Source organism: Crocuta crocuta, unplaced genomic scaffold (genome assembly GCF_008692635.1).
Source record: "Crocuta crocuta isolate KB4526 unplaced genomic scaffold, BGI_CrCroc_1.0 scaffold87, whole genome shotgun sequence".
NCBI classification, from domain to species: Eukaryota; Metazoa; Chordata; class Mammalia; order Carnivora; family Hyaenidae; genus Crocuta; species Crocuta crocuta.
The window spans coordinates 6,662,198-6,806,376 of NW_027532166.1; the positions used below are offsets into that span (position 1 = coordinate 6,662,198).

The 144,179-nt window shown below is 38.5% G+C and overlaps 1 long non-coding RNA gene across 1 annotated transcript; it reads left to right on the top strand.

Annotated features, from left to right (window-relative positions):
* The first annotated feature begins 54,782 nt into the window (after positions 1–54,782).
* Positions 54,783–112,423, top strand: LOC144241934 (uncharacterized). Its single transcript, XR_013338250.1, has 3 exons — positions 54,783–54,823; positions 84,359–84,464; positions 112,171–112,423. It is a non-coding gene; the product is annotated as an uncharacterized LOC144241934 (long non-coding RNA).
* Positions 112,424–144,179: the final 31,756 nt, after the last annotated feature.

Here is a 144,179-nt window from a genome sequence, read left to right on the forward strand (position 1 = left end):
GCTGCCAAAGTAGTGATAAAAAAATCATTAAAGAACACACTTTAGGTGATACAAACAAAATTTATTTACCACTTCATGAAGCAGACAGTTTCCTTCCAGAAAAACTATAAAATGTGGTAGAAGACAAAAAGCTTTTACAGGATAAAGAATAAAGAACAAGGAAGAGACAAATAGAAAATATCTGGTTGGCTGGGGCCACATTGTTAGCCTAGAGTTGGCTTAGTGTTTGGGGATTGGCTGACTGGAAATAGTGTATTCCTGGTCACACAGAGCATTTGCAGGAACAAAAAGGTTCTCTACATTTTGGGTTGCTGACCTGGCACCCTGGGCAGGAGCAGCTCCATCTTGAGTCTCTAAATTTATTTCAACAGGGTAGAGAGTTCTATTTTTTCCATTTTTTAGAAGTGGCCAGTTTTGATAAGTTGCCTAATGATTTCATTAATTTTCATAAATAAAAGCTCAAGAGCAGGAAGGTTTTGTTAAAAATTCAGATAATGAATCTTATCAATATCCCTCTGATTACCTTCAAATACCTATCAATATACTTTAAAATAGCTTCAAATATTATCAATTTACCTTCACAATATTGCTCACATTGCCCCTTTAAAGTCTTTTTCCACTACTATATCAACATCCCCACACGCTATCGTACAGGGTAAGAATGTTAAATATTATCCAAATTATTTCTTGATCTGATTTCATTTTTTTACTCCCTGAAATTTTGTCTCATCCAGTCAACAGCATTTAATATCTGAGAAGATGATATCACAGAAAACAAACAGGAGTCGAATAACCAAATCTGCAGAGAACATGAGTCAAATTATTGACTTTTGATGATCAAAAGCTGAGCTTTCTGTACACGTAAGAGTATGTGGTCACTGAAGTTTCTTCCTGCTTCCCTAGTTCCAACCCTGCCTGTCTAGATAAAGCTTCCACAGGCTGAGGGAGACAAAGTGTTTACAGGGAGCTGGGAAGGAGTAGACATTAGGAGATGCTGTGAATATACCATAATAGAAATACTGAATTCCTTGTGGGGACCTGAGGTGGATGTGACTGTATATCACGTTTTAAGCAGATTCTGAGAAGATGAGAGTCATTCAGAGCTCCCCGGCCCTCCAGTCATGGAGCATTATAGCTATGGGGCTATGTGTATAGGCTAGGAGTCTGAGGCAGCCTCACCAAACTTCTTGGCATGGACAGCAGAACAATCAAATGCTTTCCAAATACCTTGGAAGGTTGTGCGAGAGGCTGTGAGAGCAGGATCTGGGACCTGTGGCAATTGGACCCTTGGAGTACGACGGTCATCTACAAGGATACCTGCCAGGGTCCTGAGTCCCTGGTTGTGCTCATGGCAACACAGGACATGGAGAATGATGACCAACTGTCTCCTCCTTCCTTCTTTTGACCCTAAGTAAGTTCTTTTGCTGCTACTTACAGGGTCACAGATACCCTATCAGCTAGGGGTGAGAAGTCCCTGTGTATTCTGGGTTCTCCAGAGAAACAGAACCAGTAGTATATTTATGTATCCAGAGAAAGGGATTTACTGTAAGGAATTGACTCATAGTTACAGAGTCTGAGAAGTCCAGGATCTGCAGAAGGCAAGCTAGAAACCCAGGAGAGCCAATGTGTCATTCTAGTCTGGTCCAAAGGTCTGAAAACCAGGAGAGCTGATGATGCAAGTTCAAGTCCAAGTCTGAGTCTGAAGGCAGTGGAAGACTGATGTCCTAGCTCAGACAGTCAGGCAGACTTGACTGACAAGTATCTTTTCTTGTTCAGTCTTTTATTCTACTCTGGCCTTAAACAGAATGGATGAGGCCCACCCCCATAGGAAAAAGCAGTCTGCTTTGTTCAGTCTATCCATTCAAATGTTAATCTTATCCAGAAGCACCCTCCCAGACACACTCAGAATAATGTTTAATGAAATATCTGGGCACCCTGTGGCCCAGTCAAGTTGACATAGAAAATCAAGCATCATACGCTGAATGGACTGAGATTACACAAACTGACAGAAAACAGGCTGCTGCTTCTCTGTGCAGATGGGGCTCACAATAGAAATTGAGTTGAAATATAAAAAAAAAATGAAGCTACATTTCTTACAGATCTGCGTCTGTGGCCCGAGTTGACTTACCTACTCTTATATCCAATCTTCACAGGCGCTGTTGAGAGCCGCCTTCTGAAGCCTTTCTGGAGTCTCATGAATGGACATATTCTCACTTCCTCTTCCACAACGCGACCTCTCTCCATGCATATCGTGGCTCCTGCAGCCCTGCCTGTACTTCACAGAACACTCAGCACAGAATCTTACCCAAGCAGGGGTTCAGGAAATGCCTTTGAATAAATGGATGATCTGGAAAACCTTTCTTTTGGGTGTATTAAATTCACAAAGAAGTTAGAAGGTAGGGGAGGGAAGCACAGGAAAATGGGTATCTTCTGACTGGAAAGAGCACTAGGCAGAGTATTTGAGGGCCCAGGACTTGACCTGGGTTCTGCCTCTGTGGGCCTGGAACATTGCTCAGTCTTCCTGAGCATCAGTTTCCCCACCTTTATGGTTGACGTGCTAATATCTATCCTCCAGTGCGTAAGCACTGGGAACTTTGAAAGAGATTTGAATGGAGTATTTCAAATGAAAGCACACAAAATATAAGCATGCTATAAAATGTGTGATGGATTTGCTGTTGTTGTTTCACGAGTGTGTGTGCTGTGTCCACAGATTCTAAATTCCTAGTGCTCAGGAACCCAGGACCTTGCATATCCCTCAGAATTCCAAGGACAGAGAAGAACTTGGTAGGGGGCTCAGCAACGTGCCTGCCAACCTGAACTACATTACTGCCTGGGCTTGTGGCTTGAAAGGGACTGATGACTCCCAAACTCCCAACTGTGTCTTGTCATTATGTAAGTAGGAAAACCACCAGACTGGTTTAGTGAGAGAAAGTCACCGTGGAAATGACTCCCTGGCTCCTCTGGGGGAGGGGTCAGGAGCAGGACGCCTACTGTGTATAAGGTCCTGTTCTGAGTGCTAGTGAGAGAAAAGGATGCGTTAAGCATCCCAACCCTGTCATTTCTTGAGCAGTTGAGCACCTGCAGTGTGCCAGGTAGTGTGCTTTTCTTGTGTTCACACAAGTAGTTCTCACGATAACCCTGTGTGGTAAGGGTTGTTATCCCTATTTTGTAGTTGAGGAAACTTGGAGGGTGACAGAGTGGAAGTATTGTGCCCAGCGAATGTCTGGTAGAACTGGGATTTGAACTGGCATCTCAGTGCAAAGCCCTTGCTTTTTCCATTGTTTATATGGAGCATGAATCTGGTTTATAATCTAGGATTTTACACAACCTCCTTTTATTTCCTTAAAAAGAAAAAGACAAAAGAAAGCAGACTGGTAGATAGATTTTTTTTTTAAATGGCACCCTTAGAAATTATCGTGTTAGAGGGTACTAGTGCATTGTCAGGCTTTGGTTTTTAATTTTCCATGAAAATTGCTTTGCATTTATAACCAATTTGGCCTAATGTGCATTCTTCCCTCTTTAGCGAATATTGCCAAATATTTGCAACAATCCCCTAGATGTTTTGTGCTAACCAAGAACTTGGTTGTTCTTATCGTTTTTTAAGTGATTAAATTAAAACTTACTCTCCAAGGGTTAGGACTCTGAAAACATACCATTTTGTTGGTTTCAGGCCCAGGAAATGAATCTACATGGGAAAAAAAAGAGGTCAGATTAATATAATTGTAGTGACCCCTACATCTCTGTAGACCTGGGCTGGGGGTTTAGGCAGCATGCAACCTGCCTGAAAAAGGCTTTCTGACCTTGGGCAAGAGAAAAGAAATAGAGCCTAGGGAGAGAAAGTAATATAAAGGGAGGAAGGAGAAGATGAGTTGTAGGAAAAGAAGGGAGATTATAATTATAACTCTGAATGTTTCAAACACTTTGGAAATGACACAGGAAAATGTCCCTGAAATATAAGGTTCATATAACATATCACATGAACATGTCATTTAATTTACGAGTATTTTATAAGCCTCTTGTCAGTGCCCAGCAAAATGTTCATTCTAGTGGTAGACAGACACCACTTCTTTTTTTTTTTCCTCTTGGTCACCCAGGACTAAATGCTATTTCATTGATTCAGTCAGTCCTCAAACATTTAAGGAGCATACACTGTGTGTAAGGTACTGCCTGGGGTGCTGATGAAAACATGCATCAAGAATCTCAACCTGGTTGTGCCTGGGTGGCTCAGATGGTTAAGCCTCTTACTTAGGCTCAAGTCATGATCTCGCAGTTTGTGAGTTTGAGCACCGCATCATGCTCTATGCTGACAGCTCTGTGTCTCCCTCACTCTCTCTGTCCCTATCCCGCTCTCTCGCTCTCTCTCTCTCTCAAAAATAAATAAACAATGGGGCGCCTGGGTGGCTTAGTCAGTTAAGTGTCGGACTTTCGCTTAGGTCATGATCTCGCGGTTCCTGGGTTCGAGCCCCACGTCGGGCTCTGTGCTGACTGCCAGCTCAGAGCCTGGAGCCGGTTTCAGAGTCTGTGACTCCCTCTCTCTCTGACCCTCCCCTGCCCACGCTGTCTCTCTCTCTCTCCTAGAAATAAATAAAACATTAAACAAATTAAAAAAAAATAAACATTAAAAAAATTTTAAGAATCCCAACCTGTCCTCTTAAAACTACCAGTTCTATAAAAGGAACTAATAAACAAAGTGCAAGGTAGATACTATACAAACATAATATATGAGAGTGTTGTAGAGAAATGAGATTATTGTTTGTGGAGATGTGAGAATACTTCTTACAATAGGTGATATTAAACCAGTGTTTTCTAGTGTGAATCCTAGTGGGGGGCTATATTCTGAGTAAGGAGGATATGCATATAGATAATGAAAAAAATATGTGAAAAACTGTGATTTGATTTGCTGAAGTATAAGGTGCTTGAAGACAGTAGACAGAGAGGAGCAGGGAAAGTCTGGGCTGGGGCCAGATAACTGAGAGCTTTTAATGCTATGTGTGGAAGTCAGGGTTTGCTCAGAGAAGCAAAAACATTACAAATACTGTGGAATAATGATTTCTCACAGGAATTTGACCTCACATGATTTTGAGAGGAGCCGGAATATTTTGACTTTGCAAATATTTTTACTTTATTTCAAACCACCCCAACACTTTGTGGCTTAAAAAGAAAACCACTTTACTTGTTTGTGATATAATGGATTGTCTGTCTAGGGCTCAGCTGGGTGGCTCTTCTGTTGATCTCACTTGGTATCTTATGTGGCTAGGTGGGAATGTCCAAGATGGCTTTACTAGTCTATCTGGTGCTTAGCAGGGATGTCTGGGAGGCTGTAACTTCTCCCTATGTAGCACTTTCCTTGGCTAGTTGGGATGCTTTACATAATGGCTGGGTCCCAAGAACAAGCATTCCAGTAGGATAAGCCTCAGTGTTCCAATGTATATTGACCCTCTGCTTGCATCATGTTTGCTTGTAATGTCCCATGGGTCAAGCCAGGAGTCACTGTAGGAGGGGACTGCACAAGGGCCTAAATACAGAGAGATGTGCTTCGTTGGGGGCCATCAGAGTACCCGTCTACCACACCAGGGGATTAGAATGTCGTTGTTTTTTTCTGCAGGTAATAGGAAATTATTGAAAAATTTGGGGAAGAAAGTGACAGACTTAGATTATTCCCTTAAGAAGATTCATTAGACAGCAGTGTTATAGGATAGTATGGAGACACATGAAGCAGGAAAACCAATTAAGGGACTATTACAAATAGTCAAGGTGAGAGGAGATAAGGGTCAGAACTAAGGTGTATGTCAGCCAACTGCTTATATGCTTTCAGATCTCTTCAGATCTCTTTTGTCCCCTGATTACAAAGGAGCTACCTTGTGCGGTCAGTGTTTCTCAGCCTCCATCTCAGCTTTCCATTGTCTTCCCCATGGTTTTAGCCAGTAAGAGGTACTGGTGGAAGAATGGAAGGAAGGGGGAAGGAAGAGTAGTTATCTCGCTCTGCTTCAGGTGCCCCTTCTGCAGTGGTAGTAACTGCTTTGTGACTCCAGCTTTGGAACCTTGTCTTCAATATTTGCCTCTTCAAGGAAGAGTAGCAACTTACCATTGTACTCCTTTCTGGGTTGCTTGATTATCCCTTGTTTAGCTTTTTAGTTCTTCTATGACCTGTAGAGCTAAAATTCTGTATTTAAGTGTCTCCTTAAGCCTTGAGGAAAAGGAGATGAGTTCAGTTTTGGACATCGTGTTTTTGGCTGGGTGGGTTATTTAGATGGTGATGACTGCTAGGTAGTTGGGAGAAAGGTCAGAGGCAGGAGTTTAGCTTTTGGCACAAAATGAGTATAGATTGTTGTTGAGGTTATAAAATCTTAAGAGATTGCCATGTGGAGACTAGGAATGAAAACAAAAATTTAGGAATTACCTATATGGAGGGAGAATGGGAGGGGAAAAAAAAGAATTCACGGACATAGCGGTATTAGAAAAGTGTTATTAGAAAAGCCAAGGAGAGAATTCCAGAAAGAAGGAGTATTTTAAATTTCTATTGCTGCTGTAACAAATTACCACAAACTTAGTGGCTTCAATAACACAAAATTATTATCTTCAGTTCTATAAGTCACAGTTTTGGTGGAGGTCTCTCCTGGCTGAAATCAAGATGTCACAGGGCTATGTTCCTTTCTGGAGCTTCTAAGGGAAAATCTTTTTTCCTTGCTCCTTAGGGCTATTGGCAGAATTCACTTTCTTTTGGTCATAAGAATGAGGCCCCATTTTCTTGCTGGCTATCACCTGAGGGCCTGTCCAGATCCCAGAGGCTGCCTGCATTCGTTGGCTTCTAGCTGTTTTACTCCATCTTTAGCAGTAGTGGATTGAGGTCATCTCATGCTTTGAATCTCTCCTATTGCCTCTTCTATCACATCTCTAACTGACTCTTGGCCTTAAACGGCTCGTGTGATTGGAGTGTACCCACCTGGATAAACCATGAAACTCTCCCTATCTCAGTGTCTTTAACCTTAGTCACATCTGCCCAGTGCCTTTTGCCATATGGTATAATATACACACAGGATTCGGGGGTTAGAAGTTGGGCATTTGGGGGGGTTCATTATTTTGCCTGCCACAACGAATAAACCATTATGATGCAAAGGCAAAATCCAAGAATTCAAGATTTGATGGTTGGGAGTCCACAGGTACCCTTTGGGACAAATGCTTCCCATGGAGTGATAAGGGTAGTGGACAGCTTGCTGGACTTGATGGAGTTTGAAGGTGGACATGAGGTGGAAGCAGAGTGATGCAGGAGGCAGAGCTGCGAGGTTGTTGTTAGTAAATATAAAATGCTTGGCACAGTGACTTGCAGGTAGCCAGGGCTCAGTATTTGTTTACAAAATGCAGCCCTCTTTCTCCAGTAGTCTGATGATAAAGTAAGACAGAAGCACACTTGAAGTCTAAAGGGAATCCTTGGAGAAATAGACAGAAATGGAAGATGAATATGGGTGGAGGAGAGGGTAAGTGAAGAATAGCTATTGAAGGTTACTCAGGAGATGCAAGGGGATAGGCTCAAGTCAAATTGAAGGAGTAGCCTTAAAAAGGATGTAGGCATCTTTGTATTTTTAAAAAAATTTTAATGTTTTTCTTTTATTTTTGAGAGAGAGACAGTGCGAGTGGGGTAGGGGCAGAGAGAGGGGGAGACATAGAATCTGAAGCAGACTCCAGGCTCTGAGCTGTCAGAGCAGAGCCCAGTGCAGGGCTTGAACTCATGGATTGTGAGATTATGAACTGAGCCGAAGTTGACACCCAACCAACTGAGCCACCCAGGCGCCCCAATGGACATATTTGTATTTAACACAAGAAGGAAGCAAAGGGTATACAAAAGCAGTCATTTGAAACAGGAAAGGGGAGGAGATGGAGATGATTATGTCAGAGAGGCAACAGTCTCCTTCAAAGGGTGGTTGTACTTATTTTATACTTCCATGAGTGGTGTGATGGGGCGGGATGGGGGAATAGGAGCTTGAGGTGAGATACAATCAGCTGCTCCACTTTTTTTCCCCTGCAATCAGCTTTATTTTGTTTCTGTTCCTCCATCACATACCACGCCGAAGGTATAGCCAACTCAGACCTCCCAAGTTTGAAAGTACTTCCTTCAAAAACCAAGTCAGACTAACTCTTAATTCTTAATTCTAAATTTTAGGAAGAAATAATTTGACTAGTTGATCTTGGTTCAGCTCCCCCTCTTAATCTAATCAACTGTGGCTAGAAGGAGCCCAGTGGTCATTTCCTGAAGGAGGTGGTTAAGTACCCCGTGAGCAGCAGTACTGCTGGGGAGGTTTCAACCAGCATTATAAAACCAGCAGGCATGGAAGCAGGAGCTGACGAATGGCTGATGGTTGTAATAACAGCACTGATCATAGCTGGAGTATAACTGGAGCTAGGGTTTGGGGTCTATCCCAAGCATTAGCAAATGGAAGAAAGCTGTTTTTAAAAGGACTGTTTTAGATTATATCCAAAAACAAAAAACAAAAAACACCAGGGAAAAGAGGAATTTAGAATGAGGAAAATGGAAAAGGGAAGGCAGCCCATTTGACTGTGCCAGCCTGTTGGCTAACCTTCATGACTAGGGCAGAGATCTTTTCCCTGAAGGTGGGCAGTGCTCACCCAAGATGCTCCAATCAAACCTAGGATGGAGCATTCTAGAAGCCAGAATGTAGCCTGTTAAATTCACAAATCTGGAACACATTAAAATAATGCCAGGCTTTAATGTGGCTTTGCTCAGTGAATTTCCTTCCTTCAATTAACCTGATTACTATCATTGTTATTAAATTAAGTTATTTCATGTGTGAAGAAGCCAATTTTCAGAAATTAAATTGCCTTGTTGAGTGTTTTCTAGGCCAAAGACATTGAAGATCAGAGTTCTGAAGATAGTATCAAAAAGGCAACCCCAAATGCATAAATATTTCATCTGGGTATGTAAACAGGATAATGGAAGGCACATGTACTCTACTCTGCACAATTATTGTGTTTCATTTTCATTGCATGTATATAAAAGTCTTCATGAACATTGAGGGCCCATCACTGTGGGTACACCTGTTATGCTCCTCTTTGGAAACATAGTCACAAATGGGTTGAGACCCTCTCCTGAATGAAGGGCAAGGAAGAAGCTCTCATTTTAAAAGTAATACCACTGAAATATTTATGATGACTTTCGAATCACTGAGAATATTTGTTCTTAATGAGATCATCAATAGACCCATGGCTAGAATCAGGTGAAAGCCACTACTAGTCTCCTAATGCATCAGCTCAAATGGTTCCACTGATACAAAGCCTACACTCAAATTTGTTATACATTATCAAAAAGAAGAAATAAATCATGGCATGAGGTTTGCCAAAGAATATTTCACCTCAGTCGTGTCTCTGCTATACCAAATTTCATTCTTTCCCTGATAGTCTGCTACATTAACACACACTGATCATCTTTGACTGTAAAGCCAAGAATTTAATGGATTTAACTTCTTTTCATAGAAAATTTCTTGACAGGAAATTTTGTGCCTAACACTTTGCCCTCCACTGTTAAAGATATTATTACAATAATATATTAATTCAAAGCCAATTTAAGGCTAAGTATCAAGTTGGTTATAGGTATGTTGTTAAGTATACATAGTTTGCCTCTAGTTGAGAAAATTTTTCCTTCAAGTCTTGTCCATTATCTTTTCTTTTCATAATGATTTCAACTTTCATTAAAAAAGGCCATGTAATTAATGCTTCTTAAAAATACAGGCATTATGCTTTTCTCCCTTTCTGACATTTTCTAGCCAATAGAACTTCATGTGATGAGGGACATGTTCTGTTTGTGCCATCCAAAACAGTAGCCATGAACCAGGTGTGGATACTAAGCACTTTAAATGTGAATAATATGCCTGATGAGCTGGGTTAAGTTTACTCAAACTTGATTAATATAAGCTTAAATTTAAGTGGCCACATCTGGCCCCTTAGCACTTGAAATGTGTCTAGGGTGACTGAAGAACTGAATTTTTGAACTTACTATATTTAAACTTAAAAGGAAAAAGCCACATGCAGGTTCTTGTCTTCCATATTGGACAGAGCAAATGTAGGATTTTTTTTTTTAATCACTGCAGGAAGTTGTGTTGGATACTTCAGTCCTAGAGATTATAAAATGCTTCAAGAGCGGGGAGCTTTGTACCCTCATGTGGTACAGAGAATGCATTTGCTCAGGATTACTGCTCAGCTGATAATTGCTCAGCTGATTACTGCTTAATCAGATTTTTTAAAAAAATTTTTTAAGTTTATTTTTGAGAGAGAGACAGCATGAGCAGGGGAGGGACAAAGAGGGAGGGACAGAGTTTAGAGGGAGAGAGAGAGAACCCGAAGCAGGCTTTGCACTCTCAGTGCAGAGCCTGACACAGGACTCCAGTTCACAAAACCATGAGATCATGACCTGAGCCGAAACTGAGAGTTGGATGCTTAACCGCCTGAGCTACCCAGGCACCCCTTGATGAACTTTTTAATAGAAAACCCTACTTTTTGAAGGACCCGTTTGTTGTTTTGGCCTTTGATTCATTATTAAATGTACTTCTAGCTCTTGCAGTTCCTTGTTGCTTTAGGATTGCTGTATTTCCCTTTCTTTATGTCTAGCTAGCTCCTAGATCTACTTATAACCACACAATATGATACATTTGCTGGTTTGCTCTGTCACATTTCTTACAGACAGAGGTAACTAATTAAAAATAAACAAACAAAATATTTATCAAAACAAGTATAATATTTTAACTTAATTAGTGCATAATTCAGAGTACAATTTAAAGAAAATCTAATAATTAGGTACAGTGGGGCACCTCTCAGTACATCTTATACGTAATGGATCACTGCATAATAAAATTCTATTTTTTTTCCAGAGCATGATAGTTGGAATGAAATCTCTCTGAATTGCTTTGGGTTTTACAATGCCTGTGTGCTTTAGGTCTTCAAAAAAATGTTGGTTTTCAAAACTCCTGCAGATAGTCTGACTAGCCTGTTATTTGCCCAGCACATACAGTTTTCTCTCTGAAGGTGGTGGAAATGTGCTTTTCTCCACATGGAGAGAGGAGTTTGAATGAAATTAGAGGAAATCAGTGCCCTTTGTTATGGCTATAGGAACCTAAAAATCAGATTCAGTCACTGTTCAACTGTATAACTGTGCTATGTACTTTAAAGCTGTATTGAAAAATTGACATATGTGTGAAAGGATATGAATCTTTAAAAAGAGGTCATACTAGATCAGAGATCATGCTTAGAAACTACAAGTTTTATTAAAGGTGGTCATCAGGGTAGCTCAGTATATCTAGTGGTTTAGAACAAAGCTTTAGAGTTAGAAAGTCTGTCTGTATTTGAATCCCAGATTAGTAAAGATAAACCTTTGGACAAATTACTTTTTGGTCATTAATAAAATGAAGCTATTAGGAATACCTACATTAAAAGATCATGTAACAGTTAAAAGTCTTATTATAAGTGCTCAGAAAACCCACCTATTTATTACTACTACTACTATTATTAATATTATTATTATTACCTTCCAGCTATACTTGACAAGGAGTGGAGAATCTTCAAACACATTAATTAGGTTGAGTCAGAGAAACCACCAACAAAGAATGAAGGGATGGTTTGACACAGACTCAAGAAATCACAGTTTGACATAGACTGCAATAAACAAGAGAAGAAAATCTGTAGAACCCTTTTCTTGGAAGGAATATTTCTGCGCATTCAGGTCTTCCAAGTCTCTTATCAGTCTAATTCTCCTTCTAGAGGAAACCTTCCCATTGTGCATTGTATCTATGTCTGCCCAGATTCCTCTGTTCTACCTTTCTTCCAAACTTTATTTCCTTGACCAGGGATTGAACTGAAGAGTTACACTATAGAATCTGAGGTGGAAGCACACAGATGATCTATGGTATTGAGGGAGAACAGAGGTCAAGACAAGGATACAAGTTATTGTGAGTCTGGACCTCTGGTTTCTGAATCCCTTTATTCTTCATGACCAGGTTAAATGAGCATACCAAGCATCTAGGCTTACCCCCAGTTCGGGTATAGGAGATGTGTAAGTCTCCCGACTCCACACTGTGGGACTTGGTGTGAGGTGATACCATTTTGCTAATCTAATCCTCATGGTATGCCTCCATTTGGAAAGGTAAATTTCAAGTTTGTTAGTTTAAACCTAGATCTTCTTCCCAGCTTTATTAATTGGGGCTTTGGCCTTGATTTCTGGAATGCATTCCTGGCAAGAGGCTTCCAGGAATTTAATGACTGGTGTTCTACTTTTAGTGGCCACTTTTCCTGTCTGGACTTCTGAATATACTCCACCCTAAATTCTTTATTATTTCTTTCTTATTTCACATTGTAACCTCCTGTGCCCCTCATGTTAGAACCCATTATTTTTTGCTTCAGCTCTGATAGAAGTCTCTATAGTCCCTAAAATCATGCTTTATGGGAGGTTAGTTTTCCCAGGTATCTTCCACCTGATAAGGAAGAAAGTGTCAGATCTGGTTTCCTTCTATTGGCTCATCTGATCCACTGACTATGCCCAACCCATGCCCTGCTCAGAACATCTGACCAGAAACCTTCAGTGAAAATTATACACATTTGTTTTCATTCAACTAATAGGTATCATTCACCCACTTTGTGTTATTCTGGATGCAGAAAATGTCACAGAGAGCAAAATAAAGTCCCTGCTGTCGTAAAGTTCAGATGACACATGATGCCAACATTTTGTGTGCATACATGTGAGTGCAGGTGCACACATGTGTGATTGGATATGGAGTTTTCTGCCATTGCTGTGTGCTTGCCAACTTGTAGGGATTTTTGCAGTGGATAAAATCTACTTAAAATGTAACATTTAATAATAATAGGAACTCACTTTACAACTGTCCTGTATTGTTTATAATGCACCACTTTATTACTGTTACCAAGTTCAACTGCCTAGTGGTGTGTGTGGCAGCAATGAAGAGTTTGGGCTGATTATATTCATTTAGAGTGTGCACATTCAAAACTCAGAAATTTGCTTTTGTGGTGAAATAATAGCCTTGTTTTTAATAAAAAAAATACATAGTATTTGTTTTAGATTAATATCCAGTATTACCAGTTTAGCAGATCCTGTGTATCAAATGCATCAAAATAATGCTTTACCTCACCCACAAAAGAGTGAACATGCATGCACATTTTTATTGTATATTATGCGCCAACCCCTTATGCATTAGCATCTTCATATCCTATTCTCCAAGAAACCTTTCTTATATTCAAACTGAACTGGCCGACAGAAATCTCTGCTAATGGTTGTATTTCAGTGTTACCTAAAATAATTGGTCTGAAATTCAGCAAGTTAACTTTTGTCTTCCCTAACATCAGTCAACTCTGTAATCTTAGTCGGCGGGTTCATTATTATCAGGATGAGGTGGCTGTGTTCAACCAGCTGACCTGTAGCAATTACTTATGTGTTTACCAACTATTGAATAAGTGTCCTTATTTGAAAGAATATTTGTGTGCTAGTTTTGGGGTTTTTTTTTTGGTTGTGGTAAAATGCACATAATGTGAAATTTACCATCTTAACTATTATTTTTTTAAGTTTATTTTTATTTGTTTTTGAGAGAGAGAGAGAGAGAGCAAGTGGGGGAGGAGCAGAAAGAGAGAGGGAGACAGAATCCCAAGCAGGCTCTGTGCTGCCTGCACAGAGCCCAGTGCGGGGCTTGAACTCACAAAACCATGATCTCATGACCTGAGCAGAAATCAAGAGTTGGACGCTTAAATGACTGAGTCATTAGGCAACTCCCCATCTTAACTATTCCTAAAGGTATATAGTTGAGTGACACTGAAATACATTCACATTTTTATACTACCATCACCACATTCATCCACAGAACTCTTTTCATCTTGCAGAATTGAAACTCTACATCCTTTAAGCAATAAACCTCCCATTTCCTCCTACCTCATTTTCTGGCAGCTACCATTCTTTCTGTCTCTTTGAGTTTTACTGCTCTAGGTGACTTATGTAGGTAGAATCATACACAACTGGCTTATTTCACTTAGCATGACCTCGAGGTTCATCCATGATGTAGCATGTGTCAGAATTCTCTTCCTTTTTAAGGTTGAATAATATTTTACTGTATGTATATACCACATCTTATCTATCCATCCATCAATGGACATGTGTTGGTTTCACCTTTTGGCAATTGGGAATAATACAGCTATGAACATGAAGTCTCTCTTGGAGTTACTACTTTCACATCTTTTGGATATGAAGAAGTGAAAATGCTGGATTATATGGTAATACTATATTAAATGTTTTGAGAAACTGCTATACTGTTATTTACAGCAGCTAAACCATTTAACATTCCCACCAACAGTGCACAAGAGCTCCAATTACTCCACATCCTGCTGACACTTGTTGTTTTCTGTTTTTTTGATAGTAGCTATCCTAATGGATGTGAGGTGGTCTCATTGTGGTTTTGATTTGCATTTCCTTCATGATCAGTGATGTTGAACATCTTCTCATGTGCTTATTGGTCATTGGTATATTTTCCTTGAAGAAATGTCTATTAAAGTTCTTTTTAAATTGTTTCATTGGTGTTGTTATTGTTAATGATTTGTAGGAGTTCTTTATATATTCTAGATGCCAACCCTTTATCAGATACAGGACTTGCAAATATTTTCTCCTTTTATTTTACTTTATTTTATTTTTTTAAAGTTTATTTGTTTAGAGAGAGAGAGAGAGAGAAAGTGAGCCAAGGAGGGGAGGAGAGAGGGGAGAGAAAATCCTAAACAGGCTTTGCACTGTCAGTGTGATCTCATGAACCCTGAGATCTTTTTGACCTGGACAAAACCCGAGTCTGATGCTTAACCAACTGAGCCACCCAGGTGCCCACACATATTTTCTCCTATATTGTAGGTTGCCTTTCACTCTGTTTATTATGTCCTTTGAGGCACAGAGTTTGTAAATATTGGTAATGTCTGTTTTGTCTATTGTTTTCATTTGTTGCCTGTGCTTTTGGTGTCATATCCAAGAAATCATTGCCAAATCCAGTGTCATGAAGATTCCCCACTATGTTTTCATCTAAGAGTTTTATAGTTTTAGCTCTTACATTTAGGTCTTTGACCCATTTTGAAGTAATTTTTGTGTATGGTGTAAGTTAAGGGTCCAACTTCATTCTTTTGTATACAGATATCTAGTTTTCCCATTATCATTTGTTAAAGAGACTGTCATTCCCCATACGATGGCTTTGGAATGCTTGTCAAATATCATTTGGCCATACAGGTGAGGATTTATTTTTGGGCTCTCTGTTCCATCAGTCTGTATGTCTGTCTTTATGCCAGTGCCATACTCTTTTGATTACTGTAACTTTATAGTAAGTTTTTAAATCAGGAAGTGTGAGATCCAAAACTTAGTTGTTCATTTTCAGTATTGTTTGGTGAATTCATATTCCTAGAGATTCCTATACGAGTGAATATTTCTATTTCTGCAATAAACATTGATGAGATTTTGATAGGGACTGCATTGAATCTATACATTTCTTTGGGTGGTGTTGATATCTTAACAATACTAAACTTTCTGATCCATGAACATGGATGTCTTTTATTATTTGTGCCTTTACTTTCTTTTTTTTTGTGTGTGTGCCTTTACTTTCTTTCATCAACATTTTGAAATTTTCAGTGTGTAAGATTTTGCTTCCTTGTTTAAATTTATTCATAAATATTTTATTCTTTTTGATGCTATTATAAATGAGATTTTTAAAAATATCCTTTCTGGATTGTTCATTGTTAGTGTATAGAAACACAACTGCTTTTGTGTGTTGATTTTGTATCTTTCAATTTTGTTGACTTTGTTCTAATAGTTTTCTGTGGAATCTTTAGGATTTTTTTGCATATAAGAGCATGTTATCTGTAAACAACAATCATTTTACTTTATCCTTTCTGATTTGGTTGGCTCTTATTTATTTTTCTTACCTAATTGCTCTGGATAGGACTTGGTTTTGTATACATAGATGAGCTGTAGTTTCATTGTCCTAACAATCTGTTGTGCCTCACCTACTTATTCCTCCCTCCCTACTAACCCCTGACAGTCACTTATCTTTTTACTATTTCTGTAGTTTTGCCTTTTCTCATATAATGTATGAGATGGGCTCATACATTAGCCTTTTCATATTGGCTTATTTCACTTAATAATATGCATTTAAGTTCTCTCCATGTGTTTTTTTTTACTTGATAGCTATAATATTATATATTTATATATAATACAATATAATATTATATATTTATATATATTATACAATATAATATATATTTATATATATTATTATATATGTATAAATATTATTTAGGACTGTATATTTGGTATATACTGAAAATATTTTATTTTCTGAAATACTAGGGTTTATTTATCCATTCACCTATAGAAGGACATCTTGGATCCTTCTAAGTTTTGGCGTTGTAAACGAGACTTCTATAAACATCTATGTGTAGGTTTTTCTGTGGACATTTCCTTTGGGTAAATGAAAAGGTTTAATGTGTAGTCTAGGTTAAGCCCCTCTAGCATAGATTTGATAATTCTGGAGAAAGCCTTGGGTACTGTGCTTATAAATCAGAGGTGAATCAGTAACACAGATTACACCACCTTGGGGCTTGGAGAGGTAATACGGACATGACTGTGAACATCCTAGACTTTTATTCTGTCAAACTGGAAGGAATCTTGGCCAAGATATTTTTCAGATGAGAAAAATAAGCCACCATCATGAAGGAATAGATGTGTGCATGCATTTTAATGAGGGGGTAGTCTTTTTGGCCAAATATATTACTATATAATAGGGAAAATTAGCTAGTGATGTTGAAATGGTAGCAAACTTTCTGCCTCCTTACTGAGAGAAATCCAGACTTGGTAGTTCATTTCTATGCTTACCATAGGAATATTGTCAGGAAGAAATAGGGGTAGCAAACTTACATTCCTGCATTAGATTCTCCAAAAGTCACTGTGGTCTTTAATCCCCTATAAGGTTTTCCTAAAATGCTTTACAAAATTTCCTCAAAGAAATCTTTCTGAAACCATAACCCTATCAAAGGAGTATCTTCACCTGCTGATTTATTTTAGCAGGAAATTTAAAGAGGATGAAAACTTCTTACAGTAGACCTTTATGGTAGGCCATATTAAATAAAATTTTATTTTATAGGCTCTGTGTTGCCTTGTTTAATTGATTTATATACACTGTAGAAAGCTTTATGCAATATAGTGTAACAGGTGTAACATTTATAATTGATTAAATATCATGCTTGTGACCATATAAAGAAGTTGGGCATCAGGCCTTGGTTAAGAACAGAAACCAATTTTATGAGATTGCTTTTATGGGAAAAATAAGATTTAACTTACTTCTCTTAGGCTTACAGGATCTGATTCAGTAAACCACCTGGTAAATAACCTAGTAAAACTGCTGTAAAATGCAGAATTAACTCTTTCAAGCTTTGAGGCTTGAATTTGACCTATAAATTAAATTAAGTGACAAGTCCTAACTGAGCATCTATTATGAATTATATTTTGGGAAGAGGATGACAGTGTAGAGATAATGGTGCTTCTCATCTAAAAAGAAAAGATATTTCATTATAAAATGAAAGAGAACATGATTAACATCACAAGCAAAATACAACTGGAGTTCCGAGTTTCAGGAACTTAGTGTATCATTTCTGATTGACTTTCCAGAAGAAATAATAAGTAAGTTAACTCTGAAAGATTTGAGTGGGTAGAGATAGACTAGCACATTCCAGGCTGAGAAAATGACATGAGGAAAGAAGGTGGTAGTAAAGAGTAAGATGAGTTTGGGGGAACAGTGAGAGCCCCATTTGTTAGAACATAGGGTACATGTGGGTTAGCAAAGAATATGCATTTAGAAAAACAGGACTGAATAATTAAAGACAGGGTATAGGAAGGTTAAGGAGGGGCTACCACGTAAGGTATATTTAAAGGAAAAGAGAGGCTGACAGCAGGGAGGCAGGATTTAGTTAGAATGGGTAGAGAACAGAGGGAAGGCTAGATAGGAGATGGCTTACAAAGCCAGAGCATTAGTTAACTACACTGGTTCAATCATCTGAAAGGTGTGTGCTGTGAAAGGCAGTAAGACCTAGGGTTTTAACCCTGGCAAAGTGAATGCCCCACTCAGGGCTACAGCTCCTGGAGAGACAGTTCCTCAGCACTTCCACCTTCTCAGATGAATATAAAGAAATGAACTTTACCTTTGAACATGAACTCTTTGAGACTGGTCTGTGCTACAAGGAATTGATTCTTAGAGCAGCAAACTGGGAAAACTGGGCATCTGCCAACTGTAAATGGAGCTGAGACTTTAAAAAGCTCCATGTTACTGCAGAGGTTGTCCTCATGATGCCTGCACTGAGTTTAATGTACCCTGAGAGCCTTTCCAGCTCTGTGGATGAGATGGCACGAAATCAATATGGGGTCCTGCCTGCTTTCTAAACTAGGTACCAAGTGGGGAGATACAAGCTTTGTGATCCAAAATGTCCTGATTATCTGCACCGACTTCCTAGGTGGTTTTAGGTAATTTACTTATTATTGAAACCCTCATTTCAGGTGGAGAAGATCATTCCAAGACAATGAAGCCTTTCACAGTGGGTTCTTCAGAGGATCCTGACTCAGCCTTCATCCTGTGGAAAGTTCTGGGTTGTTTGTCTTCTCATAAAAACAAGTTTCCTGCCCCAGCCTTTGTAGTTTCCTCACCAGCTATTTCCACTTCCAAAGTGGATCCTTCAGAATGCCTAAAGAAGAGCTCAGGTAAAAAATCATGGGGTTGTGTGACTCTTCTTGATTTCTCCCAGCATATTTTTCTGCTTATTTTCTTTTCTAAGGTAGGCCTACCAACCTCCCATGGCTTAGAAGTGAGAAAGAGGCCTTCTCTCTTCATTTGCTTCCCAAGAGTGCTGGCTGGAGCCAGGCTTTTACCTGATTGTAATGGAGATTAACTCCTCTGGTTGACATGAAATGAAAATTCAAAGACAGTTCTGAAAATAGCAAAGAAGGTTGTGGAGGGTTCTCCGTGGCAGCACCTCATTTTTCAGTAGAAATGAAGGGACTTAATCCCTTAATAGGGACTGGCAATTATGGCCTAGGATCCGTATTTTCACTCTACCTGCTATCTTTTCAGCACAGTAGCACACAGGAGTTTGTAGTAGGAAAGGAGGAAGCAGAGATCTTCTTGCATTCCAGAGAAAATGGAAAAAAGTTCTCCTCTCAAACTTGAGCAATCCCAAAATACTTAGCTTTATGAAATATGTATTATGTACAAATTCCCTGATCTAAAACAAATTGTCCCCCGTGCAGAATAAGAGAACATGGATTTAAAGTACAGAGTGAGGATCTTTGATAATACGATGTGTCTTTTTAAGAAAAATGTGTTTTTTTATTGAGGTATAATTCACATATTGTGATGTGAATGTGTGGTGAGTCTTTTAATGGTGAAGTTTAAATCCTAACAGGAATTAACAAGGGAGGTAGGGAATCTCTTGAAAGAGTCCTTGCCCAAGCATCTCAGACAAATGGAAAGTCACCCTCATATCCGTTTCCTAAAATTCATGGATATATACCAAGGGCTGCAAACTATTACTCTTCTGCAGCTGCCTTTTTTTGTATATAAAGTTTTATTGTAAAGTGGCCACACACATAATTTACATATTGTCCATGGCTGCCTGCATGCTATAGTGGCAGAGCTGAGTAGTTGCACAGAGTGTATGGCCTGTGTGGAGGAGGAAAATCTTTTCTCTACCCTTCAAGATTGTTCTAGTTGGTTAAAGAATTAAATTGATGAGACAGATTAACAAGAGAAAAAATAAAGTTAATTACATGCCCAATAATGAAATTGAGACTCCAAGAAAGGCAGTTTTTATACATTTTTGACAAAGGGACAATAAATTTGTGAGGCATTTAACAGGACAAAGAGCACTTATGTTCCAGAGTTTCAATTAGTAAAGAATTCTAAATAGCACTTGAGCTGGGGTAGTAAATTAATAAAAAGTAACAAAGTTTGTGTAATCAGCCTTCTTGGTTCTAAATTCCCGATCTCTGATGATAATGTCTCTTTGCCTCATAGTACAAGGAGGGTACCTTTCACATAGGAGATTTATTTCCTGCTTTCTTGAGACAGAGGGGAATCAGTGTTATTTTTACACTGGCTGTTTCTTAAGTAACTTTTATTTAAAATCATCAATATGCCATAGTAACATATTTTGGGGAAGTCTGTCCTTGGCCCCCACAAGCCCAATGCATGCAAAGAATATTGTGTTTTGGTAAGAATTGTAGTAATAACTTACACCAAATAATACCTTAGAGCTTTCAAAGAACTTTCCCATCCCTTATCTGATTTGGGTTCCACATCAACCCCATGAGATATACAGAGAAAACATTATCCCTTTTTATAGGTAAGGAAACTGAATCCCCAAGAGCTATCTATTCCTGACACTAGCTACTAACTGGTAAATAACCAGTGATGTCTAGAGAAGTTCCTAGGAGGCCTTAAAAACTGAGGAGATAATGATGCATTATTGTGATAAGTGAGACTATTGACTCCAATTCTTCACCTCTCCCTGTATCTCCATGCTCCGTCTCATAACTTTGTAGCATGTCTCTGGAAAGAATGTACTTTCCTATCTCTTGGGTTTGGGTCTGGCATTTGGACTTACTTTGTTCAATGAGATGTTAGTAGTCACGATTCTAGTGCGGACTGGAAACATGCTTGCACACTAGGACATGCCGTGCCCTCTCTTGCACTTTTGTCAGTGCCAGGAGTCCAGTACGCTGGAGCTGGCCTAAGGGTGCAAGGAAGAGGTGAGACAAATGTAGCAGAGCCAGCCGCTCCCTCGGCCCCACTCAGAGAAGCAGAGCTGCTTCAGCTACTCTGGCCTGAAGCTAAGCTGTCTAGCTGAGCCCAGCCTAGATAAGACAGGGCACAACTGATTTATAGATCACTGATGGTTTAACTCACTGGGTTGGTTTTACAATATTGCTGTAACAATGGCTAACTGATTCAAAGCACATTAAACTGTTACATAAGTATAAGAAACTATTTCAGATTCCCTTGCTGATGACTTCAAGTATTTTTATTGTTTTAAATGTTTTTCAATGTTTATTTATTTTTGAGAAAGAGAGAGAGAGAGACATCCTTTGAGAGAGAGTGTGAGCAGGGGAGGGGCAGAGAGTGAGGGAGACACAGAGTCTGAAGCAGGCTCCAGGCTCTGAGCTGTCAGCAGTCAACACAGAACCTGATGAAGGGCTCGAACCCACGAACCACAGGATCATGACCTGAGCTGAAGTTGGATGCTCAGCTGACTGAGCCACCCAGGCACCCCAAAGTATTTTTATTTTTAAAAAGGCAAGTATTACATTCTATCAAAAACTCTTTTTTTTTCCCCTGTTTTTTTAGGTACCTCGCTGCTCCCTAAAGTCTGCCAGCTGGATAAATATAGGACAGCTATGTTGCCTTCTTTACTGACATGAATGAGGTATTTAACAGCTCTGGTTACACAGTCATGAAAAAGACTCCTATGGCTCCCGTAGGTCCCCATAAAGCAGCCTGGGTGCTGCAGTCTCCAGCTGATTTTCAGGACAAATTCACTTGTTCTCTTATTTTCTTTAATTTTTAAAAATGTTTTATTTATTTTTGAGAGAGAGACAGAGTATGAGTTGGGGAGGGCCAGAGAGAGACGGAGAGATTGAGAGAGAGCGAGAGAGCGAGAGTGAGAGGGAGAGAGAGAGAGAGAGAGAGAGAGAGAGAGAGAGAAAGAGAGCTCAAATGGAGGAGGGGCAGAGAGAGAGGGAAACACGGAATCTGAAGCAGGCTCCAGGCTCTGAGCTGTCAGTACAGGGCCCGACCCAGAGCTTGAACTTATGGACCTGAGATCATGACCTGAGCTGAAGTCAGATGGTTAACCTTCTGAGACACCCAGACGCTCCTCACTTGTTCTCTTCTTGAAAGCCTGCTGTTCGCCAGACCAGAGGCAGGGAGACTGCTTGGATATCTCCCATGGAAAAGCAGATTCCTTTCTGGATCAGAGCATCTTATGTAAGTGCTGTCCCTTTTCTTTTTAAGGATCAAAGAATCCCAGCAAGCCAGGAGATATAGAAATCCTCAGCTTGCAAATATACTCATTTCCACAGCTTTCTTTTTCTTTCAGTCTCTACTCTTTATCCTTCCTTTCTGGTTTACTTTTTATCCTACAGCATAGAACTCTCCAAGCCTCAAAAGAAGGTTTTTCTTGGCATAGAGTCAATTCAGACAGTGAGGGTAGCATCTTGGAGAGTAATCGAGGAGGACTCGGGGCCCTAGAGCCTTTTCCAAGCAGAAGAGAAAGCTGCCTGCCCCTCCCTCTCCCACAAGCCCCTCTGGTCCTCTCCTGGGATCCTGCAGAAGTCTAACTCATTCATCAACATGTCTTTCTCTCTTTAAAAAATAAATCAACAAAACAGGAGAGAGCTTTAGAAAGCCTTTGTAAAGACTACTTAAAGAAACAGGCTCTTTTTATTCCAGTCACATGCTCTTGAAACCAAGCACCTGTCTATAAATTTAATTATTTAGATAATTCAAGCCCAGACCACATTTTGACCTGAAGTATTCAAATAATTTCAGGTCAAAGTATTTGGGAGTGAGGAGGTCCTAGATAATTCACATGGTATAGCATGTGCTTGAGCAAAGCATTTCTTTGAAGGGGCAAAATGAGGTGCTGGTGTTGCCTCCAAGACTCAAATTTGGAAACTTGTCCAAGGAGGTTGTTAGGGGTAGGTGGTGGCTATATTACTCTTGAATAAATTGGTTAATGAGAAAGTCTTCTCTATGCTGTTGGTTGATCTAAGCCAGCTAAGAAAATTTTGGCAAGAGATGCCCCTTGGTCCCAGTTCTGACTAAATTCTTGTCTGCTGGCCTGCACATAACCCATAGAGTTTAGAATCAGGGCAACAACCATGGCTAATCCTGATCCCCAGCTTTTCTCTTCCTCTAAAAGTAGCCAGGAATCATCCAGGCTTTTTTTGCTCGACCCTATATTTATGCATGCTGACTCCTCTTAAAATGTAAACTCTGAAGCCACATGGGTTCTGGAGACAGTAACTTCCTTCCACTGATAGCACCATGATATCCTTGTGAGCTGTGTGGTTTGCTGCTGCTAGAGGGGAAACATGTTTCTCACTGGAGTAGGGAGAGTTTTGCCAGTCACGCTGAGGGAGGCTTGGATGTGGCTTAATAGGTACTATGTGTGGTCACCAAAATTTTACAGCTGAGAACCAGCTCAAGGAGAATGCAGTGTGAGATTATCTCACAGCAGTATTCAGGATGGGTTGGAATAAGAGAACAGAATGCAGAGAAGATGGCGAGGGGGTAGTTATTACAGTTTAGGCTAGTGTCTCCCAGGGTGAATTTCAGGTAATGCTGTCACCACAGGGGTTCCATGATCAAATATTTTATCCCACCCTTGGAGATTCTTAGTGCACAGGAGCACACGAAAGTCTGAGAGGTCCTACAGTAAAAACTTGTAACTTTGCTTACCACAGTGTTTCCCAGACATAACTGACTACAGAACTGTCTTCATGCGTAATCCCTAGTTCTTGATAGAAGAATGGAGGAAAGGGATGGACCCAAGGGATGAAGGGGGGCAGTTCTAAGGTCCAAAGACCTCTGTGGTCTCAAGTCTGGGAAGGAAGAGTATAGGCAAATATGGGCAGTAATTGAGGAAATTGAGATAAGGAACATGATATCAGTCCATTTTTGACATGTTGGAGTTTTGATCGTGACATGAGTGACTGAACAAACTCCACCCTTTGGTCTTTTATACCCACTCCATTAGTCCAAGTTAAATATAACAACCCAGGTCCCAGACCCAACTTATCTAAAGGTTCATAATATTGCTTGGGTAGGAAAGACTCCCTATGGAATATTTTAATTGGCTCAGCCAAAATTTTTACTCTTCTATATTTTATGCTGTTTCCAATTTAGTAGTCTGACAGAATCAGAGTAAGTCAAATATTATAATTCTAAAAAAGGGAGAGAACTGCCAATTTCTCCCTCAGCTGGGATGGATGAGATAGTGGATATTTTTAACTTCAACTGAGAAGGCTTTGCTTACCTACCCCAACACGCCTCTGGGTCATTCTTGCCTGGGACAGATTTACATGTGCGCCCTTGGGCTGTGTCCACTGTCACCTCCCACCACTGCTCTTTCTAGTTTGCAGAAACTGACAGAGAAAGTGACAGAGTCCTTTGGGGCCTACCCAATGCAAGCCTAATTTTTCTCTACCTCAGGGAGGGTCGTTCTTGCTGCCCATCGGTTCTTTCTGATTTCTATTGGGGAGACTTCCAGATTCTCAACATGTTCCAGCCGCACTCTAACAGACAGTCTGACCTCTACTCAGTTGAGAAGACCAAGCTAATCAAACATAAAGCCCTTGTGACCACCTACATCCCTTTCTTCATACACATTTGCCTCTACAAACACCTTTTAATTCTTCCTTCTAGTTTCAGTCAGTACAGCCTTGTTTCCATCATTCCCTTCTAGTGGTTTCGATTTGTGCTTTCCAATAGCATCCTTGCCTTGGGCCTTCTTACGGGTCAGCTCCCTCCTGTTCACTCAAGGTCATGGGCAAGTTACTTCACTGCTCTTAGTCTCAATTTTTATAATAACTCCTACCTTCAAGGATGCTCTCAGGATTGAGTGCTAATATACACAAGCATCCTATAGAACACTGATAAGTAGTAGATATTCTTATGCTTATTACTTCTATTTTCATTTTCTAAAAAACAACTTTTTGGGGGGCATAATTAACATAGAATAAAATGTACAAAATATGTGTAAGTTTGATGAGGCTTTGGAAGTATGTGCACTATTGTAACCACCACCCCAGTCAAAATATAGAATATTCCTATTACTCTAGAGAGTTCTTTCATGTCCATTTACAGTCAGTTCCCTCCATCCCCTGCTCTAAACACTGATCTGACCCCTATCACTTCGGATAGTTTTACATGCTCTGGGAATTCATGTAGTTGGAATTATTTTGTATATACTTTCTGTGTCCAGTTTTTTTTTTTTTTTTTGCTCAGCATAATTAAAAAATTCTTGCACATTGCTGAATGTAACAGTTGTTCATTCTTTGTATTATAAAATAGTATTGCAGTGTATGACTGTACACATTTGTTTATGTGTGAGTACATGTAATTTATTCTTTCACTCTTGATGGGTATTTGGCATATTTGAACTTAAATTTTTTTTTTCCATAAAGCAATTATGAACAGTCATCTTTAAGAGTTTTACCGGGCATATATATGGTATATGGTTTTTTTTTTTCTTTTGGAGAAATATCTAAGAATAGAATTATTGGGTTATATGGGTAGTGTATATTCAACTATGTAAAAACTGTCAAACTGTTTTCTAAAGTGACTGCCATTTTACCCTCTGAACAGCAATTGCTGTTTGTGGTTACACAACTGTATTACATTTGGCATTATCAGTTTTAAGTTTAGTCATTCTAATGACATGCATTTCCCAGGTGACTCCTGAGGTTGAGCCTCTCTTCGTGTGCTTACTGGCCATTTGTATACCTTCTTTTGTGAACTTTCTGGGAAATATTACTCCCACTTTTATAAATTGGCTTTTTGTTGTCTTGTTATTGAGTTGTTAGACAAGTTTTGTTTAATATGTTGTGACATGGACCCTTTGCTAGAGAATATTGTACATATTCTCTCCAACTCTATGGCTTGCCTTTTCATTTCTTTCTTTCTTTTTAAACATTTTTTTTTGTTTTTTATTTTTGAGACAGAGAGAGACAGAGCACGAGTGAGGGAGGGGCAGAGAGAGAGAGGGAGACACAGAATCTGCAACAGGCTCCAGGCTCTGAGCTGTCAGCTCGGAACCTGATGCGAGGCTTGAAACCATGAATCATGAGATCATGACCTGAGGGAAGTCAGACACTTAACTGACTGAACCACCCAGGCGCCCCTTGTCTTTTCATTTCTTGATGGGACTTTTTGAAAAACTAAAGTTTTTAATTTTAACAAAGTCTAATTTATCTTTTTTTTCCCTAAGAAAAGTGCCCCATCTTAGATAAAGTGGGAAGATTGGCTTATATATTTCTTCTAGAAATTTCATAGGTTTTGATTTTATATATAGGTCTATGGTCTGTTTCATACTAATTTATATTTGTTGAAAGGTAGGGGTTGAGTTTTATTTTTTTTCTTATTTGTTCTATTTGCTTACATATATTCATATATTGTTTGTTGAAAACAATGTCTTTGTTCCTGGAAGCTTTGTCAGTTGAGAAAGAGAGATAGAGTGTGTGTGTGTGTGTGTGTGTGTGTACGTACGTACTATGCTTCTGGTGCTTCTGGATATTCTTTTCTAATGACTAGTTCAGCTATATGTTAGTACTACACTGTTTTAATTACTATAGCTTTATAATAAATCATGGAATTAGGTAGTGTGTTTCTCCAGTTTTATTCCTTTACATGATTGGTTAGACTATGATAGGTTCTTAATGTTTCCATATAAAAGTTTAAATCACTTTGTCAGTTTCTGCAAAGATACCTAATAAGATTTTGATTAGAATTGAATCTATAGATCAAATTGAGAAAAGTGGACATCTTAACATTGAGTCCAATCCATGAATATGGTATATCTCTATTTAAATTTTCTTTAATTTTTTTCTTAGAAATATTTTGTAGTATTCAGAATCATGGCCTTGAATATCTTTTATTAAATTTATTCCTAAGAGGGGTCCCAGGTGGCCCATTCAGTTAATCGTCCAGCTCTTGGTTTTGGCTCAGGTCATGATCTCTCAGTTCATGAGTTCAGCCTCTCATTGGGCTCTTATCTTTATTATTTTTTTATTTCTACTTATTTTCTGTTTGTTTTTCTTTAGCTATCTTCTTAAGTTGTAAACTTAGAAAATTTACTTTAAATATTTTCTCCTCACATATAGATAAAGTTTAAATTTCTACTAAAATATGCTTTAGCTGAATCCCACAAATTTTTATATTTGTGTTTTTATTATCATTTTGTTCAAATATTTTCTGATTTCCCTTGTGAATTCTTCTTTAATGGATTATTTATAATATATTATTTATTTTTCAAATATTTGGAAATTTTCTAAGTCCTTTTTTATTATTGATTTTTGGTTTAATTCTGCTGTGGCATGACAATGTACTCTGTAAGATTTTAATTTTTTGAAATGTATTGAGACTTATTTTGTGGCCTAGCATGGAAGCTTGATGAGAATAATTGTATGGAATGTTCTATAAAATGTCCTTTAGTCTGTACTAGTTGTTAGTGATGTTCAGACTTTCTATAGACATACTAGTGTTTGAAAAACTGTTCTATCAATTACTGAATGGTTTTGTTAAAAATCTCCNAGAAGCTGTATTAGGATTCTCCACAGAAACAGAACCAATAGGATTTATATATATAAATATATAATAACATATGTTTATATTTATAACATATAATATATGCATTTAGTTCTGCTAGTTATTAGGTGCATATTCCATTAAAATTGTTACGGCTTCCTGACAAATTGATGCTTTATTCACCGTAAAATTTTCTTTATTTCTGATAATGATCTTTGTCTTAAAACCGATTTTTTCAAATAGTAATACAGACACAACAGTTTTTTTAGGCTTTCTGTTACTGTTGTATATGTTTTCATTTTTTTAAACTTGTAACCCATCTTTCTCTTTATATTTAAAGTGTACTTCTTATAGATATATTTAATTTTTAAAAAATCTGGTCTAAAAATCTTTGGCTTTTACTTGGAGTGTTTAGTCCATTTATATTTCATGTAATTATCAAGATGATTGAGTTTAAATTTATATTTTGGTATTTGCTTTCCATTTGTCTTTTTACTTTCTGTTCCTTAGTCCTTTAGAGGCTACTTTTGAATTAATAAAATATTAGTATTCCATTTTATTTTTTCTATTGGTTTTCTTTTTTTATTAAAAACATTTTTTAATGTTTTATTTATTTCTGAGATAGAGAGATAGCATGAGCAGGGGAGGGTCAGAGAGAGAGGGAGACACAGAATCGGAAACAGGCTCCAGACTCTGAGCTGTCAGCACAGAGCCCGACACAGGGCTCGAACCCATGAACCGTGAGATCATGACCTGAGCCAAAGTCGATGCTTAACCAACTGAGCCACCCAGGAACCCCTCTATTGGCTTTCTAACTGTGCCTATTTTTATAATTTTACATGTTGGTCTAGAGAAAATAATATAGCAGTCTTACCATTCAAAGTTTACTTTTAGTCAATGTTATATCATTTAAATTTCTCATTTAGTCTTCTCCATTCTTCCTTTACACTTATTTTTGTCATTTCACTAATATAAAACTATTATAGCAACATAATTCCATTTTCCCACCCTCACCATACTTAGTTTTAAAGTTGTCATATCTTTTAGTTGTATATATGTTATAAGCTAACCTTACAAAATTGTTGCTTTTGCTTTAGTCAGTAAGTTGTTTTAAGAGGAAATTAAAGAAAATATTTCTCTTATATTTACTGATGTGAAAAACTGTTTCCATTTCTTCATTTCCTATAGAAATGAATTTCCATATAGTATCACTTCCTGAAGAATATTTCTCAAGACTTTTTGGAGTGCTAGTTCATAGACAACACATATTCTAATAGATTTTTTATTACTTTATTCTAATACATTTTATTATAAAATGTCTTCACTTCATCCTCATTATGTAAAGAAATATTTGCAGGCTGGACATAGAATTCTGGGATGACTCTGCTGTTTTTTATTTTTTGTTTTAACACTTTAAAGATGTCATTTCTTACTGCTAATGTAGGGCCTTTCTGAAGTGTCAGGTGGATGCTAAGTGCTGATGAGGTATTAACAGAGTATTAAGGACATCTCTCCACTCTGGCCCAGAACTCGAATATAACTCATAAATCCCCTTGATTTCTGGTATCTCTCTTCTACTCTCAGCTCCATAGCTGTTATTCTCATGTAAGCCTAGTGTAGCTTCTCCTTGCACCCAGCCCAGCATGGCAGCCCAGCAGCCCAGCCTTCAGCTAAGGACTCACTGGAGTATTCTACTTAGAATTCTGGGGACCACTTCTGCACACATCCCACCTATTTACTATGATGTCATTTAGATTCCAGTCCTTTCTGTATCTCCAAACTGCTGTGAGACTCCTTAGCTCAGGTGGAATGCTGTAGTATTCGGACTCTGGCTCCAACTCCACCTGTTTTGGGAAATTGCCCATAGACAGAAATTAGAGTGGTATGGAAGGTGGTACACATAGTCCTCACCTTGTGAGCTTCCCTGTTCCTAATGCCTAAACAGTTTCCTTTCATATTCTGCCCAGTTTTGTAGCAATTTATCATGTGCTGGAGTCCACTCATACCAAGTCATGAAAGGCAGATTTTAAATTTTTAGGATTTTTTTTCCAGCCAGTTGTTAAATCATTGGTAGCCTGAAGTCAGCCAGAGGAGAAGTGTTTTTGCTGTGGAAATAGGGAAATGTTATAAATCAAGCCTTTTTCTTTTTGTTTATTAGAGAGCTGGTTGTTAAACATTTAGCAGCACAGCACTGCTTATAGTGGGAAGACTAGTCAGGTACTAATTACTCCATCATGGCCTAGAAAATGAGGTTTCATTTTCTTTTACACAACCTATTTCTAATACTTTTTCAATTTGACTTTAAATTGTCTCCAGTCCACTTAAAAACACTATTTTAAAAAGTAGTTTTATAAGAGTCTTCTTTAAAAGTTTTTATTTATTTATTTTGAGAGAGAGCATGTGTATAAGCAGGAGAGGGGCAGAAAAAGAGGGAGAGAGAGAATCCCAAGCAGGCTTCACATTGTCAGCACAGAGCCTGATGTGGGGCTTGGTCTCATGAACCGTGAGATCATGACCTGAGCCAAAATTCAGAGTTGATGCTTAACTGACTGAGCCACCTAGATGTTCCTAAAAAGACTATTTTATCCCTAAACTTTTCTGTTTTCTTTTTATTTTTAATGCCTCTGATAACTTATCTACCTTGCATATTTGATGATCTTTCCTGTGACTTTGGCTACTGTGAATGTACATTCAAATTGGCATTTTTCCTGTCTTTTTGATTGCTTCTCCTGTGCTACATGTACTAATATCTTGCTTTTTAGCTTCAGTCTTTCCCTGCCATTCAGTTTCTACTTCAGATTGCTGAAAGAAGAAATAAAGGGGTTCTACCACTTAATGAAATTTGAATTACATGGATAAACAATAAGCTTGCCCCTTCCTTCTGAGACATGTACTTTAACTAGTCTCGTGCACCCTTTTCTGATCTCTTTGCTTTGTCTTTCTGACCCCTCCACCTAAGATGAATTGATAACTGAAGCTTGAAACCAGGAGAAGTAGAGATGAGAAAGAGAAGGGAGGGAGTCCTGAAGGTACTTGTGTACCTTGCAGTTCAGTTGCCCATTTTCCGTTTTTGAATATTGTGCCTTCTACAAATTCCAGTGTATGTTTAATATAGTTCACATTGGATTTTGTCACTTGAACAAATGTGTTCTAATTTTCAATTATACCCTTTAAAAACTTTTTTTTTTAATGTTTATTCATTTTTGAGAGAGAAACAGCGTGTGAGCAGGGGAGGAGGAGAGAAAGAGGGAGACACAGAATCTGAAGCAGGCTTCAGGCTCTGAGCTGTCAGACTAAAGCCCAAGTCAGGGCTTGAACCCGTGAACTATGAGATCATGACCTGAGCCGAGTTGTATGCTTAACTGACTGAGCCACCCAAGCACCCTCAATTCTACCTTTAATACAGTTAAAAATCTACATCCTCCATAAACTTCCCTGACTAACTTTACCTGGTAAAATCCTGTTTCTTCTGCACAATAACAATTTTCTAGGCTTTCCCCAAATTAAGCATGAAGTGATGTTATCCAGTATCTCTTTGTTGTGTTCTATATCCTTAATCCATTTGGAACTCACATAAGGGCAGGAATCATTTTCTCTACATTTCTTTGTTTCCTACCTAGTGTCTAATAATTGTAGATATTCAACACATTAACATGTAGAAAATCAACAGATTCCTAGTGTTAGCTTGACTACTGCATCTATTTAAATACACATATTATTTGCATTAAAATCTATTTAATTTTTGTTCCTCTCCAAATCAACTCGTCCTGTTTACTTGACACTACATCATCAACACAATTAATCACTTCTTTTAGAAGAAATGAGTTTAATTAGTTAAACATCAATCCATGAATTTAGTAAAATGGCTAATCTAATACATTTATCTTAACAAACAAGATAATTTGATGTGGCCTAGTTATTTTAGGGACTAGTTATTATGGTTTATCAAATGTGCTTCTTCTACCATGATGTGATTGGATGCTCATGATTAACCTTCAAGTACCCTTACCATCCCTCTTCCCACTTGCTATGGAGTCTATCAGGGATCTAGAAAAGCATCTGTGACTGTGTTTCCTCTGTTGAGGAAATTCCCCTGGCTCTATATCTACTCTTTTCCTGGAACTTTCTCATGCTGGCCTGATTTCTTCTCTTTACAGTTTATTTTCACATTTATAGAATTCTCAGTCTCTCTTTTAAGCAGACTTGGCTTTCCATCTTAATCCTATTTTTATGATACCCATAAACCAAACAATTAAGAACCACAATAGATAAAACAAAATTACCATTAATTTTTAAGATGTAGGCCAGGCAGAATAGAGACCAGTTTCAGTATGAGACCTGCAGAGAACTCATAGAAGTTGAGTGATATTTAAATTGTCTTTTTTTCATATTTACTCCAAGACATCAATTTACAGATAAGAAACTGAATCCCAGAAAAAGGGAAATGACCTGCCCTGGGTCACATAGTTGGTTACCTTTAAAGCTGGAAACAGAACCTTGGTCTGATGCTTGGTCTATAGCTCTCTCCACTGTTCATGAATACTGTAAGTCATGTTGCCCTCTTTTCCGTTTTGTTTTACTTGTGTTGTATCTCTTTTCTGCTTTGTTTTACTTACCTTGAAAGGGTTAGAATGCTCTTTTCTTCTTGTTTCTTGACTCCTCCTCTCCAGGCCTATTTCTTTGCTACTCTTCAGGAGAAAAATCCTGTAACAAATTGACTGTACTTGCTTTTCACTTTCCCTTACTTCCATTCTGTCTTTATTTAATTTATTTTTTTAAAAAACATCTTTATTTTAAAGGTTTTTTTATTTATTTTTTATTTATTTATTTATTTATTTATTTATTTATTTATTTATTTATACTACTGATTTTCCTCTTCCCTTACAGGCTGTTCTTTTTTAGTGGTTAATTGCCTCTTACTGTCCAAATTTGTCTTTAAATGTTAAAGTGTCTCAGAACTTTTCAATGTTTTCGCTTTTCAACTCTCTTTTCAGTTTTCACTTACTGTAGGTTCTCTTATCCATTTTTGTGGATTTAAACAGCAACTAGATTTGGATAACTCTTACACTTAACTCACCAGCCCTTTCCATTAAGCTTTAAATTTATTTATACAAATATTTACCTGATATTTTTCCTTGGATATTTAATAGGATTTCAAGTAAACAATTTTATGACGGAACTCTTGATTCCCAACTTCCCTGAGCACGTTCTTGCCAGTCTTTCATAGCTTAGAAGATTATTCAACCAGTTGCCAACTGTAAAACAACTATGGGAAAACCCTGATTGAAAACTTAACAAAGTAGTACAAAAAATAAAATTACTGCCCCCTGTACTTCAAGCACATAGATGCAAAAAATCCTAAAATATTAGGAAATAAAATTCCACATTACATAACATAGATAATACCAGATGGAGTTTATCCCTGTTAATATTTGGTTTAATATTAAAAAGTGAATTGAGGTAACTCAGTATAGTAATAGGATAAAGGAGAAAAAGCATGGTCATCTCAATAGATAAAAAGAATCATTTGACAAAATTGACTCCTATTCATTGATAAAAACACTCAGCATCCCAGGAATAGAGGGAATTTCCTCATTCTGATCAATGGCATCTACGAAAAATGAACAGTTAACATTCATATTGGTGAAATATTTAATGCATTCTCCCAATACCACAAACAAGGTACAGAAGTCCACTTTCATTACTTCTTTCAACATTTTATGGGAAATCCTAGACCCTGCAATAAGAAAAGACAAGAAAATAAAAAAGACATATAGATGGGAAATAAAATATTTATTCATGGATGACATAATTGTCAAGGTAAAAAAGCCTAATCAACCTTTATAACTAGTATGTGGATTTAACAATGTCTCAGAGTACAAGGCCAATAGACAAAAATTAATTGCATTTCCCATATCTAACTGCATAAAAGAGGAAAATAAAATTTAAAAAGTAGTTCAATTTACAATAGAGTTAAAAAGCATAACATAGTTTAGGAAGAAGTTTAATAAGATTATACATTAAAAATTATAAAACACTCTTAAGAAAAGTTACAGATGGAGTGATATACCATGCATATTGATGGGAAAACACACTACTATTAGTGTGCAAATTCTTTCCAAAAACATATATAGTTTCAATGCAATCTCACTAATATCCCATAAAGGTTTTTTTCTTTTAATAAATTAATATGCTGATTGTAACATTTATATGTACCTGTAAAGAGTTGGAATATCCAAAGCAAACTTGAAGAAGAATGAAGTTGGAGGACTTAACTGGCTTCAAATTTACTATTAAATTACAGTAATTAAGAAAGTATGGTACTGGTAAAGGATTTACAAATAGGTCAGTGGGACAAAATAGGAGTCCAGAATTAGACCTATACTAATATACTCATTTGATTTTCAACACAGTCATCAAAGCCATGTTATAGGGAAAAGGTTTCTTTTTTGACAAAATGTGCTATAACAAGTGGATATTTATATAGAAAAAAAAGAATTCTTACCCATACCTCACATCATAAAAAATAGCTTTAAACAAATCTTAGACCTTAATGTAAAGGCTGAAACAATAAAGATCCTAGGAGAAAATACAGAAGAATATTTTGAGACATTGAGAGTAGGCAAAAGTTTCTTAGGACATGGAAAATAGTAAACAAAAATACATAATTGATATTTTATCAGAATCACTTTTCATCAAAAGACACTATTTACAGAATTTATATTAAATTATCCGACATAAACTGTGAATAAAACATACATCAGACAAAGGACCAATATCCATCATATATAAATAAATCTTGTTAATAATAAAACCATAACTCAATTTTAAAAATGGGCAGTTTAAGGGCACCTGGGTGGCTCAGTCACTTGAGTGTCCAACTTTTGGTTTTAGCTCAGGTCATGATCTCATGATTCGTGAGTTCAAGCCCTGCATCGGGCTCTGCACTGGTATCGTGGAGCCTGCTTGGGATTCTCTCCCTTTCTGCTTTTGTCCCTCAAAATAAACAAGTAAACCTAAAAAAAAATTTTTTTTAATGGGCAGTTGAAGGGTGCCTAGGTGGCTCAATCACTTGAGTGTCTGACTCTTCTTTTTTTTTTTTTTTTTTTTTTTTTTTTTTTTTTGTTTTGTATCTTTTATTTTGTCNGAGTGTCTGACTCTTGATTGTGTCTCAGGTCATGATCTCCTACTTTGTGAAATTGAGCCTTACCCTGGGCTCTGTGCTGATAACTTGGAGCCTGCTTGGGATTCTCCCTCTCCCACTCTCTCTATGCCCCTCCTCAGCCTGTGCTCATTCTCTCTCTCTCTCTCTCTCTGTCTCTCTCTCTGTCTCTCAAAGTAAATAAATAAACATTTTTTTTAAATGGTCACTTTAAACAGATACTTCACAAAGAAAACTATAGGAATGACCAATAAACACATGAATAAACACTCAACATAGAGTTATCATGGAAATAAAAATTAAAACCACAATGACATATGCTAGACACCCGCCAGAATGGCTAAAATTAAAATTACTGACAACACCAAGTGTTGCAAAGGATATGGAACAACTGGAACTCTCTTACATCGTTGATAGGAGTATAAAGAAGTATAATTGCTTTGTAAGAAGGTCTGGCAGTTTCTTCACAACATAAACCTATCCTATGACTTGGTAATTATGCTCAAGAGAAATGAGAACATATTAAAAAATAATTATGTGAGATTTTAATACCACATTTATTTATGGTATATAAAACTAGAAACCACCCCATTGTCCAGCTACAATTGATCAACTAAACAAACTTAGGTAGTAATATAACGGGGTACTGCTTAGCACCAGAAAGGAACAAACTTGATATGAACAGCAACGTGGATGAATCTGAAAGCATGCTCATTGAAAAAAAAGCCTTCCAGGGGCATGTGGGTGGCTCAGTTGATTAAGCGTCCAACTTTGGCTCAGGCCATGATCTCATGGTTCATGAGTTCAAGCCCTGCGTCAGGCTCTGTGTGGACAGCTCAGAGCCTAGAGCCTACTTCAGATTCTGTGTCTCTCTGCCCTCCCTTGCTCATACTCTGTCTCTCTCTCAAAAGTAAATAAACATTAAGAAAAACATTTTAAAAAAAGAAAAAAGCCTTCTACAAAAGAGCACACACAGTATGGTTTCACTTGTATGCGGTTCTAGAACAGCCAAACCTATTCTGTGTGGCAAAAAATTAGATTATTAGTCCCATTGGAGAGAAGAGTGGGTATTTTCTGGGTAAAGTGCATGAGGGAATTTTTTGGATGATAGTATTATTCTAATTTTGATAAGAATTAAGGCAGTTGTTATCAATTGCGGAAAGTTCTCCTCCCCCCAAAGATTATTTTTTGCAAAGTCTAGAGATGTTTTTTTCATTCCATCTCTTGGTTAGAAGACAGGGTTATTGCTAAACACCTAACACTGCCAAGGACAGCCTCTACAATAAAGAATTGTCTAAGGTTGAGAATGGTGTCAAGATTTAAATACCCTGAATTAGGGATATATATGTGTTGCATTTCTCAAAACTCATTAAATGGTATATTAAAGATTTTTGCATTTTATCATATGCAAATTTTTCTGTAAAAATTAAAGAATCAAAACCGCATATTGATTCTACTTAATAATATAGATATAGTAGTAAGATGTAGGGGTTGGAGTGTTCTGATGTTATGACTTTCTTTCATCCTAAGATCATAAAAGTAATAACATGGATTGATTCATGGATAGTGGAATGGACAGATGGACAGGTATGTGATAAAGTATACACAGTGAAATGTTAACAGTACAGTCTACTTAATGAGTATATGGGTGTTCATTATTCAGTTCATTCGACATTTCTATAAAAGTTTGAAAATTTTATGATAAAATGTTGTCATCCTTGAGGTTTTTTCCTTTAGCTTACCCATCCACATTCATTCTGTCCATATGTCCTGCCTATTCTATTCTCAGAATATAATCAGTTCACATTTTTTACTTCTATGCCATCAACTTGTTCTAAGCTACCAGCAACTCTCTAACTGGTCTCTCTCTGCTGCTTCTTTATAATCTGTGCTTCCCACCACAACCGGAAGTGTCTTCTTAAACAGAGCTGACATGGGGCACCTGGGTGGCTCAGTAGGATGAGTGGCTTCGGCTCGGGTCATGATCTCCCAGCTCCTGAGTTTGAGCCGTGTGTTGGCCTCTGTGCTGACAGCTCAGAGCCTGGAGCCTGCTTCAGATTCTATGTCTTCCTCTCTCTCTGCCACTCCCCTTCTTGCACTCTGTTTCTCACTCTCAATATAAACATTAAAAAAAAAAATTAAAAAAAAAATAGAGCTGACATGTAACACACCTTGAATTATAACCTTCCCAACTAGCTGCTTGCTATACTTAAAGTAAAATCTTGTGAGGGTTTACTAGACCCAAAAGTTGCCTATTTTTTGAACTCTCCTCAATGTCACCCACTCTTTCACTCTAAACAGACACTCTGGCCAACTTCTTCTATATAGAACATGTCATACTTTTCCCCCATGTCATGAGTTTCCTCTAGCTGTTTCCTCTATGTGGAATGCATTTTCCTGGCTCTTGACATCACAACTCTTTTCTACTTCCTCTCTCTCCATCTAAATTACCCTCTTCCCATCATTTCCTTTTGCATCAATTGTTTTACTTTTTTCCCTAGCATCCATTTGAATTTATCTTATTTACTTGTGTACTCTACTTAGATTTTAAACTCCAAGAAAGCAGAAACCATATCTGTCTTGCTCATTGCTCTGTCATCAGGCACCTGAATAGTGACACATGTTAAGTGTAAAATAAACATTCGTTTTCTGAGTGAATGGATGGGTGATATATTCAGGAGCTTGGTGACATTTTTTTCCAGTGCCCTCGAACTGTCCACAGACTGGCAAATGAGATTCCACGAGGCACTCTCTTGGACAAAGAAAACACCGTATGGAGATTTATAGAGGAATATGAAACAGATGGCTGTAGAGCTAGTCCTTAGGGCATACACACCTCAGAGCTCAACTCACTATCTTGATTTTTCGTTGACTTGTCTCAGGAATAGAGGATTAGTTAAATGAATTATGGAATGTACTTCCTGACAATGGGATCCCTGTAGATATTAAAAATCATGTTGTAGAGGAATATTTATTGACACAGAGAAAAGTTCATGATATATTGCCAAGTGAAAAAAGCAAGCTTCAGAAGAATGTGCCTAATAGTATCTCCAGACTACTGAGTACCCTGAACAACTTCATCCTTTTCTTAATGAAACCTCTTCAAAGATTGTTAGGAAATATTTTCCTTGGCCTAAATCTTCTGAGGGCATTTGCCTTTGGTCATTTTTGGAGTCAGAGGGACTGGGTATTTTTGGAAACCCAAAATATAGACAGCTTTGAAGTAGGTGTAATTTATAGGATATTTATTTAATATTGGATCCCACTGGCCTGCTGGGAACTAAAGATAAGGTGAAATTGACCAAGAGGGAGTTTGTGTCGTATTATATTGTATTATTTGCCATGAAAGAGTTTAATTCTGGCTAGTCATTCCTGTGATACAATAAGAGAGCTGAAGTGCTCCACTTTGAAAGCCATGGGGAGAGATTCATCTCTTTGAGTGTTCCTAAGTTTTCTCCTCTTACCTTTAATATCTAAATTACAATAATCTGAGAATCCTTCCTGTATAACTGCAAGAGTCCAATCTTATGCCCAGTTACCCCTGGGGTTCACTGGAGAAACACTGTATTAGCTTCCTGGGGCTGCCGTAATGAAGTACCATAAACAACAGAAATTTATCGTCTCGCAGCTCAGGAGGCTACAAGTCTAGGATAAGGTGTTGGTTCCTTCTGAGGGCTGTGAAGGTGAATCTGTTTCAGGTTTCTCTCCTAGTTGCTGGTAGCCTCAGATATTCCTTGGCTTATGTATTCTCAGACCACTTTCCTTCTATGTAGGTCCCTGTATGCAAATATCTTCTTTTTATAGGGATAGCACTCATATTGAGGCCCTCCCTAAGATCTCATTTTAACTTAATCACTTACAGAGACCCTATATCAAAATAAGATCACAGGTACAAGTCCTGGGGGTTAAGACTTCAACATCATTTTGGGTGGCACAGTTAAATTCATAACAGATACCATCCTGAGTGTGGCTGTGTTCTGCTCATATCAACCCTCTGTTCTGGCCCCATCCCCAGTCATCTCCTTGTCACCTCCTCTTCATGCTGTGATAGCTCACTCCTATCTCATAGCAAAAGGCTGTCATCTAAAATAATCTTGACTAAGAGATGAGGATGACATAAGTAAAATGTAATGCAGAGAAGGAAATCTTGAAAGTGGGTGTTATATATATTAGACTTCCAAGTCCAGGGTTCACAGCCTCTCACTGGGATTCTGGCATCTCTCATCTGAATTTTTAGCCTATTGCCAGATTGTGGGATCTTACCATCATTCTTAGGGGGATTTTCTCCATTTAAGTTGTTTCCTCGCCCCAGTCTAGGGCCCCCACCAGAAGAAACACAAAATGAGTGAATATTAAAATATAACTCCAGAGATACACCATTTTCTCTGTGATATTTTTAAAAAGACTGCTTGAGACCAGGTGTGCAGCATCTGTATTTTGGTATGTACCTTCTTAGTTAAGAGTGGGTAGGTGCTTGCCTTACAGCTGCATGACTGGGAACTGTCACCAAGTGATCTTGCCCTGCATGTGAGGCCAGGCCATGCCTGCACAGACTGAGCTGCTCTCTGCATGAAAGCTATGAGGCAGAAAGTAGATGCCATGGGGTACATTGAGATGAAATACTGGCAACATTCCTCACACTTCCCATCAGAACTGTTCTGAAATCGGGTAGGCTGAGGTGACAGGGCACATGAGCACATGTAACACTTCACTCCTTTCTCTACCCTTATATGGTTATGCTCCACACTAAGTCCAGCTTGTCACTGACACTTCAGGATGGTAGTGGGTTGTGGTGTCTCAGTCAGTACATGAATGAGGAGCAAGGGAGTACTCCTCTGGGTCAGGGGATAAGAGAAGGCATCACAGAGAATGCAATTTTTGAACAGGGTCATGGGGCTGAGATTTACACATTTGTGCCCTTGGGCTGGTTACATCCAACAAAACGTGTTGATCCAGACTTCTCTGAAGATTTTACATAAAAATAAGGATTTATGTTTTATCTTGAAAATGGAAAGATCTCTCAACATTATATATTTATAGAGCAGTAATAGTCTAGCTCTGAGAGTTCTCTGGGCCCTTAAGAAAGAGTGTGTGATCTTTGGTGATCCATAGCCCCTACCACACTTTATTGTGTCCTCAACAGGCAGTTTTAGTCCCTCTTCTCATCTATTGATCCTTAATCTGACTTTTTTTAAGTGTTTATTTTTGAGACAGACAGAGAAAGAGCAAGTGGGGAAGGAGCAGGGTGGGGGGGAGGGGGGCAGAAGATCCAAAGCTGGCTTTGCGCTGACAGCAGTGAGCCCAATGTGGGGCTCTAACTCATGAATCACAAGACCATGACCTGAGTTGAAGTTGGATGCTGAACTGACTCAGGCATCCCTTAATCTGATTTTTTTTAACAATAGAGAATTGTTTTCGTTGCATTTTTTCTTATACTACCCAGTTTTATTCAGTCATATTGTTATCTATGAGAGCCCAGTAAAATTTCAATTTTTAAGATCTCTGTTATTCAAAAGAAAAAAAAAAAGAAGAGAATTTAGTAGTCAGAGAAGGAGGATAGAGTAAACTAATGGGAAAGACATTGCAATCAGAAGAAACTAAATGAGCATAGTCCAGAGGTATGAAAATGTGTATTACAAGGAACAGTGTGGCTATTTCCTACACAGGAATTGTGTCTAGGAATTGCAACATAGCTAAGATATTGACCTTGTGGCTAGGATCAGGGGGAGGGATGGGGAGAAAATGGCCAAGAGCTGCTGGCAGAGTACAGGAGGACTGTAAGGTGGCTTAAATGTCTTGCTAAGCAGTTTGGAAATCTGCAAGATCCCCAAGTAGAAGAAATCATGGCACTAGGTGACCAGCTGCATGGCCAGGTTGTTGAGAAAGAGAATGAGTATGAGTAGGGGCTTTTTGAAGTCATTGAGGACTCAAGCTAAGCTTTGTCACTGTGGGGCAGGTCACCACAGCAACTAGATAAGAAAAGATTTAAAAATGTGGTTAACAACCTGGAAGGCAAAGTCAATTAGACTGGTTTTATTTTGTTTTATTTAATTAGCCAATTTTTTGGACCTCTTTGGGCTCTAAGTAGATACTAGACATAGCTTTCTTACATTTTTCTTTCTATGCCTAACTCATGGCCAACATAATGCCAATTAACATGTACCATGTTACCATGGGCACAGCACATTTTTAAGCATAGCTGGCTCCTGACCTGAGATAATGCTGATTTCCATTTTGATTTTAGGAACCTGATGCTTTATAGCAGACTAGATATCAACATCCTTAGACCTATTTTTGACAACTGGGGAAAAAGAGACTGCTTCTTAATGTGAAACTAACATCTTTAAAGGCTTACTAAAAATATGAATATTTTAGTAGCCATTTCATTCATTTAGCACTTCAGATTTGACAAATTACTCCATAATTTTATTTGATTTTCATTGCAAGGCTATGATATTGGGAGGGGTTTAGGATTATTATCTGTATTTTTAGATGTAGAGGATTTGAAGCTCAGAAAGATGAAACAATTTGTCCAAAACTCTATAACTAATAAGTGTCAAAACCAGACCTGGAAAACAGGCTTTATGGATGCTGTTCCATTATTCTTCACCTGTTCAATGTCCAGTATATTCTATCCCCTAAGACACTACATTTTTTTTAAAAATATTTTTATTTATTTCTAGGAGAGAGAGAGAGAGAGACAGCGTGAGCAGGGGAGGGTCAGAGAGAGAGGGAGTCACAGACTGAAACAGGCTCCAGGCTCTGAGCTGGCAGTCAGCACAGAGCCCGACGCGGGGCTCGAACCCACGAACCGCGAGATGATGACCTAAGCGAAAGTCGGACGCTTAACCGACTAAGCCACCCAGGCGCCCCAAGACACTACATTTTTAAAGATACAATCTTTGAAAAAGAACTTCAGCATTATATCAGTAAGGATTTTTTTTTCCCATATCAACTGACAGGAAATATAACTCGGACTGACTTAAATAAAATGGATTTTTTTTGACATACATTTTCAGGCAGTGCAGGAATCAGCCGTGATTTGATTCAAAGGCTCGAAACATGGCAGGGAGACTTGGTTTTTCTCCATTTCCTGGCTCTGTTTTCTATGTGTTGACTTCCTCCTCAGGTTCTGTACAGTAGCAAGGTAGCTGGCGGTAACTCCAGCCCTTAGATGTTCCCATGTTTGTGTCCAGTGGACACGAGAGAGCAAGTCTTTCTGGCAGCTCTTGCGTAAAGCTCCAGGGTTCCTCCCAGTTGGACCAGTTGGGCTGTGTGCCTATCAGAACCAGTAACTGTGACTGTGACAATTTGGTACGCTGACGTACCAAGCAGAATAACAGACTTCTCTGCTACTGGAGTAGAACTACACATGCACTGAAAGTGGGCATAGGGTGGTTCTCCAAAGAAAATGTGGGGTGGTGTATCATTAAGAAAGGTTAGGGTGCCTGGGTGGCTCAGTCAGTTAAATGTCTGAGTCTGACTTTGGCTTAAGTCATGATCTCACAGTGAGTGAGTCTGAGCCCTGCATCAGAGTCTGTTCTATCAGCACAGAGCCAGCTTTGGATGCTCTGTCCCCCTCTCTTTCTGCCCCTCCACCCTAGTCTCTCTCAAAAATAAATAAACATAAAACAAGGGGACTGGACTCTGGGTGGGCAAAGCAACACATTTAAGGAGTCACTTAAAATTCTGGCTAGTCTCTGGTTGCTTGAGGAAATGAGACCTTTTATTGAAAACTAGGCCCATTGTCTACCAGGCAGTAGCTCTGTTCACACTGGGTCACATTATAATGCAGGGAGAGCTGCTGCAGGTAAATTGTGAGGAGGGTAAGATCTGTTTTATTGCACCATAGTTCCCCATTCTGAACTCAAGCCCTCTAACCTAAGGCTGCCAAGTGACTTATACCAGGGTAGCAGCTTGCTATGCTGGTTCTTAATTAGCTTCTACTTAAGTCCTAATGTCCTTCTGCCTGTTTCGTCTCAGCTTCATGTCTGCCATTCCCCACTGTATCCTGTGCCACAGTTTTCCTACCTACCTGGTGCTTCTGGAACACTCTCTCATGTTCCTGTGCCTTTTCATGGGCTCCATATTCTCTGTGGTATGCTCTTGCTATCTTTGGCTTCCTGACAGATTCACACCTAATTATTCTTTAGGACTCTGTTTCAGGTGACTTTTTCTATGAACTTTTCTTTCTTTCTTTCTTTTTTAAAATGTTTGTTTGTTTGTTTATTTATTTATTTATTTAGAGAGACAGAGCATGAGCAGAGGAGGGGCAGAGAGAGGGAGACACAGAATCTAAAGCAGGCTCCAGGCTCTGAGCTGTCAGCACAGAGACTGATGCGGGGCTCCAACTCACAAACCGTGAGATCATGACCTGAGCCGAAGTCGGAGGCTTAACCGACTGAGCCACCCAGGTGCCCCTCTATGAACTTTTCTGACCCTCCAGGCTGAAATAGTGTCTCCATAGGATCTTATACATTTAACAAATAATGTACTTGATTATATTGATTGATTGATTATATTTTTTTCATATTGATTGATTTATTGAGAGAGAGTATGTGATTACAAGTGGGGGAGGGGCAGAAGGAGAGAAAAACATGTAGCTAAGCAGGCTATATGGTTAGCACAGAGCCTGAGGTGAGGCTCTAGCCCACGACTGTGAGATCATGACCTAAGCCAAAATCAAGAGTGGGGTGCTTAGAAGATGGTGGGCACCCAAGTGCCCCTTGGATTGTAATTCTTGATTTCTTTATCAGGCTTCCTCCCCTAGAGCTCTTTTAGGGCGATAATCTGACCTATTTGTCTTTTATCTGGTAACTATCCCAAGATTGTCCCACAGAAGGTACTCAGTGTATAGTTAATAACTTGATGAATGGAGAAATGAATAAATGAACTAATCATCACAGTACTAATTAAAAGGTACCTCACTCAAGGGCTTTTATCATTTACTCCCCTTTTTTATATCAAGGCAGGCAGAGGAAGCGGTCTAAGGGCACTTGCCCGAAGCCACCATAGGAAAAGGAAGCAAAGAGCTGTCCCTGGGGATGAACTTCCCGGGATTGCATTTGTGGGATACAGTACTTTGCAAAGAACTTGCCACTTGCCATCTTTGCAATGACGACAGGAGCTGAAGTGGGCTCGGAACACTCAGAGATCTGCAGCCCAATTAATGGCTGTGGCTGCTCATTATGGTGGGAAACTGTGCCCACACTGAAGCAGAAGCTACACATATCTGAGTGGCTTCATTAAGTCCCTTCTCTCCCATGGATGAGACTGCCAAGGGAGATGGTGTTGTCGTTTAAACAGGAGATCAACAGCCAAGGCAGCTCCTGTCTTGCAAGCCATTATCAGAATATTGTGACCAACTTGTAGTTCTCAGAATCATAGGATGAGCAGAACATATATAGCTCAAAGTCAGGCACCAAAAATAATTGCACAAGATTGGGGAAAAAAAAACATCGCCTTTGAGAGGAAGTTATAGTAATTAGCTTATTTCACCTGGAGAAGGAAAACACAGAGAAAATTTATTGCATTAACAGGCTTCAAGTCCATGAAGGGTAATTCTAGAGAGGGTGGTGAATTTATAGTTGTACATGTAAAAGGATTTTTCCTGTTGTCCTCTTTCCATTTCTTGCTTGATTTCTCTGTGATATGTGATGAAAGGTAATAGCGTGGCAACTTCAGAAAACCTCTGAGAATAAATACTCTGGGAGACTGCAGCATTATTGCACTGTGTTGCAACTTGTCCCTTCCTTCCCCCTCCAAAAAGAAAAACACAGAAAGGAATAAGTATACCATCTGCAAGAGCTCTTTTCTCTTTTACAGCCATCCTGTCGCCATCTGCTAAAATCCTCAGCCCACCTGCGTAGTGAACAACATTAATTGTCTTCCAGAAATGCACAAGAACCACAATCTCCCCCAAGACTGAAGGTAGGAGGAAGGAGACATTTTATAGCACTTTTAAGTGAGGTTTTCACCCTGCAACCCACCTGGTTCCCTTTGTTAATCTACTGCATGTTCAACCAAGCTTACTGTCTGAGCAGAGGATAGTTCTTTCGTTAAACAACCTCTTAGCATTTGTTTTTTTCCTTGGCTCTTTTCCTTGAAGTTTCTAATGTCTGGAGCATATCAGAGGTGCTGTTTCTAAAGTTGAGAAGAGTTTAGAGGTTATTGCTGGGAGCAACATACGGATTTTTCTTGCTTCCGATTACGAAAATTTTTTAGCCAAATCCTGACATGTTTTCTATATGTTATCATGGCTAGAGTTTAGGTCTCCTTGCTGATGCTGAACAAGTGGCCTGTGAGGTTCCAAAACAAGCCTGTGAGGTTCCAAAAGAGAATTGGCTTGTATTTCTCATGGGTATTATTTGGGGCAGGAAGTTTCTTCCTTTTGGAAGGCCTTTTGCTGTTCTGTATATTAAAGGATGTTTTCCTTTTCTGGATCTTCTCCATTAAATGCTATTGGTGCTTCCTGTCACCGTGGCAACTCCAAAGCCCCCAAACATTTCCAAACACTCCCTAGGAATGCTGCAACACCCTCAGCTGAGAACTATTGAGCCTGTGTTTCTTCCTTACCTTTTGCTATTGCAAGAAAGAGGAGACGTTTATCTTCTGCTTCCTGCTCAGGTGAGGAGAGATTGCTTTGTGTATCTCTGAACTATGTGATCAGGGCCATAAGCTACCAGAAAGAGCTAAAGCTGTGAAAACTTAAGAGTGTGTATCTGGCAGAAGTGCTTCTTCAGGCTAGTGTCTCCCTACCTCCAACACCTACCCCCTTCCCTCCTTCTCTTTCTCACACATGCACATGCACACACAGCATGGTTCTTAAGTCTGAATCTAAAGTTGATAGCAATCCACCTGAAGCAGGAAGCAGTTGAGGGGAAAAAGAAGGCTTAATTAAAATAACCAGTTATCAACAAATTTGAAACATTACTAGCCATTATTTGCAATTGGTCTATGTGTACATATTCTTCTGACAAGTTCCTCTTACAGTTATATTGCTGGATGTCAGATGAGAGTGCTTATGACTAGTTTGGGCTACTATTTTTTATGATTTATTGATATGTCACATATTCAGTCATTCATTCATTTGTTCATTCACCATTTATAGGCATCACTCTATATTAATAACAATCCATAATCAAATTGGGATTTTTTTAATCAGTTAGCCTTATATATTGAGGATATTTTAATAGATTCATCAGATTCAGCCCCTTTTAACCAGTTTATCACTTTCCTTCTGAGAAAAAGCTTATGCTGGCTACTCTCCATATCTTAAAGAACATTCCCTTCATAGAACAGAGAAATAAAGACTTTCTATATAGCAGGCCCTTTTAAGGCTGTATCTACACAGAAGATGAGTTTTGCCATTCAGTGGCTGATTGCTAGGCAATCAGTCATACTGCAGAGTCAGGCTGATTCCATTGGTTTAACATCTAGAATAATCACTTATTGGGTAACTCCTCTATTGCATAGTAATCAACAAACTTTGGTTGACCATCATAATGATCAATCCAATAGGCTATATTGCCTCTTTTACATGTGAAGCTATTACATTTGTGAGTCCAAGCTATTTTTAATCAACAACAACAAACTTGTTTCAATATCTATTTATGTTCTACACACTGCATTGACTAGTGAGGATACAAAGATAAAGGGAGCAGGTTTTGTGGAAAGGAAACAGGCTTAGGAATCAGAGAAATAGGCTTCACATCCCATAGGCTCTTTGGACAAGTCACTTAACTTCTTTGAAATGCTGCTTCTAGGACGTGCTGAGGACTAACACTGCAGCATAAACTGCACAGGGCCCAAGAACAAGAATTTGACAATAACCATTGCCGTTGTTACAAGTGAGACACAGCACACATTACTTATTGTAATTATGTAAAACCATAAATTACAGGTATACATATTATCAATCTTATCTTAATTTTAAATTTTCTTAAAAATAGAAAAAATATATATATAAATATATATATAAATATGCTGAATTAACCACTGTATATCCACACTTGATGTCCAGGCTTTTCCCTTGATAACTGGAGACGTATTATAAATGCCTTGCAGACTGTGCCACAGCTTTGTTCAGAATATTATTTCACAATTGTTCCATATACTCTGGAACTGAGTCATCTAATGTGGCTTACAGGAAAACAAGCTGTATATTACTGTAGGTGACCTTAATGTTGTGGAGTTATTTAAGAATCCGGTGTTCACCACTTCCAGTTGAAAGTGCATGAGCAAATTAGGAAGACAATATAATTATATATGCTGAAATTAGATTAACATAGATACTTTGGTAGCTCGGTCTGACCACAGACTAGGATTTCTGTGTCAGAGTGCTGCCTCTCTTTGTATACATGCACAGTCTCTCTCACAGGCATGCACTGTTCAAGATGTGCCTCATCAGCAACACTTTATAGTAGATTTTATAAGTGCCATTTTATTGTAGAATGGCATCTATTTGGTTTTGTAGTTGCTTTCCACCGTAGAAGAGAAAAAACAGTCTTTTGAGGTCAGAGGCTCTTATCATTACCTAATGTTTTGCAGCAAACCATCCCCAGACTTAGTAGGTTATAATAATAACAATGTCTGCTCTGCTCACAAATCTCCAATTTAGGCAGGGCTCAGCAAGAATACTTCTATTTCTTCTACCTGAAGTTGGCTGGGTGGCTCAAAAGCCAGGTGCTAGAGTCCTCTAAAAGCAGTGGTTCTCAACTGGGGATGTTTTTTCCTTCTCCACGGGGGACGTTTGGCAATGTCTGGAATTGTTTTGGATTGACACAACCTGAGGGGAGGATGCCACCGGCATCTAGTGATAGAGGTTGGGCTGCTGTTGATCATCCTACATCCTCCTCCTCCCCAAACAAAGAATTATCCTCCCCCAAATATCAGTGATGCCAAGGATGAGAAACTCTGATAGAAAGACTTGTTCACTCAAATGTCTGGTGGTTGATTCTGTCTGTGCACTGGAGGGCCTCACTTCCTCTTCATATGGATCTCTCTAATGTGGCTTCTCTACATGGACTAGTTTTAAATAACAAAAATTCATCTGAGTACATTTGAAGATCTAATTGGCTTTATTCAACAATTCATGAATTGGGCAGCATCCCATCTAGCAAATGGAAAGGGGCTCCACCAAGCTGTAGAAAAGGAATAGTTTTTGAAGGAGGCAGAAAAAAGGAAAATTATTAACAAAGAATTCAATGTTTTGGGCAAGGTTGCCCTCCTAAGGGTAATGGAAAGGGTCTGTAGGGCACATCACCTCAAAGTGCTACCCAGGTAACTCCAGGTTGACTGGTTAAAGGTTATGTGCCTGGGAGGCGTTGAAACTGCAGTTAGGTTATGTAGTAAGTCCTGGTTTGCTAATGTGAGGCTTAGTACAAGTGACTCCATTTTGGGCCTCTTTTTCTTTAACGCTAGTTTGGGCTTCCTCGTAGCATGGTGGCTGGCTTCTAAGCAGGGGAGAGTCATGATTGAGAGAGCAAGACAGAAGCTGAATCTTTTCTATGACCTGGCCTCAGAGGTCACATAGCATCACTGTGAGATGGAGCAGTCAAAATCACACTCATAGTTATGGGAGAGCATGGAAGAGTGCCAGTAAATCACACTGTAAAATGAGCAGAAAATGAAATTTGCCACAGGGACCATATCTCATTCTTCTTTGTATCTCAGCACCTTATCAGTCAATGGAAGGTAACAGATGCTCAATCTGTGCACTTTTGAATTATATCAAATTAAGTAAACTTGATATATGAAATATATGATAAACAATGAGGAGATTTGGCATTATACATAACAATTTTCCACAGAGTACCTTTAAATAGTGACTTGTTCCACTTCATTATAAAGTATGATTTAATTATGAAAATTTCAGTGGCATATTTATTCATCTGGTTAGTTCAGTATTCATTGAGCACATACTGTAGGCAAGAGAGTGTGCAAGTGCTGGAATATAAAGACAGATCAGACATAGAAATGCCCTTAAGTCACTCACAGCTTAGCACAAGGAAGGTAAGCAATGTATATAAGCCACTCTAATAGAGGCCAGAGTTCATTAGATAGACAAGTAAAGTACTTTGGTGCTAATAAGAAAACATGCAGCTTTTCAGAAATAGAAAATGAAGACTTTATTAAGGATACTCACTTTAATGAATAGTAAATCTTTTTACTTCTACACTTCTTTAATTGCAAGGGGAAATCGGCAGCATTTTATCCAATTTTATAACATTCACTTGAAGCAGTCACCTAAACCATGACTGAAGTCCATCTACTATGCAGCCGTTACATCTGTCTGTCTTGGTCAAAGTCACTGCTATGGGAAGACCTATCTCTTCACAAGGATGTGGCAAAGCTTCTTACTGTGATCCCAGGACATTCCAATCTGAGTGACAGAGAAAAGTAGAAAAGTCACAGATATCCATACCCTGTCTCAGAAAAATAGACCTGTCATAATTCTGTAGGAGTATTGCATGTGTCCTTATGGCATTTTAGGGATCTTCAGGGACATTTCTGGAAGTCTGTGTGCACTGGTACCTCTCTCTGCCTTAAAATACCCAAAGAGGGAATTGGGAACTCATGCCAAACCCACTGGTTCTTGGCACTCAGACCATATACATTTGTTAATCAAGTTTATCTCATCTGAAACATTAATATACTTAAAATGCCATTCTAAAATATATGTGGCATTTGAAGAAATAATTAATGGTATTTTAGAAATTGCTGATGACATTTTATAAAATTCTACATCTATAATTGAAAGAGAGAAGAAAGTCTAGCTGCAAGGAAACAGTTATAAATCTGTGATATAACCAAGAAGGAGATAGTGACCTGATTTAAAGTAATACTAGAAAGAGGAATCATCATAGCTAATATTTATTATTTGCCATGTGACAGTGATTATATATGGCTTCATAAGAATTTGTATTAATATGCACAATCATTTGAGACAGGTACTATTCCCATTTTACAGATGAGAAAACTGAGTCTTAGTAAAGAGTAATCACTAGAACTGGAATTCAAGTTTACTTGAGTCTGTTTTTGCAGTCCACTGATTTAACCATTATGATCACTGTACCTGATACAAGGAAAGAGGTGGACAGGATCAAGGAGGAACCATATAGAGGGTTTAGTAATAGGACTGAATTTAGGGAGTGAGACATCTGGAAGAGCACCAAGGTCTTAGCTTGTGTATGGCTACCTGGGTAGATTTGAGCTTGTTGGTGGACAATGAAGTGCCTTAGGGCTCTTTGTACAGAGCTATTCAGTAGGCCATTGTATATATGGCTTGAGGTTCAGGAAAGAGGCGAGAGTAGGAGATACATATTTGAATGTCATCAGCCTCATATGAAGCACTGGAAGTGATAAAGAATGTTCGGGAAGAATTTGAAGCTTAGGGAGATAAGATGATATCACTAAACACATTAAATAGAATTTGCTTTACTGGGTGCTAAGGGGGTGGGTAGAGCCAGAGAAAAGAACACATGATTACTGACCAAAAACTGCTCAAAATCTAAAAGCATAACCAGGATATGTGAAACAGGCTGAGAAAGATTCCAGTCAGAATACCAAGGACGGCAACATACCTTTCAGAATTAGGAAAGAAAGAATAGAACTGGAATAGGTTTTACCTGGAAAACTTCCTGGAGTTCAGGTTTGAGGTGTTTCTGTGAGTATGCAATAGTATAGAGGAGAAATTGGGGCCTCATTGAGGCCTGTGGAGGGGGGCAGGGAATCCTCTCCCTCTGCTTCTGCCTTCACCTTTCCTGTAGGAGAAGAGATATCTCCCTCACTTAGGGCTCATGTGATGAGGCTGTTCTCTTTGATTCCGAGGCAGGAGATGGGAGTCTGAGACATGCAGTGAGGAGAAGAAGCCAGGTATGAGATAGAACAAAGACAAGCTGGAATCCACAAACTGAAGTGGTTTTCACTTCCTCTGACCTTGATGATATGAGTATCCACAGGAGAAGCTGGGGCCCTTGATTGTGGAGCTAAATGCCCATCTGGGCCAGGAATTAGAGAAGGTGAAGGAAGAATTATGGGAAGGGGGAGTGGTTGCAGACCCAACTGCTGCCCCACACCCATAGGTGATTCAGCAGGTAAGTGGCAGCATGTGTGAACTACACAATGTCTGCTGCTTCTCTTCCAGGCTCCACGTCTCACACTGAAATGTACAGTGTTACCAGACACCTACCAGTAAGGAAATTCTGAGAAATGTAATTTATCCTACCCAAGATGATCCTTTACAAAGCTCCCATGCCATGTATGAAGGCAACCAGGTGTGAATGAACAAGTATGGTTTGCAGTGAGCCAGCAGGTCAGTTTAACTCAGGGCTTACAGTTTGCTCTCAAACTTTAACATGTATCACAAACACCTGGGCAGCTGGATAAAACCCTTTCTGATTTTGTGGTCCAGGGTTGGGCCAGAGAATGCCGTTTCAAGTTCGCAAGTAATGTTGTCAGTCTTGGCTCAAAAGACCACACTTTGAGAACCATTGGTTTAGCTGAAACACAGAGGGCTCACAGCATTTTAGTGAGAAATACAAGTGGAGAAGAAAATATAGCAAGGGGATAATTAAGAAAAGATATTGAACAGTGGACAACTGTTGAGTGATATCCACTGTGACAGGACATCATTATAAATGACCGAACAGGAAGTTAAATAGCAAAGATACTGCTCGCAGCAGGATGTGTTCTTGCTTGTGTGGGAGGCACAGCCTCAAGTGGAGCTTGGAAGTGAGGAAATAAATTGCAAGACCATGTTACAATAATCTAATGATACAGAGTAAGTGACTGTGGAAACAGAAATAAGGGATGCAACAACGAAAAACTACTTGGGACATAGCTTCAAGTTCCCTACTCTTTTCTACTGATCAGTGTGGTCTAATGTCTCTTTTGTTTACGTCACCAGAGTCCAGGTAAAGGGACTTCAGCCTTTAAGTTTCGTCTTTTAAACTTTTATAAACTTTCCTCTGATTATAATACCAATACCTGTGCATTGCAGAAAATTTGGAAATCAAAGTATAAAGAATAAAGCAGAAGTTGTCCCTCAGGCCAGATGTGATTGCTGTCAAATTTGGGATGTATTTCTCCTCATTCTTTTCTCTTCTCTGTGTACGTGTGTGTGCACGTGTGTGTGTGTGTGTGTGTTTGTTCATATATTTTATTTTATTTGAAATTGGAAGGCTTTACCATGACCGCATGAAGGTGATCTTAACTGGGCAGTCAGGAGGGCATGCTACTAGCGTCTCAGCCAAGGTAGCCCTGTGGCACTCAGTGTTCTTGTCAACTTTCATCTCCATGAGTGATCTCCAGGTGGCCTTTTCAGACAGTTCACTCCTGGTGACATCAGTGTCTGGGGCTATCAGCAGCTTGTTATATGGCTTCAGACTGATGTTTCCCGAGACATCAAATGAGTGGAGACAAGGGTGATAGAACAGGTACGGTAGCAAAGCTTGTCTGAGAACCAGTGCGGCCGGGCTGCGGGCTTAGACGTTATCTCATCTGATTGGTCTGCACTGAATCCCTGCAAGACAGAAATAATAAGAGTAACAAAAAGATCAACAATGACCCTGCTTTCTGGATGCTAAGGTCTTTATACTCCAGGTTATCTCATTTAATGGGTTATCTCACTTATTTCTTACAACATTACAATGAGAAAGATTCTGTTATTTTATCTATTTGCAGATTAAGACATTCTGGCCTGGAAGTTAAAAACTTCCAAGTTTTTAGAGACTGATGCTTAGAAACTAGATGACTTGTCCCCGATCAAACATGTAGTACATGACAAAGTCTAGCCTAGCCTGGAACCCATCTTCAGATTCACAGGGTGTTTGTTCCTTTTTCTCAATCCTTTGCTCTCCCCGAACAAATCTACGATTCTTTCTGATGCTGACTGCAGCTTAGAAACTCTCTCTTTCCTGTCCATGTTTCTGATTTTGGATTTACAATCTTTTCTGATCTCATTGTCTGCTTGCTGTGTCTGTGTCCACTCAGATTTAAATGTCGGCACCTCTGACCCCCCCGCCTCCCCGCCCAGTCTGGTAACCTGACCCTTGAGTGTGTCTTAGCTCAGACCAGCTCTTCTCCTGGGCGTCTGCAGGAAGGCCCCAAACCTCTTCACCTGACGTTGCTGAGCTAATGAGAACTCTGAAGGACAGTGATAACTTATTCTGAAGCCACCGCATAAGTGCTCAGCAGGATGTGACAAGAGCAGTTCACCTCCATTTCACGCACTCAGAACCCACCCTGTGCCATCTGTCTCCTCCACACTCCAGCTTTCTTCCTTTTCCACCCTCCCTCCACGGGGCTTCCCTCCTCTCTCTGGAGCATAGCACAGGGACCCTTTTCCTGCCTTACAAAGAGGACGCGAAGTTGAATCCATCCCCATCTAGTTCCTGTCTGTTCTCTGCAAGTGGCAGTGAGCTATTTTTATGTCTGTTTCCTCGACAAGATATAGTGTGAAGGCAGGAGATAGGTTTTCAAAACAAATAACTTCAATTATTTTTATAAATAAATTTATACTGGTGAAAATCTGACATTTCTAACTTTACCAGGAAACTTTGTTTTTTTAGCTTCAACTTTTAAATCTGCCATTTATTTCACACTCTTTGCTAAATCATGCATCCATGGCAAATTTTACTTTGCTTTGTACTTTTGTTTTGCTTTCTTTATTTGTTTTTGGTTCCTATTCTCTAATTGTTACTCATTTGTAGGGTTTTCTATTAATCCTCATATCAACAGTTATACTATTTTCTTATAAGTGGTCCAGGAATCTGAATCAGTTCATTAAACTGGGCATGAAACATGTATATCTTCAGAGTAGGCAAGTCACTTAGCAACATAAATAAAACAGGGGATTTTGTCCCTGATGATTTATCTTCATGTCAAAGCGTATCTTGTAATATAGGTAGGTAGATAAAGTATGACATACCTAATGTAATATATATATATAATATATAATATAATATGTATCGTATATAAGGTAATATATATATTTGGTAATATAAAATAACATGTATAACTGTATNTGGTATTTTATAATATATATATATATATATATAATGCCAAAAGGAAAAGCCTTTGTTTTAGAAAAACAAAGCAAACTATTTTTTAAGTGTATTTATTTTGAGAGAGAGGGAGAGCAGGCACAAGCAGGGGAGGAGCAGAGAGAGAGAGGGGAGAGATCATCTCAAGCAGGCTCCATGCTGTCAGGGCAAAGCCTGACACATGGCTCAGTCTCATGAACCATCAGATATGACCTGAGCCAAAACCAAGTGTCAGACGCTTAACCAACTGAGTCACCCCGGTGCCCCAGCAATCAGCCAGTTCTAATGACTTCCCAGAGAGGTTTCAGACAGGGATGGAGACAAACACTTGAGGGTGAGCAATGAAAAGGTGAGAGGGTGGTGAGAAAACAGGCAATGGATATGGAAAATTCATTTGAGACGCTGAGAAATGTGAGAGGGAGAAGGTTGGGAGAGACAGAAAGGAGAAAGAGCAGAGACAGAGAGAGAGAGAGAGAGAGAAAGAGGAAAAAATCATCTGGTAGAGATATGTTTAAGACTGGAGAGGTGTGTGTGATTAACAGGCAAGACATAATGAAGGATGAAAGATAAAGGGTGTCCAATTTAGAGAACCAGATCTCAGAGGAGAGGATCTCTTGCAAGGAGAGCACAGGCAAGAATATGAGGCATAGAAGGCGAACTCTTTGCTATATACTTAGCAGAGGACAAGAATGGAAGCAAACCAGCATTCATTGAATACCTCCCACATGCCAGGGGTTTTGCCTGTCTCTTTCATTTGACATGCTCACTCCCAAGCATTACCCGAATTTAAGAGTGCACCGATGTTCAAAGAGATTAGGTTGGTTACCTGTGGCCAGATAACCTGTGGCAGAGCTGGTATTAGATTCAGTTTTCTGTGTTCAAAGCCCCAGTTTTTTTCCCTATGCCTCTTCAACATTTTAAACTATATCTAGTAGAAGACAAGGGGAGGCAAGTATCTGTGCCAGGACAGAAAGAGGGTTAGTGGTGCTGTGGAACCCGCGTTTCATAGCAGCTGAGGAAGCCCTAGGGCATAGTTTACACACCTAGCATTGCAGCAGGTAAGCTACTGTGGCTAGCCCCAGGAATGGGTTAAGTTAAAACTGGAGGAATGGCTCCCACATTACTCTTCTGTATTACAGGGGAACAAATGCAGTAGATTGAGGACAGCAGCCCAAGCAGAGGGACGTGTCCAGAGTAAGCATCTGCGGTGTAGAAAGAGGCAGAGCCTGAAGTCGAAGGTGAGCATGGGTTCCGGTGCATGAGAAATGATAAGGGCGAAAACATCAGACTCTATGGAGGGAGCAAGCTCAGGAGGTGTGAGGATGGCTTCTCAGGCATTCGTTCTGGGATCTAGCTGCTTATCTTTCCACCACGCCTCCTCTCCCTGGGCTCGGGACTCTGGCCCCAGCAGACATCTTTCAGTGCTTCTTCAAGTGAGCAGCATTGTCTTCTCTTCTTTGTACATGGTCTCCTCTGCCTGGATGCTTCCTCTGACTCCCTGCATTATTCCTTGTTTTGTTGTGGTTGTTGTTTTTGCTTAGGTTTCAGGTTGGAGGATGAGTCTTCTAGCACGTTTCCTTACGTATTTGGACTGAAGAAAATGCTTTCTGTTGAACTCTATATTTTCTTCTTCATACATTTATAATTATGTTGCAATTGTTCGTTTAGCTGGCTCTCTGCCTACTCTGGGTGAAAAGTTTCATGAAGGCAGACCTTGCGGATTGTTACCTCTTTCAGCTCCAGGTGCCTGGTGTAGCTCTGGGCACCCAATAGGGGCTCCATAAGTATTTGTTGAAAACATGAATGAATGAATGATTTAATAAATTACTTGAAAAATATATTTTATTCTACCTCTTCTTTCTGTCTGAATGAAATTGTTCCCCTTGATATTGTTTAAATGCTAAATTTTTCCTCTGGGTAAAGTACTTCATTAGCATATTCATGGAGACTATTCCCACATTACATTACCATTATGCATCTTCTCAGATGTTCTGTATATTTTCATCTGGGCAATGCAAACTCAGATGTCCAAAACAGAGCTTATCTTACTCCCAAATCTCTTTCCTTCCCTGATTTTCTTATTCATGTCAGTGGCAGTAACGTTACTCTCCTGGTTACCCAGCTATAACCCTCTCTTGCCTCTTCACAGCCTGGCCACTAACCCTTATTTTTTTATAATGTTTTCCTAGTAGTTCTTATGACATAACCCTTATCCATGATCCTACTAATTACATGCCTTCATTATATTGAAAAAATCTATGGTACTTGTACAACTGTGTATCCACATGCAAAGAAATGAAGTTATATCCATACCTCATACCATGTAATATAACAGAAGTTAATGTTAAATGGATCAGAGACCTGAATGTTAGAGCTAAAACTATATATTTTTAAGTTTAATTTATTTATTTTGAGAGAGAGAGAGAGAGAGAGAGAGAGAATGAGGAGGGGAAAGGCAGAGAGGAAGAGAGGGAGAGAAACAATCTTAAGCAGGCTCCAGGCCAACATCATGGAGCCCAATGCGGGCCTCAATCTCACAAACCGTGCAATCATGACCTGAGCTGAAACAAAGAATTGGATGCTTAACTGACTGAGCCACCCAACTAAAACTATAACTGATCCCCAGAACGAAAACTATAAATCTTCTAGAAGAAAATGTAGGTAGGTATAGTTGCCTGGGATGGATACCTAAAGCCAAAGTGATGAAGGAAAAAACAGATAAATTGAGCTGAACCAAATTTTAAAGTTTTGTGCTTTAATTTTTTTTTAATGTTTATCTATATTAGAGAGAGAGTACATAAGCAGGGGAGGGGCAGAAAGGGAGAGATGGAAACAGAACCTGAAGCAGGCTTCTGGCTCTGAGCTGTCAGCACAGAGCCTGAGTGGGGCTTGAACCCATGAGCTGTGAGATCATGACCTGAGCCGAAGTCGGACCCTCAACCCACTGAGCCACCCAGGTGCCCCTAAAGTCTTGTGCTTCAGAAGACACCATCAGAAAGTAAAAGGCCACCCCCAGAATATGAGTAAATACTTGCACATTGTGTTTCAGATCATATATCTGACTTGTGTCCAGAATATGTAAATATATGTAATATATAAGCAACTAAATAACTCTTACAACTTATAATAAATATTATTTATATTACAACTCATGATGAATATAATTAGTCATTAGAAAAATACAATGAGATACCACCTCATACCTATTAGTATGTATACTAGTTATAACCTGAAAGACAGACAATAATAGTATTGTCAAAGATTTGGAGAAATTCAAACCCTTATACAGTGGTGTTATGCATGTAAAAAAGTACAGCTATTTTGAAGAAAATTTGGCAGTTCCTCAACATGTTAAATGTAGAGTTACCATATGACTCAGCAACTCTTTTCCTATGTATATACCCAAGAGACATAAACACATAATGTCTGCACAAAAAGTTTTGCAAGAATGTTTGTAGCAGCATTATTTATAATAGTGTGAAGTGGAATTAATGTAAATGTTCATCAATTAGTGAATGGATAGATTAAATGTGATATGTCCTTATAATAAAATATTATTTGGAAATAAAAAGTATTGAAGTATTGACCCATGCATGCTACAACATGGATGACCCTTGAAAACATTGTTAAGTTAAAGAAGCCAGTTGCAAAAGACAACATATTATATCATTTCATTTGTATGAAATGTACAGAATATGCAAATCTATACAGATATTAAGTAGATTAGTTTATCAATCTATTTAAGGGCTGGGGAAGAAAAGGAAGGAATGAGGATTGACTACTGATGGATGCAAGTTTTTTTTTTTTTAATGTTTATTTATTTCTAGGAGACAGAGAGAGAGACAGCGTGAGCAGGGGAGGGTCAGAGAGAGAGGGAGTCACAGACTGAAACAGGCTCCAGGCTCTGAGCTGGCAGTCAGCACAGAGCCCGACACGGGGCTCGAACCCACGAACCGTGAGATCATGACCTAAGTGAAAGTCGGACGCTTAACCAACTAAGCCACCCAGGCACCCCTGGATGCAAGTTTTTTTTTAGAGAGGAGCATAGTGGTTCTAAAATTAGATCATGAGGCATGGACAACCTGTGAATATCTTAAAAATCTCTGACTTACACACTTTAAATGGGTGAACTATTGTGTGAATTACATGTGTACAGAAACGTCTCCTAGATTGTTCTCTTCATCTCTTCCACTTCTAATCCACCCAGCTCATTACCACATGTGAAACCATCATTTTGTACATTCACCTTTCTGCTCAGCACCCATTGGTTGCTCTCCATTGACTCAAAGGTCCAGATTCCTTTATTTGGTATTTGAGGCTTTTCATGTCCTAATCTCAGTGTGCCTTTTAGACACTGTCACCTGCTTTGTCACATGAATTCTCTGCTTTGCCTGGAGAGGCTTATTCCCTTGTCTTGTTCTATACCATTGTATATGTTGGTCCCCTTCTCTTGAAAGCCCTTTCTTCTTCTTTTGTATAAATCTAAATCTTACTCTTCTTTTAAGTGCCCTCTCTTCAATGGTGATTTCCTTGGCACATGCAATTCTTAGCAGTTTCTCTCTTCCATGAGCTCCACTACTCATTTTGTACCTATCATATTTTACCTCTGTGGTAAACAGAGAGTAAAGTTATGTTCAAATTATTTAGTAACAAATGCAAGAAAACCAACACACATATTCAGAATCTTCCCCAGAAATAGTCCCATTTTCTGTTATGATTTGGAAATAATTCAATGATGAGTTTAAGGTGCCAGGAAGTGATAATCCTAAAACATAATTGGTTTAAAATAGACTTCCTTTTAAAAACCACATAGCATCTGGGGCGCCTGGGTGGCTTAGTCGGTTAAGCGTCCGACTTTCGCTTAGGTCATGATCTCGCGGTTCGTGGGTTCGAGCCCCGCGTCGGGGTCTGTGCTGACTGCCAGCTCAGAGCCCGGAGCCTGTTTCAGAGTCTGTGACTCCCTCTCTCTCTGACCCTCCCCTGCTCACGCTGTCTCGCTCTCTCTCTCTCTCGCTCTCTCCTAGAAATAAATAAAACATTTTAAAAAATTAAAAAAAACCCACAGCATCAGGTAGGAATGTTGTAATTGACAAGAGAACTTAATGACTAATAATGAGTATTGGAAAAAATGATTTAGAAAGAAAAAATCCTGGTAGTCTATCTTCTGGGCTGTCTCGACCCTAATCCTTTATTTCTTATATAAAATTGTTTGTTAGTTTAGAGAAAGAAGTGGCTTTAGGTATGAGGACCACAGTGATTCTACAAGACCATTTATATTTTTTCTTATAATGTCTTAGTCTGAGCATGTGCCTCAAATATCATAATCCTTGTCTAAGGCCTTAGACAAGAAAATTGTCCTCATTAGGCAAGAAATACTATCATTATACTAATAATAATGAAACATGTGTAATTCTTATTATCCAGGCCTTGTATTTACATGCATTTTCTCATTTAATCCTCACAGTATACCTCTGAGCTACATGTATACTATTATTATTCTCATTTTATTCAACTTGTCTGCATTAGTTCAGATTAGGTTTGAATGCAAATATGAGAAAACCTTAAAATAACCATTAAGTTAAAAGTGTATTTCTCTATCATGGAAATGTGCAGAGGTGTTTGACAAGGGTTTGGATTGTATATTGTGGCTCTGTCTCAAGTCTTCAACAGCTGAAATTCTTACCAGTTCCCCGTTCTTGTATCCATTGGGTGTTCCCTTCAGCCTTATCATCCAGGGTGACATCCATATTTTAGGCAATTGGATTGAGGAAAGAATGAATAACAAGGGCAGAGAGTATATTAGCCTACTTTTTGGGAAAGTTCTCAGAAATGGCTCATAGGACACTCAAACTGGACAGAATTAGACATATGGGACACATAAGAGAATTTGCTACAAGGAAGGCTAAGGATGTAGTCTGTATTCTGGGTGGCAATGTGCCCAATTAAAAATTCTGTTATTGTAAAGAAAAAAAATGGTGAGAATGGATCCTGGGGCACAACCAGACGTTTCTAATGTGTGATCTCAGGTCAAAACAGCTAGTAAGTAAGGGAGCAGGAATCAAATCTGATCTGTCTCTTCAGAGCCCATGTGTCTCCTGAGCACCTAGATTCTTCATGATGAGATGTTTAATTTGAGATGAAAGGCCAAGATGAATAGTAAGGCACTTACCACCTTAGCTAAATGTACTTAGTAGCCCTAGGAGGCTGCTTCTTTTTTAACAAAAGCTTAGGTCACCCTTGCACTCAAGGGGGGGATTGCAAGCCACCAGTGTTCTTATGCAGATCGAAAGTGAGATTCATCATCACTTGTATCTTACTCTTGTTCTTGATCTTATTTGGCTCTGGAGACCAAGTAGTGGTCATACATTTTTCATGTTCCATTATCATTTATCATTATAGTTATGTGAATCACACAACAGTTGGTTTTCTAATCATTAATAGTAAATACAATTGCACTGCTCAATTTCACGCCAAGCAAACTATATTGCACAGAGACAACGTAATGTCTTATTTATATCTGGAGACTTATATTAAGTCTCACACAGGAAAAAGAAATTCAACTTTAGCTTGATAGAATTTAAGAAGGTACTTTACAGATCTTCAAGACTGGTATTTAACGAACAGTTATTTTTGTTATAAAGTTGCATATTTTGGTGTGATACTCACTTTGTCCATTCACACTTCCACTTCCCTGGTGCTTTCTTTGTTTCTCTGTCCTTTCCATTTCAGGTGATTTTTTAACTGTCCAACATTAAAAAAGGGTTAACCCTTCCAGGGTTAAGATTTTTTTTTTAACTTTCCAGGGCTCTGAAATAAGACTTTTACTATTTCCTAGCTGTGTGATTTTGAGTAGTTCACCTAAATCTAACAGCCTTCTAATCCTCATCTGTAAGAGAAACTCCTTACAGATTGTAAGAATCTGTAGTTGTAAGAATTAAACAAGAATATATTCCATAAAATGTGTGGAATGGTGTCTAACACAAGTGATCTATTTTTAATTATTATTATTTTTTCTGACTCTTTCATCCTGTTGTTTTTTTTTTAATGTTTTATTTATTTCTAGGAGAGAGAGAGAGAGACAGCGTGAGCAGGAGAGAGGCAGTGAGAGAGGGAGTCACAAACTGAAACAGGCTCCAGGCTCTGAGCTGGCAGTCAGCACAGAGCCCGCCGCGGGGCTCGAACCCATGAACCGCGAGATCATGACCTAAGTGAAAGTCGGACGCTTAACTGACTAAGCCACCCAGGCGCCCCATCTTTCATCCTGTTTTTATGTCCCTCCCCTATTTACCAGTGAATGATTTTTCTAACCATTGATTATTCTGGACACCCATGAAGGACACTCATTCTGTCCAACAAACCAGAACACTTACTGGTCAGTTTGGTCAATAGTCTGTGCTGGCTGGGAATGCATCTTTCAGCTCCATCAGTCTTTCCGCATTGCGAGGGAAGAGCAAAAGTTTTGCCATCATCAGGACCTGGATTTGACTTCTGGACCTGTGTCTTATTAGTAGTGTTCCTAGGATGTATTATACATTCTGAGCTTCTGTTACTTCATCTATTTAACAAGAGTGATGATCATCTCTAATTTTCAAGGTCATAGGGAAAGTAAAGATAATGAATATGAGTACTGAATACTGGCATCTACTTGGAAATATTATCAGTGCATGGTATTCTTGGAGTAGATGGAACTAGTTGGGCAAAGTGTGTTGGACAAAAACACAGTCAAGTAATTTGGCCAAATGGCAATGGGTTGTGGGAGGAAAATATTCCAAATTAGAGTCCTCCCTGGCTGAAGAGAATTTCTTGTTTCTGTTATAAATACTGTGAAAATTTTTCTCTTATTGAAATTGTCAGGAAGCCTAACAGGAGGGGAACATTATGTTTTCAGCTTGTTCTTGAAGCCTCCCAGACCCCTGTTTATTTGCTCCTCTTTCCTCTAATAGGCCTTTGCCATTCTTCTCTCCAGAGAACTGTGGAGACATTAATCCTGCCTGCAGAAATCCCTCTTTAGTCCTCAGATCATAAAAAGTGAAATCATCTATGACTGGGTACACATAGAAACTATGTGTTGTAGAAGAGTGAGTATTAGTCTGGGAATTAGAGTAATCGGATTTCTGTTAACAGCAAACCATGTGACCTTACGTAGGTCCATTTGTTTCTCTGGAGCTCCATTTATTCATGTTGAAACGGAGAGGCAGAATCAATGACTTGCAAGGTCTCTAGCATTCAAAATTCTAAAATGATATGATTAGTTAAATAATTAAGATTTGTAACTTGCAAAAAGTATTTCCTAAATCATTGAGTTTTCTTGTGCAGATGCTTATTCTACAATACCTTTTGGGTGGTCAAAACTAGGTTGTAAGGCTTGCAAGACTTCTCTTCCTACAGCTGGGACTGTCAGATTTCATTTCTACAGCTTCTTTGACTATTTTGGTGGCAGCCCAGATTTTACCTTTTGGTAAATTATTATAAAACATTACAAAAAGCCTTACAGACCAATACATCCAAATTCTGTATGCCTCAACTCAACTCAACTCAAACTCTTGTTTTCTTTTTTCCTCATCTATCCATTCATTTGTTCATTCACTCACTCTTTCAAAAAACGTGTTAGATGCCTACTATATAATTGTGTTCAAGGTACTGTATGAGCACTGGTATTTCTGTGTTTGTGGGGTTTATAGACTTATAGCAGATAAGGCATACATTTAATTACCTAAATGGATCTCTAGGGTCCCAGAGGCAGTATAGCCATATGGTCAATAAACCAGATTTGGAGTCAAATCAAGGGCGTGTGACCTTGGGCAAATTTCTTAACCTTTCTGAGTCAGATGTCTTTATCTGTTAAATAAAGAGGCGTCATAGTACCTTCCTTGCTAGCGGTTCTGAACGTTAAATGAAATAATGTAAAGGATTGGGATTGTCCCCAGCACACTGTATTACTCACTTCTTGTTATAATCTAGTAATTTGTAAACTTGAGAAACTATACATTTGAATTTTGTGCTTAATAAGGTGGATGTATATGAGCCACAGAGGGAGTGAGCTCTATAGTTTCATCCCAATTAGATAGTAGGGTTGTTGTTGTTGTTGTTGTTGTTTTTTATGCATCACATGCATGGTAACTTTCATTAAGTATATTAAATAGTCACTGCATATTGCTTTGTACTTGACTGGTTTTCATAGAAATTGACAGGTTGATTCTAAATTTAATACAGAAGTACAAAGAACTTGGAGTGGCCAGAACAACTCTGAAAATGAAGACTAAACTTGAGGAGCTAATACCTACTGATTTGAAGATTTATTTTAAAGCTACCATAATAAAAAGAGTGGTATTGGCATCAAGAGAGACAAAAAGATAAGCGAAAAATAATACTGAATCCAGTTATAGACCCACACATATATGGACAACATTTTTTTTTTTGCAATAACTAGTTATTTTCAAAAGCAAAAAAATTACATTTGAATACATTAAAAACTCTTAACCAGATAACTAAAAATTAGCAGTGGCATTTTACCCACGTATAAATACACACACATGAAACTTCCCAAACCAGTATACTCATTCCTGCAACAGCCAAGTAAAACACACCATTCACTGAATATTGAAACATACATATATAAACAACAGATATAATTTACTTTTCATTAATGATCTTTCTTATTATGGTCTTAAATGTTCTAATCTAAGGCACTAAACTGAAAGACTTCCTGGATATGCTACCCAAATATTTTCTTTTCATTAAAAGTTGTCAGTAGAGGAAAAGTAGAGAAAACTAAGAGGCATCTTCAAAATATCTGAATGCCAATCATCCATCCACCTCCTTAATGACACTGTAACATTCTTTGGGACCATGTAGTGTATTGGAGTCAAATTATGGAGGAGTTAGGTAATAGTCAATTCACTGGGATTTGATTGTTTGGGATTTCACTGTTTAGAATTTCTTATATCCCAGTGCACCCAGCGAGGTGTCTTTAATATGGTATTGGACAACTTATTTTTGACAAAAGTTTACATAAAGGCAATATTACATAAAGGTAGTATTTTCACTTGTTGATGCTGGAGCAATTGGATGTTCACATGCAAAAATGTAACCTTACTTCATATCTTACAGTATATTCAACAGTTAATTAAGAATGGATCACAGACATAAGTGTAAAACCTGAGACATGAAAGGTCTAGGACAAAACATGAGAACATCTTTGTGATCTTGGGTTAGGCAAAGATTTCTAAGTTATGACACTAAATTCATAATCCCTAAAAGGAAGAAAAATGATAAATTTCATCAAAATGAAAAAGTTTTGTTTTTAAAATTCATTAAGAGAATTAAAAGACAAACTGATATAAAATATTTGCATATCACGCATCTGATAAAGGAATTGTATCTAGTTTATATATAAGCTCTCAAAATGCAATATTTAAAATCAAATTTAATAATGTACAAAGATTTAAAGATATTTTACCAAAGATGAATGGATGTCAAATAAGCACATAAAGAGATTCTCAACATCCTTAGTGAGGGAAGTGGAAGCTTGAGTCTGGCGCCTTAGACCAGTTGGTCATCCTGACCAGCTTCAACATCCTTAGTGATTAGGGAAATTAAAACCACTGCATACTTACCAGAAAGGGTAATATTTTTAAAAACCCTGAAAATAACAAGGTGTTGGCAGAGATGTGGAGGTAGTGGAATTCTTACACATTGCTGGTGGGAATATAAAACAGTGGAACTACTTTACAAAGCAGGTTGGTAATTTCTTAAAAAGTTAAACATTACCAGGCACTTGGGTGGCTCAGTCAGTTAAGCATCTGACTTGTGGTTTCAGCTTGGGTCATGATCTCAGGGTTCATGGGTTCTGAGCCTGCATAAGGACTCTGGGCTTGTGGCATGGAGCCTACTTGTGCTTCACTCTCTCCCTCTCTGTCTGCCCTTCTTCTGCTTGCTCACTCTCTCAATGAATTAACTAATTAAACATTACCAACTGTATGACCTAGCCATTCTACTCATAGGTACTCAAGAGAAATGAAAGTGTATATTCATAGAAAGATTTGTGCACAAATGTTCATGACAGCATTATTTGTAAAAGCCCCAAACTGGAAACAGTGTAAATATCCATCAATAGTTCAATGTATAAATGGATTGTAGTATACCCATATGATAGAATACTATTCAGCAATAAATAGGAATGGACTACTGACCCATAAAGCAACATAGATGATTCTCAAAATAATAATTTGAAAGAAAGGAGCCAAACAAAAAAGGGCATAGACTGTATAACTCAATTTGCATAAAATTCTAAAAAAGATGCAAGCAAAACTATAATAACTAAAATCAGTCCAGTGTTTTACTGGGCCTAGAATGGTGATGAGAGAGAGTAGGGAAAAGGCAATTGCAAAAGGGCATCAGGAGACTTGGGAAGGTGATGGATATGCTTCTCTTAACTGTGGTAATATGTACATGTCAAAACTCATCACATCAAATACTTTCAATATGTGCAGTATATTATATATTCATTGAACCTCCATAAAGTTGTCTTAGAAAGTTTCTATTTCTAACTGGGTTGGTTTTTCATCATAAATGGATACTAAAAGTTACCAAATACTTTTTGCTACATCTTTTGAGATGATCATATGCCCCCCTTTTTTGGATGATTTTTTATTATTAATCTGTTAGTTAATAAGGTGATACATACTTTTTTGGTAACAGCTTCTTTAGTGGCATCCTACAGATTACAACACATTGTTTTGATTTATCAATGTCTAATGTAATTAGGACTTTTACCTTTTCCTGCAAATGCAAGAAGCCTAAAAACCTTTTAATACTTTTGCTGTCCCTCCCAACTTGTATGTTATAGCTTATACCAGCTATTTCAGGTCTCCTTACTGAAGTTTCTAGAAATGAGATAATTTGAAGCTGAAGGCCTGGTAAGGCCAGATCTATTTCTGGTTTCCCCCTTATTCCTAGTGCCTAACATCATGTTACCAACCCAGAGCCTGGTGGTTTACTGAGCTTCTCATAGAAGGTTCTGAACTCCCAAGGGCTGTGCCCCTTGAGCCCCTTCTGAGCTTTACAGCTACTTCTTTCAGAATTAGCAGATACAGTGATCCTAAGTGCCCAGTTTGTCTTTGTCCATTTCCATTTGCTTCTTAATTGTGGGTTTGTAATTTTTCATTGTTTTGGTAGCTCTTGATAGTTTTAAAGAGATAGTTTTAATATTTTGTCCAGATTTTTTAAATTATTATTTCCCTTGAGATGTTGCCTCTCAATAACTTTAGACCATTTTACCAGAAACAGAAGTTTTTATTTTACTCTGTATTTTTTTTCTTAGACGTCTGAATTTCAGTTTCTCAAACATCCTTTGTAAGGACACAAGTCTAAACCAGACTGACTCCATAATAGGCTTTAAGTTTCCCCTCTAAACTAGAAGGCCTAAGTTTCAGTTTCCCTGAAACTATCAGGCAGCTACACATTGCCCAAGGCTGAAGAAACTGCCCACCACTTCACTCCACCACACTACCTTGGCAACACCCAATCAAGAAAGGCCAGCAACTATAGATAAATCTTAGCTACCTAATGTTAAAGTTAACCTGTTAGGCGCCGAACAAGACCCTAGGCTTGCTCTGTAATTGGTTGAATTTAAAAGTACTCTAAATGTTGTAATTGGGTCTCGCCAAAAGTAACAAATTCTCTAGACAATGTGTATGGTTAAACCCGCTGTCAATAATGTTGTATAACTATGATTGGATCACTGTTCCTATGTCAACAACTTCTGTAACTCCCCTGTCACAAACCCCCATAAAAACCCTACTCTGCCTTTGTTTGAGGCTCACAGCATGGATCCACTGCGCTGGTAAAGTCTGTGAGCCTGAACTCGAGCCCGTAATAAAGCTCTTTGCCTTTGCATGCATGACTCGGTCTCCCCGGTGGTCTCTGGTCAGTGAGGATACTGCAGTCTGGGTATAACACCTTCTGCAGAAGTCTTTAGTTCCTAGAAGTGTGTTTTAAGATAGAATATGAGAAATGTAAGGATCTAAATCTGGCAGACCTTCTTGGTTTTCTACCCAACAGGTACCTTGCTTTCCTTATAAATAAAACTTCAATTTTATTCTTGCACCAATGTTCTCGACCCCAGGGGATGAGATTTTGATTAGTTTAAGGCAAATAGAACTGTTTCCTCTGATAGATAAGTCAGGTTTGTTCATTGAGATATAAGAGGAAGTCTTCTGGGAAATTGGTATTATCCTCACCTGACCCCTACTACTAAAAGATCCATGTCCTTTGTGTTCCAACCCGCTTCTTTATTTTTGAGATACTTTTTTGTGAGAATAGGACACAAGAGTTGTTTATCTAATTTGTGATAATGAGAGAAACTGCCAATGCATGAACAGTTATATAGAGCAGAAAATCAGCATTAAACTGAGGCTTTTTGTTGACCTTGTTAAGCTGCTGCACCAACTTTTGAAGTCTAATCCTGGATTTCCTATCATTTCAGATAACAGATCCTTATTATCAGTTGTATTCAGGAATTGTTACTTGCTACAAAATATATCCCAAAGGATATATACACTTCCCTGATTTGCATTTTAATGTTTCCAAGGAGTGCCTATCACGTCTTGGGGCCAATCACCCAACATTCTATGCAAACATTTTAAGGCACAGCTCTGATGGCTTCTCTTCTCAAGAACAAGTATACATTGTTTCTTCAGTACTCACTGAACTTTCTTTTCTCTCCTGTCCATTCCATTTCTGTCTTCAATGCGAAAACTGTCAACTTAGTTCTCCCCTGGGTTGAGACCCATTACGCTTCTGTCAAATCCTGGGCAATGTCTTCTTTCTACGTCAAGGAGCTTTTATTTTCCCCTCCAGGTGAACATACCCTCTCTCCTCAAATATTTCAAAGAGGCATCCAATCTTTTGCCCGAAATTCAGCCTCACTTTGGTGACTAGCCAGCCTGACCTCCTCCAATATTAAGGCCTGAAAAAGGACAGGATTGTGCACACCAAAACATTCTTCTCAAAATTATTGCTGCTTCCCTTGTGTGAGAAACATTGAAGAGATGCATAAAAATGAATCAGATTACATGAGAGGTAAAATTAGGTATGTGAATTCTTTTATTTGTACATACTAAGTGGGGCTTTGCTTTGACTTTAGAAATGCTTGTCTAAAAGTAGCAGGAGCCAAGCAAAGTTGCCGTCTAATCTCGTTTTTGCCTAGGGGGATATAGCCTGGAAGTGAGAGACTGGGATGGAATGGGCACAGCTGTAGTGTTGGGATTCTTTCCCTTTCAGCCCTTTTAGCACAACCCTTCTAAGTTCTTTTCAAAGTAAGCTTTGTGCACTGATTGTTAAGCAGTGGAAGGGGACTCCTCAGTTGACCCCTTGAAGTGGCCTGGGGGAGAATTCAAGATGTGGGCAGCGACTGCTGGCACGAGCTCAGATACATGAGGGACAATTTAGTTCAATATGTTTAGGGAATGTTCCTCAAATTATCTTGTTAAAAATCTGTCATTCCCCCTTCCGGGCTGACAGTTGTAAAGAGATTAATGAATATGCATTTTGATAGGCAGACAGCCTCTTCTTCATTTACTGGATTTGTCCTTCATCAGATGAAGTCTGGACAAAGAACCCTTGTCATCATTCTGTGTCTATTTGGCCAGAGAAGCGATCTGAATTAATGTTCCGGCTGACCCATCTGCCGAGGCCACGCGAGACTGGACTCTGTGGAGGGGAGGGGAGGGAAGGGGAGGGTGCTGGCTATTAAACAACTGCACTTTCCTGCTACACCGCTGGGCCGCAGGGCTGGCTTTAGGCAACTTTGTTAAGTAGGTGGCTTATTATCCTTAACACATTGCTAAGCATCTACTTAACATTCTCAAGCCAACTCCAACTCCGGATCTGCCCCTAAACTCCCTCTTTCTTCCGGTTCCCATTTCAATCAGTGGCAACAACTCCTTTCTTCCTGTAGCTCTGGCCAAAAACTTTGCTACAGTCTTTGACTCCATTGTTTCACAGACCACCTCCAAGCCACCAGCAGGTCCTATTGGCTTTGTTTTCAAAGTTTATCCCAAATTTAGCTGCCATCACTCTCATCTCAGCAGTCATCACTGCCTTATCTTAAAGGCGCCCTGAATCATCATCCTATATCCATTCCAGACTTTCCTCACAGGAGCAGATTTATCTCTAAAACTTCAAGTCAGTACAGAGTATGCCTCCATTCAGTCCTTTAGCTAACTGGCAAGCTTGTCTCTCACTGTTCTCCCCCTCATTCACTCTGCTTCACCTCTCTTGCCTGCTTCCAGCTTCTCAAACACTCTGGGAGTGCTGTTCACCCTGCATGTGTTTCTTTTTCCTGGAATGCTCTTCTCTAGGTATTAACACTTCCTTCAGGTCTTTCCTCTAGGTCACGTTCTGTATTGTTGAGAATTGTTTATATAGCAATATTGTCTGCCTAGCAATAGATGTCTTCCCTAACCCATAAGTAAAAATTCACCTCCCTCAGTTCTCCAGTTTCCTGCCTTATTTTTGCCCATAGCACGTATTGTCATCTGGCAAACTACCTTTTACTTATTTTGTTTTGTGATGTCTTCTTCCAGTAGAGTATACAGTGGAGGGGGTGGGGGGGTATTTAATCTGTTTTATTTACTGAAGCATCACGAGCATCTAGAATAGCAGGTGGCATGTAAATAAATAAGTTGTGTTCCATCTCAAGTAGAGGCCAGCCACCTGTTTTATAAATAATGTTTTGTAGGAATATATTCACATTCATTCTTTTACATATTTCTCTGGCTTTTTTTCTGAGCCACAATGGCAGAAACTATATGATCTATAAGCCGAAAACATTAACTGGCCTTTTTAGAAAATATTTGCCAAATTCTGCTCTCAGAGATTTTATAGTGTAGTTAGGGAAATAGGACTAGTTGCTTCTGGAAAGTAGTTCTCCATGGATGTCTCATGTTTCTATCTTCTGAGTAGACACTGATTGCCTTTTTGTCAGCTAAGTCTTTTTGAGGAGGTTTGTAGAGCAAGCAGTCTTGGAAGATATAGATCGTGTCTTCCTCCACAGGGAAGGGTGTGTGTGTGTGTACTAACTATTATAAGAGATTCAAGTTCCCCAAGCACAGGGTTCCTTTCCTGTAATGTAACCCAGTGTGTGTTCTGGTGTCACATGACCTCCTGCATCATCCAGTTGGGGCTCAGGGAACCAGAACAAGAAAAGTAGATATTCTGGCTGCTGCTTTTACTTTGAGTAATAAAGTACTTTGACTAGGCATCTCGTGTTTTCTACCAATATCCATGAAACTATGGGACACTAGATTGCTAGCTTGCAAGTAGGATAAAATCTTTGACACTTCACAATTCTTGACAGTACCTAAAAAATACACTGAGAATGCAAAGCGGATGATGCTGAACTCTCAGAGTTGACTGGGAGAGACTTGGTAAAGGAGGTTTTATGGGAGACAAAGGAATGCAGAAAACATAATGAGTTAAAAGAAAATGGGAAAGTTGACAGAACATATTGCCAGAGGATATGGGAGGAAGAGGGCCAAAGAATATGTATAGAGGAATAGCCCAGATACCAGAGAGGGCCATATATTCAACACTCTGAGGCAGATTTGAAGGAGAAGGGATGGGTGGACTAGATATTGAGAGGAAAGTAACATTTAAGTGAACAGGCAAGAAGGAAACAAATAGTTCAGGTAAAGGAATAAGGAAGATGGGGACAGCGAGGGTTGCAGGTTCTTGGGAGCTTTGAGTGACATACAAAAAGCATGGCATTTATTGTATGGACCTTAGAGAATAGTTGGAGACTTACAAATAGAAATGAAACAAAATCTTATTTTAGGAAGGTTCGTTTTACCAGTGTGCAGAATACTTTGTCATGGGGAGAGTCTAGAATAGAGAAAGTAGTTAGACATTTAAAAGTTTTATAGTGTATCACTATTTCTGACAGATAAATGTCATCAAGAGTAAAAAAAAAAAACAAAAACCCCACCAACCTTTTGTATCCGCAGTCCACCTTAAGAAGTAAAACATAAACACAGTTGAGCCCCTCCATGTACTTCTCTCTAGGTAGACTCCCCTTCTCACCCTATTCTCATCCCCTGTGGATGTAACCTTGGTAATAATTATTAATTCCATGTTTTGAAAACATACTTTTACTACATTTTCACTACAAAATTACTACATTTTATTAAACAATGATATTATTATTTACATAATTTGAAATATTTATCAAAAGGATACCATGCTGAATATATTCTCGTGATGTTGCTATTTTAGCACATATTTTGTTGTGAAAATCACCCATGTTAACAAATGTGGCTGTAGTTTATTTATTTCACCGTTGTAGACTATTCTACTCTATGGCTATACCAGAACTGATCAGTTCTTATGTCAGTGGGCATGTGCATGGTTTCCAGGTTTTGTTGTTCTAATCAATGCTGAAGTGAAAAATTTTTAAATCTCTCTGTGAATGTAAGAATTCTTAAGGGCATTACACTTAAGAATGAAATTTCTGGTTATGAGATGTGACATCAATAAAGGTATAGAAATAGTCTGGGTGAGAAGTATCTGGATCCGACTACATTTAGGTAATGGGAAAGGACAAAATATTAGTAAAGGTTATTGGGTAACACTTGAGAACTCACAAGATATAGGGGAGTAAAAAAATAAGTAAGATTTAAGAATCCACTGAGGTTATATAGCACGGGATGGATCAAAAGCAAATTTACAAGGAGTTAAGGATTGAGTGTTTGTGAAAAAAATGAACATTGATTTTGGTCTAATTTCTTGAGAATTCTAGTGGTAAAACAAAGGAGAAAGATTGGATAGAAACATCAAATACTCATCCATATCCAATTATCTCTTCCCTAACCAGAGTTCTTGAAGTTAGCCATGACCATAGAAGTTGTTTCAGCAAGTAAAATGTCTGCAAAAGGGATGTGTATCAGTTCTGAGGCAGAAGCATTCAAGGAGCTGGTATACAGTTCTCCATCCGTTGGTGTCCCTCTGGTGCTGGCCACAGAAGCTGCATATACTACAATTGCTGTGTACTCTACTATTACAGTATGCTGGAATTTTCTTTATTTGAGACGTTGAGTTGTCAACATGGAAGATATTTGTTCTAGAGAGTCACCCTGCTTTGTAGTGCACTTATTATGAACAATAAATAGGCCTTTGTTGTTTGCTGAGATGTTGATCTTGTTTCTTTTGCAGCATAGCGTATCCAGACTAGATGATTTGGACTAGACACTGAGACAGCAACAAGGTCAAAAAAAGGTATCTTTAGACTAGATGAAAATAAGATTGTTTGAGGATAGAGATGGAAATACCTAAAGGAAGGGAAGAGATGGCAGATGGAGTAAACTGATGAAGTAAGTCAGTAGAAGAAATGAGAGAGGATCACAAAGGAGATAAGGGAAAGGGTAAGCTCATCTCTTGCTCAGGGTCATGAGTGGATTCTCATAGCTTAGCCAGTCTGTTTACTTTGATGGGGGTTCTGTTTCTTCTCAAAGACCTAGGAGAAGTTCATGAAAATCTCATTACTGAGAACTTTTTTACCTGTAAATTACATGATCCTCATTCAAGGTAAAGGAGAATTATTTATTGCTCATGGGACACATCACAGAAAAGGTGGCATCAGCCTCAAGAACAACTAGATCTGTGGCCTGTGATGCTGTCAAGATTCCTCTATCTCTGCTCAGTTTCTCTAACATGTTGACCTCATCTTTTCTAAATATAGGCAAGTTTTTCTCCATATGGCAAGGAACATGGCCACTTTTATCCTTGAACTCCCCTCCCAGAAGCTCTGTCATCACAGAGGAAAGATATGATTTCTGCTCTTTCAAGCCAGAAATATCATGGAGCAGGTCTCTGCCTGGGTCACATGTCTCTCCTAAGCCAAGCTCAGCGGCCACACAGTTGATGATATTATTGACTCACATTGGTTCACATGCCCACTCCTGTGGTCAAGAGCACAGAATTTATTGCCAGATGAGGTCGAGTAGGTTCTATATAGAGAAATAAAATAATTGCTGCAGGAGTATTAAAGAAATCAGTGTAGTAGGATCCTTCTCTACATTGAGGGATGCAGCTTGATTGTTAAATAATTTAATGTCCTCAGTTGCATAGCAAGACCCAAATTCTAAATTTTGAATTATTTATTTCAAATATCCTATAATCAGAAACAGAGACTTTAGGAAAGAAAACTGCAAAAACTGTTCCACAATTAAAGAAAATGAATGGAGTGATAGGCTAGAGTAGCCACTGACGTTCTTAATAGCAGAGCTACCCTCGTTTATTAGCTAGAGGGTAATAAAATATACACATAATGTCAGAAACATTGTCAAGGACTTGGTCCAAAATTTGTTCTCCAGCAGAATCCTTCTGAGCCTTTGTAGAATCATCCTGTTGAGAAAGACACTGTATCCTCCATAAAATAACACAAATACCTTGGAGAGGAGAGATGGGACATAATATTTGTTGAATATTTACTACAGAAAATGTTGATGTGTTGCTATTTCTACTGAGTGATGAGAAGTATGTATGTTCATTTCATGTGTCAAATCTAAAGTTGGGGAAGTTCCCTAACTTGCCCAAGTTTAAACAACTAGAGAGTAGCTAAACCAAGACTAAAAGCCATGTCTGTAAGATATAAAGTTCTGACCAGCCTGTTTCCAGTTGTTAATATTTTATCATGAACTAGTCCATCAGATATTTAAAATGCACTTCTTTGGGGATGCACACTTCTTTGGGGGGATAACTCAGGAAGGTAAACAAATATCAAAACTTTCCCAAAGTTGTTTGCCTTCCTCTGGACTTTGGAGCAGCTGAGACACAATGTAAATGTGGAATTTTAAATGGTAAATGCTGCTGGGGAAAGGCACTACTGGGGGGAGTTGGTGTCGATGTAATTGGGCCTTAATGTGCTAATGCTTGCACAGTTCTGAGCTAAATGGTATCCAGGTGAGCTACTGGTGCTGGCTGGGTTATTGAGAAGGAACAGTGGGAGTCTGAGAGACCCTAGGGCTACTTGGAGAAAAGTGAAACTCTGAGAGGTAAATTAAGATGGGAGGACCTTGTTAGCTAGGCTCATGGAGGGGACATTTAGGAAAAAGACCAATAGGAAAGGTATCATCATGGAGGTTAAGGGAAACTCAGAGATTGGAGGTTGAGCTTAGTAGTGCTATGCAGGACACAAGAATATATCAATTCAAAATTTATTTCAGTAGATTCTGAGAAGCACCGGCTGAGTAAAGGAATTTAGGAACCTGTAAATACTTTTGATCTTGAGCAGAAAGCATAGATCTGGGAGCTCAGAGAGGATGGATCATTGCTTTCCTCAATTCAAAAGGGAGCTAAAGGAAACAGCTTGACTTTGAGCACAAAGGCTTTAGGAAGTGTGGTGTCCTTGAATAGGAGCTTTCTGCCTCGAAGAAAATGATGCGGAATATAGAGCCTGGTTCATGTTTAAATGAATGCCAAGATGAATTAGAAACACAAGACTATCTACCTGAGACGCATAATCTCAGTATAGTTAACACAGAGATTCTAACTCAATGCAGTAAACACAATTTATGCGCCTGAGCTGATTATACAGTGGAACACTGCTGGAGAAAAAAGAAGCTGTGAATCTCACGGCATTGTCTTCAGAGGAGTAATCTATACACCATGACTTCAGCATTTCCTGTATCCAAAATGCTAATAGAGCCATGCTGAGGGAGACTTCAGTTGACTTTGTCATATAACAAATACAGGGAGGGTAGAGAAGTGAGGGAGAGGTTTGTCTAGATCTAAGATATTTCCATGGGAGGGAATGCAAGCTTACCTGAAGCCATACAGTGAGGGACCCTGGTCAGTCTGATGCAATATGAGGTCATTGTGTTGCATGGACAGAAGACGAGATGCAAAGAGGAAAGGAATGTCAAAGAGCATAATTTTCTCCTGGGTAAGAAGTTTCATAGAGCCAGCATAGGTAAGGCAGCCTTTAACACTTTCTTGGCCATGGCTATAAGGTAACTCTTCAATTATTATGGTTTATGTAAGGCCAATTAGAGAAAAGACATGACTATTAAAATGAGGAGAGAGAAGGCAGAAGTAAGGGAGGAATGTAAAAGGAAAGGCCAGGGACAGCACTGCCAAGGGTCAGACTGTCTTCTCAGAGCAGACAAAGAAACTTATGCAAAATTTATGATGGACTTAGATGTAGGACAGTGCATGCTTTGAAACTCCAATCTATTTAAATGATGATAAATGTCACAGCTGTCCTCCTTTATAGAGTGATTTGGCCAGTAGAAGAGAAAGATTTCAAACTGTCTTTTCCAAAGAGGGGATAAAAATCACTTAAAATTGGTCGTTCAGACTGTCTCATAAGTCTCTTGAGCTGCAGAAAGTTATACCCCTTTAAAAAAGAACCTACAAATGAATGATCATATAAGAATAAGATAATGTTCCATCTAGCCCTCAGTTTGGTTATAACCAAGATTATTCCCTCAGGATGTCAACCACAAAAGTTAAGAAGAAAACTCTCTAATATTTTTTCAATAGCCCATCATTGAATTGGTCTTTGTTAATTTTGTAAAATGGTTTAGAACACAGTATCCATAGCTTATTCTGTTTCCTAAGGTACTGAAATTCACAGCTCACATGTATAAAGAAATATTTTGCTTCAAACTTCAAACTCTTGAGAGTCAAGGTTCGTACTTGGGATCTGGTGGGTAGCTAGACATTTACCTTATCTCTAAATTTCAATATTATATTTTTGCCCATTTGAGCTTCCTCCTTTAGGTGAATTGCTGTTGGTGCTTATTAAATTAATTAAGCAAAGAGACCATGAGACTGAGATGGCTGTAATGTCTTGGTAGCCTGGTAAGCAAACCAGAATAGTAAGCCTGACATTTCTGAATGTTTAAGAAATTGAAACTAAGGATAACCAGTCAGAAACAGCAAACTGGGCATTCTCAGATAAGGCAACCACTTCCACCGTAGCCAATCAAATTATTTCTTTTCTTTTTTTTTTTTTTTACTTTCACACCTTTTTCTATAAAAGTCTTTCCTCTAGCTTCTGAAGGTAGAGTGCTCCTAACCACTAATGGTATGATACTACCCAATTCAAATCAAGGTTTGCTTTAAAAAACTCTTACAATTTTTATATTCCTCAATTTATCTTATTAGAGTGCTAAGGGAAACATGGAGTGTGTCTATTAGAGACCTCAGAAAGGGTTTATTTCTGTTCAGCTGTGACTATATATGTATTGCTCCCAAGCATATGATCAGAAGATTCGGTTCTTCAGATAACATACATTCATTCTAACTGGTGGGAACAGACATACTGGTTATGTGGAAAAAAGCAATGAGCAAAATAGTATGTGTTGTAATACTAGCATTTGTATAAAATTGTATATGTGCATATATATGTATAAATATACCAAATATCTCTGGAAACATATTCAAGAAACTGATAAGAGCTGTTGCCATGAGGGAGGACAACTGGTGTGGTGGGGGATGAGGCAGGGGTAAGGGGAGATTTACTCTTCACTATAAGTACTTTGGTAACCTTTCAAGGCTGTGCCATGTAGATATATTGCTTATTAACATGACAATTAACCAATTAAGCAATGAGAACCTAACAAAATGGTGGGATTGACCTTACTGGGACCTTGGTGTTTCTACAGTTGGCTAACATAGAATTTGATTATTGAAGCTTTTGAAGTATTAATGCTTCTTCCTTGCTCTTTGGTGAAGTGGGTGACCTGTCATGTACTAAGTTGCTATTGTGTTTGGCTTTCATATCTGAGGGCCATTGCAAAATGGGTGCAAGTTGAAATCTTTGTAGTAATACCCAAAGTCTGTAGATCAAGAATTTTCTGGTGGCACCTGAGTGGCTCAGTTGGTTGGGTGGCCGACTTTGGCTCAGGGCATGATCTCGCAGTTCGTAGGTTTGAGCCCCACGTCGGGCTCTGTGCTGACAGCTAGCTCAGAGCCTGGAGCCTGTTTCAGATTCTGTGTCTCCCTCTCTGTATGACCCTCCCCTGTTCATGCTGTCTCTATCTCTCTCTCAAAAATAAATAAAACATTAAAAAAAAGAATTTTCTGTCAAACTATAGAAGTTCCCATACTACAAGATTCCTGTTTAGCATCTAGACATAATTTGTGGCATAGGGTTGATGCCTGATACACAGTGGCAGAGAATTTAATTTTTCCTCAGTCAGCAGGGTTTGGGATAATACCAAGAAAAGGCAGGATAAGGAAGCTTAGAGATATCAAATAAGAGTACAGATCTGAGGGGAAAAGAAAAAATAAGCACAGTTGTAGGATTGTACTTTTCACATCCATTTCGGTTACAAGTAGGAGACTTTAATAGAAAGATATCGAAGGCATCCCCCCAGTCTGAGAGAGATAGTGGTGCAGCAGGGGGGGCCTGAAGCACAACTACATGTTTGATCAGAATGTCCCCCAAACCTTATTTCTTTTCTCAAATTCTCAGTGTATGTTGGCTTTATTCTCTCAGACCCACTTCATGCACATGGTAGGGCACATGGCTGGTGACAGAGATCTCATTTTTACATTTGCCTCACCAGAGAAAGCACCTACTCTTGTTCCCTGAGTTCTGGTTTGAAAGATCCCAGGGAAGAACTCAAATTGGCCAGTCTTGGGTCATTCTTGAGTTGATCAACTATGGTTAGGGATAGAAGTTTACTCTCATTAGTAACTTCTACTGGAATCTGGGATTTGCTATGAGGATAAGACCTCAAAGTAACTAAATGTTCTTTCTATAAGAAGGGATCTAAACAACAGATAAACAGTATAAAGTGGGAGCAAATAGTAAGCAGCTAGGGTGATATACTTTTAAGACTATCTCTTTATAGTTCCTTGGACTACCTCTAGTAGTTAAGAAATCTTTAAATAAAAACATTTTTGAGAAAGGTAACTCATTGTGAAATTCACTTCAAGTTTAAATGACTGATATACTTTTTCTTTGCTGAGATGAGAACCTTTTGTTTGGAGAGTGGGGAAGAACTCGGATAGAGAAGTCAGACTTAGAGCTCCTGAAGGGAATAAGAGATAGGAATTCTATTCTAGTGTAACTCCTTTTTTAGATTCTGCCTTTCCTTCCTTCACGCCAATTTTTTTCTTTCACACTGTTAGTGCTACTGAGGTATCAGTACCACCAATAGGGCCCTAGAGAATGTACATCTCTCCCACTCACATTGTACTGTTTAGAATTCTAGAACATCCTATAAAGTCACCATGAAAGGTGGCCTCTAAAGTTGTACAATGTGGCAGTCTATGTGGATTATCAAGTGTGCATAGCTTAGTGCATTCTTACCATGTATAATATATACATATATGGAGATTAATAATAAAAATGATTATATCAAATGACATATAATCTATTTCCCATACTTCAGTTGTCACACTAAGGCTGTGGACCAAATCCAGCCTGCTGCCTGTTTTCATAAATAAAGTTTTATTAGAACATAGCTACATCCATTTACTTACATATTGCCTATGGCTGCTTTCATGCTACCATGGCAGAATTGAATAGTTATGTAGTAGAGACGATATGATCCACAGTGCCTAAAATATTTACTATTTGGCCCTGTACAGGAAAAGTTTGGCAATATCTAGACTAGAAGCCACATTAGAAATTGCAATTTTCTATTGATTTGGTAAACACAACTCTCCACATTGTTAGTCACTTTATTACAAACAACATTCTCTGCAGGTAAATGAAGGATACTCGTGGTTCAATTGGGATCATGAAGATTTAGAGCTAGAAAGGGTGATTAGAGCTCATGGAGCCCAATTCTTGTGTTTATAAGTAGGGGAAATAAGGCCCAAAGAAACTAAATAACTTGCTCAAAGTCACATATCAACTTAAATTGAAGGCTTGACCACTGTTCTTCCATTACAGCATTTGAAATAGCTTTACATTCCCTTCAGTCTGTACTCCTTCCTTTTTAAAAACTCCCTTGCCTACATTTTCAAGTTTTTAACCTGGATGAGTCCTTCAGTCAGTAAGATTGGTGTGTTCACCTTGATTTTAAGCACTTCATTATTTTTTCTGTACCACAGTATCCACAACACATTCATATTAATTATTCTCAACTTACCTACTCTTTCTGTCTTTTTTCTTAATAATTCCATATGCACTTCCCTATGAATATGGGAATTATGAATGGCACTTTCAGATTGGCTTCTGGGTATTCCCTCTAATTCTTCATTATTGGTCCATTCCCTACCAGATGTTCTCACACTCCTCATTTATCATGGAAAGTCACCTTGGATGATGTTGACATCAGGAAACTTAGGGTTTTTGAGGTATAGAGTTCAGAACATAGTGATCAAGAAACATCACCTAGTGATTATGTCCCTTCTAAACCATCAGCTTTCATGAAAGCATTTACTATATCCTCCCTTATCTTGCCCTAAAAACACTCAGCCCAAAAATATAGGCTTAGTTTGTCTCAGGTACTCAACCATATATGACATCAGAGACTCCGTATAATTTGGAGGTGAAAGAACTGTATTGTTGTGGTAGGGCAGTGTATCCTATCCCAAGAAAGGACTCGACGGTAAGGGTGAGATATCTGTCAGCTGCAGAGAAAAGGTTTTCAGGGAGCTAGTTAAGTAGTAGCATAAAACAATAAAAAATAAGTTGATTGGAAGTCAGGAGACTAGTTGTTAAGTCCTGGTTTTATAATTAATTTCCTCTGTGACTTTAATTGTCCTGATTAACCTCTGTGGATCTCAGTTTCCTCCTTTGTAAAATCAAAAGGTAGAGCGAAAATAAATCCAGTATACCTTCTAGTTAGTGACTGTTTTTTCTGAGCCGCATATTAGGACATAGACTCTGATAAGTACACTTACTTATTGGGGACAATGAGATGGGAGATTTGAACTATGGATTATCCTAGAAGATCTGGAACATATAGCTGCTATACTCCCAGCTATAAAATTCTTTGAGATTTAAGACCTCTTCTTGCTTTCACATATTTAAGAAATTTCTAAAATTTATGGATTTTTTTAAAGATCATAATCACAAATTCTATTAATTTTTATGCCTCGTAGTTTCTCAACCTTTACATTGTCACTGTATTCCTCATACTCCAAAGCAATTCCTTTATGCTCTATTCACTTGCTCAAAAATATTTAAAGAGTTCCTCTTATGTGCTGATCTAGGGTTCTGGATACAGTTGTCCAAGTTGTGGCCTGCACCAAGTGTCCAGACAGTAGGAGTAGGGGGACTCAAATAAGGCACCATATGAGCTAGTGGTTTCCCTATGTTAGGCACTGGACATACAGGGCTACAAGATAAATGTAATTCTTGCCTTCTTAAAAATGATAGTTGAGTGGGAAAGATATATACTAAAAACTAATTATAGAAGATGTATGTGCATTCAGAGAGGGATGAACAGATTACTAAAGGAACACAGATGAAAAAAAGAGTAATTCGTTCATACAGGGCAATGGGGAGTGGAGAGAGGGAAGAAATCTCAAGGGAAGTTGCTGTTGGCACCTTCTTGGCATATCACTTCATTCTAAGGACAGGGAGGACTGCTACAGATTTTTCATGTTCAAGGATATTTGTTGGATCAGGTTTTCTAGAGGATGAAGTCTTAGTGTGTCAAGTATAAAACATGAACCTCTGGTGGGGTAAATAGCCCTATATCTATTTTCCCATCAAGCTGTGAGGGAGGGTAAGTCAGAGTTTATGCCATTACAGCCTAAGAAAAGAGAACTCCCACCCTTTCATTTCTCTCAGGCTCTTAGAAAGGCAGCTAGAAACAAGTGAAGTCCCACCGAAAGAGTCAGTTATGCTGTCCAAGTAAAATAATTGAGTTCAAAGCAGTCTTGTTTAGGGTGGCCAACTCAGAGCTTTCCTTTCGGGCTTTAGGCCAAAGCCAAGTTATAAACTGTTTCTTTGCTTAGCCTTAACTTGCTTGGTGGTTCTCCTAAGAACCTCTCCAGGTTACAGACGGCTTAGTTAAATATGGAACTTTAATATTATGAAATTGTCCTCAATCTCTGTTACTGATAGTTATATTTAAGCTGGGTTTTAAATGAGTAGGAGTTTGTGTGTCAAATAAGTTGTGGAAGGTGTTACATATAAAGGGAACGATGCATACAATGACTTGAACTAGTAAATGATATATGTTTGGGAAACTGGAGCAAAGGATGGACTGGATTGCTAAGTTGGGAATATAAAGGGTCATCAAGCTCAACTCAAATGTATAGATTTTATCCTGTGGGCAACGTACAGAGCTAATGGAAGTTAGCAAGTGCCACAATGACATAATTAGATCTCTTTTGTAGTGTGAAGGGCAGACTAGAATAGAGAACAGATGGTAGTCTAGAAATTGGTTTGAGGTAATGAGAGTCTTGAACATGGCAGCCGAATGAGAGTGGGACAGAGGACCTGATTCAAGAGACAGGCCCCTTTCGATGTGACCATGAGAAAGAAAGGGCATCGTGAATGCTAGGATGCTGTGAAGTGGTATTGAGAATATGGGGAAGGGGCGTGGAGTGAATTTGGTGGGTGAAGGTGGGGGGTGGGAATTATAGATAGTTAGTATAAGGATTTAGAAATATTTCTATGGGAGGTTGATTTGAATATCTGAGGTGGAACAGGGTGAGATTTGATGAGCAATTGTTATTTCATGTGAAAACAAAGATCAGTTCTGCTCTGCCATCAGCCCAACTGTCCCATCTTCTCCTCTAATGAAAACTGCATAAGGATGTGTTTTTAGAATTATTGCCAGGTGGCTGGGTCAGGGACTAGCACTGTAGAGGACATATTATAATCAGATCAACAGAGCTTTGTTACTAGAGACTATTCGTTAGGATGTGCAAATAGTTTACTCATCTAGAAACTTGGTGACAGAACTTGACTCGAAGCAGGAAAAGAAGTGTTAGACTAACAAATTTTAAAAATGTATGATAATAGCTGCCATTTATTGTTCCAGGCATTTTTTGCACATTAATTTTAATCCTTGTGATAACACAGTGAAGTAAATATAATTTTCCTTGTTTTGTAGAGAAGGAAACTGAGACTCAGTTATTAAGTAACTTGCCCAAGGAATATTACTAGTAAGTGTCAGAGTAATTACAAAACCAAGTCCCCCTGGTCGCTTGCCTTCTCCATCATTAGATGCCTCCCCTTTAGCCTACTTAAGAGTGAAGACCATTAGCAGCATCATTTGCATTTAAATAATACATTTGCTAAGCACAACTGATTCTTACCTATTTGTTAATGAATTGCTGGATTCTATAAAACCTTTGTGCCTTCTAGGGTCTTTTTCTTCTTTATTCTCTCCTATTTAGTTTTCTCTTTTATAGCCTCTGGAACACATTGCGATGGTTTTATTTCTGGTGGAATCTGTTTACCCATGGTGGGTATGTGCCAACTTTTTCCTGCTTTCTTCAAGCTCTATACTCCTTGCTTTTTCAGCCGTTGATATTTTATCAATAACATCCTACTTTCTAGGGCCATACTTCATCTCACTGGCAATAGTAAGTGCTCAATAAATATTTGCTGAATGCAGGTATGGATTTTCAGCTTCTGGTCTTAAATAATTTTGCCCCCAAAATGTGTTCAAGTGGTCTGACTCTCATCCTCTCTGCTTTCTTCTCCCAATTACTTCTATATCCACCAATATCTGAAACTTGATATGAAAAGACCCGAATCTATTAGCTTTTGTCCTAAAAACTTCTCCTCCTGTCTTCCTTCTCATAGTTACTGGCATCATCATCATTCTTGCCAATTTGTTTCATTTCTGATTTTTCCTTCTCTTGTACCTCAAGAGATTGTGTCATAGGTATATCATTTGAATCAAATCCCTCAATCCACTACCATCATACTTATTAGATGAGTTCTTTTTCCAAGTGTTCATTTATTTATTTTGAGAGAGTGCATGTGCACATGCAAGTACATGTATTGGGGGAGGGGCATAAAGAGAGATCCCAAGCAGGTTCTGAACTCTCAGCGCAGAGCCTGATGCAGGGCTTGAACTCATGAACTGTGAGATCATGACCTGAACCGAAATCAAGAGTTGGATGTTTAACCATTTGAGCCACCCAGGCATCCCTTAGATGAATTCTTATTATCACTTGCTAAGTTATTTTAATAGCCTCCTAATTGGTCTCTATCTAATATTCCTCCTTTTTGATAAACTTGACATGAATCTGGTTCTGTCTTCTTCTGCTCAAAAATTTTATAGGTTCAATCTTCACACATGGCATTCAGTGTCCTCTACAATATGGTATTTGCCTTCCTAGTGTCACTTCCACTGTCTCCCTTCACCATCTCTCCAAAAGCCACACTGGGCCACTCCTTTTCCCCCACCATGTCCCAGCCACTTTCTGCCTCTGAACCTTACTTGTGCATTACTATCTCCATAGCATGGGAAGTCATGTGCAGGCACATATGACTCTACTTCCCCTGTTTGAGTCAAAGGAAAGACTGCCAATCAGTCAGAGTGCAGTATCTCAGCAGGCCTAGACCCAGACTCAGACTCCTCAACAGAGGGTTCCCACAATCTTTCACAGTGAACCAAAGTTGACATGAAGACAAACCCCATTTTCCATGTGACGCTGCCTTTGCTGACTTTCAAAGGCCAGTAGTTTTCCCAGACCCAGATCCAATGTCATCTTTGCTGTGACACAGCCCCTACCTTCCTACTTACATTAATCACTTTCTCCTAGGAACCGCTTATTGCCCTAAACCATAAGGGTTTTGTTTGTTTTTTTGCTTTGCATAGTCGTCTTTAACTGTAAATTGATCCTTCATAGACTCTAAGGGCCCTGAGGGCGAAGATCATGTGGATTCATTTTTGAGCTTTCCACAGCTCTGACCTCAGTGTAGGGATTAGTATTTGTCAAATGAATCAGCTTCTCACATATTCTGCCTTCATTATGGTCATATACAAGCCTGCTGTTATCTTCTGTACTGTATTTTAAACTTCTTGAGGGCAGGGGCAAACCTCTGAAATACCACAGCCCTGGGAACTCAGTAAATTGTTATTGGTAGTTCTGTGAACAGCTTTCACAATTCTTTGTTAACAATCATATTGTATCCACTTAATATCCTTCAACTGGGAGATTTTTGTAAAATATTCCGTTAAGGGCTTATTATTTCTCATTGACCTTCTCTCCAAATTATGGCAAACTATCAAGGATTTACTAACTTTCAAAACCTTGAAAGTAGCAGCTCTGCAGAAAATCTGGAGCAAGAGAAGCAGTGGCATGGTAGAGTTTGGAGAGCCAGCCAAAGGGTGACTCTTTCTCGGAGGGAAGGGACAATAAAAGACAGGAGAGAGGGAAGGAAGGACAAGGGAGAAGGACACATCATGGCAGGAGGGGTAGATTAGGCGAGCGTGAGTGGGGAGTCAGGAAAGATAGAAGGAGCCGGGAAGGCAGACAAGAAGAAAAGAGAGCTAGGATTGTGTAACATATGCCTCCATTAAAAACAAATGAGGCTGCTGAAAACAGGAACATGTCTGAAGTTTTAAGAAACTGATTTCGTTCAAGTATAAGGAGGTTGAAAAGAGGGTAAAAGAAATTTTATTATTTTAAACTACAATAGAATGTGAGCTGGAGATGGGACAGATTTTTAGAGACAAATGAGAATAAAAGGTCATAAAAAGGGAGGAGAAAGAGAGCATACAGGGGGCGGGTGCACAGGGAGTGAATGAATATATTGAGAAATGGTAGGAGGGAAGCAAGGAAAGGTAACTGCTAGCAAGGAGAGACAAATTAACATGTTTGTTTGAATACAGGGGCTTCTTTGTGAAGATGAGAGCTCACATCTGCCTTTGATCAGCCACACGGCAGCCCAGGATCAGATCAGAAAGCAAATGAGATGATAAAGTAGATGAAACCACAGTAAGTTTAATATCCAGGAGGGAGAAGGGAGGGAGAGAACAAGGGAAGGGGGGAGGCTGCCCCACAGGAACAAAAAGCCCAGCTGGGTTTCTGTGCCAAAGGGGGCGGGCGAGGAAGGCACTGGACCCGATGTCCTCCGCAGCGGCCTTCAGAAGTGCAGCAGAGCTGTGACACTAGAGAGGACAGGGCCTTGGGGAGACTTCTGGGCTCCCATTTCCTGCAGGCAGACCTGGCTTTGCTGACACAGCCCACGAGCTGATGGGAGAGAATTTGCTTAGCTCCAGGGACTTTCTGAGTTGGCTTTTCTTTACCCTGAGACAGGCCAGAACAAAAGATGAAATCGTTATTTCAAAGGGAAATTTTTTCTCTCCATACTGCACCCCTCCCCAACTTCAGAGCACTTTTATTGCTGAATTGCCAGAAAGGTTGCTCGATATGTCAACTTGACCATATTCTACTCATGAGTTTCTTTGTGGATTTCTAGATTGTTTGGTATATAATCATAAAGTAACTTTTTGAAATACTTCTTCACTATCCTTATGGCGCTGGAGAGTGGCAAAAAGACCCATAAACTCGAGGATAATGATGAGTTATAAAAGTCCCTGACAGTTTTGGAACACCTGATATGGGCCATGAATTTACATTATCTTATTTAGCTCTGAAGTAGCATCTTTATTATTCTGATTTTAGAGATGAGGAAACTGAGGCTCTGAGATGTTAAATAACCTGCTTAAGGGTGTAGGGCTGGGAAGTGATAGAGGCAGGACCAGAACCTAGATTTCCCTACCATGTGGGGCTCTGATATGATTCTATAAGCAGATTATTATATAATTACTGGAAGAAGGGCATTTCCGAGGTAGGTGGCAGTGTTAAGTCACTGAAATCAGAGAGGAGCCCTAGCCCAAATCATTCCTCTTTCCAAAGGGGATGCTTGTCATGTGGACATTCCCATTCTGTTCAATTGTCTGCATTGCCTGGAGGCCGGGCTCGCCATTCCATCCACTTTTAAAGTCGCCCAGACCAGACGGAGGAAGTCAGGAGAGCTCAGCATGAGAACCGCAGGCTGAGAAGTGGGGGAAGGAAGCCTCACCTGGAATCGCAGATGCCGTCCCTGTCCTCTGTGATTATATAATAGAATGGGGTATTTAGAGTGCACATGAATAAAAGATATAGAAGCCAAAAGGAGCCATGATGTAAAGACACTCAAATGAATATCAAAGATAACTCCTCAGTCTTTTACATTTCAAAAATGTTAGTTATGGAGAGGGGGAACCCTGGGGAGGGTGTCTTCCCACACTTTGACCTCTCTGGGGGAAAAGGTGTGTGAGCACCTGTGCATGTATGTGCAGCTGCCCCTTGAGGGGCGGAGAAGAGGAGAATCTAAACACAGCAGTGTAACAGAACAAAAATAAGACACATGAGGACAAAGAAATGTTCCTCAGTGCCAGTGGCCTCTGAGTACGAGCCACAGGTTGCTCATCTGAAGGTAAGCTCTGCACCTGACTTTGGTTTTAAAATCTGAAAGTGACAGAGAGGCCAGGGGCGGGAGCTGGGCATAGGTGAGGAAGCGCTGTAGCAGTCCATGCCCGGAGGCTCCAAGGACAGCTCTGAGTATCCATCTGTGGGATGTTAGTGAGTCCAGCAGTTCCAGTTGAGAGAGTCTGTCATCAGAGGAAAAGTAGAAAACTGACGATAAACAAGCCTACCGGTAACCATGGAGTTTTACCATGACAGAAAAGGACTCTGGCCTGCCTCACCTGGTGTTACTATACTACTCAAGGACCAGAAATAAAAAAGGAGCAGACCCAGGCAGAGCAGTATAGATCCCTCTGTTACACAGAATGTACACTTGAGGACTGTGAGAGGTAGACAAAATAAAATGCATTATGGAAGCGGGAAGGGAGTTGATTGCTGACAGTTCTCTGAGGGTGAATTTGGAAAGGGCTTTTAAGGTAATAGGTAAAAGAGAAATCTAAAGAAGCAGTGGTTATAGAAGAAATGACCAGGTTGCATGTAAGGGACAGCACTGCTCCAACTAGGGGCCATGACAAATGAAATTATCAAGGAAAGGGGCTCTAGTCCACCATTCTTGGAAGTGTAGGAGGTCCAAAAACATAGCAGTGAAGTTCCAAACAGAGTCATGAAGCAGGAAGGGAGCCCTGGTATTTGGAGGAAAATCAGGACATGCAGAGTGAGGGGAGAGGGAGGGTTTTGGGGTCCAAATGGCTATATAGCCTCAGTAAGTGACTAGGCTTGAAAATCCTTTGGTAGAATGAACTTACATATAGGGATTTCTGTTTCTCCCATTGCTTGAATGTGTGTGTGTGTGTGTGTGTGTGTGTGTGTGAGAGAGAGAGAGAGAGAGAGACAGAGAGAGAGAGAGAGAAAGAGAGAGAGAGACAGAGAGAGAGAAAGAGAGAAAGAGACAGAGAGAGACAGAGAGAGAGAGAAAGAGAGACAGAGGACTCTGTTCCTGAAGAAAAAATAAAATCTTAAGATATTATAAAATCCAACTTAATACATCAGGCCTTTAAATTTGCATCAGGAGGGGCACTTGAGTGACTCAGTCAGTTAAGTGTCTGACTCTTGATTTTGGCTCAGGTCATGATCTCATGGTTCTTGAGTTCAGGCCTGTATGGGGCTCTGTGTTGACAGTCTGGAGCCTGCTTGGGATTCTCTCTCTCTCCCCCTCTCTCTAATCCTCCCCCACTCATGTTCTCTTTCTCTTTCTCTCTCTCTCAAAATAAGTAAATAAACCTAAAAAACTTGCATCACTAAAGAAAAATATCTTTTAAGATAAAAATGACAAATGTAAGGCAATATATTCTTCAGATGTTAGTGAAGATATTTCTAACTTCTAGGATGATCCAGTGATTAAAAGTATGAATTACAAAATTAGAAAGATTGTAACCAAACTCTGATTTACCTTCTAATAGCTGATGTTTAGCAAGTTCCTTAGCTACCATAAATCTGCATGCCTCATCTGTAACACTGGGATAATAACTACTTACCTCCCTGTGTTACTGTGATGATAATATAAAAAAAAACAATTCGTTCAGAAAAGTCTACTAGTGGGGTACCTGGGTGACTCAGTTATTAAGCATCTGTCTCTTGATTTTGGCCAGGTTGTGATCCCAGGGTCCTGAGATTTGGCTCTGCACTGTCTCCCTCTCTCTGTCCCTTCCCCTCATTCCCCAACCCCTGCTCATGTTTACATGTGTTTTCTCTCTCTTTCTCTAAATTAAAAATTAATTAATTAATTAAGTACATTAAAAGGTCTACTGTCATCACTTTGGCCCACAGTAAGAGCTCTAAAAGTAATAATAGAAAGTGCTTGTATCATTATTATTCTAGCCTGGTACTGGCTTAGCATGCAGATCTCTTTCTTTTCGTTGACTCCAGATTTTGGAAATTTTATGGGACTATGTGGAGGAACATGCTATCAACTTTTTCATACAATAATGCCTAAAAATTTGTTTCCAAACTTAACAATTACTCAAACAGAAACTTTTCCCAAAATAGGTTACTAACTAACACATATACTTGAACACATGCACATTTTATAATTCAAAGATCAACCATAGGGAAGTGTATAACAATTTCATATCTGAACCTACTAGAAATTAAGTATTTTAAAAAACATTTAAGTTTAGGGGTGCCTGGGTGGCTTAGTTGGTTAAGCATCCGACTTTCGCTTAGGTCATGATCTCACGGTTCGTGGGTTGGAGCCCCGCGTCAGGCTCTGTGCTGACTGCCAGCTCAGAGCCTGGAGCCTGTTTCAGTCTGTGACTCCCTCTCTCTCTGACCCTCCCCTGCTCACGCTGTCTCTCTCTCTGTCTCCTAGAAATAAATAAACATTTTAAAAAAAACATTTAAGTTTATTTATTTATTTTGTGAGACAGAGAAAGCACCCGCCCATGTGCATGTGAGCTTGGGGAGGGGCAGAAAGAGAGGGAGAGAGAGAATCTGAAGCAGGCTCCACTCTGTCAGTGGGGAGCCCGACACAGGGCTCAATCTCATGAACAGTGAGATCATGACCTGAGCCAAAACTGAGTCAGATGCTTTACTGACTGAGTCACCCAGGTGTCCCTGAAATCAAGTATTAATGAGGACCAAACCCTCTACTCCATCTTTCTAAGCCAAATTTCATATTTTTGAAGCTGTATGGCTGAAGTTACCTTATACACTTGTCAGAATAACCTTCAGAATGACACTTGTCATGGACCTTAAACTGAATGTTCTTCTTTTAATAACTGGACTCAAAGTTAGCTGCTGGCATCTTTTCCACTTTGCGTTATGGATAAACACGCCAGCCAATCGATTGATCCTTTACCTTCTCTTATTTTTGATCCTTCTGTCATTATTTAACTCTGGCCAGAATTCCTCCCCAGTTCTAAATCTTTGCTCTCAGCAGCAAATTGCCCTTTCAAGTAGTTGGTCAATTGTATTGTTTGTGACTGCTTTGGGACTTTTAGGGATAAAGATTTTTAATCCGAGTAGCATCACATGTTTGTTCTTTCAGAGAGATTTATTTTTTGCTAAAGTTTGTGGGTTTCCTGCTGATGTCAGGTTGAGCGTTCATACATATTCAGCATTTTGTCTCTATTCAAGTTGGTAGCAAGAGTTCTTCTCGGACTTTCCATTTTGATGTCTGTTCTTTCCATTACCATGGTCACTGTGATCAGGATCACCAACATTAGCACATTGTCCAGCGTGTTTCATGGTCAGTGGTCATTCATGCAGAACCAGGCTTGTGCTCAATACCATGGGGGAGACCCGGACACATAGGCACTGGTCCCTGCCTTAGAAGACTTTATAAAATTACGGAATAGTGCAAGATAGTGTAAGAATTTTGATGCTGAGTAGGCAAGGCCCATGTATGTGGGTAAACTTTTCTTGGGTTCTAGGCTTACCATTAGTGTGACTGACACCAGACGGATAGTAGTGTCAGTAGGGTCAGCTGGATGACTGAGGCAAGATCACGTGGTTACGCTTTTCTCCTTCTGGCTGAGAAATGTGAAGTTAGTCCTTTCGTTTTGTGTGTAATGTATTTCTGAGAATATGTTTGAAGGTCTGATAAGCTGAAGTTGAACAAGAAACTTGGATGTTTCATGGCTAATGTTGGTCCTCAGAGTTATAAAATATTATAAAATTTGTAATTTGACCTTGTCTTCCAGGTATAATTTTCATGGAAATATTTCCAGTGTTTTATACATTAAAAAGAAAAAAAAAGTCTCTCATTGGCTTCACTCCCAAGTGATCAATTTAATTTAAGAGCAACCAGTTGAAACTGAGATAGACTGCTTCCAGCATATATCATCCTATATTTGTCTCTTTTTTATATTATTAATTTTATGAGAGTGAAGAGCCTTGTCACCAACATGTGCATTTTTATATTTTCCACCCATTTTAAGAAATTGCATGTCAATTTTTAAAACCCCTTTTCCAGTAATATCTTATCAGGGAGCATGATATGTTAGACAAACACAAAGTGAAGGCACTGTGATGGGTGGGTGCTGAAGGGGTCTGGATATCAGCCACTAGGATGCCTTCTCCTCCATGTACCTCATCGTTCTCTGAGGTGGCTCTCAAGGAGTCCTTCAGCCTGTGCGGAATGAAGTGCAATGATTAGAATATATTTGCAGTTCCGGATTGCTGGTGGAAAGCATCATTTCCATGTTGATACCTTGAAATGCCTCAACTAATTAAGGAAAACTCAACTTTAATATATAGAAGTGAATTAAACACGTCAACATAAATAGGAATATATTTGGCCAAGATAATTTTATTTTTCTTCCATTAAAAACCATCATTAAATAGAAGTGTAAATGTCAGTGACCTCCATTTGCATATTACCTTTGGCTAAAGTAGGATGTGTCAGAGAATAACAGAAATGCCACTCTTAGGCACAGCTGGTTGTCTTTTCTCCCATCTCAATTGCCTTTTATTTCTGTTTTCATTCTGTTCTTGAGTATATTCTTAAAACCCACCTTGGAACTTCCACGCTCCTCTTTGTCTTGGTTATTCAGGGACTTTGCTTGTACTGAATCATGCTTATGTTAAAACCAGCAGTCTAAAAACCTGCTGCTTGTAACTGCTGCAACAGTGCAGGCTCACCTGCCTCCCGGAATTTCTCTTCCTGTTCATCACGGAGAAGAAAGGTTTAGCAAACACTCATTTCTCTCACCTACATGGCAGTCTCCTATGTGGCTCTGCTCCTTTTTCAGCCCAATTAGAAAAAGAAACACCAGAAGAAAAACAGTTCAGGAGTTGTGAAGAATTTCTTCACTGACATGTTTTTTTTTTCCCTCAATGGATATTTCTTTTTTTGGTTTTTGGTGTTCTTTTTTATTTTTTTATCAAGATGAAATTATGTAACATAAGCTTAGCCATTTGAAAGTGAACAATTCAGTGGCATTTAATAAATTCACAGTGTTGTGTAACTTCTACCTTTATCCAGTTCTGAAGAATTTGTATCACCCCAAAGGAAGCCCTGTGTCTGGTTAGCTGTTGCTCCCCCAATCCTCTTATCTCTAGCCCCTGGCAGTTACCAATCTGCTTTCTGTTTCTAATTTCCCTTTCTGAATAGTTCATCTAAATGAAATCACACAATACGTGGTCTTTTGTGTTTGAATTTTTTTCACTTAGCATGTTTCTTTTTTTTAGGTTTATTTTTATTTATTTATTTATTTAGGGAGATAGAGAGAAGGTAGAGTAGAAGCAGAGAGAAAGAGAGAGAGAGAAAGAGAGAGAGAGAATTCCAAGTAGGCTCCATGCTATCAGCACAGAGCCCGATGTGGGGTTCGATGTCACAAATTGCGAGATCATGACCTTGGCTGGAATCAGGAGTCAGATGCTTAACCAAATGAGCCACCCAGGCTCCCTTCACTTAGCATGTTTCTGAAGTTCATCCATGAAGTTCATTCATTCATTTTTATGGCTGAATAGTATTCTGTTGTGTGTATAATTTAGAATTTGCTTATCCATTCACCAACTGATGGACATTAGTGCTGCTGTGAAGCTGGTATACATGTATTTGCTTGAGTATCAGTTTTCAATTTTTTGAGTATGTACTTAAGAGTATAATTGTTAGGTCATATGGCAATTTTATGTTAACTTTTTGGGAACTGCTGAACTGTTTTCCACAGTGGTTGAAGTATTTTATACTCATATCAACAATGTATGAGGGTTCCAATTTCTCCATGTCCTTGCCAACATTTGTTATTTTCTTCCTTTTTTTTTTTTAAATTGTAGCCATCAAGTGAGTGCAGGGTAGTATTCTTTTTCATATACTGCTCACTTTCTTTTGTCTTTCCCCCAAATATTCTATTTTGTTTTCAAACACAATTTTATTTGTTTCTTCAAAACATGTGCCAAGTAAATGTTATGTTTGTGCCTGTGAATGATCCACCTGCGAAGCAGAGCTAGTTAGGAAAGGGTTAGGCATAGGAGTCCAGCTAAACACGAGCGGTTCCAGTGGTACTGCAATTCTAAGCAGGCAAGGAATCAAAGCTACCGACATAATTGAGGGTATGATAGACAGAATCCTGAAATGTCCAGTAAGATTCTCTCTTATTGTTGTTTGTGCCTTGTATTATCCCCTCCCCTTGAGTGTGGATCTCTGAGTGTGATAGTATAGTTACTCTTGTGTTTACACTACCATATATAAATATCTATCTGTATCTATATCTTTATCCTATCTCTATCATCTCTATATAAGAGATGTATTTCTACTAGAGATTCTTCTGTTGGATGTAAGGAAGTAAGCTGCCAGGTTGTGAGAGAGTTAAATGGCTGGGACCAGAAGGTGGACCCTCGAAGCTGAGAGCAACACCTGTCAGGATCCTAGCAAGAAAATGGGAGCCACAGTCCTATACCCCAAGAAACTGAGTTCTGATAACAACCTGTATCTGCTGGGAAGAGAACCCAGAGTTTCAGATGAGAGCCCAGCCTGGCTGACACTTGGATTTCAACCTTGTGAGACCCAGAGCAGAGAACTCATTTGAGCCTACCTGAACTTCTTAACTATAGAACTACAATTAATAAATGGGCATGGTTTGGGGCTGTTAAGTTTGTGATAATTTACATAGCAATAGAAAATATAGGATATTTAATAGTTACTTAGGATAGCATGGGCACTGCCCATTCATAACAGATTCTAGCCATAAACAATGGTGATGCACTGTGACTAGCTGGCTGTTTTCCCTGGATTGCAGGCACAAGCTTTAGTGACAGAATGGAGGGCTCTGGCTGCACTATCAATTCACACACTTTATTCACTTTGTTTCTTAATGAATCTGGCCTGGTTGTGAACCTCTTTGCATGGGGTTGGTTTGTCCTATTCTTGCAGAGTGAGGTAGGGTCTTCAGGTGCTTTGTAAATAAATCTAGTCTACATTTTATATATTATATTGTAATATATACATTGTATTATGTAATATGTGTATTATAATACAGTGTAATATATGTATTATACAGTATGTATGTATTAATCTATGTAATATGTGTGTATATATATACACATATACACATAAAAAGTCACTCAGAACTAGTGACTGAAATATAGGTAGCTTTCATCTCTGGCTGTCAGAACCCGAGAAAGCACGGGAACAGCTTTATATTCACCAAACTTTGCAAAGTCTCCAAACAGAATGGTGAAATTAGACTTATGTCTTGTGTTTTTAAACCATGTCTTGGTTTTAGGATAATGCAGCTGAAATGTAGCCAAACTGCCAAAAAGCAACAGAACATGGGGAAAAACAGCAACAAAAAGTGTTTATAGATGTGGCTAACTTCACCATTTACTCCTTAGGTTATGCTGTCCTCCAAAATGAGGGTTTTTTAAAATTTTGTTTTAAGTTTATTTATTTTGAGAGAGACTGAGACAGCGTGACTGGGGGAGGAACAGAGAGAGAGAGGAAGGAAGAGGAAGACGGGGAGAGAGAGAGAGACTGAGAGAGCGAGAGAGAGAGAATCCCAAGCAAGCATGCAGAGTCTGACCCAGGGCTTGAACCCATAAACCCATGATATCATGACCTGAGTCGAAATTAAGAGTTGGATGCTTAATTTACCAAGCCACCCAGGCGCGCCCCTCCCCCAAACTGGTTCTTAATTTGCCTTTTCCATCCACTTCTTTCACTTTTATAACTATGATGTATATAGATGGTTTCCATACAAAATATTTTCATCTTTCTCATGCTTAACATGGGAAGCCCTGTTCATATTTTACATATGTTCTGACATAGTGTTCATCAATTCTAATAGATCTTTGATGACAAAGAAAAATTTCCTCAGGCAAAAATTAGAAATTAAAAAAAGTAAGTTATCTGTATTCTTCAGATTTCTCTAAAAGAACATTAAATGATGAAAAAAATAAAAAGAAGAGAAGGAAGGAAAGAAAAGAAGGAAGGAAAGGAAGGAAGGAAAGGGGGAAGGAAGGAGGGGAGGAAGGAAAGAAGAAAGGAAGGAATAGATGAAGGAAGGATCTGCCACGTTCTGAGGGGGGAAAAGTGTGGTTTATAAATTTTATAGCCATTAGAGTTGCTGTTTAGGTATCAGAGGAAGTAAGTAGACGTCCCTAAACATGTAAGAACTAAGGGACTATATAATTTTTAAAAGTACTTGATAAAATACAGCCAATTGAAATATACATTTTTTTAAAGCTTTTCTTTAAAAATTTATTTCTGAGAGAGAGAGAGACAGCGTGACCAGGGAAGGGTCAGAGAGAGAGGGAGACACAGAATCTGAAACAGGCTCCAGGCTCTGAGCTGTCAGCACAGAGCCCCATAAGGGGCTCAAACTCACAGACCGCGAGATCATGACCTGAGCTGATGTCGGATGCTTAAGCAACTGAGCCACCCAGGTGCCCCTGAAATATAAATTTTTAAAAAGCTCAGAATGTAAATGTTGTGGTAAAGATATTGGTGTAAATACTGAGTTCACAAAAATACAGAACTAAGAGGAAGATGGTAATACATTTCAGAACAGAAGGCAAATGATATGTAACTTGATATTATTAAAATAACATAATAAAAATCTGGAGATGGGGCAGAACAGGTGGGTGGGAGTGCTAATTTCCCCATTTTTCAGAACAAGCAATCAATCAATACTGACTAAATTGGACAGATTTAGTTCAGAAGAACCATCATGACTCCAACTTCTCAATATTTATTTATTTCCTTCTTAAATATGGTTTTATCTTTTTGGGAAAAAATCTCCTATCTTAAAAATTAGATATTTATGCACATTCAAGCAGTTACTTCAGTTTTACTCATGTTTTATTTATTTGTTTTTATTACAAATTAGAAAGTAGCATTCTTTAGTGTGATACCATTTTTATGGAATTATTTTTGCCTCTGTTTCTGTGTCCATCTCTTATCCATCTTTCCATCCACTTTTCTATCTATATTTGGGGTGATGCTTGCTTAATGTTAAGAAATGATTATTATTGTATAAAATAATATGGGTAACTCTTAAATTTTCTCATCTATAATTTGCTTAACAAAAATAAAAAGTGTATGTGTCACTTTCTGAAACAAATATTATTAATCTGAAATAATAAGAAGAAACTTTGAAAGTTATTGTTGTGATGCAGATATTTTTCTCAGGTAAAAGAGAGAAGCTTGCAGAACATTCTAGGATAGTTTTCACTTCTTAATACCAAGTGTTATTCTTTAAGAGGTGGGAATATAGGTAGAGTTTCTTGAATTAGGCCAAAAAGGAGAGATTCAGTTTGGCTCTGAAAGGCAAGTCTATAATGCAAATGTCTTTGCCCTTAAAATTTACCACCTCTAGTTTCTGAGATAACACTCATAAGACACTTCAGTGCAACAGGGAGATGAAGTTTGGCTTAAAGAGAGCTCTGAAAGATTTGTGGCTGCTGTTAGCAACCTTCAGTTCTGTCCTACACTGGTGTCTCTGTAGGGTGGCTCATGAAATGGCTTTCAGCAGAGTGGAGCAGTAAGAGTGGAAGGGAGTAAAGAGAAGGTGTGGGTAGGCTAGTGAGAAAATACACCCAAGTCCAGAAACGCAGTCTTTTAGTAACCTGATCTCAAAATTGACCTCCCACCACTTCATCCATATTCTTTTTGCCACAGTTGAGTCACTAAGTCTATGCCACATCCAATGGAAGGAGTTTAAGAACCTACTTTTATGGGAAGGACTGTCAAAGAATTGTGGGCCTAGCTACCAAATTTGCTGAATCTTTTTCCACTCTCTGCTCACTTCTTCACTCCTTGAAGTCTTAGCTGTGTCCCTTCTTCTCTGCTGAAACTTCTGGAAGATTCCTATTAGCCTTCTTCTTAATGGTTCAAAAGCCTTTACTTGGGATTGTAATCTTTCATCTCTGTGCACCACTGACTGCTTTTCAAATTTTGATCTGTCTCTTTTGAGAGAGAACAACTCCTTGAAAAAGTGAGTACTTTTTTATACAAGTTTGTCTCTGACACAGTATCTGGCACAAAGAAAATTCTAAATACTCTTTAACCTCAATAAATATGCTCAGTTTATCTATTCTTAGTTTATTCTGATTCTGTTCAGCCTTAGGTCAAATTGTGACCCTTCTATGCTCAAAACATGAAATGGTTCTCTCTCTTCTGTGCTCAAAACATGAAGTGGTTTCCATCTCAGAGTAAAAGTCAAAAAGTCTCAAGTTGCCCAAGAAGTCCTGTGTGATCTGCTCGCCCACTTCATATACCTCATATTCTAATGCTGCTCTTATTCTTGAGTCCATTCACATTGGACTCCTTGTTATTCCTTAATAACATTCTCTTGCCTCAAGACCTTTGTACTAGCAGTTCTCTCTATTTGTGATGCCCCTCCCTTACATAGCCACTGACTCTTCCCTCACCTGCCTGAGAGCTTTGCTTCAGTGATACCTGCTCACTGAGACATTCCCAGCCACAGTATTTAAAATTGATGTTTCTATCCCATTATGCCCAACAGTCTTTCATGCTTCATTTTTATATATAGCACTTACTACCAAAGATCACATTATATATTTTCTTTTCTTTTTTTAAATGTTTATGTTTTAAAGAGAGAGGGATATAGAATGGGAGCAGGGAATGGGCAGAGAGAGGAGACACAGAATCTGAAGCAGGCTCCAGGCTCCCAGCTGTTAGCACAGAGCCCAATGCAGGGCTCAAACTCACGAACCGTGAGATCACGACCTGAGCTGTAGTTGGACGCTTAAACTGACTGAGCCACCCAGGTGTCCTTATATTTTCTTTTCTAAATTTTGCTTCTACTTAATCCCTCACTGGAATATAATGTGTTATTGACTGCTATATCCTCAATACCTGCTGTAGTGTCTAGCATATTGTAAGTATATAATTAATATTTTCTGATTAGTTAATTAATTAATATTACATACATAATTAGAGCTGCTTTTCAGTTGCTGAAGGCATGAACACTATGTCACCAACCCCTTTCCCATCTATTCCCTTTGGGGCTTTTGTCGGAAAGGGTGGGAAGGCACAGGTGGGAAAGGGAGGGGCTCCTACTCCCAGAAAGGAGGGTCCTCTCAGACATGTATTTGATAAAGAGTAGGAAAATCACACAAAGATTAAAAAGGAGAGTAAGAAGATCAGAAAATCAGTGAGAAAAACCAAAGCTAGGAGCTTCAGAAAAAAAAAAAAACCATATAGAATAGGGAGGGTGAGCAGAGCAATTTCTATTTCTGTTCACGCATCACCATCTCCTTGCTTATTGACAGATGCCAAGCCTTCCAGATCACCCCAATTAAACTGGAGGTTCCATGATCTCCCTTGAAAGTGGCTCCCCATAAATTGCATTAAACCCCAATCCTCTAGAGCACGATCGTGCGTGAGCCTTGATGAAAATGTATTGCCTTGCAGTGTCCTGCCTTAGACTGAGAAGAAGTGAACCAGCATTGGCAGGGCTTGATTTCCTCATGAGAGAAGGGGGCAAATGGTGGGGAAAAGGCCCTAAATCTCTCCTTATTTGCTGGGTAATTGTGGTAGTAATAAGCAGGCTTTCAGACTTCCGCCTGGGGAAGGCTCCTGGGAATAAAGGCTCTGGTTGAAACCGGTGAGAGAAGGAAGGGGAGGAATATTTAGGGAGGAAATAAATACATAAATATGAAGACACAATTTTTAAGTAAAACAGGCTTTGGAAAATATCTTCTGGAAGCATTAGAACCTGTTTTCATTTAATTTTTTTTCTCATGTGTCACAAAATATTCATGTTTTGAAACCAACAGATTTTTTCAAGTGAGACTTTAGGAAAGGAATAAATCATTCAAAGCCTAAATTCTGATGTATTTATTAACTATGCAAAAATGTCCAAAATTATTGTGAATTGTGACTACGAATTAGTTTTAGGAGTAAGAAACGAAATCATTTTATTTTATTAAAAATGCCTATTTACTTACTTATTTTTTGGCCTATAATGTTCAGGTTGCTTTTTTGCAGCCACAATTACACCATTCCCATCTCCTACATGACCACATTATTCCTTTTGATTTCCTTCTTGAGTTGTCAATTTTAGGTTAAACTTGGACCAATGAACTTGCATTTAATCATGTGTATGTATAGAGTATAACTGTCATACTCTATATAAATGTTCTATAGAATAAGACAAATCTCCACAATCCACAAGCTATGTGGCTAGGCACGTTTCTTTCCCTCTCAGTTTTAATTCTTTGGTGTCTATAAAATATGGGTAATAATATTGCCTACCTCACAGTGATTTTTGCAGGGGTGAGGTGGAAATGAGGGGTTAAGTGGTGAGGTTTCAGTGGTATTAGGTGTCTAACATAGTATTTTATAGAATCAATACTGTTTTGCACAAGGTAAAAACAAACAAAAGTAAAAACACAAAAAGTAGGGTTCTTAGCTCATAGTAAGTATCAATAAACTGTTCTTCATCTTGATGAATGGTATCATCACCTATTCAGTTTTAAAACCCTAACACTAGTCTTCTTTGACGTTCCTCTTCTTTCCAGCTCCCCCTTTTTGCTGAACTATCACAAAGTTCTGCTGAATTTCTCTGCTCCCTGTTTCTGTGAGCTGTCATTTCCTTCCTTTCTGCCAGCAAGCCATCCCTCTGGTTCAAGCTGCTGTCATCTCTCCTGCTCTCCACAGCAGACATCCCTGGGACTCCAACACCCACTTGGGCTCTCCTTCTGTCCTGTCTCCACATTGAAGCAACACAGATCTTTTTAATGCTTAGTCTGAACACATTGTTCTCATGAAAACTTTCCAACTGCTTCTCATTTCTCTTGGAATAAAAAGCAGATTCCTTCACACGGCCTACAAGGCCCCATGTGAACTACTGTGTAGCCCCATCTGCTCTTCCCTCACTCTGTGCACCAGCCACATGGCCGCCTTTCTCTTAAACTGGCTACGCTTTCTCTGACTTGAGATTTCCTCATGCTGCTCTGCTGCTTACAACATCCATCCTTTTCTTTCTTTGTGGTAATTCCTGCTCTTGGCCCAAATGCCACTTTGTCTGGAAAGACTCTGACCTGCCAGACTATGTCGTGGGCTCCTGTTTATACGGTTGTACTGCTCTTTCATTACAGTTAAGCAAGGTTTTAATCATATATTTGTGTGGTTACTGATTAGTATCTTATTCTCCCACTATTCTGTAAACTCCATGAGGATAACCTATCTCTTCATAGTGGCTACTAAAACCACAACTCAGGGGCACCAGGGCAGTTCAGTTGGTTATGCGTCCAGCTTCAGCTGAGGTCATGATCTTGCAGTTAGTGAGTGTGAGTCCCTTATCAGACTCTGCCCAGAGCAGAGTCTGCTTCAGATCCTCTGTTGACCTCTCTCTGTGCCCCTCCCGCCCTCTGTCAAAAACAAATAAATATTTAAAAAAAAAACAAAAAACACACAACTCCTAGAATTGGGTCTGGCTAATAATGCTTAATACATGTTTGCTAAATAAATGAATATATGGGTGAAGTTGTACTTCTAAAGTCTATTTTACTCTTTTTATATGTCATATTACTTGATCTTATAGATGAATATAAATATAATTATTTTCCTTTTAATATGAAGAGATAAATACAGAATGTCACTCTTTTGTAAGGATAAACCTGGAAAGACTGATTTCTAAGCCTTCTCTGTGTTTCATTCATTTGTATCTGGATAGAGACTATTTGGCACCCTGCTTTCTCTTCTGTTCATAAATGCTGCCAGAGATCTCAAGCCTGTCTTTTGTCTTCCAAAGATAGTTTATCTGTTTCCTCTTTCCTGGCCTCAGTGACTGCATGATATGAATGGGTCTTTATAATATGGTGATTGAGAACTCAGGATCTGGGGCGCCTGGGTAGCTCAGTCAGTTAAGCGTCTGACTTCGGCTCAGGTCATAATCTTGCAGTTCATGGGTTTGAGCCCCGTGTTGGGCTCTGTGCTGGCAGCTAGCTCAGAGCCTGGAGCCTGCTTCGGATTCTGTGTCTCCCTCCCTCTCTGCCCCTCCCCTGTTCACGCTGTCTCTCTCTCTCTCTCTCTCTCTCTCTCTCTCTCGGATTCTGTGTCTCCCTCCCTCTCTGCCCCTCCCCTGCTCACGCTGTCTCTCTCTCTCTCTCTCTCTCTGTCTCTCAGAAACAAATAAAAAAAACATTAAAAAAAAACAAAACCCAGGATCTGGAGCTGAAATCCTTGGCCTTAGATTCTGCTTCTTCCAGTCATTATCTGCATGGACTAAAACAAGTTATTTTTATTTTAACTCATCAGGCTCCTGTTTCCTTTTCTAAAGTGTGAGTAATAGAATCTACCTTCAAGTATCCTTGGGAAAATGACACCAGATAAGGCATGTAAAATAGTACTTCATCTGTAACATCAGAATCACTAAAAGCTGATACCTATAGAATAATAATGGGACATTATTACTATTATAATAACTTTTTATTTTCTTTTCTAGTTCTTAACTTCACATATCCCTCCACCCATAATTGCGCTTGATAATCTCCTCAGGGCAGCTCAACATGGAATCACATGTAGATTCCCCACACCTAAGAAATCAGAAAAGTACCTCATTTTATTTTTCTCCCATTAAACTTTCAGCCTTTCCCAGTTTTCTTCTGTATTGTCATATAAAACTTTGGGATAAGCTTCTATTTATTTCTCTTCCATGCCCCACATGCATAGGACACTATGCATAGGAACTATTAGACAGAGTTCCTCAAAGTTCTGTTTGACAAGTTATTTAGTACCAACTTTTTCTCCAGAAACCAAAAGAAGACTATCCCAGATTTTGAGAAAAGATACTGCTGTCCAGACCTCCCCATAAATACTTTCCTGCTTGTCAGATGAACATCTCTATTTGGATAAGCAGCGTATTTTTACCAGAACCATGGAATATTTTATCTGTTTTCTTTCTACTCACTTTTTAAACCAGGACTTTAATAACCTCCTGGAAGGCCCTTCCTGTCTTGATCTGTAAACTTTTGCATGAATTCTTCCAGAATAATTTTAAAGCTACGTAATGTGGATCCTCCCCATCTTGCTCAAGATTGTAAAGCGGCGTACTATTTGTTACCATTACAGATGCCCGCTGCCAAGCATGTTTCCTAACTGCAGGTTACGCTTCATCTGCTGCCTCTGGGGCTCCCAGAAGCAAGCGTGCCAGCTCCTCCCGGCTCACAGCGCTGTCTTCCTTCCCCCCTTAACATGAGGATGCACCCTGTCTCAGACTTCTATCTTCCCATCCACACCCGCTCCTTTATTAAAGAATGTCCTCAACCATTCTCAGAATTCTCCACTCTTCTCTCTAAATACATGTGGTCATTTTAAAAATAAACCAGCAAAGAATAGACATGTTCGGAGAAGCCTAATTAATAATAATAACAAAAATAAAGTAAAACAGAAATTAAACATGGGAAAGGAAATTTAAAAAGAGAATTTTTTTAAAAATTACAAATAATACTCTATGTCATATAATGTGCTTTAGTCCATTCAGACTGCTATAACAAAATTCCATAGCCTGGATGGCTTATAAACAACAGAAATTTATTTCTTACAGTTCTGGAAGATGGAAGTCCAAAATCACAGTGCCAGCATGGCGGGGGTTGGGCAGTTCTGGCCAAGGCCCTTCCACAACTTCTCATTGTGGCCTCACGTGGTAGAAGGGTGAGAGATCTCTCTGCAGGCTCTTTGATAAAGGCATGAATCCCATCAGGAGGGCTCTGCTCTCACTGACCTAATCACCTCCCAAAGGCCCCAACTCCTAATACCATCATTGGGCATTAGGTTTTCAACATATGAATTTTAGAGTACACATTGAGACCATAGCACTATGCTCATAAATTTGAAAATGTAAATGCAATGAACAGTTTCCCACGAAGTGCTAATTATTAACAATTGTCTAGGGGAAAGCCTGGTGTCATTAAAAATTAAACAAACTAAAAAATTTATTATAGAAATATATATTTTTAACATTACAGCTTCCAATGTTTACATGTATGGACGTTTTTTCAAAAACTTAGGGAATAGAATGTAGAAAAACATATCAAGTTACTGATTTAATATCATAAAATTATCAAATTCAGGGGCACCTGGGAGGCTCAGTTGGTTAAGCATCTGACTTTGGCTCATGTCATGATCCCAGGTTCGTGAGTTTGAGCCCCTCATTGGGCTCTATGCTGACCCTCCTTCTCACTGCCCTACCCTCACTTGCTCTCACTCTCTCTCAAAATAATAAATAATAAAAATAAAAATAAAATAAAATAAAACAATCAAATTTAGATAACAAACCTGACAGTAAAAGCAGAAAAAAATACACATAGAACTATAGACTACATAGCTATCTGTATTTTCATCTTTAAATAAAATCTTATTTATATAGAGAGGTGAAACCTAAATAACCTATGAATAAATTGAATCCAAATATATCTTAAGGGCACCTGGGTGGCTCAGACAATTGAGGGTTGGACTCTTGATTTTGGCTCAGGTTGTGATCCCAGGGGCATGGGATTGAGCCCTGTGTAGGGCTCCCCAATGAGCACTGAGCATTTGGAACTCTCTCTCTCTCTCTTCTCTCTCTCTCTCTGCCTCTCTCCCCTGTTCGCATGCTCTCTCCCCAAAACAAAAACAAAACAAAACAAAAAAACTAAGCTAAACTGAAAACCAAATATAGCATAAATATGATCCATAAATACAATGTAACATTTACATATAGAATATAATGATGAATTAATATTAAGAGATCAATTAATTAGATCAAGAGATAAGAGGGGGAGATGATTATCTCAGGAATTAGATAAGCTTCTGATCATATTTACCATCCATTCTATCACATTTCTTAGAAAACATTTTTTAACATGATAATCAAGATCCAACTTTACATTTAAGTGCAAAACATTAGAAATTGTCCCATTTTTTAAAAAAAGATTTTTTAATTTTAAGCAGTCCCTTCACCCAATGTGGGCTTGAACTCACAATCCTGAGATCAAGAGTCACATGCTTCACCAATTGAGCCACACAACTGAGCCAGCCAGATACCCCTAAATCGTCCCATTTTAATGAAGAGCAAAAGAAAGATGCCTGCTCTAAAAATTCTTTCAGTAAAATAAAGTGAAAAATTGAAACAAAACAAAATAATTTTGATAGGGATTATAATTAGTATTTTTTGTATACTATTTTATTTTTAGAAAAAAAAATAACTTGAGTATAATAATTGATAAGACTTTTGCAACATGACGATATACAAAGTAATTTTGTGAAAACTAATAGCACTTCCGTAAACCAAGAGTAGCTCCTTAGAAAATATAAGAGGAAAATAATTCCATTCACAGTCGCAGGTAAGAAAAATACAATCCCTGGGAATGAACATAGTACAATGATGGCATTATGAGAGAAATTGTGAAATAAATTGCTAGATGAGAGCTCTTTTATTTTTAATTTTTAAAAAAAATTTGGGGCACCTGGGTGGCTTAGTCGGTTAAGCGTCCGACTTTCGCGTAGGTCACGATCTCGCGGTTCGTGGGTTCGAGCCCCGCGTCGGGCTCTGTGCTGACTGCCAGCTCAGAGCCTGGGGCCTGTTTCAGTCTGTGACTCCCTCTCTCTCTGACCCTCCCCTGCTCACGCTGTCTCTCTCTCTCCTAGAAATAAATAAAAAATAATAATAATAAAATAAAATAAAATAAATTTGAGTATAGTTGATATACAACGTTACATTAGTTCCAGGTGTGTAGCATAGTGACTCCCCGTCTCTCTACATTATGCTGTGCTCGCCACAAGTGTAGTTGCAACCTGTCAACTATTCCAGTATTATTGACTGTCTTCCTTATGCTGTCTTTTATTCCCGTGATTTATTCATGAGAGCTCTTTATTTTAAAGAAGTGACTCCTTCTCAAGTTAATACTTTGATTTAAAGCATTATCTATAAAAATACAATTGATCTCATTGTGTGTGGTATCTATGTACTGTAAAGTTGCTATGAACCCTGACTTAGAGAATTCTGAACCATTGTTCTGAAATATGGGAAATATATGATTAGGTTCCTGAGACACTGTGGTTACAACTTTTTCACCAAGGAAATAGTATATGACTGTTTTATGTTTGTTTGTTTAAATACACCTTATTTAATATATATTGCTTGTCCATTAAATTTGAATTCTTGCCCGGCAGCACTATAACACATGCATTCGAACCAAGTGTATCTAAAACATGCATTTTTCTCTGTAAGGCACATCATGATTTTAGTGAACTAGATAGCACTTCACAGTACTTATGGTGACCACTTTAAACAGTGACTCACCTGCAAAATTACCTGCAAAAAGTACAGAAATGTGGAAAACATGACACTAACTAGATCACGGAAAGGATACTTGTGTACAGTATGAGAGCTTTCGCAAGAAGGTGGAGCAGCGCCTTGTCCAGCCTTAGCTGGGAACGTGTGTGTTAGGCAAGTCACAGTTTCTGCTCTTCTGCTCAGGTCTGTAAATAACCACGGAAGTACTCTGAGAATTGATTTTGGAGTAACAAATTAATTTTAGTGAATAGGTAAATTTGCATATATGGAATCCATCAGTAATGAGGATTTAACTCTACATATTAATTTGTAGCTACTCTTAAAAAAACAATTCTAAAATTTGCTTGTAAAATAAACTGGTAGGAATGCAACAGAAAAATTGGAAAATCAAGAAGGAGATGTATCTTACTGCACATTAAAATTGATTATATAGCTTAAGAAATTTTAAATCCTTTGATGTTAAATATATACAGACAGACAATAGAATTTGGAATCCTAGAATAAACTCAAATACTTGATATGTAGCAAATAGTGCATCATAAAATAATGAAGAAGCTATGTGTGATCCAGGAATTGTTATTTTAACTTTGTATATATAGAAAACCTAATTTATTTTTTATCATGTATATCAAAATAAATTACAGATGAATTTAAAAATATAGCATATATAATATAATATATATTATACATAATACAATATATAAAAACATTAAATATAACATATATCATTATATAAATGATAATAGAATAAAATATAGGTGACTAACGGATATTTTGGGGAAAAAAGTTTTTCTCAGCATTAAAGCCGTAGAAAAAAAACAAAAAGATTAGTAGATAAATTAAGGTTTGCCTAAAAGACAGACTATCTAGCTATTTAAAATGTTTTCAAAGAGTATTTAGTGATATAAGAGCATTCACAGCACTCTGTTAAGTGAATGAAGCAAGATGCAAAATCACATCTGCATTATATATCCTGATTTTTCTGAAGACTTATTTTAATGTTTATTTATTTGAGAGAGAAAAAGCACAAGTGGGAGAAAGACAGAGAGACAGAGACAGAGAGAGAGAGAGAGAATCCCAAGCAGGCTACATGCTGTCAGTGCAGAGCCTGATGTAGGGCTCAAACTCGTGAACCATAAGATAGACCATGATGACTGGAACTGAAGTCAGATACTTAACCACCTGAGCCACCCAGGCACCCCTTTCTGAAGACTTTTTAAACTTCTTTCTCTACTATTGTGCTGTGACACACATGTTGCTTCCTCAAATGCATCACAAACTGCAAATATTTGATTTATTAGCTATTTCTGCTGTTAAAAAAAATAAGGGATATAAAAATTTTAGGAGTTTATTTGAGCAAAAATCTATTCGAATTGGGCAGCATTCAATTTAGCAGATAGAAAGAAGCTCTGATGAGCAGTACAAGATGGAAGGCTTTTTGTTTTTTTAAGTTTATTTAGTCGTTATGAGAGAGAGATTCAGGCTCAGTGTGAAGTCCTATGTGGGGCTCGGTCCTATGAACTATGTGATCATAACCTGAGTCAAAATTGAGTTGGACGCTTAATCAACTGAGCCACCCACTATCTCTAGGATGAAAGCCTTTTATAGGCAGAAGAGACAGGGAACAAGGTAAAAAAGTAGATTAGTATTGCAGTTACTTTCCTTTAGGAGATGACAGTGGTCTCTTAGGCAGATGACATAACTAGCACTGATCAAGTGATTCAAGATTGGGTTCAGATTCCATTTCTGAGATAGTCAAAACTATAATTAAGTCAAGTCTTGGTTTGGTGATGTCAGACTTAGCATAAGCAGCTTTGTTTGGGGCCCAGTGTCATGTTTTTAACACTGTCAACAGGACGTAAACTGCAGGGGGCTATGTACCAGGCTTGTCTTGTGCACTAGATGTCTTCATTTCATATTGAGCAAAATGGTGCTCGTTTCATAGTTGGTAGTCAGTGAATAATTGTTGGATGAATGAATGAATGAATTTGTCAAAACATTAGCTAGAATCATTTTAAAAAGGTAGAGATAATTGATATAATCACTGAGTGCTTTTTTAAAACATTTATATGAAATTTTCAAATTTCTCCAGCAAGTTTAATTTTCATCTACAAGGAGAAAAAGATCATTAAACACACATACAATAATTATTTTTCTTTATCATGGATCTTTCTCAACCCCAGTTGACTTTATTTTATTTCCCGATATGTTTTCTGTACATTTTATTTTGTTTCATATTGTCCTTTTTATTTTAGGCTTACACTATCATTTTGATTAGAGGAAAGTTAGACCAACCATATATGCTATTTATTTTAGTTACTAAAGTCATTCCTTCTTAGTTAAATAAGAGGCACCTCAGACAGACTATATTTGTTTTAACTGAACAAAGGTAACAGCTCTTAAAAGGACCAGCTCACCAATGCCTTTTACATTCTCATCTTTCTTGCTGTATTTCATCAAGCTCAACACCTGACAAACCACCAGTTCTCAAAGCACAGATCATCATCAGGCTGTGGCTGCTCATTTTTGCCACTTACTCTTTTCAAAGAAACCAGTCATGCCAAGAAAAATACGTATATAGGCTCCCCTGTCCTTTGCCAAAAGTAAAAGGTGGAAATTAGCATTAGCTAAATTCCATTGGAAGTTATAAACAGAGTCAAGGTTTGGAAAGGTTAGTTGAGGTGGGGGAGCCACCCCATTCACAATTGGAAACATTCATAACAAGGCCATTTAGCCAATACATATTTTCCTCGTTAGTACATAAGGGTAAGCTGAATAAAGGGTTTGAATTACAAAGCAGCCTGATCCTGCACATTCTCTGAGCAATGACTGCTATTTGTGTCAAGAAAACAAAGAGGCTGAGAAAATGAGAGAGAGGGAACAGGAGGGAGAATGAGACCACATGTAAGAGTTATCCTTCTCACATGAAACAGGAAAACTCACTTGAAATTAGATTTTTTTTTATTATTGGAAAGTTAGTGTTTTATATCTTTGGTAAGATCGTTATTCACAGAAAAAACAGAAGTATTTCCAAGGTTTTTATAGGACTTTTTGTCTCTTTCTGAATACAGAGCACAAACTCCAGTAACCACCGTACCTGTAGCCCTTTTCTCCAAATGTCCTACCCCCCATGACTTTGGCCACGTGGTGTTGCTAATGTGCAGTAATGGTCTAGCTGGAAAGGCATTTATGTTCCATTTCCCCCCAATATTATTAAAACTGCTCCATCACCTCCTGTAATGTGGGCCTCCGTATTTTCTCTTGCCTGTATCCCTGACATGACATAATGCCTGCCCTCACCAGTATGCTATAACATAGAGGTAATTGAAACATAACTCACCCTAAATTACAGTCAATGTTCAGGCAGGGCCCCAGTGAGCTTCCTGAGGCTCATTACAAGTATAAGCTAAATATTTCTTTAAGGGGAAGGAGGGAGATCTAAAGCTTAAAAAGAAAAGGAGGGGGGTGCAGAAGAAGAGAGAGGGAGGAAGGCAGGAATGGGGGAATGAAGTCAATTAAAAATAAACAAGGATGAGGCAAGGCTCTTGAAAGAAAGATGCCCCCTTCCTTACAGTTTTAGGTGAGCCCCCTATTCTGCTGAGACCAGTAACAACCTGTTTCCATTATTAGCTGAATGGCTATTTCCTGCACTACTTGAATTTGTAAGTTTCCATTTAGTTGCCAGGAAGCATAGGTGCACATAATTGCATTTCCTGGCCCAGTGACTCCTGGGTTAGCTGTATTTACTCCTGGAAGAGGCCATGAAAAATGAAGTAGGAGCTGACTTCCTAAGACAGAATGGCACATTATGAAAGACAGTGTTTCCTCTCTAATTCTTTCAGTTATCAAAATCTGACAGGCCACTCTCCTGAGACTCTTGGGAGTAAAGATGTCAAAGTTCAAATGCTGCTAGCTTTGAGTGAGCCTCCTCGTTTTAAATATGATCCTCTTCAATCTCATTAGGAAAACAGGAATAATTGTGCTAATCCAGTGTAAATTTCATGGGCTTCAGAGCTGAATGGCTTTCATGTGACTGAGTTAGTTCCATTTTTCCCTTTCACACATGGGAGGGCCCTTATAAACCCCTTTGTTATCCTTCTTGAGTTCCCCTTCCCTTCTGGGTGACTGTTTGATTCCCCTCATTTGAGTTGTCCTACCACTGAAGGCCTAGAAGCTCATCTCCAATACTGCAACCCTTTCCCAGATGATTGGCTTCTCCCTGCCAGTCCCAGGCCTAGGGCAGTGTTTTGAGGGGTTGAGCAAAGCTGGTGGGTGAGGGGCAGAGAATAGTTGCCCATCAAGACCCTGTGCTTCTGGAGGTTGGTCACTTGGTTGTGCTCTCTGCACTTCAATAGTAGTTTATAAATATATCCTACATGAATTGGCCTAAGTAAGGAACAGAGCCAGTGTATTCCTTTCTATACCCGCCTGCACCATTTGAGATGGCCAGTGTTCTGGAAGAGGCAAACACTGTGCAGTCCATCCACGAAGGTAATGCAGTGACCCCTGCCCTTACCTAAGGGCTCAAACCGGCCTTTAAACAACAACAAACTTGATCTCAGTGTTCTTCATCAGCTTCCCACCACCATCCATAGTTTTTGTGGCTCTCTCCTTCAAAGTGAGAGGAAACCAAGGTCTTCATTCAGAATTCAAGATTATTTTACATCTTCCCCATTTCAGGGCCAAAGAAGAGTCATAGAATTATAGTCCTCATGACACTTAAGGATTATCTGTTCTGATCCTCTCATTTTATAGATGGTTGGTCTGAGGTCTAGGGGTAGGAAAGAGCCTACTCAAAGTATACAGTTAATGAGTGGTAAGTGTGAGTAGAAAGTACATTCCTGTTTCTCAGTTCTATGTTCTTTACACTGAACTGCCTTTAATTTTACATCCTGTTCCTAAAGGTAGAATTTTAGGTAGCTATCAAATTGAAAGTGATCTGTTGTCACATCCATAATGAAATGTTAATGATTGATAATATCTTAATGCATTTGCCATCTTTTAAGAGTTTGCCATTCAACCAGTACCTAGAAATAATAAAGAAAATTGAATTTCTGAAGATAGTATGTAAATACACTCAGAGTGAAAGAACTTTTGGGCAGCCATAATTGAAATTACATCGTGTTATGCAACCACCTTCTTCCCTTAGGTTTTAATGCTGGGTTTATTTGTGTATGTCGGCCAGTTGATATGGATTTATGTCACAGGGTTTACATTAGTGTGGGAAGGGACCTAAGAACTCATCTACTGCAGACTGTTCTTTTCGTGGCCGTGTTATCCAATGGTACTCAGCTTGTTATTTGCATGGCCAGAACTTATACCGAAGAGGGCTGACTTTTTGCAGAGTGGTTAAGTTACCTGAATCTGGAGATAAAATGATTTAAACAAAGGCATGCATTAGAATCACTTGGATAATCTGGAAAACCTTTAAAAGATACATATACCTGTGGATCCCATCTCCCTCAGACCTACTTCTGATTGTATAGGCTTAGAGAAGACAGCTAGCAGCTATACTTTTTTTTTAAGATTAGCATACAATTTATATACAGTAAAGTGTGTAAATCTTGAAATACAAGTCATGTTTTTATGCACACATGTAGGTACATACATATGTGTACCTGTGTAACCACTAAGATTAAGATTAAATCAGGATTTCTAGATCCCAGAAAACCTCTCTGTGATCCCTGTCAGTCAATTATCCCACCTCTTCCAAGGATAACTTACTTCTTTCACTGGAGGTTATCTTGTCTGTCTTAAAACTTTATATAAATGCACTCATATAATGAGTGCTCTTTTGTGTCTGACATTTTCCCCTCAACAATAGATCTGTGAAATTCAACTATGTTGTTTAGTGTATCAGTAGTTCTTTTGCATTGTTATGTAGTATTCTATTTTATGACTATGTCATACTTTGTTTACCCATTCTATTGTGTTTTTTTTTTANCCATTCTACTGTTGATGAACACTTAGCTTATTTATAGTTTAGTTATGACTACAGCTATTACAAACATTCTCATACATATTCATCTCATACATATCCATCAAAAGATGGATATCAAAAGCGATATCACTTGCATCTGTTGGTTATATATCTACAAGTGGAACTATAAGTGCCGTATCATTAGGGTATATTCATGTTTAACTTTCAAAGATATTGGAGATGAGTTTTTCAAAGTGATTCTAGCATCTAACACTGCTATGCAATGGAAGAGAGTCCCTGTTTTCCTATATTATCATCAACCCTTGGTATTTGTCAGATTTTTCAATGTTAGTCATTCAAGTAGGTATACAGTGACTTTATTTTGCTTTTTTCTGATGATTAAGGATGAGCACCTTTGCAAATGCTTATTGTCTGGATCTAACTTTTTTATATATGTATTAGAAATATCTTTTTCTAACTTGTGGCCTAGCTTTCTACTCTATTCATAGTATCTTTTGATGAACAGAGGATCTTAATTATCATAAAGTCCAATTTGTTGTTCTTTTCTTTATTGATCAGTATATTTTGAGTCTTGCTTATGAAATCTATTCAGTGGTCACATGTATAGTCTTCTATGTTTTCTTTTAGAAGCTTGATTATTTTTAGCTATCACATTTAGATCTCTGATCCATCTCAAAATTCTTTCTGCACATGGTACCACCTATAACGGCTAAAAGATTTCCAATTAATTTTAATTCCCAATCCTGATTTAGAATCAATGGAAGTAAAAAGATTCAGAGTCATGTTTGTGTTCAAATCTCATTGTGTCATTTAACAGTTGAGTAAAATTTTCTAAGTCTCTTTCCTTATATTAAAAACATGGAGAATAAGGTTTTGAAGATATTAAATGTAGTAATAATTTAAGGAGACTGATCCAGAGGAGAGACTCATGAAGTCATAGCTCTTTTCATTTACATCCTTTACAAGGATGGGTAAGTTAGGCCATTTAATATAAGATGCAACTCTTATGATTATTTAGGCATTGTTTTCTTTGCTTCACTCTTCGTTAATTGATACACACCTACAGGTCATTCTGAGTGATTAGTAGATTATTCTAAAGGTTTGACTTAGGTAAGCTTTTTAGAGGTAAGATGGCTACTTTTAGACTAATAGCTTATAGAATTCAAATAAAGAAACTAGAAATTCATGGGAGAACAAAGGGTGATAATAAAAGAACTCATAGCATTTGGCTTGAAAACATCCTGTCATTTCAAAATTCAAATGGGAAGAATTCATAGTAAAGAGAAAAATATTCTGGATTTAACAGGTAATAAATCCTACTTTTCTATTTTGGGAAAATTCACATAAATTGCCTGGATGATCATCTGCTTTGTATTGTTGAAGGCACTTTGCTCTGCCCCACAGGGGAGTATCACAGTACGTGCGTGTAGTGCTAGATACACATTCTCTCTTCTCTTGTCTTTCTATCCTGCACCAAACTCAATTCTGCTGACAGGGTTGAGGCAGTCCAGTGAATTCGTGTGCATGCCTTCACCTTATCTGATTGTCTCGGTTTCTCATCTTTAGGTCAGAGTGCCTAGGAAATTTGATTTGAACTGATAGGCTCCATTAATGATATAATGTTTATAGAGGAGGTTTATATATCTCTAAAATAAGACCTCTGTATGTCTAACCTTTCCCTAACCTCCCCAAGGAATTGCTAATTTGGTCTCTTAAACCAAAGAGAGAGTTGACTGGATTCATCTGAAAACCAACCTTGAGACAAAAGTTAGGTTTCTCAGTTTATTTGGGAGATGATCCACAGAAACAGAAATGTGGGTGGGAAAAAGAGAGACAGGAAGAGGGAAATGCTGATAAAGTATGCATTCTGTTGCTGAGGTGTTATGGGCTGAATTGCGGCCTCACCCCAAACTCATATGTCTAAGTCCTAACTTCTGGTACGTCAGAAAGTGACTGATTTGCAGACAGAACCATTGAAGAGGTAGTTAAGATAAAACAAGGTCTGTGGGTAAGCCCTAACCTAATGTAACTTGTGTTTTTATAGGAAGAGATTAGGGCATAGATGTGTTCATGCACAGAGGAAAGACCACATGAGGACACAGAGGGAAGTTGGCCATCTACAAACCAAGGACAGAGGCCTCAGAAGAAACCAAGCCGGCTTACACCTTGGTTTTGGACTTCCAACTCCAGAACTTTGAGAAGAAAAATTTTAAGCCACTCAGTTTATGGCATTTTGTTACTACAGCTCCAGCATACTACTATGTGGAGACAAAAGCTCAGTTCTGCTGGGTTGCTGCTTAATTACCGGCAGAAGGTAAAACTTGTCTCATGGTTGTCCCACCAGAGGTTGGGAAGATTCAACTATCTATGTACGAACTCATCCTTTATTGGGACAGTTTGCTATGTGGGACATTAAACTTCCTTACACTTCCAAGTTGCAATTTCATATGGCTGAGTGATTTGCACTTGATATGGGATACTGGCTATGGGCCTGGGCCTTGCCAGAACTGGCTTGAAATCAGATGGGCCCCAGGGATGTGGTATATCATGAGTATCTGAAAGATCCCAAGTTTTTTTTTTTTCTTTTTTAAAAAGTTTATCTATTTTGAGAGAGAGAGAGAATGCTTGTGCATGTATGCATGGGGGAGGGGCAGAGAGAGAGAATCCTAAGCAGGCTCTGGGGTGTCAGTGCAGAGCCCAACATGGGGCTTGGTCCCATGAACTGTGAAATAATGACCTGAGTCAAAATCAAGAGATGGCTTCTTAACCAACTGAGCCACCCAGGTGCCCCAAGGTACACCCTTAGTTTTTCTACATGGTGATGCAGCCCACTAGTTAATGTGGAGAATTAAATTACTGTGCTCAAAGTTTGGCCTCTCAGGAAAGCAGCTTATATTTTTTCCCTTTTTCTTTGGCTTTTTCTGTTGTATTGCTGCAGGGTGAGTTTTCTAGAAAGTAAACATGGAAATGTCATTTAGGACACAAGAATTTGTGAATAACACTTGTAGGAAAAGAAGGGAATCTCACCTGGCCAGAGGGAAACACAGGTTCCTGATATAGTCATGAACATCAGAGGGACCTCAGGCTGAGAGTGGTCTGCAGAGGTGTCTTGAGTCGGGAAGAAGAGGAGGAATTTTGTATTCCTACAAGAATCAGATGTTGGAGACAGCCTTCCCCTGGGAGTCATGATAATTGAGCAAGCAGCTCTCATCAGCCAAGGGGAATTCCTGGAGAAGGCTGACAGGTCAGGGATGCCAGTTGGAAGCACTCTCAGCCTTTGACAGCTTAGTGTCAACTACACATGTGTGGCTAGGTAGGTGCAGAGAGCCAAAGTCTGCTCTTTTCATTGATCCTGTGTGGTTTATTTCCTTTCCTCTTGACTGTCTAGTTTCATGCAATAAGTCAGAGCCTTGCAAGGTTACAAAAAAACAAAACAAAAAACCCTACCCATTATTAATCAGATTGTTTGCTTTTTTCGTGTTGATTTATGTAAATTACTTACATATTTAGGATATTAACCCCTTATTGGATTTATCATTCGCAAATATCTTACCCCATTCAGTAGATTGCCTTTTTCATTCTGTTGATGGTTTCCTTGACTGTGCAAAAGCTTTTTATTTTGGTGTACTCCCAATAGTTTATTTTTTATTTTCTTTCCCTTGCCTCAGGAGACATCTAGAAGAATGTTGCTACAGCCAATGTCAAATAAATTACTGCCTTTGTTTTCTTCTAGGAGTTTATGGTTTCAGGTTTCACATTTAGGTATTTAATCCATCTTTTTTGAGAGAGAGAGAGAGAGAGAGAGTGATTGAGAGAGAGAGAGAGAGAGAGAGAGAAAAGAGAATGAACGGAGAAGGAGAAGGGGCGGAGTGAGGTACAAAATCTTAATCAGGCTTCACACCCAGTACAGAGCCTGACAAGGGACTCACTCAATCCCATACCCTTGAGATCATGACCTGGGCCTTAAATCAAGAGTCAGATGCTTAACTGAGTCACCCAAGTGCCTCTCTTTAATCCATTTTGAGTTTATCTTTTGTCTATGGTGTTAGAAAGTGGTCCATTTTCATTTTTTTTTACATGTAGCTGTCCAGTTTTCCCAGCACTGTTTATTGAAGAGACTGCCTTTTCCCCATTGTCTATTCTTGCCTCTTTTATTGTAGATTAATTGACCATAAAAGCATGTGTTTATTACTGGGCTCTCTGTTTTGTTCCATTGATCTATGTGTTTATTTTTATGCCAATACCATGCTGTTTTGATTGCTGTAGATTTGTGTTATATCTTGAAACCTAGAATTATGATATTCTCAGTTTTGTTCATCTTTCTCAAGATCACTTTGGCCATTTGAGGTCTGTTGTGGCTTCATACAAATTTTAGTATTATTTGTTCTATTTCTGTGAAAGATGCTGTTGCTATTTTGATAGGGTTGCATTAAATCTATAGATGGCTTTGGGAAGTATGGACATTTTAATAATATTTGTTCTCTTATTTCATGAGCATGGAGTATCTTTCCATTTATTTGTGTCATCTTCAGTTTCTTCATCAATATCTTCTAGTTTTCAGAGTATACGTCTTTTAGTTAAGTTTATTTCTCAGTATTCTTTTTGGTGCAATTATAAATGAAATTGTTTTCATAATTTCTTTCTTGCTACTTCCTTATTAGTGTATAGAAACACAACCAATTAAAGGAATAATCCAATTAAAAAATGGACAGAGGGCCTGAACAGACATTTTCCCAAAGAACTACAGATGGCCAACAGATACATGAAAAGAAGCTCAACATCATTAATCATCAGAGAAATGCAAATCAAAACCACAATGAGATATTACCTTACACCTGTCAGAATGGCTAGAATCAAAAAGCCTAGAAATAACAAGTGTTGACAAGGATGTGGAGAAAAAGGAACCCTTGTGCACTGTTGGTTGGAATGGAAATTAGTACAGCCACTGTGAGAAAACAGTATGGAAGTTCCTCAAAAGATTAAAAATAGAACCACTTAATCCAGTAGTTCCACTGCTGGGCATTTACTGAAAGAAAATGAAAAAAAATCTGATTTAGGATTGGGGATGATGCTGGGCATTTAGGACCTCATGCTCCAGCTCTGTTTTGAACAGAATTCTGTATTGGGTTTGAGTCTTTGAGAATGGGTGCAGCTAATAAAAAAAAGCAACACTGTGATTTCTCCTTGGCTGTTCCCTTTTTAAACCCATAGTGGCAGTAATAGTGGGTATGCTAATTAACAGGGAAGAAATAGATCATTTCAAGGTCTTGGGTATAATAATCAAAATATTTCCAAACCTCACTACTAACTTGATGTTCACTGACTTCATAATCTCTAACTTGTTCTACTTCAGTATAACACAGAAGCTAAAGTTGGAATTTGCTTATCCAGGGTAATATGTGACATGAACATATTAAAAACCTCAGGTGTCTACCCTGTCTCTTTATTTTATCCAGACCACATTTCATTTGTTATCCTGATACACAGGTTCTCTCTATGACTTGGAAGGCAATCTCTTTGGGTAGCCTGGCTGTAATGACTCATTTTGGACATACTTCTCTTGCTTAGCCTCAGCAGTCAGTGTCAGCCAAAGTTCTGGCATTCACCTTCTCATCCTAGAAATAAAGACTTTAAATACATAAATGAGTGTCTAATTCTAGCTCCCAACCAGAGGGATGTTTGTAAGCTCACTCACTTCTTGATTTCTTGTTCTTTCTATAGAACTGAGATGGATATTTACATTGTCAAGCCATGTGTCTCTAGTTTGGGTCCAGAAGAGAGAATCTATATACATTAAGGACCATTGCTGGATTCCCCGTGTGCAGATCCTTAGAACTATTCATTTTAATTTTTAAATTATTTTTCTTAAAGAGTTTATTGTCAAGTTGGTTTACATTAACACCCAGTGCTCATCCCAACAAATGCCCTCCTCCATGTCCATCACCCCCCTTCCCCTCTCCTCCACCCCCATCAGCCCTCAGTTCTCAGCATTCAAGAGTCTCTCATGGTTTGCCTCCCTCTGTCTCCCCAACTATTTTCCCCCTTCTTCTCTCACATTGTCCTCCGCTAACTTCTTCCTAATCCACCTGTATGTGCAAACATAGTATTTGTCCTTCTCTGCCTGACTTATTTCACTCAGCATAACACTGTCTAGTTCCATCCATGTTGCTAGACATGGCCAGATTTCATTCTTTCTCATTGCCATGTAGTATTCCATTGTATAAATATACCACATCTTCTTGATCCATTCATCAGTTGATGGACACTTAGGTTCTTTCCATGTTTTCCTATTGTTGTGAGTGCTGCTATGAACATTGGGGTACATGTGCCCCTATGCATCAGCACTCCTGCATCCCTTGGGTAAATTCCTAGCAGTGCTACTTCTGGGTCATAAGGGAGTTCTATTGTTAATTTTTTGAGGAACCTCCACACTGTTTTCCAGAGGGGTTGCACCAGCTTACATTACCACCAACAGTGTATGGGGGTACCCATTTCTCCACATCTTCACCAGGATCTAGAGTCTCCTGATTTGTTCATTTTAGCCACTCTGACTGGTGTGAGGTTGAACAGATCAATGAAACCAAGAGTTGGTTTTTTGAAAAAATTAAAAAAATTAACAAACCTCTAGCCAGGCTTCTCAGAAAGAAAAGAGAGAGCACCCAAATAGACAAAATCATGACTGAAAAAGGACTTATTACAACCAACCCCTCAGAAATACAAGCAATTATCAGGGAATGCTATGAAAAATTATATGCCAACAAACTAGACAACTTAGAAGAAATGGACAAATTCCTAAACACACACTCACTATGAAAATTCACACGGAAAGAGGTAGAAAATCTGAACAGACCCATAACTAGTGAGGAAATCAAATCAGTTATCAAAAATCTTCTAACAAATAAGAGCCCTGGGCCAGATGTCTTCCCTGGGGAATTCAGACATTTAAAACAGAATTAATACCCATTCTTCTCAAGCTATTCCAAAAAATATTAATGGAAGGAAGACTTCCGGACTCATATTATGAAGCCAGCATCACTTTGATTCCCAAGCCAGACAGAAACCCAGCAAAAAAACAAAAAACAAAAAACAAAAACAAAAACAACAACAACAACAATAACAAACACAACTATTCATATTTAAAAGTGACCAAGACATTTGCTTGGTTTCATTTGAGTGGGGTCATGAAAAAAGATCTCCAGGTCCAGCTGCATATAAAATTGTCTTGGAGCCAAAATTCACTCACTTTATAATTTGGGGATGGTTCTTTTTCTTATAATAGAAATGCTCTCCTTTAAGAATGCTGCTGTCTTCTGTCCCCGAGGATGCCCCTTCTGGGCTTTCCTCTGCAGTGCTTGTTCCTCTGCGAGGAACTGGCTTTAAGGCCAAAGCAATTTCTAGAAATATATCTAGATCCCATCAAAGGAGGCCAGGCTACTGAGTAGTAATTCAGAGATATTGGAGGAAGGAGGGTTTGATCATGAGAAAGCAGAGAGCAAGCTTGGTACCAGGACAATAAACTTTGATTATCTAATAGTGAAATTATCTCAGGCAATAACAAGGAAAAGCTGCTGGCTCAGTAATTCCTGAAATAGATCAAATTTAGCAGACAAGGGGGAGAGAGAAGCAAATTGAAGGAAGCAAAGATAAAGATCACCTGATGAGAATGTCATCTAAACTCTACCATGCTGATATTTGGAGTGCACAGTAGGTTTTGTATTTATACTTATTTATGACTTAGCTCAACAGCACCTCAGGTTTCATTCTTTAAAGCCATACCATTTGGGTCATAGCAGTAGGCTAGACTAGTATAACCTTGGGGTCAAAGTGAGCCAAGCTTTCCTGGATATGTTAGAACTGATGATAACAGAAGCAACAGGTTCATATGCACCCTAGTCTATAGACAAGGAGAGAAAACAAGCAAGGTTTACAGTATTATGAGTGATGAAAGGTACAGATGAGATAGCAGAGGAAGGAATCATGGTGAGATCTATTACATATACTCATGTTTAACCATGAGAATAAAATCTCTCAGCTAGAAGGGTATTTGGGGTTATCTAGTCTAACTCTCTTGTTTTACAAATGAGGATAAGGGTAAATTGCTTTGAATCAAGTGGCTAGTTATTTGCAGAAATAATGTTAGAGTCAAAAGGAGCTAGCTCCAGCTCAGTGCATTGATATGCCAGCTTCAGTGGTCAGGGAAGAATTTGGATGAGTGAATGCTATGCAAAGAATAAAACAATAACAAAAAGATAAATAATAGAAAACCTCTCTCATTGCTCATAGAAATACACTTTGGCTAGGGGAAAAGAAAACCCACACTAAAAAGTGTCTGCTAATACATGGAGTGGGACATAAAATTTAATGTCAGTTAAAATACTTTCTTAGGGTGAACTCATTTTTAAATCTATTCTCAAGAAGAAAACTGAAGCCTATAAATATAAACATTGAGAAATAATAAAGAAACTATTGACCTAAAGAATGCAAACGAGCATAGAATGATTTGAGCATTTGCACATCATCAAGTCAAAGCATTATTTATCTGCAACTACTGTAATTAGCAAATATGTATTAGCAGAGCAGCTATTTTTGAAGAATGATTGAATAAATACTTCAAGGTTGAAAAGGACAGTATTAAATTATGCTTGGACATAAAATCTCTGGATTGAACATTATGTACCAACCTCCATGTGTCTATTATGGCATAAACAAGGGGGAGAAACTTAGTAATGTAGAGAAATTAAAGAAAAAGTACTTTCAGATAAAAACTAAATACCTAGTATGGTATGTATGCCTCCATAATATGGTGTTCGCCTGGATGTCTGGCCCTGTCTTCTTACATATCTTTATGCTCTGCATTCCAGCCAGACAAGATTACTTACATTTCTCTGAATGTGTCTCTTTCCACATTTTCTCCCACTCCCAGCTTTTGTTCAGGCCCCTTAATTTTTTCCCTATTTTTATCTCCTTTCCTTTTATTCCTCATCCCATTGGTAAGCTTTGATTTGCCCTGAAGGATTCAATTCCTACTTCCTCTGTCTTGTCCCCCTGTTCTGGCCATTTCGATTAATTATCCTTTGATTTTTCCACATGGTATCCAGAACACATCAGCTTATTTCATGTCAATTTTTTAAAAATGTTTTTATTTATTTCTAGGAGAGAGAGAGAGAGAGAGAGAGAGACACAGCATGAGCAGGGGACGGTCAGAGAGAGAGGGAGTCACAGACTGAAACAGGCTCCAGGCTCTGAGCTGGCAGTCAGCACAGAGCCCGATGCGGGGCCCGAACCCACGAACCGCGAGATCATGACCTAAGCGAAAGTCGGACGCTTAACCGACTAAGCCACCCAGGCGCCCCTTATTTCATGTCAGTTTTAATATGGATCTATAAATTTCCTGGTGGCTTCTTGATCTCATTTATTGCCATCTATACTCTTAAACGTGGGGACCGCTTCTTATTCTTTTTGGCATTTGGAGCACTTAGTTGCATTCAGTAAATGTTTTTTGAATAAACAATCAGACAGCCTCATCCCAGTGCCCAAAGAAGAGGTTGTAATGGCACTGGTCATAAGATGGGAATGAAGGGATATAATCATTAGTCCTAGATTACTTGACCCCAGAGTAGAAAGGCTAAGTGTCTGGGTTTATTTATTTTTCTGAATAAAGCAGTCTTTGTTGTAATTGGGTTTAATAACAATGTGATCAAAATGGAAAAAAATAGACACCAGCATTTTAATTAGATGATTGAAGTAGAATATATTCTCATGTGCCCAAGGGCCCACTTTTTCAATCGTCTGAAATGGAAAGAAGCAGTTCTCTTCCCATGCCATTAAGCTCATTACTAAATCATGTGTGGTGTGATCTCTTAGGCACCTGCCTTGGGACCTGTCATAAACTCTAGAGAGCTCACTGCAGTACACAGGACTCAGGCAGCTTTTGATAATGTTATATGAAATTTTAGTCATTATCCTTCCAATGGTATTGATGACACAGAAAGATGAGAAAAAACAAGAGGAAACAACAATAACAAAAAATAAAGTTAATAAAAAAGGAGACAGAGCTCACTTTTCTAGAGGCAACATATGGCTTTTGAATGAGACCACAAATCACATCTAAAGGTGGGTAGCAACAATCTGGTGGGAAAAGTCCATCCCAATCTATCATAGAAGAAGCTGGAACCCTTACCTAAAGTCATAATCCAAAATGAAGGAGAAAAGAGTAATACAGTAAGTGTCCACCCAGAAGCTGACACAGAGGAAGAGCTCCATGGAACAAGAGCAGAACTCAGTATTTTCATAGACTATCACATATCATTTGTCAGAAACTCATCATCATATGCTTTCAAATACTCTTGATAACTTTTTTATTGTATGTGAACATTAATAAGCAAAAAAAAAAAAGTACCCTACTGATTTTTCAAAAGTTGGAACTATTACCCAGGTGTTTGTTCATCAATCATATATTTTCTTTAAAAAATTGTAAGTTTGCTATCTTCCTAGTACGAACTTAGTGTTTTTCTTAATGATTTGAATAAGTTCTTTATTTAATAAAGTTATGACTCCATTGCTTAAATTTTTCCATTTGAAAAAATTAAATGTATATCAAAAGAGCTATTTTTAAATTAATTTATACATGTATCTGGCAAATATTAATTGAGCACCTGTCATGTCCTGGGCCTGGTTCTGGGTGCTGGAGATATATCAGAAAATAAAACAGACCAAACCCTTGTCCTTGTGGGGCTTATATTCCTGTGTGTGTGTGTGCACGCGTGTGAGTGTGCATAAGTGGGTAGCAAATATACAGCAAACAGTATGCACAGGTTACTCATCTGGTATGTCAGAAAGTCATGTATGTGCTATTAAAAGAAATAAAAATAGAGTAAGAGTTGGCTTCTGGGGATAGAAGTTTAGACTGCATCATTAAAGAGGGTGGCTGGTGTAGCTTTTATTAATGGATGATATTTGAACAAAAGCCTGAGGAAAACAAGAGACACAGTCATGTAGGGGTTTGGGTCACGATATTCTAGGTAGAGAAAGCTACCTGTGCAAGGGATCTGTGGCAAGAGTATCCCTGGTGAATCTGAGGAACACAGGGCAAGCCAGGGTGACTCCGGAACAAAATCACGGAAGTGAGAATTGTACAAGATGAGGTCAAAGAGAAGAGGAGATCAATATGTGAGACCTTGTAGGTCAGTGTAAGGATTTGGTTTTCTTCTGAATGAAATAGACTCAGTGAGTAACTTGATGCAGGTTTTAGCAAGGTTGCTCTGATTTTTAGACTGGGAACAGACTGTCAAGAAGCATGGATAAGAGCAGGCAAACCGAGTAGGAGGCTAGTATTAGTTTCTTATCATTACTGTAACAATGATCACAAACATGGTGGTTTAAAACAGCCCAAGTTTATGTTTTTATAGTCCTGGAGGCCAGAAATTTGAAATGGGTCTCTCTGGGCTGGAATCGAGGAGTTGGTAGGACAGTGTTTCTTCTGGAGGCTCAAGGGGGAGAATCTGTTCCCTGTATTTTATAGCCTCTAGAGGCTGTCTGTAGTTCTTGGCATGTAATATCATGTTGACCTCTGCTTTCTTCATTGTATCTCCTTCTCTGGCTCTGGCCCTCCTGCCTCCCCCTTATTAGGTACCAGGCCCCCGTGGACAGTCCAGGTAAATCTCCCCATCTCAAAATCCTTAACTTAATCACATCCTCAAAGTTCATTTTGCCATATAAGGTAACATAGCCAGAGCTTCTGGGGAGAAAGACACCTTTTTAGGAAGAGGTAGAGGGGGCATTCTGTTCATCATAAGGCTGTTAACAAAGGCAGAAGATGGTGGTAATCCAGACTAGGATATTACAGTGTGGAGCTTGGGGAATAGCCAAACTTTAGATATTATTTTGAAATTAAAGTCATTAGCATTTCCTAATGGAGTACCTTAAGGGTGTGATGAAAGAGAGAAAGATGAGTCAAAAAGGATGCCAAGTATCCAACTTGATTATATTATGCTCTGTGATGGCAGGGGCCATATTTTTCTTTTTCTTCTTTTAATTATTATTTTGGGGGGGAGAGAGAGAGAAAGAGAGAGGGAGAGAGAGGTGGGGGAGAGAGATAATCTTAAGCAGGTTCCACTCTCAATATGGACCTTGACCCAGGACTCCACCCCACAACCCTAGAATCATGACCTGAGCCAAAATTAAGAGTTAGATGTTCAAGTGAGCTATGCAAACATCCCTGTCTTCTTTACTTCTGTAGTTCTAAGGCCTAACTAGCATATTGCCCAGCATGTAGTAATGCCCAGTACATATTCACCAACTCTAAACTTTCATATTACGAAAATGACCATGATGAAGGACAAGTAGAAAATAGACACACACACACACACACACACACACCAAAAAGAGAAAGAAAGAAAGAAAGAAAGAAAGAAAGAAAGAAAGAAAGAAAGAAAAAAAGAAAGATTCTCAAGCTTACAAAATTATTTTAGCAATTTTTGTTTTAAAGTTTCATTATATAAGCAGGTTTTTTCTTTTGCTTTTCTTTTTTTTTGTGATAGCACTAAATATGCCATTTTGTGTCCTTAGACTTTACTTTTAAACATTTTCCCATGTTTAGAGTCTTGATTGACATCAATTTTGGTAATTTTTATACTATTTCTTTCAGTGGATGTTTGTAATTGAGATACTCATTCCCTTATTATTCAAAGATTCTTTTTGCATTTTAACTAATACAGGACCGTAATTAATATATTCCTTGCATATTTTGTCCCATATTTTATTCTTAACTTAGAATCCTAGAAGTTAGATTACTGACAAAAAGCATGATATTTTGTCATAAATTTTGATGCAGCATGCTACCTTGTTTGCAAAAGAGTTGTTCTAATCTCTATTGTCAAAACCAATGTGTGAATATATAAGCATCTATAGATTCTTCCCGGTAATAAGTATTGTCACTGAAAAATATTCTTTTAACAGTTGAAAAATAGCATTTCCTATTTTTAAAAATATTGATTTCTTTTCCTTTGTCAACCAGATATAATCCCTCTTTTGTGAATTATCTTTTCATATGACTGTTATATTATCTATCTTCTCTTGGTGTATCTGAACTCCTCAGATATAAAGGCTCTGTCCATAAAATATATTTTTAGTAAAAATGATTATAAATCAAGAAAAAAAGTATGCAAATAACTGAAGAACAACAAAGTTACAGATAGACCCAGTTAGATCACAAGAAATAACAGATACAAAAAGAACATAAACACGGTAACAAGGCTGGATACAGGGCCAGGCTACATTCATCAATTTCAAGCAGATTGGAGCCCCTTGGCCAGCAGGCTGGTCTCTCCTGGAGACACTTTGTCTGCATCTTTATTTGAAACATCTACGTGGGTCAGTATGAAACATCTAAGACAGAAACCAAGATTTCAAAGGAATGCTTTTCTAATAAAACTTCCAAATAGATGAAAAGGAAAAAAAAATAGAAACCCGATTTTAAATGAATATATACCACGTTTAATTTCATTTTGCTTGGAAAGTAGCTCAAATGGAATTGTAAAACCTAACATCCTAGATAATAAGGATTGTTAACAAAACAGTCCCATGGATGCCATGGGACAAGACACTGTCTCCAGTTCTTTTCCTGAAGTCTTCAACTAATATCTGCAGAAGTGAGCAGTATATTAGTATATCTTTAAATGATGCTATATTAGGCAATGCTGTAAACATGGATAATGACTTAGAAACTACTTATCTGGAACTTGAAAAGGTTACAAATATGGACTCAAATCAAAATGAGATTAAAGTGGGAGAATGTAAACTAGTACATCTGGGAAGAAATTGAATCAGATTCATAGTCCTCCTGAGAAATCTGGTAAGTGATAATGTTAGAAGATATGGAACAAGCGGGTAGATAAATAAAAATAAAGTTATAATACAATATTGGGATAAAAAAGGTCAATGTGATTTGAACTGCACAAAAAAAATTTTAAAAGGCAAAGAAAATGAAATGGGAAAGAATAATCAAATCTATTCTTTTTAAAAAAATATTTTGAGAGAGAGAGAGAAAGTACATGTGAGTGGAAATGGAGAAGGAGCAGAAAGAGAGAGGGAAACAGAATCCTAAATAGGCTCTGTGTATTCAGTGCAGAGCCCAAAGCAGGGCTTGATCTCGTGAACCCATTTGTCATGACCTGAGCACAAATCAAGTTGGACATTTAACTGACTGAACCACCCAGATATCCCTAATAAAATTTATTCTTAAAATTTGGGAGCAGATAGTCTATGAGACATATTTAGACAATCGAGCGAACTATGGTATTTAGAAAGTGGAAGAAGTTGTTTGATAACAAAACCTTTAAAAATAAACAGGTTTATGAAACAATCTGAAGCACTTCACAGATACCACTGCAAAGTGTGTTGTTTTGTGCAGCAGGTCCTAGTTTGTGATTATTTGTTTAAACTCTGAAACTTTTCTCCACTCCTTTTCCCAACCTCATTTTCATGCCATTGTCCTTACCCAGGCTCTCATCCTTTCTTGCTTGGATTATCACCAGTTGGCTGGTTTGCCGGGTTTTGTTCATGTTATTGCTTTAGACTAGAAATCTCTTGCTACTATCTCAACCTAAAAAATCCACACTCATTTTTCAACCTTAGTTTAAATATCTCCTTGCTAGCCTTTATGGATTGCTCTCCACCCCCCACATCAAATGAGATTTAATTGCTTCTCACTTGTAGCTATACTACTTGTATTTACTGTGTTAGTTAATTACATCCCTTTTTTCCCCAATAAGTTTGAAGCTTCTTTAAAGGAGGAAGCAATTTCCATTCATTTTCTTTCCTCTGTTTTCTATAACAACTAGCCACAAAATCTTGTTACAGAAGGGGTTTAATGCATGTTTACTGAATTGAATCGAATGTCAAAAACTGCATCATTATTTCTAGAAATGAGGCTCAGCCTCACCAACAAGTGACTTGAGAGTGAGCCGGTCTCTAAGGCCAGGTCCTAAGACCCATAGACCAGGCACATTCATCAGGACAATGAGGATAAACTAACGTTTACAGTGAATGATTGCTATTTTCCAAGGCCCTAAATTGTTCATGTATTAACCTTGTATATCCTCACTAGTACTTTGTGATGTAGACACTATTAGCCCCATCTTACAGATGAAAAAATTATACGTGTGAAATGTAACTAGAAAATGGTAGGCAGGATTTGAAATTTGATCTGCCCAATTCCAGTAGTCATGGTTTAATTTTAGTTTATCTATTTTTGTTTTGTTTTCTATTATATAATATTGGCTCTGGCATTATAACTTTTAAACACAGGTATTACCACAGAGTATGAAATGTAACTAGTTCAGTTAACCTGGCATTGTAATATTTATAAACTCTATGAAGCTTTCCTACTATCTCTTACACTTCTCCTAGTACATAATTTCCCACAGTGTGTTTTATTGTGTGTATGTGTTTCGGGGGGAAGGGGCAAGAGGCAAGGGACTGAAACTCATCAAATATTAACAAATTAAAAACTAGCATTTCTTCCATTAGCCACATGTCTCCAAGTTTACCTGTTAGTTTAGTTCACAGTGAAACTAAAAGATTGAACTGAACTACATTGACTGATAGGTAAATTTTAAAATATGTCAGAAGTCTCATCATCATATTTTATGCCAGTAAAATATGAATGGGAAGTCTCATCATCTCAGCCATCTTAAGGGAAGTGTGCAATTATAGATAACAAGTAATGTATACAATACCAAATGTGATGATTTATATAGAAAGAAAAGTTTGAATTAAAGATAACAACAACAAAATTTTGGCTGCCATGTTAATACTGAGGCCCAATTCTGTGGGATAAGCCTCTAGAAAAGCTTATCTTATGTTCTTTCTAGGGCTTTTCCTAAGAATCTCATCAAACAATGATTAGAAAGGATTCTGTCTTCCACAGCTTCACATATCAATACCAGAGAAAGACAAAAGGTTTTCCTTATGTCTATGTTAAATGCTGGTAGAAAGATACTCATTTATCCAACATGTATAGATAAGTACCCATTATGTGCCATGTCCATGGCCTTAGGGATGCAGTGTTAAGCAAAACAGATGTACTGACTTTGTTCATGAAGTTCACATGCAGTTTGGTATAGTGTTTTTAAAATTGTGTTGGGCCTAATAGTAGACTATGAAATTCATTTGTTGAATTTTGACCTTTTTTTTTCTTAAATAGTTTATTGTCAAGTTAGATTCCATATAACACCCAGTGCTCATCCCAACAAGTGCCCTCCTCCATGCCCATCACCCCCCTTCCCCTATCTCCAACTCCCATCAGCCCTCAGTTTGTTCTCAGTATTCAAGAGTCTCTCATGGTTTGCCTCCCTCCCTCTCCCCAACTAGTCTTCCCCTTCTCCTCCCCCATGGTCCTCCGTTAAGTTCCTCCTAATCCACCTATATGTGCAAACCTATGGTATCTGTCCTNATCTCTTGATTTGTTCATTTTAGCCACTGTGAGCGATGTGAGGTGGTATCTCAGTGTGGTTTTGATTTGTATTTTCCTGATGAGGAGGGATGCTGAGCATCGTTTTATGTGTCCGTTGGCCATCTGGATGTCCTCTTTGGAGAAGTGTCTGTTCATGTCTTCTGTCCATTTCTTCACTGGATTATTAGTTTTTCGGGTGTAGAGTTTGGTGACCTTTCTTTTTAAGAAAATGAAATAGAATAGATAAAAGCATATTAGAGACCAGTGCATATGAAAATTATAATGATAATTATTGTTTCACAAATCTTATATTTCAGTTGTATGAGTATACATATGTATATATATATATATTTGTGTACTGTATTTCTTTTTATGAGTTATAGGAAAAAACATAAAAACTATTTTTTTCCTGGTGAAATTTAAAGTTAAAAAGTTCATTATAATGATTGGTAGTTAAGTGATGCTTTCAGTCAGATAGACCCAACTCCTATGTACTATATGAAAAAAAAGCACTTAATTGTCACCAGAACACTATGAGGTAGTTACTATTATTATTATAACTTTAAAATTGGGGAAACTGAGAAAGAGAGATTTAAGTCCCAAGGTCTGATATCTAGATAGTGGGAGAAATGGGATCTGAGCTGGGACAGTCTGATTTCAGAGAATATCTCCTTAAGTACTTTATTGCTCCTACTGGCTTATGTAATGAAACACTTGGATGCAATATTAAGGGACAATACTTACTTCAAAAGAAGTATATTTCGCATTTCACACTCATGGATGACATACTCTGACCTATTCGGGATTCATATATATGTAGTTGGGGGTGTTGGGTGATAAGAAAGGATGTGGGCCAGCATGCAGATTGCTAGTGGAGCCAGATAGGAATATCCAGCTTGAACCTAAGCCATGAGCACCTTTGAGATTCAAAAAAGATGGGATATAGAGCTTATGAGAACTCTTAGGAGTCAGGAGTGAAGATTCATACATAAGGATGAATTAACAGAAACACGAGAATCTGGTCCAGTTTTGATGCCCTGTCATTAGAAAGGAGTAGTTTTGAGTGGAACTTAGTACTTAGTGCAGTGGAGCTGTTTACTCAGGTTGACCCTCCTGCCCAAGGCTTTTGTTCTAGTCATTGTATTGTCGGTAACTTCAGGTAACGTGCCTCATCTCTCTATTCTGTCCTGCTGTGTTGTTATTGTTGCTGTCGTCATTGTTGTTAACATCATGATCATCACCATGAGGTCTTCACATCTGTGTCTGAAGGAGAGAGTCCTACAGATAAAGATGGTGGAATGACTTTATTAAAAATTCTGTGAGGTGTTGGAAGCGCATGCTCTCAAACTCTACTGTGCATAGAGATCATCTGGGTAGCATGAGAAAATGCAGTCTTGACCATATTCTCAGAGACTTTGAGTGAGTCAGTGTGCAATGGGACACAGATAATAAATGAACATAGTCCATTTGAGAAAAAGCTAATATGCTATGGGAAATAACCCAGAGGTGGGGAAAGACATTCTGGCAGGAGACCTCACTCAGCATTCTCACATAGAGGCTTGAGTCAGTGCCATCACTATGGCAGCAGAGGCAGAAGTGGTCTGCTTCAGCGTGACAGCTTTGTCACAGGAGAGCTGCCTCCTTAGTATGCTCATGGCTCAGTGTAGCACCAGGAGTTTGGCCGGGGTGCCCTAGAAGAGACTCAGCAACCATTGGGAAAGACTAAGAGTAGCTGACATTTGCAATAGTGACCTGAAAATAAGAGTGTTTGTACTTGCCAAGGCCTTCCTCATTATTTGCTTTAGTTTAATCTGCAGAATAACATGACTTGGAAAATCTGAGTCATATATAGACTATGACTTACAGGCAAGATATATTTTATGATTTTGAGGGCAAAAATTAAAGAACAAGTAAAAGAAGAGGGAAATGTAAATTTAAAGGCAAATCTTATAACACTGCCACCATTTTAGGTTCTTAAATACCTCAAATTGTGTTTGAGGTGATTGTTAAGATCTTAAAACTTGATCAATAATTCCCACATCAGACAGGCTATCTCTTATCTATGATTAGAATGGCCACAACTACCTCAGAATATCCTCAGATATTCGTTGAGGTTTCCACACTGCAAAGCATTCTGAATAATATCTCAGGTAGATCTTCTGTGGTCTTCTAGGTTAGTGGTGGAAGAGAAGAAGAAGGAGTTGAGGGAAGGAAGTGGGGAAAACAACAGAGAATATAAAGAGTAATACTTTAGAACAAAAAATTATCCCAACAAATAGAAATCTAGAAATACAAAATATTTATTATCATCTACTTCCTTCCTGTAGAATCATAATATACTTGAAAATGTCCATCTTTTTATTTTTCAAATATTGGCTCTGATTAGAGCAGATCACTGATTGTTGTCATGACCTGAGATTAGGCAAATAGAGTACTGGCTTGCTTTTCCTTCCTGAGTAGCATTTGAATAAGATATCTCAAAGTCAGCACTGTTGACATTTGGGACCCTGTACTTTGTTTTTGGTGGGGATGCTGCATTGTAGGATGGTTAGGGGTATCCCTGGCCATTATTCATAATTTATAATTATCAACTTTCTCCCAGTTGGGACAATTCACAATGTCTCCAGACATTGCCACATGGTTCTGTGGGGAAAGAATTGCCTTCAGTGAAGAACCACTGCCTTACAGGGTCACCAGTGATCCATCTGTCCCTCTCCTTTCCATGGTAGGCACCAAGCCAAATCCCTCCCACAAAGCCTCCCACTGCTCCCTTGTGAATACAGTTCACCCTTGAACAACATGGGGGTTGAGGGTACATACCCCACTGTGAAGTTGAAAAGCCACAAATAACTTTTAACTTCCCAGAAATGTGACTACTAATAGCCTCCTGTTGACTGGGAGTCCTACTGGTAACGTAAATAGCTGCTTAACACATATTTTGTATGTTGTATGTATTATATACTGCATTCTTACAATGCAGTATGCAAAACCAAAAAAAAAAGTATAATTAAGAAGATCATAAGGCAAAGAAAATACATTTACAGTGCTGTACTGTATTTATAAAAATCTGTGTGTAAGTGGACCCATGTGGTTCTAACCTGTATTGCTCAGGGGTCAACTGGTATTTCCATGACTCTTCACACCTAAGGTTTACTAATCTTAGCTCTGTGCTACTCTACTTGACATTACTTATTAGTTCATCTTTGGCCACTGGCAAAGTTCCTAAGCAATTCAAAAATAACTATTGATGGACACTTAGGCTCTTTCCATGTGTCCATCAGCAGACGAATGGATCAAGAAGATGTGGTTTATCTATACCATGGAATACTACATGGCAATGAGAAGCAGTGAAATCTGGTCATGTGTAGCAACATGGATGGACCTTGAGGGTGTTATGCTGAGCGAAATAAGTCAGGCAGAGAAGGACAAATATCATATGTTTGCACGTATAGGAGGATTAGGAGGAACTTAACTGAGAAACAAGGGGGAGAAGAAGGGGGGAAATGGTGGGGGAAAGGGAGAGAGACAAACCATGAGAGACTCTTGAATGCTGACTAAAACTGAGGACTGATGGATGTGGGGGGAAGGGGGGATGGGCATGGAGGAGGGCACTTGTGGGGATGAGCACTGGGTGTTATGTGGAAACTAATTTGACAATAAACTATTTGAAAAAAAAAAAACGAAAAAACTATTGTTTCAGTGTGGCTGAAAACATTGCCTCCAGTTCTGAGTGGTGCTCAGTATCCTACCAAGGGCCGACATCTCCTGTTGCTTTCTCATTTCTTACATGTATATGCATTTAGCTGATTTGGGAGCAACTTTAGGGTTAATGACATTTGAAATCTAATAAAGTTAGTCAGGTCTGGAAGCTGCTTCTGTGGAAATGCTTCTCTTCTTACCATCAGTGTGTTGCCACTCTCCAGGTCATGACCCTCGTGTTCTTCCTGAAGTGTGCCTTCAATCTGAACAGCCCTCCGCTTTTATAAGTCTTGTCTTAATGTTCCTCCGTCTGAACCACATACATGATTTCTTTTCTTCCTTGTATATATTTTAATGTCTTTCATTAGCTGAAGACTTTCATGATTTTTTCTTATGTGTTGCTTTGACCTTCCTGATTTGATTGCTGCTGAATTAGTGAAGCCTCAGGGCTAGATGATAATTGATTTATGTGGGTTTCATCTAGAGTTGGTTTATAAATGTATTCTGTAGCTCGCCTACATAGAAATACCCCTGGTTAAGGCAGTTCTTGGGGAGAGGTGAACTACTCTTGAGGTTTGCTTGTGACAAAGATTCTCTTCCTGCCCCAATTCTAGGCAGTCTCCTTTGAGTCCTTTTTCAGCTAGACCCCACACTTAGGCTTTGTCCTTCAGAGTCTAGTTGCCACAAGAATCCTGCTAAATCTATTTAAGGAGAACCCCCCCCCAGTATCTGATTATTTGATCATATTCCCTTACCCCCTCCACCTGCTACGTGATATCTGATCTCTCTAGCCTGCCTTTTGCTGCAATCCCCCTGCCCCTGATTTTTTCCTCTTAGTAATTTTCCATCCACTGACTCTCTGCTCTCCTCTGCCTCATTGTGTTCCCTGGCGGTGAACCCCCACTTGTCTTTATGGTATTCAGAATTGAGCCCCATTCTGTTCTGAGGTCTACTGCTGTAGTTTCTGAGTAACATCTCTTTTTACTGTTTTAACTACTCTCTAGCATTCGTTTTCTCCAGGACCTGTTCAAGCACCAAAAACTTGCAGCAGTTGCCATCTAGGGTCCTGTATTTGCTTCTAACAGTGACTTGAGGAATTCTTTCGCTCAAATTTAAAAAGAGTACAGATGGGTTGATAGAGAAGAGTAAGTTACCATTGTCTAAGCTAAATCTGTTAAAGTATGTAATGCTCACTAATGATCATGGATGATGGAAGGAAAGAAATTCCACCAAAAGGCTCTCTGTGATTTAGAGACCAAGTAACTTCAAGGGAAGAAACTGATTCTGTGGTAAAAGAAGGAAGTTGAGGCTGATGGGCTCAGTGTGAGACTAAAGAGACTTCACAAATGGGGAGTGGAAGGGACATTTGGAGGAACAGTGAAGGATTACTCAGTCCCTTTGTTCTCTCCTGAGACGTGTGCCAGGTGATATTAAAATTAAAATCCTACTTCTCTAATCTCTGTGAGATACTAAGATATCACAGTAGGACTGCTTTTTGCCTTATAAATGAACTGGAGTGAAAGCAATTGGTTGAAGTAGTCTGGTGCTTACACATTTGGAAGAAAGTTCTTTAAGAAAAGAATACAAAAATAGGTAATGTTTAGTTAGAGATGGTGCATATGAGGGGGCCTAAAACCCAAGCTTCATCAGCTTCATGATAAATAAGACTGGGTTGTAGGGCACTTGCTTTTCTTTCCTCCCTCAAGTTGGCTGTTGAAGGATCTCAAATGAAAGATATGGTGCAGGGAGTAGAGTCTCACTAGCATGGTGATTATGCCAGGAGCAGAGATGGGTCATGCTGAGTGAAGAAGGACAGAACCACCAAGGTATGACATATCACCTCCTCCTCCTGTGATCTGAGACCCTCCCAGCTATCACTGGGAGCAATAGAGGAGAAGGATTCCACAAGATCTAGGAAAACTGTATTTATGTGTAAGATACCCAAGTAACCTTCTGAGAATTTCCAGAGTCAAGAGGAATAAAATCGGGCTTACTGTTCAGTAATTCAGTTGGTAAGGCTGATCCAGAGTCACCCCATTTTTTATCTGTATTATGACCCTTTTGTAGAAGTGTGGCCCAGAAAAATATGGGTTACACGAATAGGGTTGAACCTTCCTCAAAAAAAATGAAGTAAGATTTAAACTCTTTACTGTGAAGTTAGACTAGGAAACCTTTATGCCAAACACAATATATGCACTCAGTTACCTCCAAAATAACTTAAATTTTCTATTCCTTTGGTGAAACATACTGAATAATGCCTGTAGCAAGCCAGATGCTTACACGTACTGTGTTTTTTCTAGGACACTCAAGCACACCTGCTTCCACCAGTCAATTTGTGTGGTAATCAAGGGTCAATTCTGTTTATTCTTAGCTATGTTCATTGTTTTACTTTATTATATTTTAGTAACTTCAGTAATACACAAACAAATTAAGAATAAATAGGAAGAGAAAGAAACTGTTGTTCCTTCTATGAAAGCTATGTTAAATACTTAGGTAAGAACTAACAAAGGAGAGTCACTAAAAATGTATGGACATAGGGTAGGAGACAAAAGATAGAAGTGTAAAACTCAAGAAGGATTTCACATTCAGTTTGCTTTACAAGTACATTTAATTAAGTTCTTGTTTCACTTTAAAGGCACCGAAATGGGAAAAAATAATGCCTGTAGCTATGGTTTAGGAAAGAACCATGACCCAGAATATAATCAACTCTGGCCTTATGTAAAATACTACATTTGCATGTGCATTTATATGTTTTAAATGAAAATAAAGTGTATAAGATATGTATGCATCATTGTTTTAATGCCTGCTGCTTTAAATGACTTTTTCAAATAACTGGCCAATAACTCCAATTGCAAAACAATAGAAAGTGAATTCTGGCATTAGTTCTCAATTTCTTCACATTAGGACTTAATAAAATTAGTGAAGGTGTTAGTGTTGTCAAGGAGATACTTCTTGTTTGAGACCTTGTGAATCCCCTCTCTGTCATCATGCTTGGATAAGACTTCTTTTGTCCCACTAATATTCTATATGGAAATGGCCACTTCCTTATGGCAAGGGCTTCAATAAAACCTGTGTCAGAATCTCTGTCCCTGCCTGGCTTTGCATATAAAATAACAATGTTCTTGCTAATTGATTTCTAATGATTTTTTGCTTTCTGTTATTGTGCTCTGCAAAATGCCTGCTGCAGTCACTTGTTACCCAAGAATAGCTTCTGTCCCTGCTTCTTGGTCCCTCAACCTGCTTCTCTCTGGGTACTTTAGCCTACTGGCTGTGTGTGGTGCCCATTGCCTCCTTCTTCCATTTCTGATAGGCATGGGGAATATTGAAACTCTTTAAATTTTGGAAGGAAGAGTCATGCTCAGATTAAGTTTGATTTCCCAAATGGACTCCTTATTGGATCAGAGGATACGTGAGCAACATAAAGTATGGTAATTTTGAAGAAGCTATTTTGTATCCTGAAAAGTTGGAAATTCAGGAAATAGGTGTTTTCTCTTTGGAATTGATTTCCTGAGTATGCTATGGTCGTCCAAAATGAGATACTTCCATAGCCATATTTGAGAACCAGTTAGTTCTCAACATTTAAGGAATATTTAAGGACTGTTCGAAAGAAACTGTGGAAAAGTCCAAAACAAAGAAAAAGTTGCTTTAGAGAAACAAGGCAGGAAAGCATGTGAAGAAATTAGAGAAGAAAGAAAATGACTGACTTAGGCAGAGATCTTCTTGGGACTGTCAGGCAGAATATTTATCAGTCAGAGAGCACAGCCATAACAAACTGATTAAAGGAGAATTTCACAGGTGTCAGCTTAAGAGTTGTATGTGTAGGAGAAAAAGAAAACCCAGTTGATTGGAATCACTGCCTTTAAGGTGGAATCTGCAAATGATTTGGAGTAGAGGATGTTATAGGCAGATATTTTACCTGGAATTGAGCTCAGACAAGAACACTTTTTGTCTTTAGTCATCTTCGGAACAGAGAGTTGACTTTTTAGGATCCAAACAATTCTAAGATGAGATGACTAAGTAACACTAAGCATATAAATAGGAAGGGAAAACTGACCTTAGGATTATGGCTGCAGAAACAAAATAATGTGGGAATTGTAACACAGAGAATCCCAGTAAAAAGCCTTGGGATCACCACCACCACCACCATGACCATCATCATCATCATCATCATCGCCGCCACCACCAGTTTTTCTTTAGGTGCCTGCAATGCTATTTTTTATTTGTTTGTTTTGGAGAAGACTGGTTCCTCATGGAACACAATCTTTCTCATGCACTGTTCTAGAAAACCGTTGTTCATGATAGAAATGGACCCATTATATATATATATATTTCTTTTGTGGCCCACATGACAAAGGCTGTTCATCTCTGATGACATTACTAAAACAGGCACTATCCATTCAGATTTACAGGAGACAAAGAATCTTCATTTTCTCCTTTCCTATCCCAAAGACTGCAAATCTTCTGAAATGTGGTAAGATGTAGGTAGTGAAAGAAAAGATCCTGATCTGATAAGGAGCTTTCTGAGTGTTAACATTATTTATTAGTCAGAGACCCAATTTGTAGGACATGAATTATCCCATGTTCAAGGGTTTGAGTTCTTTGCTGTCAGCTACTAAGAAAGACTGACCTTTTATGTTTTTATGTTTATATTTCTGTAGCTAAGGGGCATGTAGATTCTTTACATGTCTAGTTTCATTTTGACAAATCTCCTGAACTTTATAGTCTCTGCTCTCATTATCCACATAATTTTATGAGATCTAAATTCTAGGACTGTCTATGACTAACAAAGTTTCACCTTTAAGACATGTAGATATGCAAGATTATTTTTTATGGAACCATTCTTAAAAGGATAGCTTTCAGAATGAAAGAAGAAAGAAGAAAATAGCTGGTCTAATTGACTCATTTGTGAACATTCTCTAATAGAATTCAAAGCAACTTAGAAGGAAATACAAGGTGGAACTTCCTTTGCATCTTAACATGGTGTCAAGGATACGTAACATTCATTAATTGATTAACCTCATTCTTCTTATCCTCTTATATGTGCAGAGAATAACCATCTCTATTTTCTTATGAACTTCAGTATGATTCTCTTTTTTTCTATTTTGCCCAAACTTAAAATAGTGAGATAAAAGGACTAATGGTACGGAGCTGGAGTCAAGACATTTTTATCCTATAAGCAACTTTGCTTTTTAAGTTTATTTTTCCGGAGTCAATTATTCTTGAAGCACATCACCCATCCCCCCTTCCTATCAATTAGAACTATTCATTAAACAATGGCTTTCAAAATTCATGATCTATGGGGCGCCTGGGTGGTTTAGTCGGTTGGGCGTCTGACTTTCGCTTAGGTCATGATCTCACGGTTCGTGGGTTCATGGGTTCGAGCCCTGCGTCGGGCTCTGTGCTGACTGCCAGCCCAGAACCTGGAGCCTGTTTCAGTCTGTGACTCTCTCTCTCTCTCTCTGACCCTCCCCTGCTCATGATCTCTCTCTCTCTTAGAAATAAATAAAACATTAAAAAAAAAAAACAAAAAAAAACAAAATTCATGATCTAAGGTTTGGCATGATTGCTACCTAGCAACAGGAGTCTTAGAATATAATGTTGTATATATGTATATATAATATTTATAGATGCTAATCAACAATGAAGTTCAACCCTCAGTTTGAAATAGAATAGATGAAGTGTTGTTTTCTGGTGCTTGATATGGTAACTTGAGATAGCTTTTCTGTTCTGTGCATGCTTTATCCCTATCGGATAACTAGAACCTACTTAGCTATTTGGGGTAAATTGCTACTCTGGGATAATTACACCAATCCCACATGTGCATCTTGGTCGGTAAGTTTAGAGGACATAACTGTGGGGTTTTGCTATGGTTTTGTGGACTTCCTCTACTCTTATAACATACGGAACATTGTCTTACTAATAAAATTTTTAACCTAAGTCTTTTCTTTTTTTTAAGTTTATTTATTTTGAGAGAGGGTGAGGGAGGTGCAGAGAAGGGGGGAGAGAGAATCCAAGCAGGCTCTGCGCCACCAGTGCATAGTCTGATGCAGGGCTCAACTCACCAACTGAGAGATCATGACCCAAGCCAAAACTAGGAGTAGAGCATTTAACTGATTAAACCATCCAATGGCCTCCCCTTGCCTCCACATATTCACAACCTCCCCATAATTAACATCACTCACTAGAGTGGATATTTTTTGCCAAGGATGAACATACATCGATACATCGTAATTACCCAAAGTTTATAGTTTACCTTAGGGTTCACTCTTGGTGTTGTATATTCTATGGGTTTGGACAAATGTCTAATGGTATAGATCCATTATTATAATTTATGTAGAGTATTTCACTGCCTTAAAAAATCTTCTGTGCTCTGCTTACTCGTCCCTGCCTCCCTCTCCATGGAAATCACTGATTTTTTTTCTGTCTCCATAGTTTTGCCTTTTCCAGAGTATCATATGGTTGGAGACATATGGTTGTAGCCTTTTCAGATTGACTTATTTCATTTAGTAGTAAGGTTCTTCCACGTCTTTTCATAACTTGATAGCTCATTTATTTTAGTGCTAAATAATATTCCAGTGTCTATATGCACCATGGTTTATTTATCCATTCACTTACTAAAGTACATTTTGGTTGCTTCCAAGTTTTGGCAATTATGAATAAAGCTGCTGTAACATTTGTGTACAGGTTTTTGTGTAGACATAACCATTAACTCCTTTGGGTAAATACCACCGTGTGTGATTGCCAGATCTTATGGTAAGAATATGTTTGGTTTTGTAAGAAATCTCCAAACTGTCTTCCAGAGTGGCTATAGCATTTTGCATTCCCATCAGCAAGGTATAATGGTTCCTATTGCTCCACTTTCTTACCAGCATTGAGTGTTTTCAGTGTTCCAGTGTGTAGTGATGTTTCGTTGTTGTTTTCATTTGCATATTCCTAATGACAATCATGTGGATTGTCTTTTCATATGCTTATTTGTCTTCCGAAATTTTCTTTGGTGAGGTCTCTGTTAAAGACTTGAATCCATTTTTTAAATGAATTATTTTCTTATTGAATTTTAAGAGTGCTTTGTATATTCTTATCTTGCTGTCTTCTCAAATTGTGTTTTTTTGCCTTTTGCTAGGTCTTACAATTTTTTTGTGGTAGCTGTACATAATGTACTGGGTAAAATACACTGCCAAAGCAGGCACATTACTAATGCGGTGGTGAGGTTGGCGGGGGAGGGGAAGTGTTCTGTTGTCCTGTGGTTAGGTCTCAGTCCTTTGGTAAGCCAGTGCCTCTGGCCTATGAACCTTACATGTGTTCTCAATTTTTCCCCCCAATAGGTAGCACAGGATGGCTAGACTGAGCTGGAGTTGAGTATTTCCCTTCTCCAGCAGGTTGGGATCTGGTGCTAGTTTGTCCTGAGGGCAGGCCCTGTTAAGAACAGAATGCTCTGTAATATTTAAGAATACTTTTCTCCTCTCTGCTAGAAACAGGAGGGGATATTACCATGGGATATGGTCCAGCTCTTGGAGGTAAATCTCACAATATTGTGGGGCCCTCCCATGACTGAGTTTCTTGGAGTTTTTAATACTTGAAGTTTTTATACTGAGCCCTCAGCAATTTGTCAGTTGTAGTTAATGTTTTCCTAACCCAGTCCTGGTTCCTATGGAAGTTTCAGCTAGTGAGTCTGCTTTGGTAAGCAGTGCCTCCCTACATTCACCTGTCTGTGTCTCCAGTCTTAGGAATAGCAGTTTGCCTTGTGTCCTCCTCTGTCTTACAGATCTGGAAGATGTGTTGATTTTTCAGTCTGTTCACTTTTTATTTATTGTGAGGACAGAGTAGCAACTTCCAAGCTTTTAAATATGTGGAACAGAAACTGGAAGTCCTGGTATTCTTCTTTTTCATGAATATTAGGTTTGCTAATTGTTGTCATCATCCACACTGACTTGGAGTCCAGGCCTCATGAGTAAGGGCTCTAGATTCAGCAGAATTTTTCCTTCTTATAGTTATTAGAATTGAAAGATAAACTGAAGCCTATTAAAATTTTAAGAGTGTATTTGAGCAAAAATTGATTTGAATCTTGCAGCATCCAATCTAGCATATAGAAAGGAGCTCTGAGGAGCAGAACAAAATGAAAGACTTATAGGCAGAAGGAAGCAAGAACAAGGAAGTTATATTAAGCAAAAGGCAGGTTGGTTATTGCAAAGTTACTTTCCTTTAGGGAATTACAAGGGTCTGTAAGGCAGGTGTCCTAACTAGTGCCGATCAGACAATTCCTGGTTGACTAGCTTAAGATATCATTCCTGGGAGAGTCCAAAGTGTAATTAAGTTTTGGTTTGGTGGTGTGGGACTTAGCATGAGCATCTCCAATTCAGACCTGTTGTCTTGTTTCTACAGTTCCCCACTTCTGATCAGACTCTGCCTAACCGAGAAGTGTGATCAAAATTTAAGTCATTAGTGCTACTTCCAGCTATTGCTTTGGAGTTTTTGAAATTTTGTGCTGAATGTCTGTGTGATATTCATAGGTCATGATCTCAGGTTCACATTCTTTAAGCTGGTCATTCTCTTCATTTCCTTTCTGATGTTCTAATCTTAGGTAGATCATTTTTTTTGGTAGTTAATGGCCACAAACAGCTATTTAAAGCTTTTTAGGAAAATACAGTATACCAAATTACTATACTTATTATAAGCAGGATAATTCCTAGTATCTGGAGTACACTTTGGAGTCGTGTTCCTAATGATACAAATCAGTCAGAATCAAATAAGTCGAAGAAAGATCCATTGAAGGATTCACCTTCTTAAGCCAACTGGCTTGTTCAGCTTAGGTCTCAACATCCCCAGAAGTGTCAATTAAAGTGGAACAAATGATGTTGGCTGTGGCAATGATACTTCCTTACTCAGCTAAAGATAAAAAGGGCCTAGTTTTTGTTGGGTGGCTATTGCTTTAGCACAGATTCTGTAGTATCACTGAGTTAAAGAGAGTTTCTTGATCATAAGCTCATAAGTACTTATTCCTAACCAGAGCAGTAGAGATCTTCCAAAGGAAGATAAGGTTGAATCATGAATGCCTCATGGAAATTCTCTTTTGAATCTGTGGCTTAGGACTGGAAAGGTAACACCTATGGAAGCCAGTAAAATTTATGGGTCTGTAGACCACACTCGTGCTTTTATTCTGTTTTCCCTTGCCTGTGTCTCTTTGTCGGTTAAACGTTTTTATGGATTTGTAGTAGTTAATCAGAGGCAGAGAAATGGAACCCCAGGATTAGGGAGTCATACATTGGTAGAGTTGGGGCTGAGTTTGTTCTGGAGAAAACTGAGGCATTAGAAATCAGGGAGAAGTTTGTAATGGACAGAGCTACAGGATTACCAGCATTGTGGCAAATCCAACAGTCCTTGGAGACTGGATTAGCCCCTTTTGGAATGACATGCGATATGTGGACAATAGTGGCATCTTTCCAGGCTAGAGCAAGACAAAAGATGAATAAAAGAATAATAAAAGCCTTTTTGCTATAAGAATTAGAAAAATGATGGTCAGAGAGGGAAGAAAGAAAGAAATATTCTTGATCTGGGGAGGAAGCAGTGTAGCTTGATGTCAAGTACTTCTCCTCCAAGTCAATTTGATTTTGAGATCTGCAGTATTTGCACACGACCATGTGTCAGGTGGAGCCTTCTTCCATTGTGAAATATGCATCCACATTTTGACACCTTGTAATTTGGCAGCACTGTCAGTGGTCAAGAGTAGTTGGTGTAGGGTTCTTTCGATGAATCTCACCTTTGCTAAACCATCAGAGTAAAACAATAATTGTAAATGACAGTAGACTCAAAAATGCCCATGGTTAAGGATCTTATAAAGTTCATTATAATGGAATTGACAAGGAGATTTGGTTATTTTTGTGACATATGGCATTTTAGATAATAACTGAAATTATGACTGATAACATTATAATCGGACATATGAGATTTTTAGGAATTTCATATAATTTCAAGACATATTAATAACACATTGATACAAATATAACTTAAGGAGGTTTATCATCACTTGACAATGTTTCCCATGTAATTTTACATACGAAGTAAACCTGATTTACTAATGTATCTCTTTTAGCAGGTGAGAGACAAAGGCTTTGAGATTTTCCAGGGAGCCTCTAGGAAATCTCAAAACTGCTTTGAGGTGAAAAATATTTCATTTAAAATTTGATTTGGGAAGATGTGAAAGTGTCAAAATGCTTGAACATTTGACCAAATAGGATCATAGATTATGAAAAAAATTAATTCATTTTTTAAGAAAACTTTTTTTGAAAAACTTTAATTTTTATTTATTTTTGAGAGACAGAGACAGAGAATGAGTAGGGGAAGAGCAGCGAGAGAGGGAGACACAGAATTGAAGCAGGCTCCAGGCTCCGAGCTGTGAGCACAGAACCCGATACGGGGCTCGAACCCACAAACTATGAGATCATGACCTGAGCCAAAGTCAGACACTTAACCAACTGAGTTACCCAGGTACCCCTTAATTCTCTTTTTAACCAAAGTGACTATAAAAGGTTTTAAAGGAAAATACAAAAGGGCTACATAGTTGTGAACAAAATTTAGCTCTCTTAATATTGAAAAGACTGGGTTTTCTTAAGTAATCAAAGACATGGAAAAGATAACATGAAGCTCAGTAAATTAATTTGGCAATATACAAAATCTTTGCTTACCAGGTAAATTATCCAAAAGGATAAAACAAAAACAAAAACCTTGCAATCTCTATTATTAAGACCGGACCAATAATCCAGGAAAACTTTGTCCTTTTAAAAAATTATTTAGAATAATTTTCTTTAAATGGAAGTGTAGTTGAGTATTATTTTTATTATTTTAAAGTATTATTTAATAAATTTATTAATTTAATTTTTTTGAGAGAGACAGAGTGCAAGTGGGGGAGGGACAGACAGCAAGGGAGAGAGAATCACAAGCAGGCTCCACTCTGTCAGCACAGAGCCTGATGCGGGGCTCAAACCCATGAAGCCATGAGATTATGATCTGAGCCAAAACCAAGAGTTGGATGCTTAACTGACTGAGCCACCAAGGCACCCAAAGTATTATTTTAAAATTATTTTTGTAACTCTGTTCTTTTAACAGTGAGAAAACCAAATTCTAAATTTGTACTACTCTATTTTTTATATTAAAATACATTCTTGAAAAACTTTAAAAATGCATTCCAATCCAGAGTAACCACATATAAAGTTAATTTTCCAAGATTCCTTTTTTACAAAATTTCTACAATTTTTTTATATTCATACTTATTTTGTCCTATTTTTTTCCTCTTTCTCATTCTTGAACAGTCATTTTACTTTCCTTACCTATATTTCATACACAGTTTCCTTTTAGTTCTACTGTCTGTAAGTAGTTTTAATTACATATATTAATTAGAATTCTTAATCCTTAGAATCCTTAATTTCTAGTAAACACAAAACTGTAATTGTGGACTGTACTACATTAGCATTATGAGGATTGGCACATTTAAAATGCATTTCATTATTTCCTGAAGTCTGTTCTTCCTCACAGTATATCTTGCTATGTGGCACAGAACATGTTTCCTAGTAGATCCAGATATCTCTAGTTCCTCTATAAAAGGAAGCCAAAAGTAGATAAATCTATGTTCAGTAATTAATGCTTCTGTATTTTATCTAAGATAAGTTAAATGGTGGGTATTCATTGACTATTTAAACATTTCCAAATAAGATAAAATACATTGTTCCTGGGGACCATCATGGTCTCCTTTGGTTTCCTCTTCTGACACCAGTTCACAAGATATCCTAGGGAATATTAAATTTTTTAAGAATTTATTTGAGCAAAAAATCAGTTCAAACTGGGCGGTGTCCAACCTAGCAGATAGAAAGGAGCTCTGAAGAGCAGTACACAATGAAAGACTTGTATAGGCAGACGGGCCCAGAAGCAAGGAAGTTACATTAGGCAAAAAGCAGGTTGGTTATTACAAAGTTACTTCCCATTAGGGGATGACAAGGGACTGTCAGCCAGATGACCCAACTAATGCTGATCAGGTGATTCCTGATTGACTGGTTTACGATTCCATTTTGGGAAGAGCTGAAAGTATAATTAAGTTAAGTTTTGGCTTGGTGAGGTGGATTTTAGTGAGAGCAACTTCATTTGGGGCCTGTTATCTTGTTTTTAACATTGGGAAAAAAGAAAGGGTGTGACAGAAAGTTTACATTCCTGCACAGTTATCTAGAATTATTTGCTTCATGATTATGTCCTCAGACTTAAAAAGTCACCCTCCTCTAGTCGCAGAATTTTGAACTGTATATCCTTTGCTTTGGTCCAGCTTCCTTTTATAGCAAGGACTCCGTTTCCACCTAAGTCTGAACTGTGTCTGGGTGCCCACAAAGTCAGTGAGAAGAGCGGCCAAGATGCTATCAAGTAGGAGAACAAGTCTTCTAATCACTAACTTCTAAAGGGAAAAAGAGAAGAGACCCCAGTGGCTCCTCAAGGATGATGAGTCAGTTGTTAAAAAGGAAGGGGTGATTCTGCATAATACAGATGCGTCACTCAGACTGTCTCAGTAGGATCATGGCGACTGTCTTGGTTGGGCTGCAGTAAATGGAAGACTGAAGATCAAAGCTTTTCCACTATGGTCTCTGTAGTTCAATGATGGCAAAGTGTTCCAGAGACAGATGTGCCAGGGCCATCTGTAGGCAGCACTTGTGCCTGTAGTAGTGACACAGGCCAGGGTCCTCTGTGTAGATAGCTTGCCCTCATCATTTCGACTGGCTGCCTGAAGGCAGACGGAACAGGGCCATGGCAGGCATAACATGTTGCATCACTATTAACTGCTGCCCTGCCTTAACCACACATTCCATCAGTGTGCCTGAAATATAAGGGAGTCCAGTGGTATCTGCCATATGATAGCTTAGAGGTCTGTTTCATAAAGAGCCTTGGCTGAGGATTCCACAATTTGAATTCCTGCAGAATGAGTTGGGGATAATAAGCCCAGGGATATTGAACTTTATTGTAATTATTGTTGGTGCCTTCTTATATATTTATTTCATTTACTTACAAATGTATTATAAATATATCAGTACAAATATATTTATACATGTATAACCTATATTCAAAATATATTTATTATTTGTTATGTTATTAATTATCACATATACTAAGAACTACTTCTGTGCTGTTCTTAACTGACAATTTATCTGCTTATTCTCATATCTTCATTACATGTGAAATTATTCTTGACTTGAAAACATGAATTATCATCTTCTAGGTGTAATTTCTTATATCACCCTCAAAATTACCTTTGACATTCTTAACTGCTTGTTTTTGTTTGTTTGTTTGTTTTTTTAGTGTGTATAGATTTCTATTCTTATTATAAGGCTCAAATATTTTACAGAGGTAAGGCAGGGAATAAATGAAATGTTAATAAAGATATTCACCAGCATATCTTCATGTATTCATGAACAAATAACTGATCAGGCATGCCTTTCCTGAAACACTTGGTTGTTTTCCCACAGTTAGCAGAATAAGGTTAAAATTAGATTGATATCCGAAGGCTTCCAGAGTCTCAGTTGAATTTTGCTTATCATCTTTATCTTGGGACTCTCCTCATACCAGGCTGGCTTACTTCCTCTGAAAGTCAACCTTGTTTCATAGTGTTTTTGCTTGTCCTTTTCCATTCTGTCTACTTAAAAAAGTACATCTAGTGCCTTGTGTAAACCACATGGCCCATAGTGAGCTCTTTCTCTTTTGAGCCCTCAGCTCACTCATCTGCACTGTAATTCAGTATGTACTTTTTGCTATCTAGCCTTTTTCCAGTTATTTAATGTTTTTGCCTTCTGTCCTGAACAATGATGTAAGTTCTTTGGTATCAGGGAGAGTATCTTGTCCATCTCCCTGTCCCCAGGTTTGCATAGTTCCTGGAG